Here is a 144179-nt window from a genome sequence, read left to right on the forward strand (position 1 = left end):
CTCTCAGGGAGATGTGGAGCTCTCTCATCCTCAGACTGCCTTTCCCTGCTGACTGCAGATAAGACCACCCAAATAAACAGCACAGCATTGGAGTGTGTGGGTGCTGAAGTTATTCATTTGTGAAAGGCCCCTCATATATACAGTTCCATCATTTATTTGTAGACAGTTGTTGCTCTAATTTGAGAGTTCCAAGTCTTTAGTCCTTGTCAGGTGGTGACGAGTAACTGTCTTTACGAGTAATGAATCATTCCCTCAATTGATTTGTTCAAACAGTAATTCATTCAGTAACAAACAAATGTCTACTTTCTATTTTGAGTCAGACATCCACTCAATTGATTCATTCAACAACACAGATTCAATCAGCATCTAAATAAGTGACTCTCTGCGTCCCAATTCGCCTACTTATACTATGCCCTACACTATTGTAAGGGGATTTATAGTTTAAGACCCAGAACCAGAAATGATTAATTAAGACAAATTAAAGAAAAGCTTTACTGAAGATAGTTTGCAGTTTCATCAGCAGAAGTCAGCTTCAAGACTCAATGGAGTTCGTAGGCTCTTACAGTTACAAAGATCACAGCAATTACACCAAGGTCTAAGCTACGTCCTCGCTTCAGGTTGAATGATTCTCATTGGCTAAGAAAATGATAGACATAGTAATTTTCCACACATATACAGATAGACTGAAGCATATCTCCATCGATTAGGCAGCTGACACCCGGACCCCGAAGTTAGGCACGTTGTGACCTTCCAGGTCGCAGATTTGGATTGCTGGGCGCCAGTCTGTCCAGAACAACAAGTCAGTCAATCTCCAATAATGCAGTTGTTCCTTAACCTGTAACCAAGAAGACTAACACACACACCGACACACAGCTTTTCCAAGGTTGGATTTGGCCAGGCTCTAACGATAAACAGGAGAGTATTCTCAAATCATCAAGATAATACATTCTTTCTCTCAAGGAGAGGACACTTTAATATAACACAGTAAAGTAAAGCTTTAACTACAAAATGGTGTAATATTATATGTTATAGAGTCCATTTTTCATTTCTGGAAGCCAGGTTAAATGAGCAAGCACTGTTACTGCATTCCTGACATCGTATACAGACATTAGAGAATCCATGAAAAGAACATTTCAGTAATCACACTGGTAACTTCTATAACAAAGTAAAATCTCCTAAGCCTAGCGAAGTCATTCAACTCATGTGATATTTAGAAGGAAAAATATTGATTAATACCTTGATTATAATCACTCATTAGATATACATTGAAGCAGCAGTGGATTCCATAATCCACCCCCTTCTCTATGTTTTTGTGAAGAAAAATTGCATACTTTTGAGTGTGTAGCAGAATAGGCCAGCTTTATTGGGACATACTACTTAACAAAATAATTGCATCTTTAACGGACAGCTCTGTCACTTAGTTAAGTGCATCCTGTCACTGTTTAAACTGCCCTGTCAATCATCTTGTCATAGATAAAATCCTCCACATTCAATTGAATTTAATGTATTTGCAATTTGCATAGCGATGCATTTAAAAGTTAACAACTTAAATGTGAGTTCACAATGCTGTTGCAGATGAAATATAATGCGGATAACATTGAATAAATATCTTTTCACCAGGTTATATACTGATTATTAATCACTCAAATCCACTTCTAAACCTCTTACATCTAAACCTCTCTACTTACGGTTGGACTTTCACATCCATCATGTTTGTAGTTTTTTAACACTTTTTATTCATGTTCTAATTGAATCCTCATCCAACGCGCAGTGAGTTGTGGGCAATATGGGAATTGGTTAATAAACATACTAAATTATATTTTTTTGAAAATGTAAAAATGCAGAAAGTTGTGTGTGATGGGTAGGTTTAGGGGTAGGGTTAGTGTAAGGGGACAGAATATACAGTTTGTACAGTATAAAAATCATTATGCCTATGGAGAGTCCCCACAAATATAGCGAACCAGACGTGTGTGTGTGTGTGTGTGTGTGTGTGTGTGTGCAATGTTTAATGGGTCACAGACACCATCTATTCATATTTAATTTTAATTTGACATTGTAATAGTCATTTAACCGTTAATAATCGATTAATGAGCTCATCAGGAAAAAAATCTAAATGAACAAAATGCTCTCATTACAGTTCTCCACCAGATTTACTATGCTGCACGCAAGTTCACGCTGACTCAAAAACTTGCGTACACGAGCTGAGACCTGACGTGAGATTTGATCGTAGCCACTGCTCATGTCCATATAAACCTGAATTCCCAGCAGCGCCATCTTTTATTTCTAAACAGGAATGAAAGCGAGGCTGTGAGGGATAAACATACATCTCGTGGGTTGTACTGATTTTTAATGTGTTTTGAATTGTTCTGCATGACGAAACACTGCAAAAATTCCTTTACAAGAAAATTCAGTAGACATAAAACTCCAGACAACATAAGCTGTGGAAAATAAGTGATCGAGGAGCTTTATAGAGCTTTTTACAGCAGATGCCATTGAAATCATGGCAAGTCAATCACTCACAACCTCATCCCTTTCATACCTCTCATGGCACTGCTCTGAATAATTTCTATTGATAAATGCCAAGTTTTGCATGGAAAAGGCTGTGCGCCCAGTTTTCTGTTGTACGTTTGTTTCATAAATGAGGCCCACTGTGTGTAAAAAAGTTTTTCAAAACTAATTTGATTTGTCCAAGCTCAGGCTTATATCATAGGGCTTGATCTCTTATTTGCCTTGATGAGATTATTTGATTCTCCTTTAGAAGTTGCTGCCTGGATCAATACCCTGATTGACATGTCCACACTTGGGAAAGAGAACCATACCCCTGGCACTATTGTCTGTGATTACCCCATCTGCAAGCCTCTAAATCAGGCAAAGATTGAGAGGGGAGTCCTGGTACCCCCTTTAATAAGAAGGCCAGAAGAAATAATGAGAAGACTGTGTGTCAGAGGTGCTTCAGAGACCCAATCAGGCAATTTAAATCACTCCCTGAGATGACAAATGAGGCCTTAACCCCTGTTGCAGCGATTGGACCCCTGGGTTTTTTTCAAATAGGAGAGAAAATATGTAAGAAGTAATGCGTGGGTCACAACTCAATTAAATTCCTGTTGTGAATTTTTGCCAGCCGCTGTAAATGTTGTTTGATGCACATGATGAACACTTTAAATGTTGCTGTGAATACAAAGAGAGGGTGAACAACACCAGTCAACGGCACCAGTCATTTGGCACCACCACACCAGCATTTATTAAATTACATGGGATTTATATATATAGTATTTTGTATTTAAATTTATATTTATAATTTATATTTATATATATATATATTTACCCATGGCAGATCTAAAAGGTTTTAATGATTCCAGGTAAATCTCATTCTTGCAAGAGTATTTCGAATTTTAATTCCCTCCAAATTTTCAGAGAGACAGACCTGAAGCTTTTTGAAGTTGTAAAAGTAAAACCAGCACTGTTAATGAGAACCTATAAAGGGATTATTTTGTAGCTGTTAAATGAAGCCTACAGCTGATTTTACTTTTTGGTCAGTGAGAGGATATACAAATAATGTCTGTAGACAAACAGTTTTTTTCTTCACTTCATAAGTCTGCATACAGATATCATTGTAAAACAGATAAAAGCCAATAAGAGCTGTTTTAAAAGTATGAACATGTGGCCTAATATACCTGAAAACATCAGGGGCATTGATGCACATCAAAGAGCAGTCTGAAATAATGATTCCTAATGGACCCTGAACTAGTGAATAGTTTTGTGCTCATTATGTTATCTTCAATGCTGTGTTTCATCTCTTGCACTCCTCAGTCTACTCTTTAAGTCTTCAGTCTCTCCATGTATTGTTTCTTGCATCATTCCTTATGCAGTACATTTTTGTGTCCTCATCATACACTACTGTTCAAAAGTATATTATATCCTTTTATAGAAAGACACCACAAACAGCAGACATATTTATTTTTAAGAGTTACAGAGTTCAAAAGGGTCTGAATGACAGGAATGGGCCTCTTGTCTAGTTTAGTGAGGAGCAGCAGACCTGTGGAAGGCCAAAAGACATTACCAGTCACTGGCATGAGGTTTGTCCTTGGCAGATGGCACTCTTTTCGCTCTCACCCTGAGCTCTTGCAGTCGATTCATTCCCTGAAGGTATTGTGAAATAGCATGACATGTCCCTTCTCTTCACTCTTCGCTATCCCACATAGCCGTCATCATGATCAGGTCTCTTAGGTCAGTCATTCTCCACTCGCACCACTGCACTCTGGCCAGAGAGTACAGGTTGTAAGTCACTAATCTGTCCAGATGATGATAGATATGATCGGAAGACAACCGTGTCTTTGACGGTCCCTAGAGACTGGGCTTGTTAAGGACATGCAGAGGACAGTCTGTTTCCCCTCTGCTAGCACGTCCATGGAGAATCTGAAATGGCAACACAGCTGATATGCATTTCTAATTTGATATTAAACAAATAATTATGCATAGGAGAGTGAGGATGCACTTTGACTTTCAGAAAACTCTCAAGCCTGGAGCTAATCAAGAGCGTGTGGGGCAAAAAAAATAAACCAAGAGTGCAAAAGGGGCACATGGGTTTGTCTGCCTCTTAAAGACTTGAAAAAGAGGTAATTTTTTTCTAACATTACAATTCACAGTCTTCACAAATAATTAATGTAGGCTTTCTACACAATGACACTATTGCTAGCAATAAGCTAATTAAAATGATTTTTTTAACAAACTAGAAGCTATAGCTTATATAATTATTATTATTAATCTATCTATCTATCTATCTATCTATCTATCTATCTATCTATCTATCTATCTATCTATCTATCTATCTATCTATCTATCTGTCCGTCCGTCCGTCCGTCCGTCCGTCCGTCCGTCCGTCTGTCTGTCTCTCCGTCCAAACAATTAATTTCAATGCATTGGTAATTTAGTAATTATTTCATTCCACCTAAACATAAATGTGAATATGGGGCTCTGTGTAGTCCCGCTGTCTTTCTCTCTCTTTCTAATTTTACAGTAAGTCTTGGCTATGATAGGTGTGTTTATGAGCTTGTGTGTGAACCTGAAAGTGCACCACTGCCACCTACAGAGCACATGGCTCTTCCAGCAGCAGACTCACTCCCTTTGGGCCTTATTAAAGCCTTATTTTCATCCATGAGAAGCAGATAAAGCCCAGTTCAGTTTCACATTAATTATACTTTTGCTGATTTCTACAGAAAGCATATAGTCAGAGACCGGAATAAGGGCAGGAAACTTTCTTAGTGGTTTGCTTTATTGATTGAGATGCTGAAAGCCAATGGGCAATTTCAGTGGTCTGCGAGGTTTAAAACAGGGTATATGTTACGCCTGTTAAATCTTTCTAATAAATATTAATTAAAAGAGGGAGGTTCAAAAGGTATTTTTCAGCGACCCTTCCGTTGCGAGAACGGATGAGCGAGTGGAAAGGATCCGTCTCATCACCTGCTGTAGATGGACTATGACAGCAGTGATAAAGAGTTCACTTCACTCCATAATTAGAGGCACAGAAGTTAAAGCAAGACTGCATTAATTTCAAGACGAAGTGCGACATTGTGCTGGCGAATCAGTTTATGAAGCACTTCAGAATGTGATTAAAGGACTGTGTTTTAAATGGCAGTTACCGCATCCTCACTGTTATCTCCAACCATTCCAGTAAAACCAAAAAATACAGCTCATCTCTGTGTTATTATTACAAATATCCTGCACAGGACTTCAGGCCATATAAACACTATGAATCCTAATTAAAGCAGTAAGGCTACTGCTCCATTGAGATTTACCCTCCAGTTACCTTGTTTCATGACTCAGCGTATAGTGTACCTCAGAGTAAACTTTAGCTGCTTGTTAGCCCATGCAGAAGCCAACACTTCACTCGCTATTTAACGTATGTCCCTCCTCAACTATATGGGCTTGTTTAGAGAATAACTTTAATTGACTTTTATATAATAGTTTGGTCCACTCTCCCTCTTATGCTTATAATATTGTATGCCAAGGGTGATCAATATGTAATCAGTGTGTATTATAAACATGTGGATTTATGGCTAGAGATGAATAAAGCCAGGGGCTTCAGGTAGGCCTACCTCATTTTTGAAGTGGCACCGGTTGAAATACTGGCTCATTTCTTTCCCCTGGGCTAGATAAGATGTTACAAAAACAAAAAAGGGGGGTTGGAACACTTTTTATCACCTTAGTAATGTATTTCTTGAGTGTAAAATGTTAGTGGTACTGTTTTTAGCAATCCCAACATAAAATAAATATTTTATTTTAATGATCCAAAATTGCTTCTGAATTAAACAGCTTGCGATCAGCATACATTTCTGTTACGTGGCAAACAGCAACTCTGATTCAAGGGAGACAAAAAGGTCATGGAAATTCAGCTTCAGAATATATTTTAGAAAACATACAAATAGAAATCAGTTATTTTAAATTGTAATATTTTTTCACAATATTACTGTTTCTTCTGTATTTTCGATTGAATTAATGCAGCTAGAGTGTGGTTGTGTATTATTTAATTATTTTTTATAATTATTATATTTTATTTTTAATAATTATAATAAGGTCTAAATTAAATCATAATTTGAATGACTAATTGAACACACAAACAAACAAATAAATACATAATTCTTTCTCATTTAAAATGAGAACAGTGATGTCCGGCCTAAGAAAATTGACATCTTCACTGTTTATTCAAATTATTAAAAATGTGTTAAAGATTTTGTAAGCATATTACATAGTTTTTGAGTCCGTTTTTGTTATAACGTAATAACACATGCCAGATTGTGCAGTCATAATTTTTGGTCTTGCTGCCATACAAAGAAATTATGAACACATGCAAAAACAAGAGAGAACCAACAAAATATTATTGTTGTAGTCAATTTATGCATTTTCCTGTTTTGTTTTTGCTTTCCTATGCTTTTTTGTTTGTTTGTTTTGTTTTTGTGCATATAGTAAAATAAAACCAGCAGCTGTAGTTTTCCCCTTTTTATTGGTTTCGTGTTTTATTCTTCCCTCATATTTAAAATATTTAAAAATATTATATATTTTCTCATATTTTGATGGTTTAATCAAATTTGCAGGGTCACTGAAAACAAATCTTTAAACCAATCCTCTCCTGACATCACTTTTGACCACTAGTGTATATAAAGAAATTAGTCAAATTTTATATATTAGTATCAACCACTTCATCAGATCCTTCATCACCATTTTTATTCTTTCCACAAACCATTGAACCATAGAATGGATTGTGGAATTGGGCTAATCACACATCTTGCCTGTCCACGCTGAAAATAATTTTCTATAGGCTATATTTGCCTAAACTGCATAAATAAATGAAGTTCAAAACGTAGGTTCGAGAGGAGCCTAAACATTCAGTCCTGTCAATCATCATTACGAGCATACTACAAATTCTTCCGGCAAATGACCCCGCCCTGCCCTTTGAACCATATCCCAACCAACCCGATGAGCTCCAGCAGCACTTCTCAAACGAATAGTGTTCCGCGGAATACTCTTCCTTTGCCAAGCCAACACCAGGATCCTCGGCTCCCCGGCTCCCCTTCCGCATATAAACAAGGGAAATCGAGCCATCGTCCTCGACGTCCTCCTGCTAATTCGTCCAGGCGCCGCCAAAAAAACCCGCTCCTCCCGCCTTCGTCTAGGCGTCCGCAGTGCGCACCCCAGCCGCCTCGCCTCCTCTTCCGACAAGGAACTGCTCTGACTCCTCCTTTGCATACCTCATACCTTTTCGATTAAACAGTGTTACTTCACTGCCGCAGCAGAGATTTCTTCTTCCGCTTATCATGGCCGCGACTCTGTGGGAGAAAGAACGGGCCTTCAAAAGCATTCTCTTCTATTGCAATAACTCCTCTGCAGTCTATTGCATCAACTGCAGGACAAGTTCTTCTGAACTAATGCAATTCCTCAGACGGCCAATCTGGTCTTCCGCTTGCAATTATTTCATAAATAAAGCAGAACATTATAGCAGGATTTAAAATCCAAATTGCCCCTTTTCAAGACATTTTCAAGACATTGAGGACATTGGCTCCATATACAGGCCCGTCACACACCTCAGTGCCTCTCTACGTGGACCTGACATCCAAGTAAATCTTCCTCTCAAAGTATTCCTCATGAAGTATTAAGCAGCTGATTATTACTCTTCCATTCAGGAAGTCTAGTGATAGAAAACACCACCAGAACAATCAAAGCTCTATTCATCCTCACATTCTTCTGATTTCTCAGATGCTCAGAATCTACTTGTCATTCTAAAATTTGATCCGCAGATCCATTTTGTCTTTCTCCAATCTTTAAGTGCTCTTTAAGTGCTAAGTACCTGGGCAATAATAATAATAATAATAATAATTATTATTATAGATTTGAACCAGAGTGAGCTTATTACAGAGTGCATACAACCCCCTGGCTCATTTGTCTTGTTGATATCACATCCTGCTTGGAAATTTTGACAATAAAACCCCAAATGAGATCCAACCCTGCATATGGAGGACAAGCTGTTCTTAATGATATAACAGTGGATTGGTCAGCCATGGTGGCATCTGTGACCAGTCAGAGCTCTGGAAAACACAAATGAAAGACACTGATGTGACTTGACTATGAAGGCAGGGAGCAGAAGTTGGGTGTACAATATGAAAGCGCTATAAATGCCTCATTCATATTATTTTTGTCATTAAAAATACTTAAATATATAATATTAAAAAAATATGGATTTATTATATAACATTTAATGTATTTAGTAAAACACATTTTTTGAAAGTTTGTTTTAAGTTATTGTTTCAGTACATTGAACATAGAAGATCAGAATGGACACAATCAAAATATCAGCTGGTGAAACCATCAGAAGATCAAAGCCAGTTTCCTATGCGATTCTTACTTCTTACTAACGTTTGCACAACAAAAGACTATCCTTGTCATTACAGTCAAGCAATTGGTATTTGTCTGACCTCAGAAACGCCTCCTCTTTGACAATAGCAGCTCTCTTTGGGTCTATGTTAATAATAATCACCGTCTTAGGGGAGAATTTCTGTGCTTTCATTTTACACTGACGGACCCTCTAGTATTGTAATCATACATAATGATACGAGAAACGCTGAGACAGAAGAAGTACAGTGTATGAAAATTGCTTTGAGAATATTTGCCTTTCTCTTGACACCCTATGAGAACAAATATATTTACGCTTTTCTCCTCTCAAGGGAAATAAGAGGGCTTTAATGTATCCTATAATGTCTGATGTGGGATGGATGCATGCTGCTAATAAAATCTTAATCCTTATAAAGTACTAAACCTTTTTTCCATAAACATGTACACTGTGTTTTATTGTGGTGTCTTATCTGTTGCAGTGTTCTCATAATGAATCACTCTTGGTAATGAAATGTTTGATTTATCATTATGTGAAAAAAGCACACTGTCAAAATGTCCAAGCTATGCAAACAAATGCTCGTCAAAAGTCAACGCAGATTAATCAATAATCTAATGTTATCAGTTTGTGTGTATTTAATCCCTTATTTTCCTCTGTTCATTGCTCAGCCTCGTTTATGTTTGTGTGGTAGTGGGTGAGTCTGATTCCTTATTCTCCTGTCTTTTTCCAAGTAAAGACTTTGTTAATGAAATTCCTGCGTTGTGCGATCATTGTAGCCACATTACGCTACAGAACTGAACTCAGAAAGGATTTAAAATATGGACTTACTTGCTGTCCAGTTGCTCTACCTCGAGCAGAAGGACTGTCACCTCGAGGAACACACAAAAGATTTTCTCGATCTGGCATGCCTGACCCATTACCCACAATCTTTATTTTAATAAATATTACTACAATTATAAACAAATAATTATTTTAATAAACATTTTTACAATTTTAATAATTTTAAATATTATTACAATTTAAACTATTCAAGATAAAATTATATAAAGACATATATAATTGCATAACGCAAATAATTGTGCTCTGCATGAAACCATTCAATTAAAGGTCCCATATCGTACACCTTTCTGAAGTAAGTTTTATTTTAGGTTTTGATGTCCTTAAGAATATATATTTGCGGTTAAAGTACCAAAAGCAAAAACCATCTCAATGTATTTTTACAGCTCCTTTCTCAAGAGCTCTGCCAAGAACAGGTCGATTTTGGCATGTCTAATTAATATTCATGAGCCTCTCTTCTGATTGGCCTGTTGTTTTTCTGAGTGACGCACGGCCAGGCCAACCACAGATAACTAGGGTCATGTATGCTGTAGCCTGCTGTGGCTTGGTGATGCTCACAAGTAAAGCTAAATGAAACACCTGTAATGATGGTGATAAATTATTTGTTATTAAAGCATAAACATTCACAAACCACTGTTAGTTTAACATAAAAGCAAACAGGCGACTGTGTGCATGGTTTGGCATGACAGAAATAGTGCAAAGTGTGCTCCCTTAATAATTCCTAAAAAGCTGACATCTCAGTTAATCGCAATCTCACAACAAAGCTCCGTTATTATCAGTGAAGCTGACTGCACAATAAATCTTTCATAATGTCAACACTTCGTTTGTTCCAATCAGAGGATTTGCCAGCATGCAGAATTCAGCACTGAACAAAAACTCAGTTTTGAGGGGTGAGTGGATTTTATCTTAAATGCATCTCATTGGTCATTGCATTCAAGAAATCAACACACATGTCTGTGATTGGCTACATCAACGCTGCAAACATGTTATAAATAGAAACTCGTTCTGGCCTGTAAATCGTTTATATTTATTTTGATTTATTCTTGTTGCTTTTGTGCAACATATGAATAACAATTTATTTGGTTTTAGATGTTTTATTTTTAGCTATTTCTATTTTGCCCGCAAATCGTTTTATTCTCCTGCAACCCGCACACACACGAGTAGGCTACCTTATGCCCGCTCTCAGCCATCAAATCTAGTCCCGCGCCGCACTCTGTTACGTTGGGTCCCGCGGGAGTGCAGGTCTCTACATCCATTGACTGAACAGCATTTTCTCAACATGTTTCCATGTTTTTTGTTGCTCAGCAACGATGTTGTCTGGGGTTGGGCAAAAGGATGGAGTGTTTGGGGTGGTGAATGAAGGCGGTGAATGAGTAATTCTGACATCACATTTTTACGGAAGTCACAACGGCTCGTGAAAAGGCACAGCTACTTTATGCAGGCTGTGTGCATTTGTCTGTGGATTGACTGTTTTGAAACTTATATGGTAGCTCCTAGACCTCTGTTATCCTGAAAAAAAGCCAGGAAATTTCATTTTTGACAAAATTGGACCTTTAAGGTGCACTTTGGAGACAGAAGCACAGTGCTTGCGTTGTCCTTGCGTTGAACTGTATTTGACCTCAGGGGAGCAGAAACTGAAAATAAACTCAAGGTCAAAACTTTAAGCTTTTATATTTCACAGCAAAGTCTGGCTCAAGACGAACTAAGAGTTCTTTGACCCACTTTGCTTTTGTTTAAAATACATTTCATTAGCACTGGAATCACCCAGGGAAAACATTGCCTCACTAAAAAAATGCACTCAAGACACGATTTTTGCATCTTAATAACCACCAACTATAATTCTGGGACCTTGTTATCCAACCAAAAATTCAGTTGTGAATTTGAAAATTACTCAGCATGGCAATGTCTCTCTCGCTGTGTAGTTATCAGAGCACTCTTTTGAGCCTTCATGCTCTGCTGGTCTTCCTGCAAGTGATGGCCTCTAGTCCATTAATTACCTCCACAAATAATTGGTGTTTCCAACACTGCATGGCATGCAAAAATGTCATCTCGCTTGGGTAATTTCTGCTGACTAATGGATACATAAATTATTAACTATTCACTCAGCTGACCGATCAAGTGCTCTCCACTTGGCCCTTGAGGTGGACTCACTTTAGATATCATTCATTTTAAATGAAAGCAACTCTGTCCAATTAAGAAGATGTGCCACCCTATGGGATCAAGCGGTCCGACAGCATAACAACATGAAAACTTGAGTGAGACCTACGAGAAGCGCAATGGTCATCCTCCTTAAAAAGTGAACAAAGTTTGTGCATTTTGTTGTAAAGGGATAGGTCACCCAGAAAATGTATCGGTGAAGTATGTAGTTTCTGCTAAACTATAGTGGCATAGCGGAATTACAAAAATACAGTATATTTTGCAAACGCCACTTTCGCGCCCACCACACACCAACTTATTAGTGTAGAGAAGACAGAGTGATGAAGCCAATCAGTGTATATATATATATATATATATATATATATATATATATGGGGATGATTAGGAGGACAGAGGCCAATGGGCAAATTTGGCCAGGATGCCGGGGTTAAACCCCTACTCTTTTTCCTAAGGACATCCTGGGATTTTTAATGACCACAGAGAATCAGGACCTCGGTTTAATGTCTCATCAGAAGGACGGTGTACTTTGACAGCATAGTGTTCCCATCACTATACTGGGGCGTTAGGACCCACACAGACCACAGGGTGAGCACCCCTGCTGGCCTCACTAACACCTCTTCCAGCAGCAACCTGGTTTTCCCAGGAGGTCTCACATCCAGGTACTGACCACCCTCAACCCTGCTTAGCTTCAGTGGGCAACCAGTCTTGGGCTACAGGGTGATATGGCTGCTACACCCCATATACTCACGCCCCAAACTCTTGCTATAGGTTGAGCTGGAAAGAGATTGACAGATCTTGGCGGACCGCTCTCAATAACAACTTGATTTTGTCCATCAGGAATTGATTGGATGGTTGGAACATTGTGGTTTGCTATCCTTGTGCCAGAGAAGACAATAAATATTGCTGCAAGTGGGAGGGGAAGTTATTTTGATTAAAGATTATGAGGGCATGTTAATTTAATATTATGGTGACTTTAACAAACAGACAGCATTTTACATTGAGCTTCATGCCTTTCTCTCCAGCCAGTTCTTCTGCAACCGGTTCACTGAATCAGTGAGTTGAATCTGTGAACTGAATCATTCAAATTTGAGAATTAATCATTCCAAAAGCTTTTGTGAACCTATAAACTGATTCACTGCTTATGATATATTCAACAGTCACAAACATATTTTAAGTCTCAGAACCATGCACGTCCCCAGTTAACAAAAATTGCTATGCTATGAATAATTTCAATGTGTATTGTTAGCTACAGCTAATAAAAATGCCCTCAAAACAGCAAAATAAACTAATAAGCCCACAATTTCTCTTCAATAAAAGTTTCTTAATAATAATCCCTACCATGGGAGGTAATGCATTTTTAAAACCATTAGATGAGCTGCAAACCAATGAATCAATAATTTAGACACTTCATATGACAAGCATCCACTCTCATTGGTTAAGACAAGCCTTAACAAAATGTTTTCCATTAGAGAGGGCATGCACGCTATATAGAGTACTCTTTAGTGACAGCAATTTTAAAGGGCTATAGTGCCGATTTGGTTATACAGCATAAAAATTATATCGATTTTTTATATATATATATATATATATATATATATTTAAATTGTCTTTAAATATTTGTTTATATGCAACGGAAAAGCACAGTTAGACAATGTATTATTATATTATATTATATTATATTATATTATATTATATTATATTATATTATATTATATTATATTATATTATATTATATTATATTATATTATATTATATTATATTATATTATATTCATTTAAACATCAAATCTTATGTCTTTCATTAATCCTCCAATGATACCGAAGCATCAGAAGGAATGATGGTGATACCATAGGTTAGCACATTTAAACACAGGAATAAGTGCATTCTCTGTACAATTAGTCTTTTGGACTGAACAAGGTGTCATGTAAAATAACTCTGAAATACAGTCTGATGTATGGCAGGAACTTTCACGTCAACATCTTCAAAGAGGAAAGAATGTGATAGAAACTACTGCACAGACCCACAAATAAAATTACATTAAAGTTATCCACTGTTTCATGCCTTGTGCATCACTTTATGCTCATAGATCAGCTCTGAGGGCAGCATCTATAATTTAAGGTCTGCAGTCGTGGAAGTTCAGGATGGGAAAGTGGTGTTGCATTTTTTATTAAATTCAGAGAGACAGTGAAAGAAAATAGAAGACTTGTCAAAACCTGATGTCTGGAAATGGGGATTAATGCAGAAAAGCATGTGCTATCAGGTCCCCAGCGCTCTACCTTCAGGGCTCCTCTGCTCCTACCCTCCTTTGTTGAGCAGTGCACATGTCAGGTCAAGTCAAGTCACCTTTATTTATATAGCGCTTTTTACAATACAGATTGTATCAAAGCAGCTTCACAGTGATCACATGAAAATAATACAACAAAGTTTGTTTCTAGAAGAAAATTGCGTCATCGTCCACCTTAAGTAAGGCAGATCAATAATACTGTTGAATATTAAATGTCCCCAACTAAGCAAGCCAAAAGCCAAAGGTGACAGTGGCAAGAAACCAAAACCCCATCAGGTGACAGAATGGAGAAAAAACCTTGGGAGAAACCAGGCTCAGTCAGGGGACAGTTCTCCTCTGGCCAACGAGTGAACAGTGTATGATTATGATTCAGTCCAGATATTTCATTGAGTTCTTCTAAGCTATCTGGGAAGCTGAGGAGATGAAACTGATCAGGAAGATTATTTATAAAGCAATCTTTAGTGGCAGAAGTGATAGGTCTAATATATTTATAACACAGAGTTGGTTTTGCAACCTTGGGTAAATTAAGTATACATGATATTAAATAATGATCTGAGATGTCATTGCTCTGCTGCAGAATTTCAACAGCATCAACATTGATTCCATGTGATAATATTAGATCTAAAATATGATTACCACAATGAGTAGGTCCTGACACATGTTGTCTAACTCCAATAGAGTTTAGAATGTCTGTAAATGCTAATCCCAATGCGTCTTTTTCGTTATCTACATGTATATTAAAATCACCAACAATTAGGACTTTATCTGCAGCCAGTACTAACTCTGATAGAAAATCAGCAAATCCTTTGATAAAATCTGTATGGTGCCCTGGTGGCCTGTATACAGTAGCCAGCACAAATGTCAAACGGGATTTATCACTTACGCTAGGTAACGTTACAGAAAGCACCATCACTTCAAAAGAATTAAATTTGAAACTAGACTTCTGAGTAATACTGAAGATATTGCTATAAATTACAGCAGTACCTCCCCCTTTTCTTTTTAAACGACCCTCGTGTTCATAGCAGTAATCTTCCGGGGTGAACTCATTTAAAGTAATGTAATTGTCTGGTTTTACCCAAGTTTTTGTCTAACACAGCACATCTAGGGTATGGTCTGTAATCATATCATTAATTGATTGAATATTCAGCAACCCAAGCTTTATCATTTGTTCATCTGCATTATATTTGTTTTTTATTTGTTATCAAATTTATACCCTTAAATGGGTTTGGGAGTTTTTTGAATTTCCTAATTCGGGGAAACAGACACAGTCTCTATGTGATGATATCTAGGTGAAAGAGTCTATATGTGATGTGATTTATCTGACCTTGATGACGTGAGACAGCTAGCAGATGGTCGGTTTAGCCAGTCTGTCTGCTTCCTGACCTGAGCCCCAATTCATGTTTGAGCTCTAAGACTATGTGCCATATTACTCGAGAGAAGAGCGGCACCATCCCAGGAGGGATGAATACCATCACTTTTCAACAGGTCAGGTCTGCCCCAAAAACTTTTCCAATTGTCTATGAACCCTATATTATTTTGCGGACACCACTTAGACAGCCAGCCATTGAGTGAGGACAGTCTACTAAGTATCTCGTCACTCCTTCAAACAGGAAGGGGGCCAGAGCAAATTACAGTGCCTGACATTGTACTTACAAGTTCACACACCTCTTTAACGTTAATTTTAATGATATCCGACTGGTGAAGTCGAACATCATTAGTGCCAACGTGAATCATAATTTACGATTAACATTAGCCAGCACTTTTAAATTTGCTTTGATGTCAGGGGCTCTGGCTCCCAGCAAACATGTGACTATGGTGGCTGGTGTCTCTATTTTCACGTTCCGTGTAATAGAATCGCCAATAACTAGGGCACTTTCAACAGGATTCTCAGTGGGTGCTTCACTGAGTGGAGAGAACCTGTTTAATGTTGTTATCGGAACGGAAGAGCGGTGTTTTGTCCCACGACTACAGTGTCTCACGGTCACAGTTCCCCTGCTGCACGGGCTCTACAGCTGGAACCGAACAATGTACAGAGTTCACTAAGCTAGTCGCATCCAAAGCAGTATCTAAAGCCCTTGCATTCTTACTATCCTGGATTAAAGTTTGGATGCATGTCTCTAGTTCTGAAATCTTCTCCGTCAGCCTATCTCCCTGCATTTATCACATGTAATGCCCTCGGCGCTGACAGAGAAGGCTATACTATACATGTGACATGAAGTGCAAGTGACAATAATAGGAGAAGACATGACTCACCGTTTGTTGACTGATCCTACTCACCACAGTTGTTTGATGGGCTCGAAAAGGCGAAAGCACACGAGAGAAAAAAAGATGGCAAACACAGATGGCAGATTAACAGGCTAGCGGAAGGCTAGCTTGTTTTGCGAGCAATAGTGAACATAATGAATGGATTCAGATGGAATTAGGAATATATCAACGCTTTGAGTCAGATTGTGTTTGTTTCAGATTTTGAGAGGTATATGTTGTATTGACTATAGCTGCAGCATACCATACATTTCTGTATTTGCTTCCTGCTTTATTTTCATATCCCTTTATTAAGGGGTCTGAGCAATAAAGCTGCTGAGCCCTATTACTTGGGAGTTTCTGTTTCTTTTCTTTTTTTAAGTATTGTTTATGCTTAAACAGCTATAACTCTGTCCCTATATGCTGAAAAGTAAAATTTTGCATGCAGATAAAAAAAATCTCAGACTGATGTGCACATTTTAAATAAAAAGCCATTCTTCTGAAAAATGTGAGATGAAGATTATTTGCACCTGTAGAGACATTTTAATACAACTGGATATGAGAAATTATGACAGTTAAAAATGAGCTGATATAAATTTTCAGATGCATTTATTGATTTTGAATGTACTTGCATACCTCAAGATAGTGATCATGATCATATGAGCAACCACTTGTTCATTCAAACGCATAACATGGCAAAAATACAGTTTCATGAACATCTCATAAACTTCATGTGCACAGGGCTTGATATATCTGACCTCATTACACGACCGCAGGTCATTGTCACAATCTGGATCTATGAGCTGTGGAATGAGTAAGTAAAATGCGGTTTGTTGCCGGGTATTACTTTCTTGTCAGGCTCAGTTTATGGGTTTCATAAATTGTTCATGGCCGGCTCCTAATACACACAGAACACCCCTACATCACTGCTAAAGAACAAGGGATAGCCAATGTCATTCAGTACAGAATGCTATATTTCAGTTACACCTGCTCATGTGGAGATTAGACCACAATTCAAGAGTGTGTGATGGCAACCAGGTTTTTTCCCAAGTGTAAAAAGGATTGAAGATACAAACTTAAAACACAAGTACAAAGATGATTGAAAACAATTGTTCTGTATTGTGAAAACAAGGAAGTTCTGAAATCAACCTGTAGAGGTCAGATTTCCTTAATGGAGGTCCAGGTTAATGCACAGCAGTGCTCATAATTTTACATTTCCTTGCAGATTTTTTTTTAACCATTTTAAAATTGCATTTTGTTTTTTATGGTACTTTTTAGTACGGCCATGTGGAAGCTAAACAAGTATTTACGTAGCCTAATCTATCCATCCATCAATACGTCTATGTATGTAAACTTTACCTTGTTGGGGTTACCAGGGGGTGCAAAAATCATAAAAGAAATGGACACAGCGACCCCATTGGATTCAACGGAGAAAAGTGATGTCAATTAGAAGCACTCACTTCCTGATGGCTGAGCGTACTGCGCAGACTCAAACTGAGCTTGACGACGTAGATGTGACGTGAGCAACCCGTCTGTCTTCTAGTAGCTGTGCCAAGAGAAATCATTCCCTTCCGAAACTTGCAGAGACGGAGAGCGTGAGTAGGAGCTGTCCATGAGCTAGGAGCAGGAGAAACTTTTGCTAAGTATTCTGATTAATTATTTTGTCATTTTGCCTCCACGTCCCCCCGATGGCCCGCGAGCTTCTCCTCCTGTCCATACAGTAATTTCTCTACTGTGCGATAGAGAGGTTATGAGTGGTTATGACGCAATCGTTAGCCTATTTTTACAAAAACGGCTTCTACGGGGCCATAACGTAAGATACAAGGTAATAGAGCCTTTTATACATTTTCGTGTTTCTTTAGAAATAAATAATGGACAAATGGAGTCTTTAAACGCCTCACATGTAAAGTTATTCGCTGTCAAAGTGACGCCAAAATGAATGGGAGTCAATGGAATGCTAACAGCAGGTGGGGGTCCGCTAATCAATGGCGGCGCCCGGGGAAGCTTCAATGTTTTACGAAACATTGGCCCCCTGGCAAAAATGGACTATGCAAAATACATACTTCCTTTTTGCCAACAAGGCTGCTGATTACTAGATAATCAGATCAACTGTTGAGCAGACAGTCATAATGGTGCTAACTAAATAACTAGTTAGCCTATAGTGTTAACATTGGTGGAATTTTTGGTGGCTTGCCAAACTATTGGTTTTATAATAAATTTCATGTAAAAAAAAAAAAAAAAAGTGTTATGACTGGTGAAAATGCTTCCCACAAGGACACATTCTTCATTTCATGTCACAGTAGCAATTTCCGATAATTCACCCTTGGCGTTATGTAGCCATGTGATACCGTTGTAGTGTATTGTAGTGTATATGCTTGATGTTGCTGCAAACATACATTATATAACTACATTCATCTAATTTTAGTTAGAAAAAACTCTAGAGCCTGCTGAATATAACCGTATGTGCTTGATTTGACCCTTTTCCAATGTCTGCCGTTGATCACACGGCTGTGATAACAGCGCCATCCAGTGTTGTGTTTTCTAGCTGCAGTCGCCAGAATGAAACTCCCCTGTGTGAAGACATGACGTCATGGATGGACAGCGTCACTCAAACACAAACTGTAGCCATACAGCAGGGACACAGCAAAGATTTTTTATTGTAGCTATAGTGACCTTCCCTTCAGCCAAACCACCTGAGACCAGTTCATATCAGTTTCATCGGCTCACTCGTAATCGAATGAAGAAAAATGTCCTGTGCAGTGTCATTCAAACGGCTGAACAATATTATCATTTTATTACATTTTTTAAATAATGACCCTCTCACTTCCATGTAAATTAAGGCTTCTTGAGCTGTTAACCTCTGAGACAGAGGTCAACATGAACATTACATTGTCCTGTCAAATTACACTATAATTTAAGCATTAATGAATATGTCGCTTTTATGTGTATTTTGTCTGCATTTTCAGCTTTCATATTATTTAATGAAGTTCTATCATTATTTGACTGTTTAACTCCTCAAAGTTAAACCATAATAAAATAGATGACACTTTCTATAAAAAGGTACAAAATCGCTTCTTATTCCAACAAATAAACAGTGAAGATGTTGTTGTTGTTGTTATTTTTTCTTGTTTTTTTTTTCTATTTATTTTCTGAGGATTGGGGTTTTGTGTAAATGCAGTTTATAAAGTTATAAAGTTTACAAATGCAAATGTTGAAGCTTTCATTCAGTAGCAATTTGTGTACAAATGGAATGGGGTTGATATTAAGATATTATTTTCAAAAATGTCCATGTTAAGGAGTTAAAAGAAACTTTTTTAAATAAAGAATCAGACAGATATTTTATTCTTATAATTAAAATCATTTAAAATAGTAAAATATGACAATGAAACATTTAGCTGAACCTTAGCTTTTGCTGAAGTTCATTTAATAATGTATTTTTGTTTAGTGCATATTTTCATTTTGTTCACAAAAATTCGTTTCAGACTGACAGACCCCTGAACTATTATAATGTTGACTTATTGTCTGTGTTAGAATATAAATGACCACAAGAGGGCAGTTGAGCATCAGTTACTGAAGCACTTCACAACAAACACAGCCCATGCCAATGACAAAACTCGCAAGAATCACAGTGATTTGAAATATTTTCCATCTATGTGTTATAGATAGGTTTACATCAAATAAAGGTTTAGATTGTCAGGAAGGTTTTGCAATCACTCGTGCCTCTGGCTTTCACCTGACCAGTTTAGCAAAACTCACAAATATGCATTACATACATGTGCAAATTCTAGTGCTATGACAATAGATATTTAAAGATCAATATAATTACTGAACAAACAAGAATCACTGTTTTAATCATTAAAGTTGCTGTTATCAGGCTCATTCGGGTGTGACACATTCTGTTTTCGTTAAACAAAACATACACACTGGATGTGAATATACAAATGTAACTTTAATAACTTAGCCTATAACTTTTGCAAGTTTTTTTTTTTTTTTTTTTTTTTAATGGCAACTGTGGTTTCATTATGATGTTCTGGATAATCTAGACTATCTTACTTTCCAATTTGACTTTTACAAAATGTTAGCTTTACTTTCTGACCTTTAAATAAATTAAATGCCTTACATGTCAGTTCAATCAATGATAATCACTTTTTTAGAGCAACCAACGTTAGATGCTTGTCAAATTAATCATGAAATCAATAACCAAATAGACAATACTCATATTACAGAAACAAAAAGCAAATTCTCTGAAACATTTGCAACTAAATATGTCTGCATAAAGCAGTTTGATTGGGGTTTGACAACACACACTCCACATCGTGATTCCCCACCACCAGCGTTTTCTGAAATGCCAAACACTCATTAATCTAGAAGTGTCAACATGAGGATCATATCAACTAATTGATCATTCTACATAAAGCATCTTATATCAAGACAAGGGGAAAAGATAATGCATACTGTTAGATGAAGGGTGATATATGAGAGAAAAGGAGCACACACTCTTATCGCCCAGGGACTCATATTGACATATTTCTACTTTGTTCTAAGAGGGTCAGTATCCAGCTTGACTTCTATACATCAGTACAAAGTGGGACCGTACACGTGCAGCTCTCCAAATCCTCTGGCCTGGATTTGAAAAGCACTTAAAGGACACTTCAATTTCAAGACGACACAGTTTTTCTCTACTTCAGTATACCTCTCCTGAGACAGCCATTCTTATAGCACAAAGACTCACCTAACCCCTAACCCAAATCACAACAGCCTTGAAATGTAAAATGTCAACAATTGCATCATTTTATCATAAGCCTCGCTTCCCTTGCATTTCTTTTGATGTCTATATGGTTCCTAAAAAAAAAAAAAAATAGGTCTGGCTGAATGCATTTGTGCAAAATCATTATTGCAACTATCTCAAGTTCACACAAACATTTAGATCAGCAGCACATTTCTAAAATGATCACAACAGAACTGCCATTCAGTGAGTGCAAAGTAAAACTGAAAATATACTGATGGGAAATGAGATGATGCAGACATTGTTATCTGAGAAAAAACAAAAAAAAACGTTAGCTTGGCACTACTAAGCGCAACTAGGAGGTACTGTGAAGTAAAAATAGCCTATTAGATGTTGTAATCCTGTAGTTAATATGTTTCCAAAAAACTGGATACTTACAGCATCATACAACTCAAAACATGATGCGGTCACTTGACTGATGAGATTCATTTTGTGGTAAGCGCAAAAAGAAAGGAGTCAACATGCATGGAGCGTTATGGACTAGCCTCCACAGTATGAATATGCAAGTGTACTGCGCTCCTCGTTTCCTTTTGAGGGAACGCAAATGTTGAGGATTAAGTGGCTTTTATTTCAAGCAGCACAAAGCATACAGAACAAGAACTGAGCTCAGAGCATTCTGTTGCGTTTATGGGTTGGGGAGTCTGTGATGACGTCGGCGCACTGGACCGAGGTCCGCTTCCTGGTGCCCGCGCTGCCAAGGTGGAGGGCCATCTCCTCCGATATGAAAGTGTTCAAGTCCACATCGTGCAGTCCATTCCGTCTGCGCCCTGCGTTTGAGCTGCCGCTGACGTGAGTCGGAGAGCCGGGAGTGCTTGAGCGGACGCTGATGCCGGCCATTGCTCCACTTAGACCTGGAAAAGATGAGATTTAATTCATCATCATCATCATCATCATCATCTGCACCTTTTCCACATGTCAATGCCACATTTGCTACCCATAATAATGATACATTTTAAACATGTTGTGGCTGTTATTTTACAAATCCTCCAAATAAGAGATGGTAACAACTGTAGGTAATGAGGTATGACACGCTGTGCTTGAAAATAAACCTTAAGGTCCTTTCAACCAGACATCTTACTCTAAAAATACTATGGAATGTACAGTCATGCAAACCTTGTACTTGAACCATGTGAGGGTCAATGGAGAAAACGATCTTTTAAATGTCTGACAGCCTACAAAGATTTCTCAACTTGACAAAAACATTGAATGTAAATATATAAATAATATATATAAAATTCTTTCATTGATGAATGAAAAAACATTTTTATTCATGTTTTCTAAAAAGAACAGCATTTATTCAAAATAGAAATCTTTTCTAACAATGTATTTCTACTATCACTTTTTATCAATTTAACAAATCCTTGCTGAATAAAACTTAATTTCTTTCAAAAAAGAAAAACAATTACTGACCCCAAACTTTTGAATGGTAGTGTATATTGTTACAAAAGATTTCTATTTTAAATAAATTCTGTTCTTTTTTGTACTCAAAGAATCCTCAAAAGAGTATCACAGGTTATAAAAAAATATTAAGCAGTACAACTGTTTTCAACATTGATAATAAATCATCATATTAGAATGATTTCTGTAGGATCATGTGACACTGAAGACTGGAGTAATGACTGATAAATTCAGCTTTGCATCTCAAAAATAAATTATATTTTAAAGTGTATTAAAAAAGAAAACCATTATTTTAAATTGTAATAATATTTAACAATATTACTGTTTTTCTGTGTTTTTGATCAAATAAATGCAGGCTTGATGAGCATAAGAGACTAAGTTCTTTCAGAAACACTAAAAATAGTAATGCTTCCAAACTTTTGACCATATAAATATACAGTGAGGAAAATAAGTATTTGAACACCCTGCTATTTTGCAAGTTCTCCCACTTGGAAATCATGGAAGGGTCTGAAATTGTCATCGTAGGTGCATGTCCACTGTGAGAGACATAATCTAAAAAAAAAAATCCAGAAATCACAATATATGATTTTTTAACTATTTATTTGTATGATACAGCTGCAAATAAGTATTTGAACACCTGTCACTCCATCTATTATCCTAAATTAGATGCACCTGTTTGAGGTCGTTAGCTGCATAAAGACACCTGTCCACCCCATACAATCAGTAAGAATCCAACTACTAACATGGCCAAGACCAAAGAGCTGTCCAAAGACACTAGAGACAAAATTGTACACCTCCACAAGGCTGGAAAGGGCTACGGGGAAATTGCCAAGCAGCTTGGTGAAAAAAGGTCCACTGTTGGAGCAATCATTAGAAAATGGAAGAAGCTAAACATGACTGTCAATCTCCCTCGGACTGGGGCTCCATGCAAGATCTCACCTCGTGGGGTCTCAATGATCCTAAGAAAGGTGAGAAATCAGCCCAGAACTACACGGGAGGAGCTGGTCAATGACCTGAAAAGAGCTGGGACCACCGTTTCCAAGGTTACTGTTGGTAATACACTAAGACGTCATGGTTTGAAATCATGCATGGCACGGAAGGTTCCCCTGCTTAAACCAGCACATGTCAAGGCCCATCTTAAGTTTGCCAATGAGGATGATCCAGAGGAGTCATGGGAGAAAGTCATGTGGTCAGATGAGACCAAAATAGAACTTTTGGCCATAATTCCACTAAACGTGTTTGGAGGAAGAAGAATGATGAGTACCATCCCAAGAACACCATCCCTAAATGTCCGGGATTCAGCTTTTGCTTTCTGCGGTCGCCATTCATTGTTTACATGCTCACCTTTTGTTTCAATCTAACTGAATTCATTCCGATTGGTGGATCTGAATGTAGTGTTTACATGAATGCTAAACAAGTGATCGGTTGATGTGCGTTTTACCATTGCTAAGAAGATTCCCGCTCCTCCGTGAGAGATACGAGACCAGTGCCTCACAGGTGTCGGTCATCAGTAATCACGCCACCGGCCTCGCGCCGTTCTCCCGCGCCCCTCAGCCTCGTACTGCTCGCCACAGTAAACATGATGAATGGCGACTGTAGAACGCAAAAGCCGAATCCCGGACATTTTGGGCGATCTCGAAATCACGGGCAAACTCGTCACGGAGACTCACTAGCCTTGCCTTGTTGTTTTCAACTGCGCTCTCTTACCGGTAGGCGTGGCTTGGGAGTGGCCTCGTAGGGCAGCGAAGCAAGTGCATTCTGGGAGTTGTTGTCTTTCATCCACATAAGCCAAAAATACATTTTCTGGCTTTTCTCAGTCTAGAAAGCTCCAAATTCAAAAATAATTTCACATTTCTTCTACATAAATGACCTATTTTAAATACACATTCATCTTTCCAGCGGTGGGATGTTCCTTTAAGGAGAGGATGACCGGGGCCATGTATTGCGAGATTTTGGGGAACAACCTCCTTCCCTCAGTTAGAGCATTGAAGATGGGTCGAGGCTGGGTCTTCCAACATGACAATGACCCGAAGCACACAGCCAGGATAACCAAGGAGTGCCTCTGTAAGAAGCATAAGGTTCTGGCGTGGCCTAGCCAGTCTCCAGACCTAAACCCAATAGAGAATCTTTGGAGGGAGCTCAAACTCTGTGTTTCTCATCGACAGCCCAGAAACCTGACTGATCTAGAGAAGATCTGTGTGGAGGAGTGGGCCAAAATCCCTCCTGCAGTGTGTGCAAACCTGGTGAAAAACTACAGGAAACGTCTGACCTCTGTAATTGCAAACAAAGGCTACTGTACCAAATATTAGCATTGATTTTCTCAGGTGTTCAAATACTTATTTGCAGCTGTATCATACAAATAAATAGTTAAAAAAATCATACATTGTGATTTCTGGATTTTTTTATTTAGATTATGTCTCTCACAGTGGACATGCACCTACGATGACAATTTCAGACCCCTCCATGATTTCTAAGTGGGAGAACTTGCAAAATAGCAGGGTGTTCAAATACTTATTTTCCTCACTGTATATATTAAAATATATATTATAAATATATAAGTGGGGAGGAGAAAAATATATCAATAACCACCATATGTATTCTACAAAGTGCAGTCACTAAATGTTGAGACATGTTATATATGGTAATCATGTTCAGTTAACTGTAATATTTACCATGTAGTGCTATGGCCTCACAGAAGGGCTGTAAATCACTCTCTACAGATGATACGGAGTCCGATGAAGGTGGTCGGTTAGGAGAATGGACAGTCAGTTTGGGGGCAGCTCTAGAAGTCCTTGGTGGTGGCGCTTTACCACAAAGGAAACTTATCAAATCTTCCCTTCGTATAGTTCTCCTTCGCTTTTTGACCCAGGCCAAAACATCTTTATTACGTCGCTGATGACCAATCTGGATTCCTAAGTCAAAGCTTCTCTTATGTGCATCAACACTCTCTGTTGAACAGATTACATTCATTTAATTATTTATGCACTTTATACAACAAACAACAGTGTGGGGCACTAGATATGTGCAAACTCAAATCTTTAATACCTTTGTAAAGATTAGTCACTGCTGTTGCAGCGTTCTGAAACGGAGACCACAATGACAGTCCTTGCTGATGACAGACTCGATCTGCAAGACAGGAATAAATCAGGGGTGCTCATGTGACCTTAAAGACAACAGAGATTACTCAAATAAATTAGGTCCAGAAAAGTATTCAGACAGGATTTCTATTGTTAACCTTTACACTATAAGCCTGGGAAAATCATGGTTTTCTAAATTCAGCTGGTTTTGCAATGGATTAAACCATGTCCATGCTATTTTTAAAGAGACAATAAAGGGTTAGTTCACCCAGTAATTTAAATTATCCCATTATTTACTCGCCCTCAAGCCATTCTAGGAATATATGACTCAGCCAAACACAGTCAGAGTTATATTAAAAATGATCCTGGCTCTTCCCAGCTTTATAATGGGAGTGAATGGTACCTTGTTCTTTGAAGCCCAAAAAAGCACATCCATCATAAAAGTAATCCATACGGCTCCAGGGGGTTAATAAAGGCCTTCTGAAGCTAAACGTTTTTCTAAGAAAAATATCCATATTTGTAACTTTCTAAACTATAATCACTGGGTTCCTGTAAGGGCCCTACGAGAGTCTAGTTGCGACGGAAGAGTGACCTCTGACCCGACGCATGACGTAGGATGTAGGCGTAGCGTAAGCTTAGGTGAGAGTAGCCGCCTCTCGCGGTTCAAACAAATTGGGCTGGGCAACAAACTCAAGATTCTCCGACATTTCTCTTTAAAAATTCTCGTTTTGGACCTCAAATTTTTGTGACCGGTGTTTTGTTTTGTTCTATACCCTGCGCTTCAGCGTTCGTCAATACGTCGGGTCAGAGATCACTCTTTGGCCGGAACTAAACACACGTACAGATGCCAGTGATTCTAGTTTATAAAGTTATAAATATGGATATTTTTCTTACAAAAGTGCATCGCTTCTCTTCAGAAGGCCTTTATTAACCCCCTGGAGCCGTACGGACTACTTATATGATGGATGCGCTTTTTTGGGCTTCAAAAACCCAGGTTCTATTCACTCCCATTATAAAGCTGGGAAGAGCCAGGATCATTTTTAATATAGCCTAACTCCTACTGTGTTTGGCTGAAAGAAGAAAGTCATATACACCTAGAATGGCTTGAGGGCGAGTAAATTATGGGATAATTTTCATTTTTGGGTGAACTAACCCTTTAAATGCCTAACCATAACAATTGCTAATTTATTGCTAAAATAAAATACACCTTCCATTTTATACATTTCTACAAGCAAAAGCTGCAATTAAAAGGATACTTTACATAAATAAAATAATATTAGGGATTGACAGTCTAGGCCACCAAAAGGATGCAATAAAAATGAATGGTGACTGGGGTACCTAACATTCTGTCTAAAACATCTGCTTTTGTGTTCAAAAGAAATTCATACAGTTTTTTTAAAAAACCTGAGAGTTAGTAAATAACAAAAGAATAATCATTAAAGGATTAAAGATCATATTTGTTTTTTTCTAGAGGGAAAAGGAAAAATCCTAACATTTAATTTTTTATATATAATTTTATATATATACATATACATACATACATATATATATATATATATATATATATATATATATATATATATATATATATATATATATATATATTATATATATAAATCTCATATTAAAGGGCGAAATAGCCGTGTGTGTGTGTGTGTGTATATATATATATATATGTATATGTATATGTATATGTATATATATATATATATATATATATATATATATATATATATACATACATACATACGTACGTACGTACGTATATATATATATATATATATATATATATATATATATATATATATATATATATATATATACATATACATATACATATATATATATATATATATATACACACACACGGCTATTTCGCCCTTTAATATGAGATTTATATATATATATATATATATATATATATATATATATATATATATATATATACACAAACTAAAATTACACTAAATATCCATTTTATATTGAGCATTATTCAGTTCAGCAGATTATGAAAGAACGATGGAAGCGAATGGTGACCGTTCCTGTAAGTACCTAACGTTTCTTTTTGTGTTTCACATGAAAAAAAAAAGAACTTCATAGAGGTTCGGAACAACATAACAGCTAATAAATAATAAGAGTTTTCATTTTAGGGTGAACTAACTATCCCTTTAAGAGAGAGTTCAGATACTCCTCGTGTAATCCAGACAATGGCTGTGTGTCAAACCCTAGTGAGCACCAACCTGGAGAGGATATAATGGCAACATAAGTGTGTTCTAACGTGCCTATGTTGCACAAAGGTAGCCAGTTGAGTGCACTAGGTTTTGAAACACAGCCACAAAAGGACACAAGCTAGCTCACTAACCGGCAGGGCTTTGCCAAAATGTGTGATTTTATAAGACTATAAAAAGTTAATGTGTTAAGCATGAAAATCAGTTACTCCTATACAGATAGTTTAGCCGAAAGTAACAAAAATCTCATATTAAAGGGCGAAATAGCCGGCTTTCAGGCTAGCCGGTTAGCAATAGCAAGGCCAATATAATAACAACGAACAAACTGTCAAACACAGCCAGACCGGCGCGGCTAAAGCTAATTATCATCCACACGCTCAAAAATAAGCATAAAACGCTGCTTTTGATGACGTTAGAGGCCAAATGATACCGGTAAGTTATGCGCTTTTTGATCGAAAGGTGTGGTTCGGTCGAAAAACGGCAAGTTTACGAGATTTTTCTAGACGTGAAAGGTTTTTAGTCGAGCTGCTGGACGTCTGTGGGCCGCTGATAGGGTCTCTTTCTCTGCCCACAGACCTTTATAAAGTTGAGCCACCGCCGTAGCAGAATTCTGGAAGAGATGCCAGAGTTTTTCCTGGTTCTGGTCCACCGCCTCCTCGTTCGGCTCTTCCCTTTCGGCCTCTGCCAGGCATTGGCGCTCCCATTTGGAGAACCAGTGTTCGGGTCCGTGTTCGTGGATCTCCGCTTCGCTCTCCTCCTTCTTCTCCTCCATGATGAATACTGAGAAACTTCGGTGAACTTCTGTTCGTTTTTTTTTGTAATTTCTTGCTCTTGTGGGTTAATTCTAGTTCTTGAAATCACGCAACGCCCGATCAGTGTCGGTTAATATCCTTATTTCTGGATTTACGGGCCTGAATTAAAACGAAATGAAGTGAAATGTTTTGTCTTTTGTGACGCCGAAATGTAATTACCCAGGACAGTAGCTGTCTACCCCCGGTTAGAGGATCGCTTTTGCCCTGCGCAGTTCCTCGATGTGGGCGGATCATATTTAAAACACGCCCACTTGTTTTTGCGCATGCCCGCTTCAAACGCCGTTGCTCTGATCATAGAAAAAAACATGAGAACCAATGGGTGGAGGCAGCTTAACATCCAGCTCCTCCTCTGGATATAATGGGTGGAGCTTGAAGGTCCAGCCACACCCTAACCCTAAATCGAATTAGGTTGAGCTCCACCCATTAGGTTCAGAGAGGGGGAGCTGGACGTCGTTTGATTTTGCAGCGCCAGCGAGCACCATAAAAGTATCACACTGAACCAAACTGAAGAGTATCGCCTAATATAGGCCTACTTTATGTCGTGCTACATGCTAACATTAAAACTTTAAACACGTATAGTTACGTTTATTAATGCATTAATGTTAGCAGTCTGTAAAGTAGGCCTAATTTATTTGATTAATGTCAAATAATTTATTTGACCCACATATGGATTCTTGTAGGTAAAGTTAACAGTGCGGGGTTTAGCTGAAAACTTAAATTCTGCTCAGATATGCTTGCTGGGTGTGAGGATTTTGCTCAAACAATGATTTTAGAAATAATGCTTTGATTACATTTCTGGGCTAGTGGGTGTCATTGTAAGTCTAAACCACTTCAGACCTGTGGGCAGAAAGTTTGGAGATGAAAAGCTCTCAGTGTAAAAAGCATGTTAAAATCAATTGTAAGTAAGTGCCAAATCTATTCAAAATCTATCAAATGAAAATCTATTCAAAATATGGCTACTTTATTTGAATAGCATTCCTGGTGCTAGCAACACTGAGGTTATGGATTTGATTCCCACGAAACACACAATTATAAAATGTACACCTTCATTCATTCATTCATTCATTCATTTTTTATTTATCTCGAACAATCAGCAAAACAAAATTTTAAAATCACAAAATACAACACAAACAGTCAGAATATATATATATATATATATATATATATATATATATATATATATATATATATATATATATATATATATATATATATATATATATATATATATATATAAAAGGATTAGTTCGAGAAAGAGCAGGCGGAAGCAAATAGCTTATTTAATCCTGCCCCTTATTTCACAAAATAATATTATTACAACTTAAATAGATAATACCGCAAATACCGCAAATAATCTTTCAGGTCTAACTTACAACAATACAACAATATACAACAATTTTAATTAATTAAATTTAAGTAATAAATTACAATTCCATTCCTGAGTTTAGGTGTATTAATTTCTGTATTGGTCAAGTAATGATTTCTTTAATCTATTTTTGAATTGAGTGATATTATGGCTCTGTTTGATGTTATTGCTCAGTCCGTTCCATAAGGTGACCCCACAAACCGAAACACACATGCTTTTAACAGTAGTTCGCACAAGAAGTTGTTTGAACACACAATGTCCTCTTAAATTATATCCCCCGTCTCTTTCATGAAACATCTCACCTTGAATGCAATGTAAGCTTTGGATAAGCCAAATGCATAAATGTAAATTAAATTAAAACCAGTCATTGTTCTTCTCTTTGTACACTATGTAAAAAAAATTGATGGCTGTTAAATTACAGTAGCCTACTTTGCATTACAATGTCCACATAAATAGGATGAAAGTTGAAGTAAAATGGACTATTAACTATTAAAGGAAATCCCATCCTATTTAGTACATAAACTTGGAAAATATTTTAAAGGATTGTACAAATTCCTGTAAACAACTCACTAGCCTATTGCTTTCTAACCCATAGTTTACAAATGTTGTTCAATGTAATAGTAAACAATACAATGTGGAGACAGCTGTCAAGTTAAATTCAGCTACTCCACACATTTCCACTCTTTTGTTTGTATTTATGTTGAGCTGATAAGTTCATATATGTATTTTTTTTTTTTTTTGATTTTTTTTTAAAGACTGTAGTAATTAATGTGCTCACACAGATGTAACATCTGTCAATTCTGTAATCAGTTTGCACTGATGTGGAAAATATATTAAATGAATGCAAGGACACTGAAGGGCTCCAGGGAACAATTGTAATAATGCACAGTCACCCCAATTACTATGAGCTTTTATTGTGAAATCAAGTAATTATTTTCTCTTGTAAACAAAAGGAGCTTCACTGAGCATAAGTTAATCGAAGAATCACGACGAGACTGTGCACTTGAATTGGTTTTGTCTAAAATTATTTGGCTGAGAATAAAAGTATTTGAAACAGAACACAAACACCTTGATCATGTTCATTTATTAACCATATGACAGTCATTACAGAATACAGAGCACTTATTTTTTGTTGAATATCCGATTAGTTGCTGAGAAGAGTTTAATTCTGTGACGTTTTCAAAACATGAATGATTATGCACCAGGACCCATGCAGCTGCTTGTCCTCCTTGCCAATATTTTTGCGCAATCCACCTCACAAACCCCCCTCACACACAACTCCCACATTGACTTTTTGTTGACTAATGTTGTAGACCCTTCTCAGTCAGCAAGAAATGGACTGAACATATCAACACCATGGTCATGCCAGAGAAATCAAATTGATCACCCTATATGGTCAACACTACCAGACACAATAATAATGTATTTATTTAAATATTTATTAGAATAATACAACACATCAAAAAATGAATTGTTGTGGTTTCCAAATTATTTTAAGGACTACTTAATAAATGCACGAAACAATGAATCTTTACTGTGTTGACAGTGTATTTTGAATAAAATATATGTATTAAATGCAGCAGCCGAGGAAAATGTTCTCAAACTATTTATTTACAATTACTTAAAATGAATAAAAACAAACTCATATTTTTTAAACTGCAGTAGGTAAAGTGGTAATAAAAACAAAATGCAATTTTACATATTTAGGCTATAATTGTATGTTGTTTTTTCATACATTTAATACAGACCTATATATTTTTTTTTATCTATAGGCTATTATTGTGTAATTGTCTGAGGACAAGTGTTTTTTGACAAGTGATAATTATAAAGTTGTGGGATATGTTCGTCCCACGTCTCAAGAATCAATGAGTCAAAATATTTTGCTAAATATGATTATTTTTTTTTATTTTTTTTTAAAATGGACCTAGGCTACACATTTCCGTAATTTTATACGGCCCACATAACTGCATAACCTAGAGGGATGCTGCTGTCAGTAAAGCAAAATATGAATAAACAAAAAAAATATATAGAAAAGTTTCAATAAAGTCTAGCGTGAGGCAGCATTTGTGTTTATGTCGCTCGCGGTGTGCGCCACTGTTTAGATCTCCATGCGGATGTGACATTTCAGAGAGGAGCGCGACCGCCATTTTGAGTTTTACCTCAAACTGAACACCATAAACCACGGGAGCGGGTGAGAGAGGCTCTGGCCGTGACCGGGCAAAATTATCTTTTCTCGTTTGAATAGCCGTTTGGGATGCAGCTTCAGTGTACAATTGAGCGTTAGGTGTTCAGGTTAGTTTCAGTAATAACGGCGAGGCGAAACGCAGTCATTTTAGTGAGTTTAAACTTCTAAATTAGTGCGATTTCACATTAGAGTCTGGTTTGAATGGATAGGTTTTTTCTTCGTTCCCCCCCAGAAGAGGGACAATCGGAGGAGCACACGGACTGGAAATATTGCAGGGAAAGTTGTATTTAAAATAATCTTGCGGAGGCGCATGAGTTGCGCTGTTTCTTGTTTTATCACTTTTGCTAGCTAGCTTCAGCTGGGCTATCTGTGTTTTCCCCGGCTGCAGGTTGTTGTGAGTTGCATTCGCCCCGCACTTCTACGGGGGAAAGCCGGGGTTTCATTCATCGGGCCTTCGTGAAGCAGAAGCCCGAGGCCTCCCGACTATCCTTACCGTTAGCATCCCTTCACCCGGGCGCCGAGATTGGGCGAATAGCGAGCAAATACGTCCGCGTTTCTCTGCCTGCTCCCCCACCGGCCTCCCTTCCTCCATCCCCGGCGCTGACAGCAGACAAGGCCGAGGTCGTCTTAGTGCAGGCCCAGCCGCAAAGGCTCGACCTGTTTACCCCACCTCCGCGTCCTCCGACTCCCCAACAGCCTCTGCCCGCGGAACCGCCATCAGACCGGCCCGACGGAGACAAAGAGCCCAAGCATCGTCCCATTCTCAAAGCCGCCAACATGAACCACCATCACACGCAGCAGCAGCAGCAGAAAGCCGGCGAGCAGCAGCTCAGCGAGCCCGAGGACATGGAGATGGAGGGTACGTCAAGGCCTTAAGCAAAAACTCACAGCTCACAGCCTTTAGTTTAATATCATAGCCAATATTTTCACATTAAGCCCATATTTAACGAGTTAACTGTTTATTAGCAAGCCACTCTGTCGCATGTTTTGACCCAAATAGCCTGTTAGCCAGTAGCTAACGTTAACCGTTAAGTTACCTCGCTGCATGAGGATAGCCAGTCAGCAAAAAGTCCATCGTTTTTTATTTACCTCATCATCTGAGTTATATTGCACTGCTACGTCGTTATTATAAACCCCTTAGCGGTTGGTTTTTAAATAGCAGTGCAGTTACTGTTAATGTGTCCGTTACGCGAGGTGGATTTTGTTCTATTAGCGTCTGGCTATATGTGCTGCCTGCATTAACGTGGCGCAGCCCATCTTTAAGCCTTTCTATCTTAACAAACTGTGTCAGATTTTCATCTGATTATGTAAGGAGCCCCTCGGCTACACCTGTAGATCATGTGGGGAACTTTTTTTTAAGCATTATGGGGTTAATGCTCACAGATGAGCTAGTGATTTAACGTTAGATGGGCAAAACCGTATTCGCATGCAGAATGGATAAACGTAAGTCAATAACGTATTGTTTTTGTGCTGTAAATTGTCATTTTAAAGGACGGAGAAGCGTTTGTTGTTGTTGATGCGATCTGACAAGAGCATTAAACAGGGCATTCGCCCACTTACGTTAACTAATGTTAGTTCACCATTTAATCGGGCGGTTTAGTGCCCTTTCAGAACATATGCTTGTTTAGACATTTCTGAAACCAGTTCAATGAATGGCTTTCATCCATAGTCAGCAAATCCTCATGTTCAGTGCTGGTGGAGTCAAATAAACAGCATCACCGGATGATTGCTGGACAACAGCACCATTTTGAACTATAATTCGCTCCTGAACTACATAGAAGATGACGAGCTTTCTGTGCGATATCTAACTTAATCGGTTAAGTTGCATTCAGCTGTTACAGTGTCTTATTAATGTTACTACTGTTGTTATTATTGGCTTTGGATGTGAGCCGCATATGAAGTTGTGCAGCTCGATTAGGGGGAGTGGATGGCAGTTTTATTTCAAGATGGTGGACTGTATTTTGCACGGATCAGACTCATGAGAGGCCTGCTTGCGTATGTGTTTGTTTATATCTGGGTGACTGCGCGGTCCGTGGCACATGATGGCTCACCAAAGGATCCGCGATCCAAGTAATTTATTTGCTCATTAGATTGTGTCGGATGACACCATTTGTCCGGAATATGTACTCTGTTTGCGGAGGGCAAACGTTAGCAGCTCGGCTAAATGTGTATGGAGGGGGAGGGGGTAAACGAGAGGATCGACTCAGAAACATGTAACGTTTTTTTCCTCAGCGACATCCTTATTATTGAGAATATGGGGGGTGTACCTATGCAGTAAGCTTTACATTTATATTTGATGCGTTTTCGACATCGTAATGACTGTGCGTCAAGGCCAGCGCGTGGGGATGCACCGACAGCGCGCGGGGATTTTCTGCTTCTTCATTGTATAACGAGTCATGCTGTGGGACCGCTCGCCATTTTTAATGATTACGGCTTGCTTGTCTGTTTTTGGCTCGTGCCCACTCGCGATCGCGGTTATAACGCTTAAAAGGCCCTAGAACGTTGATGTGATTTCTTCCGCTGTATTTCAGACGCTAAATTTTGCGCTGCGTTTCATCAAAGTTCTGCAGTGCACGTGTGGGGGCGTTTCTGTCCCGATGCTGCTGTCCGAAGACCCGCACTGAGACCTTTCAACACATGAGCATATCACACCACACGAAGGCCTAAGAATGCGCAAATTAAACGCAAGTTGCCACTATGAAGCATGCAGGTTGGCCTTTTTTTAGTCTCACTCATTCAGGCCTCATTAAACAACAACACGTCGTGAAGAGAATCTGTTTGTTTAGTCTTGCATGCTCTTGGTGCATTTAATGCAGCTTTCATGCATTATCAGATTTTTTTTATTACAAGTTTGTTGCATTCAAGTTGTCAGCAAAATAGGAACAGTGGAGGACGCCGTGGTTAATAGCCTATATTTTTGGGAAATCTTAAAGCCAAACTGTAGCTTATTGAATATATTTAGTAAATATCCAATGGCTTTCATACATTGACAACCATAAACATTCATGTATTGTACATTCATCATGCTGCCTAGTCAGCTTGCTAACGATTCTGTAATTTAGGTCAAATAAATGCTGTCTCAAAATTTGCATCAAATGGTTATTTAGATATGTAGATGTTGTGGGGGGAAACAAATAAAACTCACTATAGCAATAGTTCTCTCCTCCGCCATGTTTGAAGTTTATGGTCTGCCCAATTCGGGGAAAAAATCGGGTATCAAAATGATCTCTCAGTTCTTGTAAATGACTTGAGAGGCCATTCATGTCTAATTTCTGATAGCATGTGAAGGCAGCACAAGTCCTCCTAGGAAGTCGATTTTACATTGTCAGGCGTGCTCAAATCACTTACACAAACAAAAATAAAGCAAGTGTTTTTTAAACTCTACTTCTTCAAAATGATGAATGCGCATTGGGTGCATTTTAACAAATCAATAAACACTACAGCCATTGTATCCAACTCAAAAACTCAGATCTCCCACTTGTAATTACAACATTGTTCCTATGCTTTTTCAACTTGTAAATATGATCTTTCCAACATGACCTGAATGCACCATCTATACATGTCTTATTGACTACCTTAAATGTTACAAATACGATTTCAATCATTAAAAAAGATGCCTCCAGCAGTGTTTTAGAGTCTTCAGTGGTTACAGATGCAAATTTAGCTTTGTCACTGGCAGTTCTCAGTGGTTTTTAATTTTGGCTTTGCAAAAAATAGAACAGGATGTATTAAGTAGTTTGTTGTATTGAGCTAGCTACACATGCTAAATTCTTTGTAATCAATGTTTTGGGTGCATTTGTACCTATTGCACAGTGGATCTGAGCAGCACCATAGTAAGAGTGAGCTTGCAATAAATCTTATGGGCCTGGTGCTTTTTACGTTAGCATTACATTTCACAAGGGATTTTCCGTTTTGACTTTTTCTTTCAGCTGGGGATCCAGATGATCCTCCAAGAATTCCCCAAAATCCAGTCATCAATGGGAACGTGGCTATGGCTGACGGACACAACAACACAGAGGAGGACATGGAGGATGGTAAGGAACATAATGAAGCTCAGCACTATGCATGATAACACTTTTTATTTTTTAAATATGATTGTTTTTAATATCTCAAGTTATGAATGGAAGTAAATCTGCAGCTCTAACTATTTATTACAACACGTCATAACAGACACAAGCTGGCGCTCTGAAGCAACTTTCCGCTTTGTGGTGGAGCGCTTTAGCAGGCTGAGTGAGTCTGTGCTCAGCCCACCCTGCTTCGTGAGAAATCTGCCCTGGAAGATCATGGTGATGCCCCGGTTTTACCCAGACAGACCTCACCAGAAGAGCGTTGGATTCTTCCTTCAGTGCAATGCTGAGTCTGACTCTACGTAAGCAATCACCGCCATTACACAGAACAATGGACAATGAATAAGTCCATTAATTCAAGGACATCAGTGAAATCTCTATACTAGAAAATGTAAAGTTAATATATTTAGCCTTTTAAAAAAGAAAAATTAGTAGTTTTCTTTATTTATTTGGGAATAGTTCTCCCTCACTTTAAGCAACTTATTTTAGTTTTTTTAAGCGAGCCTAATTTAATTAACCGATTCCTCCTCGTATGTAGGTCCTGGTCATGCCATGCTCAAGCCATGCTCAAAATAATCAACTACAAAGATGATGAGAAATCCTTCAGCCGCCGCATTAGTCACCTGTTCTTCCACAAGGAAAATGACTGGGGCTTTTCCAACTTCATGTCATGGAGTGTAAGTAAACAGTTTTTTTTTTAATTAGCGTCTCTGCTGAGCTGGTGTTGTCAGAGGGGAACAGAGCTAAATAGCTGATGTTAAAGTGATGTTTTCATTTCAGGATGTGACTGATCCTGAGCGGGGTTTTGTGGAGGATGATAAGGTCACTTTTGAGGTCTACGTTCAAGCCGATGCACCTCACGGTGTGGCGTAAGTCATTTCTCGTGACGTTTTCGATGTTGACAAGCTTTTACGACGATAGCTGATGTCACTGTTTTACTTACAGCTGGGATTCAAAGAAACACACTGGTTACGTGGGGTTGAAGAATCAAGGAGCCACATGTTACATGAACAGCTTACTTCAGACTCTCTTCTTCACAAACCAGCTTCGGCGGGTGAGACATCTTTTATTATCACAGTCAGAAGGTTTTGTTAATCTGTTTTTTTTTTGCAATATTCTTACAGAATGCAGTATGTATCACATAATTAGATGTTTGCTTGGGATGTGCATGAGTTAAATGACTATTAAAAACAGTATTCTTACTTTGCAAATTGATTTTCCATTGCCTGCCATAAGCTCCAGTGGAATACAGCCTACTTTCCTACTGCATCCCTCACCTAACTGAAGTAGATGCATTATGTTGAGGTGATGAGAGATGATGCAGTCTGCTTTCAGGTGCAGCCAAGTGTGGCCATATTTTGAGTCTTATTGGTAATGTTTGGTTCTTATTAGAGTCATACATCTCACCGGATGGGGATTCACTTTATATTGGAAAGAAAATGTGAAGCAATAAGAGAAAATACTGCTTATCAGAGCTAGGGATGGGATGATTACTGGTTTCACTATAAACCACGATAAAATGTACTGACGGTTAGTATTATCGTTTAAAATTTAATTATCATTAAAACCGTGTTTGATTATCGCGATTTAAATAACTCACTGTAAATCCTGTCCAGCCAGCAACAGTCTGACACAGCCGCAGTGCGCAATGTTGTTGTTGTTTTTTTATTCGAGAAGGAATGGCGGAAGGCAGTGACCGTGCTCGGGAGATTTTTCAGCCTTTTAAGAGGACCAAATCTGAGGTGTGGTCATATTTTGGCTTTTACAAAAGTCCTGAGTGAAACTTAATCGAGGATGGTCATTACAATAGGGGGGAAACACTTCAAATCTGCTGAGTCGTCTTGTGTGACCATCACCCACTGTTTATAGCGAACGCAAGGCAAGTTAACTTTGACCTCAATACCAAAACTACGTCTGGGAAATAATTGGGCACAAAATGTTGTTTTGAGTCGAAATATTTGATCTTACTCACTTGAAATAAACCTGAAGCTTCTGTGAAGAAAAGTTCACAACAAGTGGCTTCGAGCCAAAGACGAATGAACAAGTTCAAACACTATTAAGAGTGACATTTAAGGGATAATAATGTATATCATTGCACACTTATTACACAGATTTTTACCACATAATTACGGGAACATATTGAATTGAGGTTGTTTTAAATCTTACCTGTTTATAAATCTATTTTGTACAGCGTACAAGATGATCAACAATATTATCAAACTCTGTAAACAAATCAACTCTGATTTCATTTTCAATACAATCAAAAACTGAGACGCAAGACGGCAAGTTGTATTTGAATGAAACGAGAGAGCGCGTCCGTTGTGATACATGGATGTGCGCCGTTATAATGCGTTGCTATTGACGACGGTCATGCCACAGAATGGAATCTTGCTTAAAGTGCATAGAGCTGCTTGTTTTATTTGTTGTTTCAGTGTGAGCATCAGTTCTTTTTGAACACTTTCATCTCGTTTTAACAAAACCGTGATAATATTGATTATCACGATAATTTTGGTCACTATAATCGTGAGATGAAATTTTCACACCGTCCCATCCCTAATCAGAGCCAGTATCAGTGTGTCCCTTTGCTGGCAGAAGGCTCCTTTCACTCGCCAGAGCAGTTATTTGTCTGCTGCGGGGGTATTAAGAGACGTTACATTTCCTGGTCATATATATTCACATTTTCCGGGCATTATATTTTCGGTTAATTTTGAGACCGTGGCAGGACAAATTATCGCCACAGTCTAGTTAATGTATGGGAAACACTGCTTCACATTTATGTGGCGGTTGTCTATTTTTCAAATTGATTATGTAAGCTCTGGGTCAGTGGAAGAGTTGTTTTATTTATTTTTATTTTTTTTAATAGCATATTGTTTATTTAAATGTTTTCAAAATAAAGCACAGGTTGATGCTTTGCATATGTCAGAGAACCTGCTTTTTATTTGCTTTTTAGGCAGTTTATATGATGCCCACTGAGGGAGATGATTCCTCTAAAAGCGTTCCCCTCGCCCTGCAGAGGGTGTTCTATGAGCTCCAGCACAGCGATAAGCCTGTTGGGACAAAGAAGCTGACTAAGTCTTTTGGGTAAGTTTTTTGTTTTGAATGTCCAAGTTTACAAGCACTGTGAATCAGACACTGACACATGACACGTCTGCCTGTTGACATTAAGCAAGATGTGAAGTGTGGGTTTCATGTTGTTCCTTGTCATTCTCCTTGAATATGTTTTATACTCTGTTGTTGGTCTTCGTAAGAATTTTTGTAATTTTTTTTTTCCCCCTGTTAAGTGAACATTATTTTAGTTTCCTGTAAAATTCTACAAACTACATGACTTTTCTTTTTTTAAGTAGAAAAGGTACAATTGTCGGCAGATCTTAGACTTAAAGGGTAGATTGCAACAATAAAGGATTAAATTAAGCAAAGTTTAGAGCTAATCAAGGATTTGTTGATCTGAGTTTTATTTTAAATCAAGTTGTTGCACCTGTGATTTAAAAACCTCCATTTATGATTAATTTTTTCTGCTATGATGTAATTGTAATTCCATTAGTAATTTTCCTTTTGTTCTTTGACCACCAGAAACTCTGAAATAAGAAGCTCTTGTTGATAAAGGAAATAAACTTGTGTTAAAATGTCATCTTTATAAACTGCTGCGTAGAGAGACCTTTACTGCTCAAGCAGGCAATGAAAATATTGAGGCAGCACGTGCTTATTTTATAAGCCTGTAAATATATTTATAGTATCAATTAATGGAGTAATATGGCAGCATAACATATGACAAAACAACTGAGATAAGAAAAAAAATAACTGGCATGATTGACCATCTCCGCTCTTGACAGCGCCGACCTGACCGTTTGAACGCTGCCCATCGGCCCTGAGAAATGAGAAGTGCGGCAGCGATCACTTGTGCTCACCTCATCATCACCGCTGCTAAATATATTCCTCTTCTTTTCTTGAAAAGAAGCACAGAGATGAGTGATGGATCTGCATCCCAGATTTTATAGCAGGCGTAAGCTTACTGGCCGCCACGACCATCACACTCCGCCGGCTCAATGCACTTTATTTTTATTTGTTATGAACACCTGTTTCTGTCTTGGTTCAATCAGCCACATATTGTAATTGTAGTTGAACTTTATTTTATTTAAACCTCCTCACCTGTAAATTTAAAGTTAATCCCTAATTGAGATTTAAATCTGAGTTTAAATTTATGGAGCAACAGGATTAAAGTTAATCTATCTTAAATATAAATTAAATCCAGGATCAAAATGGTGTAAAGGTAATCCTGCTTATTTTTAAACAAGGTTTAAAGTTTGGTGCAACAGAATTATTTGATAAACCTTGATTTAATCTAGATTTAAGACTTAATCCTTATTGGTGCAACCCACCCCATGTGACTTAAATGTTTTTGGTTAGCAATACCATTGTAGAAGTAGAAAAGCTCTATTCATAGTCGGGTATACTTATGTGAATCCCCCTTTTTTCCCCCCATACGTTTGTTTATATTTAAAAATTGTCCATTTCCTCAGATGGGAGACTCTAGACAGTTTCATGCAGCACGATGTACAGGAATTGTGCAGAGTGGTGAGTTGCCCTATCTCCATGGATCCTGTAGAATCTTTCTCTTTTAACTTTAACTTGTTGATCAAATGAAGGATAAGTCATGTCAAATTGAATGAGCATGACTCAGGGTTCCCGCGGGGTCTTAAAAAGTCTTTAAAAGTCTAAAATTCGGAACTTTAAATTTAAGGCCTTAAAACGTCTTAAAAACGGACAGATTTTCATCTGCGGTCTTAAATTTCATTTAGTCAGGTCTTAAAAAGTGTTTACCCTCGTTTATTTCCAGAAACGCTGGCCGCAGAAAGTTATTACAAAGTAGCAAAAAAGTATCGAGTCGTAGCCTACGAAGCGGAGCTCTAGAGCAGGGGTCTCCAACACGTCGCTCGCCAAGAGGCCGTTCACATATCGCGTCTTTTGCGCGCTCAAGTTCGTTCAAATGTAGGCGCGCGGTAAGCGTGCTCATAATTGAAGCGACGCGCTCGTTTTTTTCCAGGCGCTGTCTGAAAGCTCAGTCAACAGGAAGGATGCGGGTGCACCCAAACACTACGGGTGTTTTTCTCTTCTCGGTAAATAAATCTTGTAGCAGAGCTACAGCAAGCGTTTTTCGGTGGTGGAAATCTATTAGCCACTAAAATTCTTTGCAGGGCATGGTTGCATAGCAACGACAGACGCCAGACGGGAAAATAGGACCGAATTTTACTATTAATAATAAAAGATAAGCTAAAGTACATTGTAAATGTCAGTAATTTATCTTTTTTGACTCATTCTTTTTATAAAAAATTATTGAAAGTCTGAAATATGTGAGGTTTATCTTTTTCTAAAACCTTTTTTGTCAAACCTTTATTTTAACGTGTACATGTTAGTATATAACATGCAAGACACTTTAAAAATGTTCATTTTTAATGGTATTATTTTATTGTTTATGTAAACAAAAAGTGCATATTGATGCTAAATTTATTTGTTATTTCCTGGTTTTCGACATAAAACTTGGTGAATTAATTTCATTGTATAGTATTAATACTTTTTGAACATGATTCTGTGATAACCGTGATCATTTTTGTTACTATAATAATGAAATTAAATGTTCATGCCATTTCATCTCTAGTTATGATCAACTATGATCAACTAAAATCAACTAATTATGTGTTTTTTACAGTATAATATGCAGTTTTCTATAAAAAATTTATATCTGATTCTGTTCTTTTCTCTGACACGCTGTTGGGTGTGGAAGGTTACTAATGTGATTTATCTGTAAATTAAATTAATGCTTTTTCAATTACTGAATTCATTGAAATTAAATGAATTCTTTGATTTGAATATTTATTTGGTAATGCGTCGTGTAGGTCTTAAATTTCAATCTTTATGGTCTTAAAATGTCTTAAAAAGGTCTTAAATTTGACTTGCTGAAACCTGCAAGAACCCTGATGACTGTTTTGTGATTGTGCCAATTATAGTTGCTGGACAATGTAGAGAACAAGATGAAAGGAACATGTGTGGAGGGTACTATCCCAAAGCTCTTCCGAGGGAAGATGGTGGTAAGTCACCCGGACTCTCTCTGTGGTTTCGATCTACATCTGATTCATTGATTCAACCATACCACATTTGGGTGTTTTCTCCATTTCAGTCCTACATCCAATGTAAGCATGTGGACTATCGGTCAGAAAGAATAGAGGATTACTATGACATCCAGCTCAGCATAAAAGGAAAGAAAAACAGTAAGTGTGGCTTTCTCTGATATTCCGTCTTTGCTTTTCTGTTCCAGGAAGGCCATTCTTGTTATGTGGTCTGTAAATGCATGAATTTTCTGACATCTTGCAACTGAGTTCCATGATGGATATTTGATCTGACAAAATTGGCTAATTCAGCTGAGCCGTTTCAAGAAAAATATTGTTGTTGGACTGCTCACAGTCTGAGATTTCGAGGTAGAGGTGTGTTACTAATGCATCTTTTCTGCCCTGCAGTCTTTGAGTCATTCAAGGATTATGTGGCTGTGGAACAGCTGGATGGGGATAACAAATATGATGCAGGGGAGCATGGTCTACAGGTGAGGGGTTTGCATACTTCATCACCCATCCAAGCTAACCAAACCTTAAAAGTGCAGTCACATTTACCTTTGTACGGTAAAATGCAGTCTTCTACTTTCTTTGAATATGCGAAGCTTCCAATTGATTAGCTGCTATAGGTAAATAACTAGGAAAAATAACAGTGCAGAAATGGTAATTATTTGTGCTACAAACCAGTGTTTAAATATGATGCATACCAGTTTGCAGCATAATGGATGAAATAACTGGAAATGGATGACACAAATGTCATATTGGATTCAAGTATCTTAAACTTTTAACCTGCCAATTCACAGCGTTTACCAATATAAAGCTGCTTGGTTTTAAAGTAACCTGAGTAAGCTGTGCTTCAAGCATCACTACACTATTTACAATGGACAATGCACCTAATTTTTCTGTTAAATTTAGCTGAAGTTTTGGTGATGTGACTGCCTCGACTCTATCTAATAATATACAGCGTGTTGTGGATGATACCGGTTTTAATGTTTGCACTTACTCAACTGGAGTGCTGTTTGTGGTTCATTTGTCTTCTAGGAGGCAGAGAAGGGTGTAAAGTTCCTGACCTTCCCTCCTATCCTGCACCTACAGCTCATGCGGTTCATGTACGACCCTCAGACTGACCAAAATATTAAGATAAACGACAGGTAACAACTTTTTTTTATGTGTTGTAGATGTAATGTTCTGTGCTTTAGATCTGCCGTTTTGACATTTATCGTGTCATAATGGATGAAGAGTTTGTGACAGAACAAGTGAAACTGATACTCATTAAACTTCTGAAATTATTCCTGTGATGTAATGATGAATTTAGCATCAGGATAGAATAAATGCTTGTCCTGTGGAGAGGGAGATTGCACTTAAAATATCCTTCTAAGAGTGACTCATCTAAATGATGTTGAGCACTAACTTGGATATGGACTGGAGGGTGCACTTTAAGATGGTTTGGCATAAGCTCTTGTTCACTCTCTCTGAGATGATGCTAGAGAAATGGAGGCTGAGCTTGATGTTTTGCCTTGCAGGTTTGAATTCCCAGAGCAGTTACCTCTGGATGAGTTTCTGCAGAAGCCAGACGTGAAAGACCCAGCCAACTACATTCTCCACGCCGTGTTGGTGCACAGCGGAGACAACCACGGGGGCCACTACGTCGTCTACCTTAATCCAAAAGGAGACGGCAAAGTGAGTGTCACCGCACCAATAGTGAGAACCTTTAATTTCAGGGGTCCCTATCTTTTCTGATGGTGGTTAATGGGTGGGCTTTTTGGGTGGCTTGTGGTTGCATGAAATGTTTTGTTAATTTTAGTAAAGTAAAACTTGAAGCATTGGAGGGCTCCAGACTGAGACTGAATTTTGCTCCAAATAGTCTTTGTTAGTTTTCACACTGTTGTTGCTTATTGATAAGGTACCGTTTAAAAGTTTGGGGACAATAAGTTAATACCTATTTAAGCAAGAATACGTTAAATTGATCAAAAGTGACAAACGCTTTCACATTGTTAGTCAATTTGTTGCATTTGGGTCTGTTTTGACACTAAAGAAGTACATAAAAAATTCTAAAATTGTCATTTTTTTGTATGAAAATGAACACGTTGGATGTGTTAAGACTGTCAAAATACACATTTCTTTAAAAACAATGTACGAGATATAACCATTCAAATTAAATTTCCACCTTTTGTGTTCAGGTCCGTTGTAACTCGACGACTGTGGCTTTACACATGAAATTATACATATTTTTTTTGTTTATCTATTAGTTGGATTTGTCTCAAATTACTTTACTGTGAATAGGCCCAGAGGGTTAATTCATGCAATTTGTAATAATTCATACAATATTATTGTTTTGACAGAATTATATTACACCTTACAAAAATGAACCAAATCAGGCACTGGCAAAACCAAAACTTTGATGCAGCAGTGCCACAGTTTTCATTAGGGGTAGTAATCAACAGGGTACTTTACGTTACACAATACATGGCTCACAATACCGATAATATCACGATAAAGCAATTTTGCGATAATTGATATATTGCTAGACAATCCTATAATAATACATCACGACATCTGTCGAACTATGAAAACAAAATGCCTTTTGAAAAGGTTAAGTGCAGGTTTTCTCTCTTTATTCAAGTCCAAACTGTTTTTCGCACAAAATGTTTTTGTTTAATTTAATCAAACATTTTATGCTTATACATTTTGAAAGCTTAAACTTTTCTTTGTGTGTAAACTGACACATTTAACTGCTTATCGACTTTTAAATAAACCTGGATACGTTTCTAAATTTACCAACCTCTTTTATTTAAACCTGGGAACATCTCAGTGTTTACCAGCTTCCTTAAAATAAACCTGGCCATAGTGTTGTCAAAGGTACAGACTTTGGTATTTAAAAAATGTGACGATACCAGAATTCCCCCTAGCGTTATTAGAGGATTCTTAAACGGCTCTGACGGATCTGCTGATATCCGCCTGCTTTCAAACGCTCCTGTGTGTATCTAAGCACTCTGTGAAGAGTGTCAAAGATGTCTAGACAACCTGTTTGTCCCATCAATGGTATAAAAGCCGAAGTGTGTCCAGACTTGGGACTTAAACGTGGCTGGGGCATCTATTATTTTACTTGCACTTCTGTTAAAAACCTCCTTTTCCTATGCTAGTTAACTTATGTTCAACTTATGTCCGCGGTTGTAATGCGCCACCGCGGTGGCTGAGTAGCACTGGCGGTGGTCCGCCAAAATCTTTTTTTTTTGGTATGTGAATGCTGTTTTACATGAATATTATGACAGGAGTGAAGCACAAAGCTTTGTTTACAAAATAAATAATAGGTTAGCAATTAAATGTTACATCGCAGCCATGGGAACATTTGGATTTGTGACGAATGAGAGAGTTGTGCGTGAGCCCATAAATTTAAGCTTTGTATTCTGTTTTGCGATCCGGTCACCCGATTATCAGTGAATTTAACAATATTCCATTAGTTATTCCACTGGACATGGAACCTCTTGTTTCTTTTCCCAAATCTTCACTCACATCTCACCCATTTTCGCAGGGGACTATAAACGTGTCTTCCTTTGGTTTTCTTTAAAGTAGTCCTATTATATTTGCATTCATTACTGTGGTAAAGTAGGCAGGTCAAGTTAATTTATAAAGCGCTTTTCACATTTTTTTGTGATTTTTAGTTTAGCTTTCTCTGGCAGCGCAAAATCAAACATAGCTTAAATGTCTTGCCTCTGTGGAAGATAAAATTCACTCTTCAGACCTTTTACAAGTAGAAAACATGAAGATGTATATAAAAAAAAGGAGATGGTCTTGCTGCTCGTGTCCCACATCCCTGATCCCTCTCAAAGCGGTAGGCTGGGTCTATATCACACGTCTTTGTGTGGAAATAATAAATGAATGTTTTTTTAAATATTGAACTATTATATTATTTAAGTTAATATTATTTACTGATATTTATTTCAATACTTTACAGGCTTTAGTGTGATGTTTCAGTGACGGAAGTGCTCAAATAAACACGCATGTCTGTTACTAAATGGATGTTTGAGCCTCCGTTTATTATTATTATTATTATTATTATTTTATTAATTGATTTTATATATATATATACTGTGCCACCGTGGTTGGTCCATTACCACCGCGGTGGTAAAAAAAACTGCCACCATCACAGCCCTAACGCCCTGTCGATATTTTACCCCTAGTTTTCATAGTCTGGAGCCCTGCATTGTGTTTGTTTGTTTGTTTTAGCTGTAGTGTTTAGTCTGGTTGCAAACATTGTTTTGACTTTGCCATTTTGTTTGATTTTCTCTGGACTGGTTTATTCAATTAATTTCCACATGCCTTCATCATTTTATTTCCAGACGTAATGTTTGTTTGTTCTTGCAGTGGTGTAAATTTGACGATGATGTCGTTTCACGGTGCACTAAAGAAGAGGCCATCGAACACAATTACGGTGGTCACGATGATGACTTGTCAGTGCGTCACTGCACTAACGCTTACATGTTGGTGTACATCAGAGAGTCTAAGCTCAGTGAGTGCCATGAACATAATTAAGCCTGCTGTGAGGTTAATTTATGATGTTATCATTTTAGCACAAGGTAATGTGGACCTGTAGACGCTGACTGCAATCCAGCTCTTATGAAAACCACCCTGTCTTTGGTTGTGGATCTTAGGGCATGTGCTTGTCCTCTGTCCATCTGTGCTTATAAGTGCTGTTGTCATGTCCAGGTGAGGTCCTGCAGCCGGTCACAGACAATGATATCCCCCAGCAGCTGGTGGAGAGGCTGCAGGAGGAGAAGAGGGTGGAAGCCCAGAAGAGAAAAGAGAGGCAGGAGGCTCACCTTTACATGCAAGTACAGGTATGGAGCCACATTATGTCCAACCAAACCAATTATTCTTGGGAATGCAAATGTCCCTTCTAAATGGAAGACTTATTTGTCCACTTGGTGTGCCAGATAAAATGGTCACTTCAGGTCATGTTGGCATAGGCCTTATGTTTAGATCTTTAGAGTTGGATTTGTAAAATAATTCCAAGCTACTTTGTGTTTGTTTAAACCATCCTCTGTGTTCCTGTAGATGGTGACAGAAGATCAGTTCTGTGGACATCAGGGCAATGACATGTATGATGAGGAGAAAGTAAAATACACAGTGTTCAAGGTTCTGAAAAGCTCCACTCTGGCTGAGTTTGTCCAGAACCTTTCACAGACCATGGTGAGCCTTCACTTGAAACAAGTTCCTTGGATAACTTCTTTCTCTTTTCATATCCTTACAATGTTAGAAAAGGAATTTAGTAAAAAAAAAAAAAAAAAACTTTAAAAATCAGGGAAACATGCATTCAGATTGAGTTTGCTCAAGCAACTTTTTTTAATCATCCTACATGGTTTTACCAATCTTTATTCATTCACAATGCAAAAAAGTTAGAAACAAATGTTTGTTACTTATAATAAACTGCAGTGCAGCGTCATCGCCATAAGAACTTTGATTAGCCCAAAGCAGACTTCTTATTAACACCGTTACCGCTTTTTCCAGAACGAGTCTGATACCAATATTTTTTTTTGTATAAATCAAATTAGTGTGCTTAGCAAATAGATATTTCCTTCAGTTATTTTCATGCCTAATTATGCCTGTTAAAATGTATTATAGGAGCTACTGTTACATTCACTGATCATATTATTGCTCTCTCACTATTTTATCTTTAATTTAATTGTGAATACTTAGAGCTGCTCCAGCAGGGCTCAACCAGTCAAGTGCAGTGAGTGGTTGTCTTTTGTTGTTAGATTGACATTGAGGACAAAGACAGCAGTAGGCTTATTTTGCTGCTGTTACTTTAAGAGCTGCACATATCCAACATACTGTTACACACGCATTTTCTTTTCAACGGTTTACGTTCACTTAAGACATAACCGTCTAAAGGTGATGATACACAGGGCAACTTTTTGAGAAATGTTGCTAGGCAATGTTTACAGGCAATGCCCTGTGTATCATCACCTTTAGTTTCACAAGAATACTTGCCTACATTTTGCTATATTGTCTGAATTTGTCCATGAAAGAAAACTCTATTTAATAGGTTATTCGTGCTGTCTGAGAGGCAACTTTTTGGTCACGCACACAGAAAACCTCTTGAAAACTTCATGTGATTTCCGTACCGCCTTCCTGTAATGTAGGGAACCACTTGTTATGCACAAATCATGCAACAGTTCATGTTTTTACTTGCACATACATTTTAGTTTTATATACCGCATGTGTGGTAAATCAGTCAGCAATCAAGAGCATGCAATAGAAGTGCGCTCTCTCTTTACCATCAGTTAACATTAGTAATATGTGCCTTGTACCTTTTGCTATTGCCATATCCGACCGAACTGCAAACTTTCCAGCGATGTCTGAAAAGGGTATGAGCTCAATGAGTCTGTGCCGCTGCTATTTAGGTGTAAACATTTAATTAGTTTAACATTCTATTAATTCGATTACATTTAATTCATAGACATCCTTACCTGATACATCCATTCTGCTCTCTGTTTGCTCTGTTGTTGGTGTTTCTTTGTCACAAGCACTGTAACACACGCTGCGTGGTATCGGTTGTTGGTATCAGAGCATTTTAATGAGTACCACAGTACACAAGCGCAGAATTGGGCCTGATACTGGTATCGGTGCTTCCCTGACCATGGGAAGTCAGTGCGTTCTGACCATGTATGTGCTCATACCGGTTATCTTCATTCTTTGTTCACATAGCGTCATACTGGTAATGTTACAACTTCTCTATACTGGTAATTTGCCAGAACAGATTTACCGGTATTTTTGAAAAGGTTTTGTTCGCACATGACCCCTTAACGGTAATTTACCAGTAAAGACTGTATAGCTGCTTTTCCACCGTCGGGCCAAACCGTTCCATTCCGTGCCGATCCGGGCCAGCCTGTACGGATATGGTTTCATTTTCCACTGTGGTGCTGATAACAGCCGCTCTTTGGAATGTAATATAAATGCATCAGTCTTTGCCTAGGTAACGCAAGGGTTTATTGATGATATGTGATATTAATAGCGTTATAGAGGATAATCAGATATTTATTTGTTTACATCTTTTAAATAGCGTGCCTAGCCAGCTGCAGACAAACTGGTAGCCAGGCAAGTGGCCAATCCCAAGTGGCGACGTCGATACATGTATTCTACCAGCACGGTTCCTGTTAGCCAACCGCAATGAAACGTTCAGTTTGTAATCGTGCCGTAACAGGCTTAAGTGGAAACATAACTGGAACTGTTCCTTATCGTTCTTAGAACCGTTCGGCCCAAAGGTGGAAAATCGGCTTATGTGTGAAAGGGACATTCATACATGGTAGTGCTGTAGCGGTGCATCGATGATGTCATATTTTTTGCATCGACGCTTCTTTATTTTTATTTTTATTTTTTTATTTTTTTACCATTCCCGGAGGTACAGCTCGCCACACACACACCGCCCGCCGTGTTATTCTGTCATGTTTTCTCCCTTTCTTTCCAAACCGCGACAAACGCCAGTCTCCTTTCTCTGCAGAATGTGATAAATCCGCTCAACCAATCACAGCGCACCATTCCACGCATTGTAAACAGTAACGGTGGTGCTTTGAATACACCCGGCATCCTAGTTTTCCTTATCTACTTTGCACTTTTTGATCAACAAACAAACAAAAAAAAATGAATACATTTGATGGCATTGATGAACCTGTGGTGGATTCTGCCGTAGGGAAGAAACGTAAGCCATCGAAATCTAATCATTTACGTGAGGAGATTAAGAAGATGAGGCACGCAGGAGGAAGAGAAATGCCGACTGTTGCTTGTTCTCACACGACAGCATCAAACTTATGTCGAATGCTGACACGTTAACCCCAGGGGATCTTTTAAAAACCTTTCAATTCTTGTACTCAAAGTCAACGAAAACCGAGCAGGACCATTTTACAGCTGATCACCGTCAAAAATTTCAGAAGGTATTTCTTAGCGATGGCTGATTGAATGTAGCCTATGTTTAGTCCAGTACGTGCTAAATATAAGATTAGTAACGTTATTGACCGAGTTCAGAGGCTGTCATATGTGGATCAACTGATTTTGTTGTGTATTTTCAACAGTTTCAATATGAAAAATAACTTTTATATTGATTCAATGGATTAATTGCATTTAAAAAAAAAAGTGTCATGAATTTATTGCATTTTTTGGGGAAAAATAATCTGTTTTTATAATAAATCTTTGAAAATCAAAATCTGGATTTGAATTATGTTATTATAACCTAAAGATGCTATGTGAAAGTTTGAAACAGAAAATAGTGGTTTTCATCTTGCCACTTTCTTGGTAAAGAAAACACATTTTTTACTCAAATTGATCAAAATGGATTTATCACGTTTATACTATATTATTCAGAAGTAAACATTGTAGCTGACAGTGTGTATGTCAGAATGTTCATTTTTTAAACCACAACCTTCTAAGTGCTTCGTTTACTGATATATTTAACAATATCTTTTGCATTTCTCATCCAAACAACGTCAAACTTGGCACTGCACTTACTCGTGCCCAGACAGCTGTCGAGTTTGAAATCCATCGGAGTAACGGTTCGACAGAGATATGCGAATAATAGACAGGATAATTAATTCAAATTAGTCGTTAGATTAGTCGACTAATCGATAAAATAATCGCCCGACTAATCGTTTAATTAAATCGTTTACCCCAGCCCTAATACATAGACCTCAACCCTGAATGCTGAAACCTGATTCGTGGTGACAATCAACAGACAGTGTAAAAATGAGGATCACCACACAGCAAATAACTGATGACAGTCAGCAAACAGCAAAAATATAATCCTGCTACAGTAACCACATAATTTATTAATGCTGCAATGCATTCTGGGAGCTGGCAAATCCTTAAATTCAGCAACATTCATTTTGAAATGAAACTGCATTAGGCTAGTTAGGACAAATTCTCATTTTGTTGGTATTCACTTAATGCCTGAGGTTAGTTGCATTTCTTTTCTGGTTTGTCCATGGAGATGCTCTCAATGAATTTCAATTCCTCCAGGGTTTCCCGCAGGACCAGATGAGACTGTGGCCAATGCAGGCCAGAAGCAACGGCACTAAACGGCCGGCCATGTTGGATTATGAAGCAGATTGCAACAAGTCTGTAAGTCTGTGCGCTCATATTTTTAAATATCCGTACTTTTTATAGCATTCTTATTTCATATTTTGCTCTTAATGCGAGAATAAAGCTGTGTATGTCAATGTCACAAACAGATGATCGACTTGAGCGATAACGAGAACCCATGGACAATATTTCTAGAAACTGTAGATCCAGAAATGGCCTCCAGTGGCGCAACGTTACCCAAGTTCGACAAAGACCGTGAGTTTCAATGTGTACTTGTATATTATGAATATACTCAGAGCATTAATGTTTTAGTCTGTAAATATTTCACATTTCATTTTATTTTTATGTAGAGCAAAAGGCCTACAAAAATCTTTCAGTTCTGATTAACCTTTTAACCTTGGTTTTGATTTTCAGATGATGTAATGTTGTTCTTGAAGATGTATGATCCAAAAACCAGAAGCTTAAATTATTGTGGACATATCTACACACCTATATCCTGTAAAATACGTGAGTAATAAAAACTACATATAATAGGATTGTTCTCATGAAGTTTAAAAGATCTAATTTTAACAGAAGTATAAATTATTAAACGCCTTTATTACGTTTAATCCATTCTAACCCTGACCCAAACAGGAGACTTGCTGCCCGTTATGTGTGAAAGAGCAGGGTTTCAGCAGGGAACTAGCCTTATCCTCTATGAGGTAAGACTGTTGGTTTGAATAATCTATCAATTTGTGTTTTTAAAAAAATAGAAAATAGTTAGTAGAAATGCATTAGTAATCAGTAATTGGTATGGTTGAAAACATATTTGTATGCTACAATTGAATTTAGGCATTAGAACATTATACTAGAGCAGCATGAAAATATATGGTTTGTATTTACTGTTCAAAAGTTTGTGGTCAGTAATTTATTTATTTATTTTTTACACATGAGAATAAGAGGTTAAAATTAATATAAAAATAATAATGATGCATTAAATAAAACTTTGTTCATCAAAGAAGCCTGCAAAAATTTTCACAAGGTTTCACAAAAATATTAAGCAGCACAACTGTTTTGAACATTGATCATAATAATATATTTCCTGATAACCAAATTGGCATATTGGAATAATTTCTGAAGGATCATGTGACACTGCAGACTGAAAGGCTGCTGAAAGTTCAGTTGTGCCATCAGGAATTTCTGAAGGAATAAATTACTTTTTAAAAAGTATAAAAAGTATTAGATTTTAAATTGTAATACTTTACAGTTTTACTGCTTTTACTGTATTTTTGATCAAATAAATGCAGCCTTGGAGGTCCTAAACTTTTGAGCTGTGGTGTATTTCATGCATTTTAATGGTTAGTATAAATGCATTCTGCATAACTAGGAATTGGCTTCAAATAGGGACCTATAGTTAAAACATGATTTATTCTGTTACAGGAAGTTAAACCGAATTTAACAGAGCGAATACAAGACTATGATGTCTCCCTGGACAAGGCTCTGGATGAGCTGATGGATGGAGACATAATTGTGTTCCAGAAGTAAGAATGCGTCATCTTAATTCTTAGGTCATTTTGCACAGGTTTACAAGGCCTTGAAATTGATTGTTCTTTTGTCGTTTCACTACCAGGGACGATCCTGAAAATGAAACCAGTGAGCTGCCTACTGCAAAAGACTACTTCAGAGACTTGTACCACCGTGTGGATGTCATCTTCTGTGACAAGACCATTCACAATGACCCAGGCTTTGTTGTGACACTGTCAAACCGAATGAACTACTTCCAGGTTGGTATGGATAGATAGAAAGATAGATAGAAAGATAGAGAAATGCAAGCAACCTCTGAAAATTGTCATCCTGGTTCATTTTCAGGTGGCAAAGACTGTTGCGCAGAGGTTAAATACTGACCCCATGCTCCTACAGTTCTTCAAGTCACAGGGGTACGTCTTCTAATTTTTAGCTTAATGGTACTTCTTCACCCCCCCTCCCCCACCCCATTTGCATCCATGAACCTGAATTTTTATTCTCCTTCCTCTCAGGTACAGAGATGGTCCAGGCAACCCACTCAGGCACAACTATGAAGGCACTCTCAGAGACCTGCTGCAGTTCTTCAAGCCCCGGCAGCCTAAGAAGCTCTACTACCAGCAGGTGAGAGAGAGGCCTTATCTTCCACTTGGCACTCCTCTAAGGGAATATGAGATCTGCTAAGCCGTTACGTTCGGGGCATCTGATTTATTCATGGTTTTCCTCCCACAGCTCAAGATGAAGATCACAGACTTTGAGAACAGGAGGAGTTTCAAAGCCATATGGCTCAACAGTATGTTTCGAGAGGAGGTAAGAACGTGCTGCAGTAATTCTACATTGAATTATGCCAGTTAACCCTACTTATTTACATAATGTACGTTTTCCGCATGTTTAGCACACTTATCAGTGTGAATATTTTATCCCCCGTTGCATTAGGAGATCACACTGTACCCTGACAAGCATGGCTGTGTTCGGGACCTTCTGGAGGAATGTAAAAAGGCAGTGGAGCTCTCAGACAAAGGCTCAGAGAAGCTGAGGTCTGTTTATTCTCATTTCAGTGAAAATTGAAAGCCCTGAATAATGGAAACACGGTTCCTGTTATAATTTTCTCAATTAAAATAATTTTTTTATGAACTATCAATTCTTAAATCCCATGAATCGATCTTTTAGTCTATGCTGTTTTCAGTTGATGAATAAACAAAACTATGTAGCATCTCCCATCCAATAAACCGCAATAAGCTTTGAGCTTTTTTACTTTTTATATGAAACAAAGTCTGAGCTTTTAAATTCTGCCCATTTTATTATGAAATTCAAACAATAAACACCGTCTTTAATATGGCGACAGATGGCTGTGGTACCTCAGTTCAAGCGAATCGGCAGCACCAAGAACCGATCATCTCTTCTGTTTACTAACAGTTACAGCATGAAATAAACATGAATGAACATCAGAAGATATGTTGAAAGATACAGTACAACTTGCAGAAATCCAACTTAAGATATCAAAATGCATTGAGACATGCCTTATAAACATTAACATTGCATTTTAAACACACACACACAAACACATATATATATATATATATATATATATATAAATATAAATATAAATATAAAAATAAATAAATAAATAAATAAAATAACATACACACACATTAGGGGTGTAATGTTACACAGAAGTCACTGTTCGGTACATACCTCTGTTTTGGGGTCACAGTTCCATATGAGTTCCGTACAATAGGAAAAATTGGCACACTTACATTTAGGGTCCAATTCTCACAATTAACTATGACCTTTGCCTGAAACTCCTAATTACGGCTTATTGATAGTTAGTAAGGTAGTTAAGTTTAGGTATTGGGTAGGATTAAGGGATGTAGATAGAATATGGTCATGCAGAACAAGTCATTAATATATGCTTTATAAGTACTAATAAACAGCCAATATCCTAGTAATATGCACGTTAATAGTGAAAATTGGACCCTAAATTAAAGTGTTAGTTTAAAGTATAAGTGCATTTTAAGTATAAAGGCCCAACCCTCCTATACTTAATTTTCTGTATAATTTTCCATATATATGTACAAAAAGGTGCAGTGAGGCATCTGCATAAAAAACAAGGAGCGCATTACAGAAAGATCCTAACTTTAGAATCCTATCTTATCTGTTACCATGTAACCATGGCAATTTTCAGTTAGGAGCTCATTTAGGACAAAAGCTATTACAAAATGACATTTCTCAAGTGCATATGTTATCTCAACTACGGATAGGAAAAGTAGTATTACAGAAGCATTTAATTTAACTCTTGAAATGGAAATCTTTTGTTAAAGACTGTCACTTCTGATCAATTAAATGAAAAATCCCACTGACCCCAAACTGTTCAACAGTAATGTGCAAAGTACAAAGGGATACATAAGAATTTCCAAGCGTTACATTTTCTTGCTATAGATAGAAGCATAGAGACATTTGATGTTTTATGCAATGTTAATGCACCTTGCGTGTTTTGAAATTGATGAGCCTTATAGATCTCTTGAATGTGAATGCATTACAAACTGATGATCCTGAGGAAAATCAGCCAGTTGTCTTTAATCACTCAGTGATGCTGCTGTACAAGTCACAGAGTGTTCATAATTCTGACTCCTTTCACTTGCCACAACTGATATCATTCTCTCTTTTGCTCTTATAGGCTGTTAGAAATTGTCAGCTACAAAATTATTGGGGTTCACCAGGAAGATGAATTGCTAGAATGTTTATCTCCAGCAGCCAGTCGAACATTCAGAATAGAGGTAAGGATGAGCTGATACTCATCAGCCCTCAAATCCCATCATTCACTGATATGCACAACAAAGAATCTATTCCCTAGTAAAGCCTCTTAAAATGATTTGGAATCTGAGAGTTGCCACTTAATTGTGGATGCTGTTCCCTTGAAACAAGTTTAATGTCTTTCGTGGCAGGAAATCCCTCTCGACCAGGTTGAGCTGGACAAGGAGAATGAAATGCTGATTCCAGTTGCACATTTCCACAAGGAAGTCTTCGGGACATTCGGAATTCCGTTTTTGCTCAAGATCCGTCAGGTGTGTTAGCTGAGTGTTCGCTGAGTGCATGTGTAGGTGGATTGTGGTCATTTGTTCGGTTTGCATGTGTCGTGTCCTTTTTAATGCGTGCATTTATTGTGGCAGGGGGAACCCTTCAGAGAAGTGATGAAGAGAATTCAGAGCATGCTTGACATTCAGGAGAAAGAGTTTGAGAAGGTAAGAGCAGCAAATGTTAATGTGCAAAAACATTGCCAGCTTTGAAAATTCACTGATACAAATGCAAACTTGAGGTCACTAGTGACCCAAGGTCTATAATAGAGCAATTATATTTTCCTGTGCAACAATATTGAATCTCTATGTGATGAGAATGTGTCAGTCATAATACTACCTTGGACATGACATGGTTTAATGATTTCCTGCAAAGCAAGTGCACAATCATATTAGCATCGTTTAATGGTGGATCGGATGACAACGCTCTCAGCTAACAATTTGATTTTTTTAATGATGATGAAAAATTGTTTTTAAGAGTAATGTAAGGCTATGCGATTCATAAGTGGCATAGGATACACGCACATGATTTCAACTTCTGCAAGGTGTATCCGTTTCATAAATTACTGTTGTTTTTAAACTAGTGGTGGGAATCTTTAGGCACTTAACGATCCAATTCAAAACCATTCTTGGTCTACTTTTTTCTTTTTCTTTTCTTATTAGTTAGTTTACCAACTTTACATCTTACATTTATTTGTACTTTTTTTTATTTAATTACGTATGTAACTATAAGTAGCTACGTTTTACATGACATACAATTGATTTAATTTTTAACTTTTAAGAACTTTTAAATGTAGTTTCAGAACATGCAAGCAGAGTAAATAATAAGAGGAACAAAGAAACAATTACTAGTTTCTAATACTAGTTACTAATATTATAATTAATATTACTAGCATTAAACAGTGTGTTCCGTATCTAAGAGTGGTTTCAGTATCTGAACATTTTCCAGCCAAGAACAGTGAGTGATTATTCTCTTTCTCAGCTTTGCTGCTGCTGAATTATTACTGATGCCAACGGATCTAATGTCACATTCACACTAATGTACAGCTCTATTTTGACACATCAGATGTTTGTCCTGACTGTCTAATCCCTTAGGCATAACTGACCGTTTACATTAATTTTGCATCATAAATGCATTTTGAGATGCAATCACTTACACGGAGTCGCACAGCTGCTTCCCTATTTTAAACTATTTATAATAAATTGTTGTACACGATAAAATGGCTATAAATTAAAATATTGTTACTTTTTAAACTTTTACTTATTACTTTTTTTTTTTTTTTTTTTTTTTTTTTTTGTTATATAGTGACTCAAATTATTTGATGGAAGTATTACAGTGCTTTGACTATTTTTGTGCCTGAATTACTAAAATATATACAGACTGGAATGTATGCATCAATGATGTCAAAATCTAGTGTAATATATAATTTTATTATTTTGTAATTATTAAAATATCAGGGCAGTTTAGAGATCTTAAATGCGCCTTCTGGTTTGTTGAAGACCTGAATATGTAATAATGATCGAAACATTTAAGGTTTAAATGATTAAATTGTATTTATTTCCATTTTCTGACAGTTAAATGACACCAAAATATTGACTAAATTTAAAGGACTTTATGTCCTTCAAATGAAAATAAATAGTTTAGACAAAGTGCCTTGTAGACAATGTAGAAAGAAGAAAAAAGTAAATGAACCATGGTCACTATTTAGCAGATCACAGTCCTGATTCAGACCCAAGTTAGGTTTCACCCAGACCACCAGTCATTATAAAATAAATGAATATGGTTTTATTTTCTTTTAGTTCAAGTTTGCAATAGTCATGATGGGCCGGCATCAGTATATCAACGAGGAAGACTACGAGGTGAATCTGAAAGACTTTGAGCCACAGCCAGGTATGTCGCTCTTTTTTTTCCTCAAATCAGTATACATGTGCCATGGATAAATAAAATGGATTAGCCTTCGCCTGGACAATAATAAAATGATTTTAACTAGAAAAGAATACAAGAAAAACAAAAGTGCTAGTTATTAATAATGCATCAATATTTTTTAAAAAGAAACAGCTAAAATGAATATTACCGTTTCAAATAACAGCACTGCTGTTTGAGCTGCGTGCGCTGAAGCAATAGATGATTACCGATAAACTGACGTGCTTTATTACTTCATTAACTTTACAAACGCATCCTATATGGGATAAATCACAGATATAAACGACATAAGCATACATTACAAATTACAATTGCACAGAACAAAAGGTTTTGAATAACTTGACTGGGATAGTCATGAAGGTGTAACTGTGATCAATGCTCTTAAACGCATCTGCACAAAGAATTCACATTATTTTATAGTTCTCATTATAATTTTATGTAGCATGTATGACAGACTTGCGCTGCACATGTTGCACTTAACTGTATTTTCCTTCGCAAAGTGATTCCAATCATATTTCAAGCATTTCAAAACCATCAGTGTGAACAATGCGCATCTGAAATGACTCGGCTGAAGGAAATAATCCGTAATTTATCGGCTTTAATGTATCTGCCAAAATGTCTTATCAGGCCAATAATGGTAACATTACCGGCCGGTACCGATATGGTGGCCGATATATCGTGCATTCCTAAACCTTGTCATATTCTGTACTTCATCAGGGAACATGTCACACCCGAGGCCTTGGTTAGGGCTCGACCACTTCAACAAAGCTCCAAAGAGAGGTCGCTACACGTACCTGGAAAAAGCGATCAAGATTCACAACTGACAAGCCCCCACTCTAACCAACGATACTAAAGACTTTAACCAAACCTCTTGTGTGCACCACTTTTAACACCTGCTGTCTGGGTACACAGGCACCATGTATGAAGTCTTCAGCGAATGGAGTGACTGCTGATGCTCCTGTTTTTCTTTTGAGGCTGTTCGATTTGGCTTCTCTAACTATTGACTGCCTATTTGTCTGGAAGAATGAATTGGATTTTAACAAGAAAGGGGGAACAGTATGTCCTAGAATTTTGTTTTGATTTTTATTTTTCGTTGTTTTTGTTTGTTTTTCTTTCTTTTTTTAAGTTCGTTTTTAAAAGAATTGTTACGGCAAGAAAGCTGCTGCATTGTGAGGTGGAGGCGATGGAAAGAGGAGTTATGTCATTTGCAGAAGATGAAAAGGATACCTCCATCCTTCAACAAAAAAAATCACCGCAAACGGCTGATGCTTTTGCTAGTTGCCCTGACATGGTTGTCTCATTTTCTGGTTCCTTAGTGCAACTAGTCAATTTTCATGTTTACACAATTCTTCTTTCTCACTTAGTTTGGTTGGAGAAATTCAGTTTGTCGTCTTTGGAAATCCTGTATAATAAAGTAAAGAGCCACAGCATCTGTTTTAAAATAAATAAAAATGAAATAAATTGTCTGTACTTCATCTTGCACGTTGGCACTTAATAATCCCAAGGTTTTACATTTTTCAGCACTGTTAAATGTAATCTTTGGTTGGAGTTTGATTTGCATATCCCTTTGGGTTTCTCCCTCTCTCTTTTTTTCCCCCTTCTCTCCATAAGGTCCCCCCCCCTTCTTTAGCTCCTCTGTCACTGGCTGTGGGATTATTCTGTTGGGGAGGGAGGGGTCGCTTGCTGACGGCTCCAGATTCGTTGTACTGTTGTTGGCACGAGGCTGCAGACGCATAATAGACTGGTTTGGGACATAGAGAAACCAGCATTAATGAACCAATACAAACTTTTTTTTCTTTAAGCACAGAAGGAATGCTCCCTAGTGCATAGTTGGCTTTGTAAAAACAATTAAAATTGTATATTTAAAGAATGAACATGTAAAATTAAAAACACAGATTTGTTGGGTACAGATCAATTCAGATGTTCATATTCATTGTGTGTAGTTTTATTTTGGATCCTGACAGTTTAATTTTTTTTTTTTTTTCTTCCCTTAACTAATTGCAACAGTTTGTCTCGTTTAAGTGCAGTACAAAGATGACCTGCAGATCACATCTTTTTTGATTTTTTTTTTCCTCCTTTTTCTCCAGTCTAATTCCTCCGTGTAGCAGCAGTGTACGACAACTCTTCCTGTATATTGCCTTTTTGCTGGAAAATGTATGTTGAATAAAATTTTCTATAAAAGCTACAGCCATGGTCCGTGGAGAATTGACTCGAGATGGTGTTTAGATTGTAATGCTGTGCTAGTGTCATGTAATATGAAGAAAAATACAATACAGGTTCTCATTAAGGTATTGCACAGTTATGTTTCCGTTTTATTATGACAGTTCCATTTAGATGCACATTTGACATTATTGTAAAGATTCAGAGGCTTTTTACAGAAGTGAAACATGGCTAAACAGTGACCCAAAGACAAAGTTCATTTTTATTTAACAAACAGTACAACCCTATTCTAAGGCCCCATGACTTTTCCAGTTTGTGATATACAAGGATGACACTTTTTTTTGTACCCTACACAATTTCCAATGGAAATTAAATTAATTTAATTTATTTGGTTTAATTAATTTACATGACTTTTCCAGAAGAAATCAATTTTAAAAATGAGTCCATCTCATATACCCACTTTTTATTAGACTGTGTGAAGGGTTCTTCAAATGAAAAATGTTGGAGGTATATTAATATAAGAAATATCTTTAGATGTTTTAATGCTTGTATTGGTTCAAATCAATTAAGTCATTTTGAGGCCCCTTTGAAGTTTGCTGAGGGCCTCTAGCTTGAGAACCACCTATATGGTGCCAAAATGGGTGATATTTACATTGTGATGCAGTAAATGTAGTTGGGCAAATCAAATTCCATGAACACCTCAAACTTGTGACCCTTAACCCTGAGTCCTTTATAGATATACAATCAAAACCATGAGTATTCATATTCATTTGTGAATATAATAATACAGACTAAACCAGATGAACACCAAAAGGTTCTTAGTTACAAACATTGCAAAGCATGTTCATACGGGCAAGATGACATCTGTGTTGGTCTGAAAGTGTCCTTCATATAGTGTAAGGTGCAACACATATCCATGAGCAGTGTTAAAATCTGGGAGGGGAGGGGACAGGGTTAGCAGCATTTCTTCCTTTCAATGTGCAGGATCTTAGTGCATTTCGGGCATGTATGATAGACGTCTTTGAAAAACTTGGTGAAAAATGGAATCAGACAGCAGCATAAAACCAACCTGGAAGAGAGGAAGACAGTCACAGTTTGTTGGTGCACACAAGATTTGATGTTTTCATCTGCAAATTCAAATGGACTCTTACCCGCACAGGATGAAGAGTATGCAGGACAACCAGGCGAAAGTTCCCACTTTGTAGCTGATTTCGGTTAAGACCTGCTGTTGGCAGTGCGTGCAGGTAGCCATTCCTGGCTTGCGGCCCAGCTCATATGAATCATAGCTGACGAATTTGTTTTTGGCTTCAGTTGACTGGGACTGAACTACAGGAGAAGCATGTGTTTAGTAAGTATTGTCTTTATTATTATTTATTTATCTTGTCTTTATTTACCATTATACAACAGTAAGTTCGTGAGTGATGAGTTTATTTGATTCATGAATAACAGGAACATGTATGGAAGTACATTTCCAAATTTGCAAAAATATATATTTCACAATTCTGAGTTTTTATCTTGCAATCCTGACTTTTTAGTAGAATTTCGAGTTTATAAAATACAATTGTATATATATTTCTCACAATTCCACGTTTTCTCAGATCCTTTTTTATCACAAGATTAGGTGGCTCTTAGAATTATGTATGAGGGGAAAAAACTCTTGCGTGATTTAAACTCATAATGCATCACCCTGCTGAAGAAGAAAAAAACAGCTCAAATCAGCCTACGCTGGTTAACTGGTTTTAGCTGGTCTTCCAGCCTGATCATGCCTTGCTGGTTTTCGAGGGGTTTTAACCACTTCTTCAGCTGGTCGGGCTAAAACTATCTGAAAACCAGCATGGCCTAGGAGAACAGCTTTTTTTCAGCAGGGAGAGAAAAAAGTCAGAATTGCAAGATATAAACTCACAATTCTGAGAAATTAAGTCTGAATTGTGAGATATAATAAATTTTATATAGATTTTTTTTATTATTCCATAATGTAAACGGCCTTCCATAAACCATGCACCCTGCACATATTAACTTGTTTATTTAAATGTATACACAATAAGGACACTAATAATGGTCCTCCAATCCAGTAAAATCCTGGCATTATCAAAACATGGGCAGTTCTTTCTGTGTGCCCATTACAGCTAACAGTTTCCCACCAATAATTAACAGGTAACAGACTGACCAGGTGTGGATGATTTCGCTTGGATTACAGGATCTCCAATAGTGGAGCTTTGCGGGGTGAACGGAGTGTGCACATGGTAGACCTTGACGTCGGAGCCCCTGGCACCCTCGACTGTTGATGTCAAGAGGAAAGATACGGGTAGAACATTAATATTTCGCTTCATATCTATTTCAGGTTTGCACATTTGCGTCACTGGATTGCTTTCATCATTGTCATGAAATGAGTCATTCAAAACGTCCAATGATGACTCAGCAACTTACTTGGTATGACATACGCAGGCGGGTCCCCGGTTCCGTCAGCACTCATTCTGTCTTTGTCTTTGAGTTTAAACTGCTGGGACAAAATAAAAAAAAGTGTCAACAGGGTTTTTGGAGGTGGTAAAATCCTGATCATGTATTTTAATAATGAGATAATTAAATTTGTATTTTTCGTAGACCATCATAATACTGTGTTTCCCACAGTATTTTTGTTGGTGGAGCTCTGTACCCCCGGGTGCACTTTGAGTCACCCGAATCCGCTGTTAAAAATAAAATAAATAATCCACCGCCAACCGCCCGAACCTATGATATTCTTTGATTTAGATATCTGCATCTGATCATCACATTACAATTATTCTAATCCTCAGTGTTATGCATGATGATATGGTAACATATCACACTGAAGTAGGCTGATTTAAAATGAACATTTATTTAAAATAAAAGTTCTTCTTTTGGCAAAATTACATTTCCTAAATAGCCTAAACAGCTTTACTCCCTTCAAACTTAAATTGTCAATGTTTCATTACATCACTGTTTTTTGTTTTGTTTTTACCTTTATGAAGGGCATTTTCCCCCTAATTTTATGAAATGTATGCTTCATCTTTCATTTCAAATTCTTAATTTTGATCAATATGTTCAATTAGAATAATAAGACACTAGGCTGTTACCAATCAAATTAAATAATTTACATTGAAAAAATTAAACTTTATTAAATGAGATTGTTTTAGATTAGATTGTTTTCAATATTTTTTGAATACACAAATAAGGAATGTTGAAAAGAATGATACTTTGAAACTAAACCGCCAGTAGGTGGCGGTAGACGACCGTCTTAATGAGCGAGTCATTAAGTCATTCATTCAAACGATTCGTTCAAACGGCTGATTTTTTTCAGAATGAGGCAGTTTATGAATGGGTAATTGAATCTTTTGACTCAATCAATTCGTTCAAAGTGCTGAATCATTCAGTAATGAAACATGGTTTAGTGTTGCTAGATGCGTAGTGTGTTTCTGCTGTGATCTTTATTTGGAACTATTTTCGCTGCTGAAATAGAACAAAAACAGTCATTGCGTCAATGTAAGAGACTTATTTTTAACTATTTGTTTATTTAACTGTTATGAAATCAGTGTCTCTGTTTCAATCGTGATGGTATTCAGGAAAACAGCACTCTGGTGTGATGTTTCTTAACTGTATAATATGTTTTAAATAAATGCGCAAGCCTCAACAGCACAACTTTGTTACCGTCAGTAGGCCTTTACTGGTAGGCCTATATTATTATCAACTATAGGCTATCAATCGCTAGCCTGGCTCCGCCCTGTACTTCCGCTCAATTTTCATTTTCCTTCAGTACTCCATCTGGGTTTGCGGTATATAGGCTCTATGCACGATCTCTTCCGCGTTTTGTCTCAGCCCGCCCAGTTACATCCGGTGCTGCGTCGGAAGCAGTTTTTGCATTCGGTGGAGATAATGACAAATTACACTCGCTGTTTACAAGAACTTCCAGCGGTTAACGTGAATGATGTTAACAATATTGTGAGGCAGTTAGCTGTCACACCTAAGAGTAAGAAAAAGAAGGGCTTTAAATTATATATTTTGAGCTACATCGACAACTTTGAGGGTGAGTATTCTCTCATATCATGCAAAATCCAACTAGCGAATCGGTTTCTAAAATCGTTTTCTCCGTTTCTGAGAAAATGAATTTTATGAAAGTTTTGCCTCTAGCTATGTGGAAGTAAAGACGCTGGCTGAGATTCTACCGGAAATACGTCATTCATGGGTTTTCTCCGGCCAAATTTTGACCGTCCAATCAGTGAACAGAGGGAGTGGCTGAGAACGATGGCTGAGGTCGGGCGCTGGTTTGAGTTGCGTTAGCGATTGGTTATGGCAAATCCAGAGTGGCTCTGGGCAGATCCAATAGTTTTAAACTTAAGCAGAGTAGGCTACCCGCCTTCAAGGAAGTTAACCCTTGTCAATGGAGAGTGGCCAGACTCTCTGTAGGCTACAAATGAAATGTACGAGAGTCTGGTAGGACCAGGCTAATCAATCACCACTTACAATAAATTAAATTAAATCAGAATCATCCTTGCGTTTTCGGTGATTCCCTAGTTATTTTTTTATATTGAAAATTGTTTTAATCAGGGTATTTGTCCGGTTGGGCAAGTAAAATTCTCTTACACTTGTCCCTTAAAAAAAAAACACGTGTCCTGGACAAGCGTTAATGTCTAGCCCTGGCTTGTGTTTTCCTTGATTGGTTTTCCCTGAAGAGAATTACGTTGTTGAAAACGACAGTAAAAGAGTGATGCACGTTCATTGCGTTTTACCGTGATGAGAGTTTATTTATTACACTCAATACATTATAATGATTCATCTATCATCCACCCTTGATTAATTGGATTTTTTGTATTAGCCTACTTGGGCCGCCCGACCCGCGGATTATGATCCGGACCGTGCATCACTATCGGCAAACTATACGGTTTGAGAATGGACACAGGCCAGGAACCCTTAGGGCTTGCAATATAGGCTACTTACATGCTAAAGTGTGATAAAATGACAATCTATGCTGGCAACTTAAAGGATGTGTTCAAAAAGTCACATTATGAGCAAAGCTTTTGAAAACTACTGTAAGAATCCATGTTATATTTTAGGAATGCTTGCTGTCTGTTACTGTTGTGAGTACAAACATCAGAAAATGCCCAGTAAAGAAGCTAAAAGGTGCTGACCGTTTTCAAAACGCCTTTGAGTTTGGGGGAAGAAGACTGAGAAAGTCAGGGATGACATGATATGACAGTCTTCCCACAATAAAATAGTCTGAACACTTCTCTTCTTCCTGCTCAATTATCATCAATCTGTGTAACTGCCTGTCAACTTCATGTTAGCTATTTATTAGGGGTGTGACGAGACGCTTACTCCACGAGACGAGACGAGACACGAGATTGGGTTCACGAGAACGAGACAAGACGAGATTTTTACACAATTTTTAAGAAATCCTCAATGATGAAATATATGAATGGAAAATAGTCTTTTATTCAACTGAAAATCACAAAATGCAAAACAATTTAGGTGCATTTTGAAATCAACTTTGTTATTGACATTACATAACATTTTGAATGTTATTTTACTTCTATTATAATTAATTCTATGCAGTAGGCTAAAGGACATGCAAACACTGCAAAATGTTTTGCTATAAACTCTACCGTCTGGCTTCTCCCCTGTACGATTTCACATGAGAAATCTAACTCCTTTCCACAAATCGAACATAAAAAAAATAAAACAGTATAAATAAAATAAATATAAATAACTGAAATAACACTTTAAATGCAAACAGTAAGTGTGTATCCATACTCAAAGTACTGCTCTCTCAAAACTACAAGTTCAAACAGAAACAAATTTTTTCTTCAAGCATGAAAAAGAGATAAATTAACTACACAGAACAGCCTAGGATTATGGTCATGTTCTTTTTCAAGAATATAAGCATGTCGACGATTTTTGTCTATGGTTGAGACCTTTGGGCAGTAACTAGGGCTGCACGATATGAGGAAAAGCTGCGATGTGTGATAACATTGTTTAATATTGCGATGTCGATATGACTTGTAATATGTGAATGTTAGCTATACTGTTCCCATGTCTTAGTGCTTTAATAGGTTCTTTGCGCAATAGGTCAAATGTTTATTACCTGCCTGGTTCAGATTACACTATTTTAGCGCGATTTTGGCACGATCCGTTTCGTGGAGATTCGTAAAGGACAACGGGCGTCGGGACGCAAGATTCGATCGTTTCATTTCGTATAGTGTGTCATAGTGGGCGACAACCTACGCGTCTGTGATGCTTCAGGACATCACGACAGAAAGACTAGCATGTTTAATTTTAACGGTCCTCCACGACGGGTTGAGTGTGTGCGAGAGTGAGTGTGCGCGAGTGAGTGAGAGTGCGAGCAACAGTGAGTGTGCGTGTGTGCGCGGGAGTGAGCGTGTGTGTGTGTGCGCGCGCGAGTGAGTGAGTGAGCGAGGGACAGTGATTGTGTGTGTGTGCGCGGAGTGTGTGTGTGATTGGCCCGGCACACAAATGATTTAAAAGTGGCAGGGGCATCTTCAATATTTCACCCTCACGCTCCATCACGCTGACATCACAACAACTCACGAGACAAAGTTTCACCTCGACGAGAAGTCTTGTCGCGTTTTAATCTCGCGAGATCTCGTAACACGAGATCTCGTCACACCCCTACTATTTATGTTTGGCCAATGTGTATACAATGCAGACATATTACAAGTCATGTGGCATTTATTTCCATGATGCTACAGTGCGGTGAACGCCTTAGATAACAAAAAGACAACAGTTTTACAAGCCCAGGCACTGATTGATACAGATGTCCACCCAAAGAAAGAAGTGGAATGTTGCTCTACTACATGTCTAACTGTGGTAGTAATACTCGACTAATTAAACACTGATGTTTCTTATGGAAAACAAGCTCCAGTCTTACCTGAACTTCACAACCCAAATATATCAGATCAACAATGTGTAGATATAAGAACATAAAAATTCCCATTAAATGTATATTTCAAAGTGTATATAAATGATTGTAAAGTTAATTGTATTAGGTGTATCAGTAGGAGGTGACCTGGAAACCTCATATAGTCTAAATACATCAGTTATTTTACAGCTAAAGCACACAAAGTCAAAAGCACTATTTATTGCTCAGGTCAGCTTTGATCAAAGCTTCACTATGCCGTCTTTCTTAGTAAATGACGATTTAGAGCTCTGGCCATTCAAAAAATGTTGCTGCAATTAGTTATAACAACTTAAGATTTGTTGAGATAACTTAAATATCCAACTTAACTAAAGTTAACTAAACTTAACATTTTAAGTCAAGCACGCACATATACTTTAAAGTTGAAACAACACATTATTTTTAATTCTAATGTTGAAATTTAAGTTGTGATAAATAATCACAGCAATAATTTTTCACAGTGTATAGAGCTTAACATTCAAACTAAAATAAGGCCACACAATGTTCTAAAAAAAACATATTTTTCTAATTATTTCATCCCTGTTCTGTCTTGTACTATTCTGTACAGTTCGAAACTGTATTAGCACTTAATAACTCGTGTTATTGCCTCCTCAAGACTAATTGCTTGTTGTATTCCTCATTTATAAATCTCTTCATAAAAGATACAAGTATTACAATACTACCATAATGTTTGTGAACGGGGTAGTTACTGCACAACGCATAACACGATTTCACTCTTCTTATCTTTAAGCCTTTTATTGTCTTCTAATCTGAAGCAAATCACCTTTAAAATTAAAATAAATCATTTTAATCAACATCCGTGGAACATTTAGCATCAGTTCTAATTCAGTTAAACTAACAATTCAAGAAAAATCCTGAAAGGAATATAAACAGCAATGGAAAAATGTTGAGTACTCAATACTTCAAACTCTTAAACCTTTTCTTAGATCATCAAAAATGCCCCACCTAAAACCAGAGGCACTGCAAAACTGTACAGAAAGCTCTCTTACCTGTCCTGTTGCTGATAGTTAGACACTAAACCAGTTTCGATGGCGTTTACAAGCTTTTCATAGTCACTGACCAGCTCCACCCCTGCCTACTTAGTATGCATTAACATATTCTGTCATGTTTTATGAATGTTCTGATGTCAGAAACAGGAAGTAGGCAGTATTTCTTGACATATAAATCACTGAAAATCTGAATAACCAGTTTCGCTAATAGCATCAATGGTGGGGTACAGTATATGAATGTAAACATAATACTTCTATACTGAAAATGACAAAAATCAGCAAAGTGTATTGTGGTAGCAGGTGTTTTGTTTTCACTTTTCACACCTGTTATTTCCAATGAATGAACACCTAAATATTGTTTGCTATCATGTGAAGTTGGTCAGATATGGTAATCAAAACTAAGTTGAAGTTGATATCTTATATAGTGACTCCTTTACTCTAAACCTTATGTTCTCCCAGAGCCCTCAAAGATTTACGTGTAAAAATGATAATAAAAAATAGTATTTTTAAAATTAACTTATTTTCTTATCAAATTGTCAAAACCCATTTGACAGTAATTATGGAATCTTTTAAGAACTTTTTGGAAATGTGAATGTTGATACAGTAACATTGATGTGAAAAAGGTTTAAATAACAGTAGACAGTTAGCAGAATTGAATCAGAAAATCTTAACATAATCTTGAAGTAACAGAAGTAATGTAGACAATATTGCTAACACTTTACAAGAAGGTTTTTACAACATTTATTAATCTAGATAGCTAATGTTTACTTCTGCATACATTTTAACATTTCATGTTCTATAAATTAACATTAGTTGTATTATGAACAAACACAAATTAATAATGAACAGCAGTATATTTGTAGTATACTACTATAGTAGCCTGAACAGTAGTATATAGCCTGAACTGTAGTATACTACATCAAGAGTAAAACTTTTATAGCTTATAACGAGTGATTATAAATTTTATGCAAGTCATCAACATATCAATGTCAACCTGATATGTTAATTATACTAAACAGGGTGTAAAAAAAATAAACAAAAAGGCCCTGGGTGGGTTCTCTCAGGCCACAAACAGAAGATGTAAAACAACATGTTACAGTGGTCTGAACATTTTGAAAAACCCATTCTTGAAACTAAAGCCCTATTCACACGGGATAAGTATTTCCTGGTTACCTCTAGTCATTTGTAATAATTGCGGAGGTTGTCTGTGATCTTAATCCCATGCGAATCGGCATCTCTGTGATTTGGTGGGGTCGTATATCATTTTTTCAAGGTTTTATTGTTTCCTGTGCGCTTTTTTATCCATCTTTCGCAAAGAATGGAGGCTGCGTTGGAGTGTTTTGATAGTATTTTGGGTGCTGGGTCATATCACTATAGGCTACACCATACAACTATACAATTTGCTGAAAGAGAAAGCTGAAAACCATCAGAAGAGCAAAAACAAAAAGAATGATTAGATGGAGATGAATGACTAGCAGCATGTGGTAAGGAACATTCTTCTGTTTATGATAATTCATACAGCTAGACCTATAACAACAAGACATTTCCAAGCAATAGCCTATTGACATCATATTCAGGAGATAAGTCAGTAAATTCGTGTAAAATCACAGGCTTCGCTTATCCCGTGCGAATGCGCTAAATTTCTAAATCACACGTGGTCCCCAGATAATACTAATCCAGTGTGAATGGGGCTTAACAGACTAGATAATGTTGGTTTCCAGCAAATATATTTCAACTTTTTCTGTTTTAAAGTGTAAGCTCTCTGTGTAAGAGATAAACATCCCTACAAGGGCTAAGGGCAAAGAACTGTCGAGATGGATGGATGAGGGGTATGTGACTTCATGAGATTTCCAGGTGTGGCAGGGAGTGGAAGAGTCTGTGTTGCTGATATCATGAGAGTGGGCACGGCTTCTCAACTGCGTACTTTAGTGCAACACTCCTTTCACTGCGGTTTAGCTTGTCCGACAGCATTCCATCTGCCGTCACCAAACATTATCTGTTCCACATTCCGTAAAAAGGTTGCAAACTTTCTGCTGAAGATTACAGAGAAATAATTATAGTGAGATGTTGAGTTTGTCGGGATTATTTTGAATGAATGAGGTATATGGCGCATTCGGCATTCCTATGTACTACTGTACACCCAAAGCACTTTACAATCATGTTGGAGTCTCTCCTCAACCACCACCAGTGTCCAGCATCCACTTGGATGATGCGACGGCAGCCACAGTACAACAGCGCCAATGCGAATTAACCCCCACTGCAAATCGGGTTTATTGACAAAATTTACAGACTTTCAGCTGTTTGCAATGAACAAATCAAAAAAAAAAATTGAAATAGCTCAACACAACAAATTTTTCAAGTGGTTTCCCCAAATTTAACTGAACATGCAACTTTTAATGACTTCTGCAGTCTCAAAAGTATTTAACCCCCTGAATAGAATCCCTCATAACAGCACAAATCTGCAAAACAGGGGTCGTCTCAAGCACACCTGATGCAACTAATCAAGATCTTCATTAGTTGCACCAGGTGATCTTGAGCTAAAACATATGAAATACTTGAACTGGCTAAGTATGTTGAGTGTCACGTTTGACTGCATGTTAGAAATATGGTCAAAAGTCAAAAGAATGGTCCAAAAATGCTAATTATAGCGAAGGCATTAAATGTTCCTAGAGACACCATTGGAAGCATAGTCCGCAAGTTCAAAGTTTAAGGAACAGTGGTTACATTACCTGGACGGGGCAGAAAAAGGAAGCTATCAATGGCTGTAACCAGATTTCTTAGAAGGCAGGTTCAGAAAAACCCTTGAGTGACTGCAAAAGACCTGCAGGAAGACTTGGTGGCAACAGGCACTGAGGTTTCAGCTTGCACAAGGCGCGTACTAAAAGCATGCGGTTTCCATGCCAGAACTCCAAGACGTACACCACTCAAAAGCACAAGAAAAGCGTTCAAAATCATACATAAGCCACAGAAGTTTTGGGAATCTGTTCTGTGGAGCAATGAAACAAAACTGGAACTGTTCGGCCCTGTGGATCTGCGGTATGTCTGGAGGAAGAAGAATGAAGCATATGCTGAAAAGAAAACTCTGCAAGTTAAGCATGGTGATGCTCTGGGGCTGCTTTGAAACCCGCCATTGCAGGCCATTGCTCATGAGGATTCATCAGAAACACTGATGGGGAAGTTATAAACATCACGTGAGATAATTTGAACAAAACGTGTTCCAAAACCTTTACTTAAAGCCTAACAAACTAGCATGCTTCGTTCAGTTTAAAAAAGCATTTTTTTTCATATTCCAAATTCTGATACCAACCTTAACCCTATAGCCTCCAATTAGAATGATAAACTATGTCACTTAGTGGACAGAGTGGATTCTGATTATTGTTCATAACTTCTTACTGAACGTTTGTGTGTCGATTGCTGTTACTGCAGTTTTATAAAAACAATAAACCACTTGAAAAAGTATATGGCTCTATGGCTTATTGTTTTATTATGCAGTAACAAGACAAGTCTGCATGCAATATCCAACCAAACTGGATATTCAAGATGTGTTCAAGGCTTCATAGAGCTATTTTAAGAAACTAGACTGGATAAATTCAGAGAGTACAGTAATAGTTGTCATCTAAGGGGTGTTTTTGCATTTAAAGGTCACTTCCTACGTAAAAGATCCACAGGAAATCTTTGGAAGAGCTTGTACTGTAACTTTTGGGAGAGTGAATCGGCATCAATATGTGGTCCTGCAGGGTGTGGATGCAACTAGTAGGACATCAAAAAGAAAAAAAGAGATTATGTGTGCTGTAAGCATGGAATGACAACCAGGGCAAGAACGTTACGTAAATCACATTCCAACAAGAAAAGTCCACCAGAAAGATCTGCAAAGAAAAGTACCTTTTCTGTTTTTGTTTTATTTCCAGATTTGTGGTAAGAAAGACAACGTGAAGGCTAGAAACTGCTGCAGAGAATATATGCATGCTGTGTATATGCATCTGTTTAATTTAAGGATAAATAATAAAGAGTTAAAATGAGAATCCCGTTAGTTTTGCATTTTAAAACTTGTTTGCATTTTTTGCAGGATCATTTAGTGAAATGTATTCTCTGCAGTATCTAAAGTTAACAGTACTAAAAGCAACACTTTCTGCTTTTTTGCCATCTAGCAGCTAAATAAATGGTAACACTTTATTTTGATGGTCCCTTTTGAACATTCTACTAACTATAAGTGACTTTGCAACTACGTATCAACTACCTCTAATTACAGTATTAGTAGACTGTCTGCTTAATATCTGCTAACTCTTTATTTTGATGTTTCATAGACATTCTACTATCTATAAGTAACTGTGTAACATAGATAGATGCATATCAAAGGGAGGACATCTTAACTTTAAACCACACAGTTCTTGCCAATGTCTATATCTATACAGGAAGCTATACATTTGTTTCAAGGTAAGATATTTTGGACTTGCCTGTTGCATGATTAGCAGGCTTTTAGTATTACATGTGTTTCAATCTGAACAAATTTCCCTTTAGGCATTATTTAATCATGTATTAGTTCATTTATATATTTTAATTGAGCTGTACTGAAATATTTCGACCTGGTGTGAACTGAAATGAATTTAATGTAAATATGTGTGATGACCCAGATCTTGGTGCTGAATTGTGATCAACTCGAAATTTAGTGCCAAAGTAATCACAGATCCGAATTCAGCTTGGATAAGTTATTCTCCCAGGCTGTTGTAAGCACTGGTTGCACAAAGAATGCATCGTCAAAATCTGAAACATGATCCATGAGTGCAATTTGTTCATTGCTAGGCGACTGTAGCCTATACCACCTCTTAACTGAAGGGGAGCTGTACGCTTTTGGGCTCAGATTTCAGGTTTCAGATGTGCTTTAAATTTGCCAGCCATATAAAAGATAAATGTTGTAAATCATACCTCAGACATATGTATGTTTATAAGTTGTATTGTTATAGATAATTATGTTTGTGTTGTTTTTTCTCCCACGCTTTGAACACTTTGTGTTACTTTATACAGACAAATGCAGACCTTGTGCACAGAAAAAATAATTGGTTGAAAGTTATGTAAATTGATATTCCAACTCATATTCCTGCAATAATATTTATGATTGCCTGATCACATGTGTTTTGCATATGGAGATTTCTGTTTGGGGTCTGTGAAATCTAGTCATGAATTTAGTTTCCCTATTGACCACTGCACCAAAGGAAAGGGAAATCTTTTTCAGAACATCCGGGAATAGGAGGATGTACACATACACAAACTGTATTAGATTTGGATATATTTAAAAAAAAATCTAAGATCCAGTTATTTAAACGGCTGTAAAGGAGGTAAAGAGACCATGACCAGATGGACCAGCAGAAGTGTTTTGTTCATAATCTTCCTGCTGATGCCTCTGACCTGGACACAGGGAGGAGCACCAACTGAGATAAATAAACCCTTAAACCAAAGACTGAGAAGGTTGAATCAGCAGGTTTGTTATGTTTAGCATTTAACATACTGTGTTCAAATATCATATTACATGTATCTGTATATGTATTCCTCCATTCCTAGTTCAATACATTTCAATGGATGATCTTCACTCATCTTCAGAGCATTGCTGAAAACTACAACATTTCAAAAAGCATAGACTTTTGATTTCAAGTTTTTTAGTCTGCAGTTTGAGAGGATCTCCAGAGAGCTCTGTGCATTTAAAAAAACATCAGAGATCTGTCTGAATTCCCTCAAATCCTGGAATCAGCTTTCCAGTCGACAGAAAAGGACTAAGAGGCTTGACTCGAGTCTGGCCAACATGACAAGAGCTTTGAGGAAGAACAACCATCTCAACCTCAGACAAATCCATATGCAGAGAACTGTGCTGTCCCACAAGATCCAGAACCAGCAAAGCCACATCGGTTCTTTGGAGTCCTTGAGGAATCAGGTTCGACATGGGATGCAGGATCTTCTGGCCTCTCTCAAAAGACATCAGACCCATATAATGAAATTGGAGAGTCAGATGCAAGAGTTGTTTAAGATCATTTCAGCTTCCAATGCATGAGTTTTAGATCCCCTCAATTTTATTAGGAAGCAACAAGGTGAGGTGAGGCATGTCCAGCCTATAAACCAAAGTCCGAAGAACACAGAATGAGAGATAGATTGCCTACTTCTGGGCACACCAAACAATCACAGACACACAAAATAAGACACAGACAACGGCAACCCTGGTAGAGCACTGTACAACCACCAGTTCAGGCTGAAGAGGAACCTTTTCAGCTTCCACTTCAATAAAAAAATCCCACATATTCAAGCCCCAAAGGAAGAAGCCAGAAGTACATATTTCGAGTGGTTTTGTGTCTAAAAATGAAATTGAAATGCAAACTGCAAAAAAGCAGTTTTTTCCAATTCTGTTGTATCCACTTTAAGTGACCTGCATTCTACATCTTTGGAGGAGAAAGTTTCACAGTTAATCAATGCTCTTGTTACCAATCTTGACTCTTTTGCTCCTCTAAGGTCACGTAAGGTAACTTCAGCCCACACTGCTCCTTGGTATAATGACAATCTGCGCACTAAGAAGGCTGCATGTCGAAAAATGGAGCGCAAATGGCGTCTTACTGGCTTGAATGGTCATTATTTAGCTTGGAAGGATATTCTGGGTGACTACAGAGCATTAATTGAGACTAAAAGATCATCTTATTTTTCTCAGACTATTGAAAACAATCAAGGAAATCCCAGACATTTGTTTCAAACCATGAATAGACTGCTTAAAGTTGATGCTGTCACCACATTGCCTGTTTCTCAACAGCTATGTGATTCTTTTCTTCATTTCTTTAACTCTAAAACTGATAGTGTTCGCAAACAAATTTCTGTTGCGTCTGCTCCCACTGTCCCACTTATCTGTTCATCTGGGTTAACTGGTATTTCTCTCACTAATTTCCTACATCTTGAATCTGAGGCTCTCAAAAGGGAGGTATCAAGCATGAAATCTACCACTTGCTTGCTTGATCCTATTCCCACAAGCTTATTTAAATCTTGCTTCGATGTTTTGAGCCCTACTGTCCTCAGTATTATAAATGACTCATTGCAGATGGGGGATATTCCAGCAGCATTAAAGATTGCTGCTGTAACTCCTATACCAAAAAAAGAAAATATTGCCCTGGATGATTTTGATCATTTTCGACCTATCTCTAATCTTCCGTTTATGGCAAAAATACTTGAGCGTGTTGTTGCCTCTCATTTGTGTAACCATCTTGCAATTAATAACCTTTTTGAACCCCTTCATTCAGGTTTTCATAAATTCCACAGTACTGAAACGGCTTTGGTCAAAGTTACCAATGATTTGTTGATGGCTTCTGACTCCGGTGCAATTTCCATTCTCATCCTTCTTGATTTAAGAGCAGCTTTTGATACTGCTGATCATAGCCTATTACTCACCCGCCTTGAAAAAGATTTTGGTGTGTCGGGGACAGCTCTGAAGTGGTTTAAATCCTATTTCACTGACCGTTCTCAGTTCGTTTCCATGGGCGAAATTCAGGTCTGAGATTAGCTCTGTTCTCACTGGTGTTCCCCCTGGGCTCTGTCTTGGACCCTCTGCTCTTTAATATTTATCTGTCACATCTTGGCCATTTGTTGAGATCGCTTGGCCTCCATTATCACTTTTATGCTGATGATACACAGATTTATATACACTCTAAATCTGGTGAACACCTTGATGTTGATTTTCTCTCCGGCTGTGTTTCTGAGATAAAGGAATGGATAAGTAATAATTGATTGTGTCTGAACGGTGGTAAAACTGAAGTTATGCTTATTGGTTTCCGTCATCAAATATCCAAAGCTGGTTCTTTATCTTTGACTATTGATGGCTCGGTCTTGGCGACTCAAGCTAAAGTGAGGAATCTTGGAGTTATTTTTGAAACTAGTCTTTCATTTGATTCTTTTGTTCAGAGTACAGTTAAATCATCCTTCTTTCACCTCAGAAACATAGCAAGATTGTGTCCTATGCTAAATTTCTCAGTAGCTGAAAAGCTGATGAATTCCTTTGTTGTATAGGATAGATTACTGTAACACCCTAAATCCACTAGTCTCTAAATCCACGCTCAACGAACTGCAGTAAGCACAGAACTCGGCCGCCAGGATATTGACTGGGTCCAGGGTATGCGATCATATTACTCCAGTTTTGGAGTCCTTATGGCTCCCAGTCAGATTCCGAGTTGATTTTAAAATTATGATGCTGACATATAAAGCATTGCATGGCTTGGCTCCTTATTATTTATATTAATTGTTAATTTCCTATACTCCAAATCGGAGACTGCGATCTTCACAATCCAACTTGTTGGTTGTTCCTCATACACGCTTACGATCTATGAGGGACAGGGCTTTTTCTTCATATGCTCCTGTCCTTTGGAATCCTCTGCCTCTTGATCTTAGGGAAGCTCAGAACTATGACATTTTTAAAGGTAGACTTAAGGCATATTTTTTTTTAAATTAGCGTTTGATTATTGATGTTACTTTTATTATTTAAGCTTTGTATTGCTTATTTTGTGTACAGTGCTTTGATAAGTTGCTTTTAAAGGCGCTTTATAAAATAAAGTTTATTATTATTATTATTATTATTTATAAACGCTTATCCACAGTTTTAGACAGAAAACCTTTTACTATCACTGTTTAACAATTTTAGTTTTCAATCAATAAACTTTGCTTTAAACAAACATACATCATATTTTTGTTGGTCAGAGTCTACATTCAGTCAACACAGTGTCAACGCAATTGGACTTCTTGTTAAAGGAGCTGTATGTAAGAAATGTATTTCAATTAATCATAAAATGGCCCTGATATGTCACTAGACATTAAGAAATCATGTTCATTTCAAATACTTATATCACTGACAACAGTAGTCCGGCCAGGATATTGTCATTTAAAAAGTGAAGTTGCAGCCCTCAACTGATGTTGATGTTGTCATGTTGTGTTTTGGCCTGAAGCGCCACCCTCCACCTATCTACCAATCACGAAGTCAGTAGTGTTTCGGCATCCGGGTTGCCAGCTCAGCTCTAGTTACCAAAGCTGCAGCTACAAACGTTCCTGCTGGATTCTGCAGCCTATCTGGCAACCTCGAGTCAGGGGAGAGGGGGAGGGGATACACCGCTCTACAGTAATTTGAAAGTGATTGCAGTACCAGTTTTGGCCACAATCTTACATACGGCTCCTTTAAGCAAAAAATATAAATTAGCCTATACCAAATTAAAATTTCAGACTCCAATATAAGATGAATGCTGTAAATTTAGCAGGTAACGAACCACAAAATGTATTCATACTGCCAAGCACATTCCCCCAATCTTAACCAATCGGCAACACTGTTCAATATAAAAACAAAACAAATATGTGTTTTTCATGATTTACAAAACTAAATGTATCACAGTTATGTTCTATGGGTGAATTAAGGGTGATTGGACACAAGGTCAAATGGAACAGTATAACTATACAGAAGGTTTTTTCTCACCTAATGAGTGAATAAAAAAAAAAAAAAAAAAAAAAATATATATATATATATATATATATATATAGCTAGTTTCGTTAAAATGTTATAAAATTGTCGTAGCTATATTGCACAAACCTTTGATGAATTGGAAACATGAATGTGATGCTGCACAACTGCAACAAAATCAGTAAAAAAAAAAAGTAAAAAAAATGTCATGTTGTCAATATCAATTGTCAATGACAGTTATGAGCATGTTCTTAAGCGTTCAGAACAGTCCCAACTAGACCTACCGCACATCATTGACACAACCCAGAATAACTGTGAACTACATTTCCCAGAATTCCTTTAAAAACTGTTTCTTTCTTGAACCTTTGTGCTTTCCGTACACTCGTCACGGGACTGCTTATGATTGTTAGTCATGGGGAAGAAGACATGTTCGCAGTAGTTGTCCAGTTCGCAGGTTTAATGTATGTATAATTGTAAAAGTTGACATGGCCAACATCGCGAAGAAAGTGTCATGGTCTGGCCGAGGCGAAGATCGCGGAGAGAGAACGCCACTGCTGAACGGTGCCGAGGATGGGAAATGCAACAGAAAGGTACCAGACAGGCCATGCAGACTACATAAAAGACATGTATTGGACTCACATTCAATATAGAATGTTTTGGCTTCTACTTATATGAATTACTTGCTCTGCTGATTAAATACCGCATGCTTGTTAAGCATGCAAAGGTATTGTGTTGGCTTGCAGACAGCAACATGATATTGACAGTACAGTTGCTTAAACTTCATGTCATTCCACAGTTTTGAAACGAAAATAAAATAGTTCTTAAACCTATTATAATAGGGTAAAACCTTTGTGTTACTTGTTAATCCTTGTAAGGTCCTTATGTCCTTGTATTTGTGCATGGTGTTTTGCAACTCTGGATATTTGGATTTTTAACTTCCCATTTCTTTTAACCCTCTTATTCGGCTAAGAAACTTCAAGCACCTGTGATCCTGTGACCTACAATGAATCGGTAGTTTTTTTGTCAGAGCCATAGCTAAATTCTTGCCCCTCACTGTATACTGCACTGGGCTTCATTCATTGTTGTGGGGCCCCTCTTTGCATATACACACCCAAACTACAATGTGTGTGTGTGTGTGTATATACAGGTTATTGTGAGAAGAATTTATGTTAAAATATAGTCATATTTTTTGTATTGTTGATGTATATTCTAAATGTAGATTAACGTAGACTATTGATAAGTGTAATGTGTTTGGTTCATAGTTATCTGGGGGAGGTATATTTCATATAGGCAGGCTGAGCACTGTGGACCTTGAGGAGGAAATCACACCCGAAGAGGTAAAATCTGTTTGACATCAATTCATTTTTATTCGCTTAAAAAAAAAAAAAAAAGGATCCTTAAAACAAAGAACACTTCAATAGCCCTTATTCCAGTCCAAAAGAGTGGCTTCACTGTTTTGATGCAGCTGTAGTTTGTTTTAATTTTGAAGTGTTTGTGGTTTATTCATGATTTGCACGTTAGGCTGCACATAAATATGTTCTAAATATCTCCTAAAATCAACCACTCTTGGCAGGAGACTGACTTGATGTACTTGATTATTTGTGAGGATATGTTTCCGAATGTGCTGGCATGAGGGCAAGTTTGCTCATGGCTGCAAAGAGTTGATGTAGCTAAATAAAGTGTTGTGCTATTCTGATTGTATGAGCATAGAATGACTGTATATGCCCTTGATGACTGTCGGCCAAATGCAACTCTTGAGTCTGTTTATTTTTTATTTTTTTTTAATTCACACAGGACATTGTGAGAAGTCGACCGAAGGAAATCCCTCACAACGAAAAGCTGCTTTCCCTCAAATTTGAGGTAATTGAATCTAGAGCTGACCTCTCTCTTTCAATTGAGCGTCTGTTGGGAATGTTTTGAAAAATAAGTAGGTTTTCAGTAACTTAGCTTAAAATGAGGCAAAATGCAACATGCACACTTTAAATAAAGTGTCTTTGAAGAGCTGTGCTATAAAATGTCACAACTATGCATTCTGTGTTTCAGAGTCTTGATTATGATAACAGCGAGAATCAGTTGTTCCTGGAGGAAGAGAGACGAATGAGTCACATGGTCAGTAGACTCAAATGCAGTAGCGAACCATGACTCTTGAACCTTGGCCCCCTCACCCCCTTCCCTCGTCGGGAAAAAGTAAACCCAACCTAAAATCAGCCTAGCTTCCTGTGTCCTCTTCTATAATACTGCATGTTACCTTTGACAAGAAATGCCACAAGCAACGAGCGTGAGAGTTATCACCAAATTAAACAAAAAGTAATAAAATGCAAATCATCATTACAAAGAGAGTTGCATCATCACACAATCGGTGTGTCATTACAGCGGAATATGGTGACAACTGGCCACAAAAGCAACAAAATTTTATGCAAGCCGGCGCATCAAGACATCGCTCAGACCGTAGCACATTAGCGACAGACACCACATGTTGATAATTAATCATATCATTAGAGCAGCTGATTAAATGTATGTAACAGACCATATTTAAATTATGATTTGGGAAAAATATAGCTATTATGCAAAATTACAGCAAATTAGTAAAGCCAAGTTAGTAAATTTACAGACTGACCAGTAATTTTTCAAATAAGCTGTTTTATCAATTAAAGACAGTGGCAGCGGCAGGCAGAATAAAATCAGTCACGTAACCTATTAGATTTTAAATTAGTTGCACAACTTGCACAAACGGGAAACAATTCCAGCAGTAAAGCTTTAGTTTGATTGATGCTGGCATCCAGGGGTATCACTTAATTGCTGTGGTTTAAAGGTGCTGTATGTAACTTTTTCACTCTACTAAAGCATAAAAATACCATAATATGTTTGCATATTTTGAGGAAACATGCTAAGTTCACATACTCGTTTCTCTGAAAAACACTTTTACGGCCAGTTATTTTACTTTGAAATGTGCGTTTCCAGGCTGGAATGTTTGTTTTTGTTTTGGTCTGTGATACTGCACGTTGCCAATTTGCCAATTTTCATTGTCATTGGCGCTCGTTCCTGTTGCGTGTGCTCAGACTGGTAACCCGTGTGAGCGCCGTCCAGTCTGAGGAGCAGGTGGCGGTGACGATCTCCGATATTTAGAATTGGACTGCAGTACCTATTTCGACCACTAGTTGTCATTCTTACAGACTGCACCTTTAAATGCTTTAAAATGCTTTGGTTTTCTGAACACAATGAAGCAGCTCTAGTGTTGGTCTTCCTTTGCCGATTAACTCTTTTCTTTAAAAGTTCATTTTGAAAAATGCGTGGATAATAAATTAGCAACGATGTCCTCCTCATTAATGTTGCTTGCGGTTTCCATGGCGAATAGTGTTAGCTATTTTATCAGCGCCCGCCCCTAAACACATTGATTTTTTTTCAATCACATTATTTTCTTTATAATTTATATCACTGAATGAATGAATGAAACTAACAGCACAGTTTAGCACATTTTTTTTTTGATAATCTCCAAATATGGCTTGATCCAAAATGAATATGCCATGCAGTCATTTTGAAGATTTGCAGAACGGCGCTCACTGATAAGCTGTTTCCACTTAAAAGCAGTTTATTCAGTGTACTGACAGAACGGACTCTGGTTATAGAGTCTATAATTGTTATAGCCATTGCAGATTAACATGAAATGCTGATTTATCCTAACCACAGGGTTTTAGATGTCTGGAGATCAGGCGATGGGTGATCTGTGGTCTGATTGGGTTCTTCACTGGTCTCATCGCATGCATAATAGACATTGCTGTGGAGAGTCTTGCTGGGTTCAAGTACTCTGTAGTCAAACAGAGTATCCTTTTTCTGTCAGTCATGTAATTTACAATCCTCTGATATAATCTGTTTCTCATGTAAAGCACTCAAAAAAGTGTATTTGTATAAAAAAAGTTTTTAAAGTTAATTAAAATTAGCCAATATACTGCAGTTCTTGAACAATTTGTCACAACATAACTTTATTTTATGCAATCAGTTTACATTTGTAATATGAAAGTTGGTGTAATCCATTTCCTTTGGGATTACATTAATAATTTGGCCATAACCGGATGCACGGCAATCCAGATCCAGACAGACACAGACAGATTTGAAATTTTATTTATCTAATGCAATCTGTCTATGTAGTTTATTAAACTTATTTCTCAACTATATTAAAATGAGGATTTCTTCATTTTTTTTCCAGGAAAAAGACTATTAATAGCAATGTTTAGTATAAAAACTCCCCCAAAAAATCATGTTATTATGCAGTAACGTACCTCAGTAATATTTTTAATACAGAGCTAATCTGATATGTGATGTTTCTTACTGGCTTCAGAGTTTCTTTAATCAGATGTTCAGACATTGAGAAATTCACAGAGCTCGGAGGCCTGTCCATCTCTCTTATACTGTGGGCAGTGCTGAACTCTGCTTTCGTGATGGTTGGCGCCATCGCTGTTGCTTTTATTGAGGTTTGTTTTCTTCCTGTCCCAATTATATTTATGTTGTGTGACTTCTGCTTCCCTTCTGTTTTTCAGAGTCACTTCAAATAAATCATACAGCTCTTTCTAAACAATGTACTCAAGCAGAAAGCAGAATTTGGCTGCGTTTGCAATAGCATACTAGCATACTGTATTATTAAGTATATTTCTCGACTTATTGAATCAGATTGGGTTGTTACTTCTTTTTTTTCACCAAAATTTTTGTTGTTGAAATAGTACTTTTTTCTGAAAGAAATTAATACTTTTATGCAGCAAGGATGCATTCAGTCGTTCAAAAGTGACTGTTAAATTAAGTGCTGTTTCACTATTAATCAAAGAATCCTCGGAAAAAATGTATTACGGTTTCCACACAATTATTAAGCCGCACAACTGTTTTCAACATAGATAATAATAAGAAATGTTTATTATCAGCAACATTGAAGACTGGAGTAATGATGCTGAAAATGCAGCTTTGACATCACAGGAATAAATTACTTCTTAAAATATATTCAAATAGAAAATAGTTATTTTAAATTGTCAAACAATTTCACAATGTTGCTGTTTTTACTGTATTTTGATCAAATAAATGCTGCCTTGGTGAGCATAAAAGACTTTGTTACTGACCAAACTTTTGAATGCCGTAATGTACATTTGTATACTACGTAGTATTTACATAGTTTTTCTTTGAAGATTGTTTAAAATTCAGTCTTCTCGTTTTCTCTCAGCCCATTGCTGCAGGAAGTGGAATCCCTCAGATAAAATGCTACCTGAATGGAGTGAAGATCCCTCGGGTTGTTCGACTAAAGGTGATGTCTTTTATATGTCTTTTTTTTGTCATAAAGCTATGTAGAGCAGTCTTGGCCTAATGGTTAGAGAGTCAGACTTATAACCTGAAGGTTGCAAGTTTGATTCTCAGTACCGGCAGGAAAATGTAGGTGAGGGAGTGAGTGAACAGCGTTCTCTTCCACCCTCAATAATCCTTGAGCAAGGCACCGAACCCCCAATCGCTCCCTGGGTACCGCAGTGAATGGCTGCCCACTGCTCCGGGTGTCCACGGTTTTCACTTCTCACTGCTCCTAATGTGTGTGCACTAATAGTAGGGTAGGAAGGGGGGTTCACCTGCACCCGAAAGGTATATTTTTTGAACCTAGTTTTTTGTAATCCTTAAGGTGTCTAGAAAAGGAATTTTGATGTTCCCCACGCAAATTATTGTCCCATATGTGATTTTTTTGTATCATCTTTTGTGTCCGTGCTTGATTTTCGGCTGTGAAAAATGAAAACTTTAAATCTACATAGAATCTGAACAATACATCCTATTGTCATGATTAGATGATGTATGGTGCATTAAAACTCAAATAAGTGCAAAAAAATTTAAAAAATCTGTGACATTGGATCACTGGAACTCCTCCCCTTTGGACCCTATTGATGTATGTTTTCTAACTTTTGTATTTTTATAGTCTTTATGATGTCTAATAAGCAAATTTTGATGATCCCTAGTTGAAAAATTGTCACATGTTGGTCCAAATGAACATCTCCCATAATAAGGAGTTACTATTCAAACCGTTATATTGGTATTATATTTATTGAAACAAAATAGAAAACCACTCATATAGTCTAATGTGTATATATATATATATATAGGGTATAGAAAATCCCCATTAGAATAAACTGAAATAGAAAAAATGATTCTAATCAAATGTCAAAAGGTCAAGGGCAATGCTGTCTATTTATCATACAGCAGGTCTTCATAATTGACCTCTTGCTCCTCGTCTTCTTCACCATCTCCATCCATCTCCTTGACTGTTTCCTCCAGCAAGTCAGTGAGTAAAGTGGGGAAGATAGGTCCACAAGACCACACTGGTTCCAGGGTACCCTATTCAGTCTTTTCCCAGCCTTGGCCAGGATCATGGGGCTTGGGACACCAGAATATCGGTGTGGCTGCTCTCTTGTAGTTGGCCAGACGGTGGTCGACACGGTTGATGTGTGGGACCAGGTTGTCTCTCCAGGGCGGGAGCCTCTGTTATGTCCGCTCCGTCTCTGTTATGTCCGCTCAGGACAAATTAATCTGTGTTCGTTTGGTAACGCCTTGCTGCATGTTTAGGTTGCAGCTTTTTTGGTCTAAAATGTTTGGTTCCGGTTTGTCTGAAAAGTAAAGAGTGTTGCATGCATAAATCTCTCGTCCAGCTTCCTTTTTTTATACACAACAATTGGCGACGAGGATGGCTGAATTTTCTCTTCCTCCTCCACCTCCTTTCCTTGCACAGAGTGTTTTATTGAGACGGTTTATGTTTAGACAACGACACCAACTACCAGGGGAGTCCGTCCATCAGTACGTCTCCAACCTAAAAGGTTTAGCCAGCCATTGTAAATTCGGCGCATTGCCAGACGAGATGATACGCGATCAATTGATTGAGCACACAACACAGGCTAAAATCAGGGAGACGTTGCTACCCGAATCAGACGACTTAACACTAGCTAAGGCTGTTGACATTGCATTCCAAATTGAAAGTGCAGCGGAATGTGCCGCTAAATTAACACAGACAGAATCATCATTAAGCCAAGCAGTATGCATAAGAGCACAGTCACATGACCAGCAACAGCAGCAGCCATCTAGCTCTGGTTTGGATGTACCAGACACAGACCCAGTCATGCATCTCACAAGATAAGAAGGGCCGCGTCAGCATCAAAGGCAGTTTTCCTGCGGTAACTGTGGATCAAACACACATGCCACCAGAGCCCGGCACTGTCCAGCTAATGACCAAACATGCCGTAACTGTGGTAGGAAAAATCACTTTGCAAAAATGTGCTGCTCTGACCCCTCCAGGTCAGATGCACACACTCCCCATGGTTCACCCACCATAATTCGCCATGTAACATCGGGGCCCATGCAATTCAAGTCATGTAGAGTGAATATAAACACAGTGTGTATTCCCCTGCTGCTAGACACAGGTGCAAGTGTCTCCCTTCTGAATGCCAGTACATACCATAAGTTCTTTCATTCCTGTCCACTGTCCACGCCCACTGCTGTCCTACATGGGTATGGTAACTCAAAAATTGACTTGTTGAGGTCCATAACAGTGACTGTTATCTATGGCACTAGGGTCTTGCCCTCCTTTGTCTTCAATATGGCCCGATGAGGGGTGAATTTAATGGGGCTGGATCTGTTCATGGCATTGGGATTTTCACTCATTGACACAGGGGGGGCTGCCATTATGACTGTCGCTGCCGGACCGCATCAGAAGTGGTCATCACTGTTGCAAGGGCTGGGCTGTCTGTCTGCTTTTGCCCATCAACCCCTCATTGACTCCTCGGTGACGCCAGTCGTCCAGCCACTGCGCCATATTCCACTGGCCCTGAAGGGATGGAGTGTCTGTTGAGCTGCAGCGGCTGCTGGATGCCGGTATCATTGAGCTGGTTGATGCTTCACCATGGATTTCAAATTTGGTTGTGGTAAGAAAGAAAACAGGGGCTCTGCGAGTCTTTGTGGACCTCCGCGCAGTAAATAAAGCTGTCATCCCAGACAGATACCCATTGCCCACGTCGGAGGAGCTCACGGCACAATTTTACGGCTCCACTGTCTTTTTGAAACTGGATCTCAGAGAGGGCTATCTCCAGGTGCCCCTCAACCCTGAAAGCAGAAACCTGACGGCCTTCGTTACACACCTCTGTGTTTTCTGCTACACAAGGATGCCGTTTGGCCTTAGCTCTACCCCCTCCTGCTTTCAAAAGGTCATGACCTCAGTACTGGCAGGTATACCAGGTGTTGTTATTTACCTTGATGATGTGGTGGTACATGGTGCTACTACGGCTATCCATGACAGTCGCCTGCAGAGTGTGTTCGAAGCCCTCCTCAAGCACAGTTTAACCCTCAATGGGAGCAAATGTGTTTTTGCTGTGCCGGCTATTGAATATGTAGGCTTCCGACTTTCCACTGAGGGCATCTCTCCCCTTCAATCTAATGTGGAGGCCATCCTCTCCGTTCCTGAACCGATCTCGGCTGCCCAGCTTACTTCATTCCTGGGCATGACGAGCTACTACATGAAGTTCATGCCTCGGTATTCAGCCATAACAGCCCCACTGCGCCAGCTGCTTCTGAGAGATGAGCTGTGGGTCTGGTTGTTAGAATGCACCAAGGCAGTGCAAATTCTTAAAGCTCAACTTACCTCACCTCCAGTGTTGGCACATTTTGACATATCCAGTCACACCCTGGTCACCTGTGACGCCTCGGCCATGGCGATAGGGGCTGTACTGTCACAAGTACAGAATGGCGTGGAGAGGTCTGTTGCATTCCCGAGCTCTGAACCAAACCGAACAAAGATACTCAGTTGGGGAGCGGGAGGCACTCGCTTGTATGTGGGCTTGCGAGAGATGGCACCTCTACCTTTATGGCCGCCAGTTTACACTGAGAACAGACCACCAGGCCTTGACAGCTCTGCTTTCCTCTACTGGCACCGGGCACAGGTTGCTGAGACTGCATCGTTGGTATGACCGCCTCCGCCAATACAACTATACTCTACAGTTTACCCCGGGCCGGGATAATGTCGTTGCAGACCTTCTCAGTTCCTGTCCAGGCCCTGCCTACCAGTGAGATTATTCTCACGCTACACACTCTGCTCGAGTCCACGGTCACGGCAGCCTCAAAACAGGATCCAGTCATCTCCCAGCTCTGCATCTACAGTCGTCAGGGATGGCCACGGGAATTACCAGAGGAGCTGTTAGCATTTTCTCTGGTCAAGCAGGAGCTCTCTTGTTGGAATGAGACATGTGTGGCGCGTGGGTTTTGCACCGTGATTCCAGGGGCCCTTCGCGCCCGTGTGCTGGCCATGGCACATGATGGCCACCTGGGAATAGTGAAACTTAAACAGAGATGCCGCGACCTGGTGTGGTGGCCAGGCATAGACAAAGACATTGAGGCCCTTGTTAAAGAATGCCCAGCATGTCTTGTAAGTGGAAAGACTGGTCGTCGACCCCCGCCACCCCTGCAACCCCTGGCCTGGCCCTCAAAACCATGGGAGCATCTGCAATTAGACATATGTGGCGAGATCCACGGTGCCCTCCACTATCAGCGGTTCTTGGTCGTAGTGTATGGTTTACACTCCAAATGGCCTGAGCTGACCACTACCGGCTCCGTCACCTCCCAGGTCATTGTGGACTTTCTGGAGTCTCTCTTCTCCCGCTGGGGCCTTCCACAGACCATTACCACCGACAATGGTCCACAGTTTTTATCTGTAGAGTTTACTTCATACCTGGAGAACAGGGGGATTCGACACATCCATACAGCCCTGTATCACCCACAGGCAAATGGCAGGGGGGGAACGCTTCCATCAATCCCTAAAAAATGGCATCAGAACACATCAGGCCCAGGGCTGTTCCTTTAAACAAGCCATACATCTAACACTGCTACACTACCGTGCTACCCAGCATTCAACCACAGAGGTTTCCCCAGCCTCGCTCATGCTGGGTAGAGAGTTACACCTACCACTGGACAGGCTCCACCCCACCGCAGTCCAGCACACACTCACACCAGTCAAAGCCTCAGTCACCCGCTGTCAGAAGTGGATGAAACAGTGGTTTGACAAGGGTCAGGATACTAGATATCACTGTGGCAGACTGGTTGAGAGCTCGCCGACCGCACAGGGAAAACAAGATGGCATCATTTTGGTCCACTCCACAGCAAGTGGTCTGCCGACTGGGACCAGCCACATACCTCCTAGATGATGGCACCCGCTGGCATGCCAGCTGCCTTCAGAAGGTGCCAGCACCTCCTGCAATGTTAACTCAGAACAGCGGGGACATAATGCCACCCAGAGCGGAGCAGGAGGACTACATACCACAAGTAGCCGCACAGCCTGAAGATACTCCCTCGTTATCACACCCAGTGCCCCATCATCATTGTCGCTGCCCCTTTCCCCAGCCTCCCTACCACTGTTCGCCTCACCTTCAGCTGTGTGTTCTCCACGGCCAGTGCGCGCCAGGGCACGGCCCGATTACCTGAAGGACTTTGTGTCTACTTTTCATAGTTGAACCCCCAGAGAGGGGAAAATGTTATGTCCGCTCAGGACGAATTAATCTGTGTTCGTTTGGAAACACCTCGCTGCATGTTTAGGTTGCAGCTGTTTTGGTCTGAAATGTTTGGTTCCGGTTTGTCTGAAAAAGTAAAGAGAAGTGCATGCATAAATCTCTCGTCCAGCTTCCTTTTTTATACACAACAGTCTCATCCTCTCCAATAATTTTTTTCAGCATGATGCTGCGCACGTTCACAGATTTTTCGTGGGCCTGGCCATACATTACACATGTAAAAGCCTCAATGTCCTCCACCACATCTGGCTCCACAGACCACTGATCACCAAGTTTTCTGAGGACACAAATAATTATAGTATTGCAAAGTCACAATGTATCAATACCTATGTTAAGCATTAATTGCCATTACATGCTACAGGATATCTGACTAAAAATACTCACTTGAAGGCTGCATAGTACTTTGGATTACTCTGCAGCTTTTTCAGAGGCCCAACCTTCCCTTTGCCTCTAAAGGTACTTGTAACGTCTTCTCCTGTGAAGACTTATAGGCAGAGTATTGTTGTACAGTAGTCTGCCCCCTTACATTCTGCCAGTTCGCTGACATTTAGGATCTGCCTGTGCTTTCCGGTCCCAATGTCGACGTACTAATTATTTATGTCCTCAGAAAACTTGGGGATCAGTGCTCTGTGGAGCCAGATGTGGTGGAGGACATTGAGGTATTTACATGTGTAATGTATGGCCAGGCCCGCGAAAAATCTGTGAACAATGTGTGCAGCATCATGCTGAAAAAAATTATTGGAGAGGATGAGATGCTTACCACCAGATTCAAGGTGGATCTGTCCCGGCTCCTGCCCTGCAGAGACAACCTGGTCCCACACATCAACTGTGTCGACCACCGTCTGGCCAACTACAAGAGAGCAGCCACACCAATATTCTGGTGTCCCAAGCCCCATGATCCTGGCCAAGGCTGGGAAAAGACTGAAGAGGGTACCCTGGAACCAGTGTGGTCTTGTGGACCTATCTTCCCCACTTTACTCACTGACTTGCTGGAGGAAACAGTCGAGGAGATGGATGGAGATGGTGAAGAAGACGAGGAGCAAGAGGTCGATTATGAAGACCTGCTGTATGATGAATAGACATTATTGCCCTTGACCTTTTGAACTTTGATTAGAATTACTTTTTTCTATTTCAGTTTATTCTACTGTAATGGGGATTTACTATACCCTATATATACACACATTAGACTATATGAGTGGTTTTCTGTTTTGTTTCAATAAATATAATACCAATATAACGGTTTGAATAGTAACTCCTTATTATGGGAGATGTTCATTTGGACCAACATGTGACAATTTTTCAAGTATGGATCATCAACATTTGCTTATTAGACATCATAAAGACTATAAAAATACAAAAGTTAGAAAACATATATCAATAGGGTCCATAGGGGAGGAGTTCCAGTGATCCAATGTCACTGATTTTTTACATTTTTTTGCGTTTATTTGAGTTTTAATGCACCATACATCATCTAATCATGACACTTCTCATATCTATCAATTCCTCATGCAAAGACGAAGAGAAAATGGGGTGGATTGTGTCTGTAGGATGTATTGTTCAGATTCTATGTAGATTTAAAGTTTTCGTTTTTCACAGCCGAAAATCAAGCACGGACACAAAAGATGATACAAAAAATCACATATGGGACAATAATTTGCGTGGGGAACATCAAAATTCCTTTTCTAGACACCTTAAGGATTACAAAAAACTAGGTTAAAAAAATATACCTTTCGGGTGCAGGTGGACCCCCCCTTCCTACCAGACTATAACTCGGATGGGTTAAATGCAGAGGACAAATTCCTAGTATGGGTTAACATACTTTGGCCTTTACATCACTTTCACTATTTCTCTCTCTTTTTTTTAAGAGATCTCTAAAAATGTATTTCTTCTACGTCCACAGACTCTGGTGGTAAAGGTCTTTGGTGTGATCTGCTCAGTTGCTGGAGGTCTTGCTGTTGGAAAGGTACAATAGAAGATCTGTCAATTGGGATTAATGAGACTTTAATTTGGAGTTAACAGACTCAGCATCTGCTCTTCTCTCCCAGGAAGGGCCCATGATTCACTCAGGAGCAGTGGTGGCTGCAGGAGTATCTCAAGGCAGAAGCACTTCACTGAAAAAAGATTTTAAGGTCAGTTTTCTGTACTATTGAGTCTACTTGAATCTAACAGTGAACATGGAGCCTGACTGCAAGTTTCTGTTTCCTGCAGATGTTTGAGTATTTCCGCAGGGACACAGAGAAGAGAGACTTTGTCTCGGCAGGAGCAGCGGCTGGAGTCTCCGCTGCCTTCGGAGCCCCCGTTGGTGAGGCATGCAGAAAATCATTTCAAATTTTTTTTTTTACATCAGAGTTATGCAAGTTATGCAAAGTCAGTAACACAAATGTTGTTATTGTTAAAACATATTAAAATTCCTTATGTACGCAGAGTTTTAGCTGTAAGTGAAAATACATTGTGTTCCTCTGAATAAAAGCTGTTAAACTGCCCTGGAATGAATCTTGGATCAGATTGTTCAGGATCATCTTTGATTCATTGTGTTTTTTTGGCACAGGTGGGGTTCTGTTCAGTTTAGAGGAAGGCGCATCTTTCTGGAACCAGATGTTGACTTGGAGAATTGTGAGTGATTGTGAATAAGAGCTTGGCTCCTCATTAAAGAGCACTGTCTATTTCACTGCTTGAACCTCTCATCCTGCTTTGTTTTTGATCTAGTTCTTTGCTTCGATGGTCTCCAGCTTCACACTGAACTTTTTCCTGAGTATTTACCATAACAAGGCTGGACAACTCTCCAGCCCCGGTCTCATTAACTTTGGCCGCTTTGACAGTGATGTAAGTCCTGTATCTTTCTCTCTCAGTTACTCTGACAAGTGTTTTCACAGCACCGATATTTGAAAGGAAAATCTGTAGAATTGATCCTTAAAGCTTTCCAAAATGTCACAAGAAAGAAAGAAAACATCGCAATATTTTGGTGTATCTATATCAGTCATGACATTCCTGAACTAAACTGAATGTGTGTTTTCTTTTTTTAGACTGTGCAATATAATTTATATGAAATTCCTCTCTTCATTATCATGGGAGCTTTAGGTGAGGGGAACATCACTTTGTCTGTGCATAAAACATCTTAATAATTTTGTTTACAAAATTAAAATCAGTGGATGTAGCTTTTGAATTATTTTTCTGATTTTCTTTCGTTTTCCAGGAGGGGTGCTTGGGGCATTGTTCAATTTGCTCAATAATTGGCTAACAATTTTCAGAATAAGGTAGGATCTCAAGCTATTGAACTCCGAAAGTCATGGGTAATATGTTTTGCATTAATTTAAGGAAAACATTTTTGAAAATCAAAATGTTGTGTAATGGAAAACTATTATTGGGGCCACCATGCATCTATTCCTTATATTGGCCATTTTAAGTCATTTTTGCAGCAACTTGACAATAGTTTTGAGATTCTGCTAAATGGATGGTAGGTTTTGACATTGAATTGTAGGTATGTGTGTATCATTGAACAGAAGCAGTTGGGATGTGTACGACGACGTTTACATATCAATGTGTAGGTTATGCCCTCTTGTCAAATTGAGGCCAACAAGTAAAAGAAGAGACTTTCCAAACTTGTATGGAGTTTAATAGAGTCTGTGAATGACTGATACTGAAAACACAAAATATCTATGTTTGAAAACATAATGTTAAGTAATATTGGAGAATATTACATTTAACAAACCTTTTTATTTTTAAACGTGTCAGCTTTATTATTTACACTGCCATTCAAAACGCTTGTGGTCTGTAAGATCACTCAGTTTTTTGTTGTTGATTTGTTTGTTTTTTAAAGAAATTAATACTTTTACTCAGCAGAGAGGCATTTAATTGATCAAAATTGACTGAAGACAAAGTTACTCAACTTTTTTATTTCATAAATGCAATTCTTTTAAACTTTTCATCCACTTCCATCCATCCATCGGCCTGTGAGATTTTAACAAGATGTGTTATGTCTCAGGTACGTTCACCGGCCGTGTCTGCAGGTAATGGAGGCTATGCTGGTTGCGGCGGTGACCGCTACAGTTTCCTTTACTATGATCTATTTCTCCAATGACTGCCAGCCATTGGCACCGGACCACACTGAGGAATATCCTCTGCAGGTGTTTATGTGCTTACTGAGCTTTCAAAATGTTCTCTTAAATGATACAATGCTTAGTTGAACTGCTCCTAGAAATGCTTCTGAAATGTCAAACAGAAACGTGATTTGTTATATTGTTCATTTACAGCTCTTCTGTGCTGATGGTGAATACAATTCCATGGCCACCGCCTTCTTCAACACACCTGAGCGGAGTGTAAGGAGTCTGTTCCACAACCCTCCAGGTGTGTCTCTGTACGGGTGTGGTTGGTTGTGAACGGGCTTGAGAATGTGTGTGGACATTATCAGACTTTCTTTCTCAAAACATCAACCCTCATTGTTATTGCAGCACTTCTTGAATTATGCGGTGTGTCTGCATGTTTTTTGTGAATGTTTGTGTGTTTACATAATTATGTCTGTCAATTATTTAGCAGATTTGGTTACAAGCTGGAAGCAGGCCAGCTAACAGGCAGCTAAAATCTTCCTACGCTCTGGAGAGAAGCCATCTTTGATCGCTTTTCCAGAGAGCTGCAAGTGCACAATTATAGTCAGTGCTCAGTCACTGGACTAAACGAGCAAAATCACTTACCAATTGGCAAAGTTTATAATGACTATATAATGACCAAGTTGGTAATGCTTCAAAATGTAATATGATTATATTATAACATCATAATTACATGTTTTATATATGATTAATATCACACATAATGTTATGGTTTTAATATTACATCATGGCTGGTAGCCTTATGCTGCCCTCTAGAGCTGGAGAGCTTGATAGTATGCTAAAGAGAACAGATGTTCACCCTACTACAGATCATGCAGGGTTGTGCATGTCTTTTGCATTTACATTTAAGGCATTTAGAAGATCCTGTCATCCATAGTGATGTACCAACAGTGTTTTAGCTTAACAAAGAGACCGTTGTGATCAACAGATTGCAAGCATTCCATTTAAAACAACATCTGCTAGGAAAGGTATGCTTCTTGTAGTGCTAACTATAAACAAAATAAATACAGATGAAATAAAACCTAGTACAAATAAAGAAACCAATGCAATTATCTTATTTTATTGGGGTTTTTTGTGTCTTTTTTTAGAAACAAACTTTGCATATATATATAACAAACACACCTCACATATATTTATTATTACATTAGTTATAGGCCAGCATAGTTCTATAGACAAGAAAAATGTAACAGACATTATCAAAAATAAATATGAAAAAAATAGGTAAAGTAATTTAAAATAATAAAAATGACAACATAATATAAAACTTTTTTTATTTTATTTTTTATTTTTATTTTTTACAAATAATGATATTAGTACTTGAAACCAAACAAGGGGAACATGACAAGCAAAAGTGTGTATGTGTGTGTGTTTTTATATATCGTATCGTATCGTACCTCATAACTGGGCCATAACTGGACAGCCTAATATAAATCCTACCATTCCTTCTAACCAGGCTACCCATCTCTTTTTTTTAAATGAGTCCTACTGCAGTCTAGTTTTGTTTTGTTTTAATATTGAAATTTTACTGGGAATATCTCTCTCTCTCAGGAACGTACAACCCCGTGACTTTAGGGGTCTTCACTCTAGCCTATTTCCTCCTGGCTGTCTGGACGTATGGTCTGACCGTGTCGGCAGGAGTGTTCATCCCCTCTCTGCTCATTGGAGCAGCCTGGGGGCGACTCTTTGGGATCCTTTTGTCTGTCATCGCTTCCAGCCAATCAGTAAGTACTTACCCTTCTCTGCACTTTTTTAACTATAGCTACATTTTTAATTAATTTTTACAGTGACCAAGAGGGGACATGTTTGATTGACTTAGTTTTGTCGTGGCCAACGTCATATTAATTAGTAGGAATGTGATAAGTCATGAACATGCCCATGAGATTGTTTTGTCGCGGTTATGACATCCTTATGTTGTGGCCATGTGATGTAGAGTCATGGCCTCGAGATCAGTTAAGATCAGATCAATTAAGAAATGATTAATGATATATTAACATAACATTGGCTATTAAATTGTATTGCGCGGGATGGTGTATAGACTGCTTTTGAACGAAATGTATTAATAGCTAATTGTTTAATATTCATTTTATCTATCCCATCCAACAGTCTTTTAAATCCATTCACTGATCATTTGTTTTTATATTAATATTTATATATTATTATTATTATTATTGGTTACATTTTTATTATTCATTGTTATGCATTTGCTTTATTTTCCCCTTCATTTCTTTTATCTCTTTACCTAATTAACTTTCTGTATATTATGTTACTTAAAGGGTTAGTTCACCCAAAAATGAAATTTCAGTCATTAATTATTCACCCTCATGTTGTTTATTTGTTTATTCAAAAAAAAATTCTCGTCTGTGTCAGTGTCCTACACTGTTGACGTTGTAAATACTGTGCAACGCTTCTGGGTTCTACGTCAGAACTCCTAAAATTAAGGGGTCAGAGAGCTCTCCGTTTTCATCAAAAATATCAAAATTTGTGTTCTGAAGATGAACGAAGCTCTTATGGGTTTGGAGTAATTAATGACAGAATTTTCATTTTTGGGTGAACTAACCCTTTAAAGTATATATTTTGTAGTTAAATACTGTAAATGCCCGATCATGCCAATAAAGTTCTGTCTTTATGACTGTATTTCTGTAGACTACACCTGTAGCCTATGTGACGATACATGAACGTATGTTTTCATTTGTAGCCTCTCGTGCCCGTGGCAGCATTCAAATGAAGTTTGGATAATTTGTTATTATTAATAGGCTATGTTATAAGAATATTTAAGCTACATTTTTTTTATCTCATCCCAAAGTCTTTTAAATCCATTCACTGATATGTAGGCTATCTTAATTTGTATTTTTTTTGTGTGTGTGTGTGTGCGAGTGTAAAGGCTCCATTTGATCTCATTATCTCTTTACCCAATTAACATTATGTATTGTCTAATAGCATACTTACAGTACCATATAGCCTATGTTTTGTAAATACTGTAAATGCCTGACAGTCATGCCAAAAAAGCTTGGATTATATGACTATTTCTGTAGGCGCACTGGAATTTTACGGGAAGTTCACTTCACAGGAATTTACATATTAGTATATATTTCATTTTATTTAGGTTTAATAGGCATAATAATAGAATAATAATAAAAATAAAGACACGAAATGTGTGTAAATTGCTGTGAGATGGGATGGGTAAAAATGTTTTCTTGTAGGCCTATATTATTTTATGTTCTTCTTACATATTCTTTTATCATTTATTGATAATAATGAACTTTATTCGAATGCTGTCTATAGGCAAACATGCGCGCAATATAATTATTATAGGCATATCCAGCGCCATTGTTTACGCATTTAACTCGTGGCCATGAGAAATAGATCTCGTTCACTCAACATAAAGAAGTCACAAGAAAAATGTATAGTTCCCTCAACATAGGATCTCGAGTCCACAACTTTACATCGCATGGTAATATTACATTCCCACAAATGAATCTCTCATGGCCACAACATATTATCACGTTCCCACGAGTTAATATGTCATGGCCACGACAAAACCAAGTGAACCGAACATGTCCCCTCCCGGTCACCGTAAATCTTTAACCCCAAATTTGAGAAAAAATAGAGCTAAAATATGAGGAAAGATTAACTGTACTGTGTTGTGGACATTTTCTAAACTGATAGATTTGGGCGGATCCTGGGAAATATGCTCTGATGGGTGCTGCGGCCCAGCTTGGTGAGTTATTGATGATTCATGTTCATTTTAACTAGATTTTCTTTAATGAAATGCAGCAGGAATGCAGTCTTGTGGTTTATAATAGTGCTCCCAACTGCATTTCTGTGAAGGAAGTACGTGTCATCATTAACAAATATAGCTGTTTTGTTAATTTGACAGGTGGCATTGTCAGAATGACACTCAGTCTCACTGTAATCCTGGTGGAAGCCACCGGGAATGTGACCTATGGCTTTCCCATTATGCTTGTGCTGATGACTGCCAAAATTGTGGGGGATTACTTTGTAGAGGTGAGAAGCAAAATATCTAGCATGGTTGTTTTTGTCTCTTGTGAACTGGTGATTTGTCTTTCCAGTAGTTTTTTGTTTGGGTTTCTTAAGGGTGTCACAAAGCATTAGTCATGCATGCATGTCATTTATGTTTTGTGCTATTAGAGCATGAAGCTCATTTGTGCATTTGTCTGACTGGTTTTTGTTGTTTATAGGGCCTGTATGACCTCCATATTAAGCTGCAGAGTGTTCCTTTCCTCCACTGGGAGGCTCCTGCTACTTCTCATTGGCTGACGGCCAGGTAACCACACCCTTCGGCCTTACATGTCATATGATGCTTTTATCTTCTCTGATGCACTCTATACTGACCCTCAGTTCTAATCAATGTAACAGTAATTCATACAACCATGCAACATTAAGGCTATGAATGCTAAATCATGTATGTACAATTTTTGTGTACAATAATAATTTTCGGAAAAAATAACATTACGATGCCCAGAAACCCGTATATATATATATATATATTGTTAGTGGCGAGAATTTTCGACAATTATTGAAGCGCACAATTATTGAAGCGCACATCCGTGTGAAGACTGTGCGCAAGCCACAAGAGAACACTGTATCTGCGCCACTGATAGCAGAGGCCGGCAACGATCACTCAGCTTGATTTAAAAATAACGATTTCAGGGCTAGATCGCCTCTAATTTAACAAACAAATAAAACGAATGCTCTGCTATTTAACTGGAGATGTTTTATTAGGTTCATTGGTTCCGCGACATGTTTCAAAAAGTGGTGGGGACAATATCGACCCTGGCAAAAAGTGGTGGGGACATGTCCCACCCACAAATTACGCCTATGCTTTGTAGGTCAAACACAGAAGCGAGTTAGCATTTTAGCACTTCCAGTTCCATCGGCCTGAAGTCAATGGGTTTTTTGAATGGGGTTTTGGTTAAATGGCTGAAATAAGGTCTGTGGGGAACACAAGCTCAAGATAATCTTCACATTTTATTCTACAACATAAAATACATCAGTATTACCCAACACGTGATTTTTTTTTTTTTAAGCTTTTACGTGTCTTGAAAAAGGCCGTTGCTAATAAGTGGTTAAATGGGACTAAAGAGGCTGTCGAGGAGATTTAACATCATCACGCTGAACAAGTAAACTCACATCCTCGTTGTGCTTATAATTGTGCTCTTATAAACTATTCTAACTCAAATGTTCTGGGAAAATGTTTTTAGATAATAACTGAAAGAGTTATCGGAAGCTTAGTGACGTTGAATTTGTGGTGCAGTTCTTTTAAAGCCTACCTTTAGCTTTTTACTTCTGGCGACTGCATTTATGCTTGAAAATTCATAAAACTTGTTCATCTGTGAAAATTATCTTGATGGACAAAACTTGCAAGTATCATAAACTTTTGTTGATCATAGAGCTTGTTTTTAGTGATAATCCAAAAGCCTATGGAAAAATCCTATTGGGTTTTTGTGGGTTTTTCATATTTGAAAATATTTTAAAGTGGATAAAAAATGTATATTTATAATGAACAGATTTATACTTTAGACTAAACTAATAAAAAAGAAAGTAAGCACGTTGACCAAGTGTATACTCATTTTTCTGTTAACATATGTACTTGTGAAGTTTGTGGCATGAAATGTTTATTAGATATTCAAAGACCTTACCTTTCAATTATTAGACAGAACTGTTAAACAAAGACCGTAAACTAATGAAGATGGAGAATGAGTGCTTCTGAGCTCAGCGCTGTCAAAATAAAAGTCTTGCTCAGGCTTGTATCAGCCGATGCTATAACAATTTTTTTTTATATATATCTTCTGATATATCGTCCTTTGCAATATATCGGTCAGCTACTAGTCTAGTGCAGTGTTTTTATAATTAACCAAAACTATTACAATTGTTTTCATTAATTGAAATAAAGCTTAAAATAAAACTTACTAACAACTAACTTACTACTTACTAGTATTTTAGTTACCAAAATAAAGTAATAAAATAAATAAAAACAAATGTATTAATAAAGCTGAATAGAATACTTTTTAAAAAAATAATAAAAATTATAAAAGCACAACAGTTCGGCTAGAACTTAATGTAAAAATGAAAGCGAATTTAAAATATGAATACGTACTACAATATTATATAAATAATACTCAAATAATGCTGGTGCAGTGTCATATATGTGAATATGTTCACCTCAGGGAGGTCATGAGCTCTCCAGTCACCTGCTTTAACAGAGTGGAGAAGGTCGGAACGATTGTGGACGTTCTTAGCAACACATCCACCAATCACAACGGCTTCCCAGTGGTCACCCATACTACTGGGCATGATGAGGTGACATAACCATGACATCAGATCCTGTTACTCCTAGTATATTCCAGTTTTAACAAAGACTAAAAGTTGCCCATCTTCTTCCCGCAGCCGGGCAAAATCTGTGGACTTATTCTCCGCTCTCAGCTTATTGTTCTTCTCAAACATAAGGTGTGGACATATTTTATTATGATGGCTTTAGTTGGACTTTCATCTTTATTTTATAGGCAATACTGTAACTGTTACTTTGGCAAATTCTAATAGTTCAGCCCTCTGTGACTCAGGTGTTTGTGGAGAGGGCATCTTCACGTCTCATCCAAAGGAAGTTACAGCTGAAGGACTTCAGAGATGCATATCCGCGTTTCCCTCCTATTCAGTCCATCCACGTCTCTCAGGACGAGAGGGAGTGCATGATGGACCTCACTGAGTTCATGAACCCGACCCCATATACTGTGCCTCAGGTCAGTTAACTTAAGTAACTTACAGCGTAGGATTAGCTGTAAATTACACAACTTACAGATTAGCAGCGTAATCTGGCCAAGGTCTCCCCACAGACTGAGACTGTCTGACTTGCATGTAAAGCAGCCAATCATAGTTTTTGTTTTTGCATGCCATTTAAAGGCAAGTTTATCTGAAATTGATTATGTAAGGAATAATTGGCTCTGGGCCATTGAATTATTAGAAAAATAATGCACAACTGAGGTGGTAATCGTGTCGTGGCCATTACACCTCGGGTGTGCATTATTTTTATAATAATTATAACAGCCCGGAGTCAATTATACTACGGTTATCACACCTCAAAACATTGTTCAGATGATGAGAGAGAGATATTTTAAGCGTATGTGAATTACCTGAGTCTCAACAGTGTTCGGCAGCAGCTTCTCTACTAAAAGCGAAACTATAGGTTTATCTGCTATTGTTTACTATATTTATATGCTTGGTCCGTGTCGTGTTGTTGTGGGTTTTGGTTCTTTTGTTTTTATAGGCTGAAAGAACCTTTCAAATAACTGAAATCATATGGCAAAATTATATGGGCATGTAATGAGGTCAAGACCTGCCTGGAACTACTTTAGCTGTGTGTTTCCCTGAAAATAATTGCACACCTTACAACGTTCGTCAACCAAACCGATTCAAGCATTCAACAGCCCCGTAATATAAATCATAAAAAAAAAAATCGACTAGCATCAAGAGAAAAAAAAATTTGAGGCAGAGACTAGAACCTCTCCAGTTTGTGGTTTATTCATACATGGAATTGAGCCGTGTCCAAGCCTTAACAAGAATGCCACTGCCACACCCATACAAGAAATGCCACCAGGAAGTGTATTTTAGTTGACATGAGTATGTGGTTAAATCATGTGCTGCATGAATAACTGTTGATTTTCATATTTGATTTCAGGAGACTTCACTCCCTCGTGTGTTTAAATTGTTTCGGGCGCTAGGACTGAGACATCTGGTGGTGGTTGATAATGAGAACAGAGTGAGTCTATCAATATTCCAAATGTGTTACTACTTTTAACTCACAGCTGCTGTTTAGGAATGCACAATATGTTAGTACTATATTAGTATTATTAATCAGCTATTGGCTGATATTAGTCTTTTTTATTTATTTGTCAGTATCGGTTGATATTGAATATTTCATTTTGCATGTTCATTTCTTCTAGTTTTAGATTTAGATTACCTTTCTGTCATGATTATTTCTTTAAATAATTTAATATAATATTTTTTCAAATTTAATTTGTTATTTATTTTAATTTCTTTATTCGTTTAATATAATTAAATTTATTATAGAGGAAATAGTATAGAACTTGAAAATCGTCCATTTATCGTTTGTCTACAATAACATCAAACTTCAGAAATGTTACGAGTTTCTAATTGCCTGGGCTTTGGATGTGAAGGTTGTGGGGCTGGTGACTCGGAAGGATCTTGCACGTTACCACATGGGTAAAGATGGCCTGGAGGAGCTTCACCTGGCTCAGATGTGATTGGTTGTCGAGTTCATCCTGGACCCTGCCTTCAGAGCCTTCAGAGCACCAGCTTTGGACCGTAATAACTCAGGGGCTGGTCAGAGTCATGTCAAAGATGCCAAACACAAACCTGCAACATGCACAAATTTGTCCGACATTCAGTATTTTAAGGGCTTGATTATTTGAAAAATACATTTCTCCTTTACAAAAAAAGTTAGTTATGTTGATTTGAGCGTTGAATGAGCACATTATGTTAGTACATAATGTTAGTTTTGCACTATGTGACTATTTATTACATTTATAATATTTTAGAGTAGATGAGCTTTTCGGGAGCCCTAACTTTTCGTGGCTCTCCAAAAGCATCATTTTGTGTAACCTTACATGTTTATCATGGGTAGTTATCATTTGAGACATGTACATGAATGCGTCAAGCCAATGATAATGTATATCACCATGACAATGTGTCACTATGCATTTATTTAATTTTTTTTCAACAAGGTTTTGTTTTTGCAGTCGCAACAATTCCTGCACAATATAAATTATGAATGCTTACTTGCTTATGCATAAAAATAGTTCTAGTAAAATGCTGTTAGCTCAAAGTAAGACATCAGTTATGAATGTGCAGGACAATTTAAGCAAGTTTACTGATCTTAGATTTCTCTTATGCCCATTTGTAGCATTACGAAACCTATTGGTGATACCTTTATGTGCACTTAATACAGACTACTACATTGTTACAGTTAATATGGTTCTTACAGTTAATATGGTTCTTTGCATAATTGTTTACCTAGTTCTATTTAGGATTTTTAAATGTTTCTGTCTTGGTTTATCAGTTTAATATTATAAAATATTTTTGGGTAGATCAGGCCCTAAAATTAAATGCATAAATCCTATTTTTCATGTGGCAAGTTTTGGTACGAGCTAAAAACTAGCGAGTGGTTTTATGTAGTACATTTCCTGAGGGCAGTTTGCCTACAGAATGTGAATTTTCTGCCTTGAGCTGCATTTGTTTTCTGTGAAAATCTATACTTTAAAATGAACACATAAATCACAGTATTGGGCAGTGAAAGATTATGCTAAAATAATTGCCAAGCACTGATTGCAAGAAACGGTCTTTAACTGAACATTAGATCAAGCGTATAAACATGACGTTGTTGTCTGTGTGCTAAAAAACTTTGACGAATGCTGTACGCCTCGATGTTTAAAGCCAACATTTTTTGTTTTTATTGATCAATGATCTTTTGCTCTGCTGATCTCTACTTTTATATTGTTGTTGATTTGAAGCAACAACAAAAAAGAGTGAATTTTATAACCATTTGAACTTTGTGAACTAATAAAGCTATGATTCATCAAATGAATTCCTATTGCCTCTTCAGTAATTCTCTCAGATAATAATGGCTGATTGGGATTTAAAAAATATCAATATCTCTGTCTTTTGATCCAAGACTGTATTATTTTAAATGTGTATCTGGTAAAGGTTCATTTTATCAGCTTTTATGAATACACTAGCATATAGATGGCTTTAAAATTAGTAAACATGGATTCAAAAAAAATTATTTTTATTTTGGGAAACGTGCAGTGTGTGTATATGCAACTGACGAAACTGCCCATGTTTAAATTTGCTAAGGCAACAACACTACATGACTAAGCAGTATGTTATTTTTCAGCTTTTACTTGTCATAATCATCCCTGATACTACCCTGACACATTCCTGTGAGGCATCTGAAAAAATGGTGTAAGGTGTGGACATGTGCAAAATGGAATTCTATGAGTAATGCTGCAAGGATCTCATTTTAAGTTTTCATGTATGAATCCCATCCGCCCTGTTCATTATAATCATTGCCGTCGTGTGCCTCTAAACATGTTTTATCAACACCGTGAGCTCTCTGAGCCCCTCTAAGTAGTGTTTCTCAAGAGAGAAGGCTAACGTAATTGCATTATAATTAAATAATTTATAGAAAAAAATATTTACATGATTTATAACCATGTAAGTATATCTAATTATGCTGAATCATGAGTGAGTGAGGTTATCTGTGAGGTATTTAACAACAGTAAATTATAACCATTCACAGACATTTATTTTATTTTGATCGTGCTCCATTAAAAAACATAAAAAGCATAGAGCATAAATGTATCATCTGTAGTGCAGGAGCCTGAGGGTTAAGATCAGTGTGTCCTAATCCATTTAGAGCAAATCCAAATCTCCTTTCCTCTATCTTCTCAAATCAATAGGTGCCAAAATACTTCTGTCTGGCATCAACTGCTAGAGCATTCGGTAACTATCGACTTATGTTTTTTACCCTGTTTAAATATCTTGTATGAGTATAAGGGTCAATGACATGACGTGCATATTTTTGTGCCCAAATGGAAAATTTCCTTTTAAAATAATTTGATAAATTCATGACATTTATCACTTTATCCTATTTAGTTTGAATTCATTTTTAGTACATTTAAATAATACATATTATTTTGAGTTTTGTTATCCTAAACCCCCAAATGTCAGGTGGTGCAACTGTCTGATTAAATGAACAGACTAATAAAACCATTTAAAATGGTGTCTTAATAATAAAAAATTAAAAACTAAATACTATTGCAAAATTTTAGGTTTGAAACGTTTCATATAAACACATTGGTTGTTGAACGTAAACATGCCTATATGGGGAAAAACATACTTTTCTGATTTTAACCTTTTGTTTTGATTTCCTTTTGTGAAAATTGCTAACGACCTTGTCAGTCGTTGGGTTGTAACAGATATCAAATGTAATTTAGCACTGATTATGTTTTACCCTGTTAATCCTTATGAAGAAGTCATTTAGAAAAATGACAAAAGAGACTATACATAAATGAATTAGAAGAAAGCAATTTGATGGCAGAGGATTTATTGTGAACTACTAATCATTAACAAGGTCAATGGGAGTCATACGATTCTTGCAGCAACGATTTTCCATGCTTAATTTACACATTTCTTGTTCATGTTTCAGATACTTGAGAAAAAAGCAGACCATGTCTACATCAAATCTTTATTGGAACATAATTAACAACACAGATAAGGTTTTGTGTTTTAAATTAAGCCGAACATGAAAACTAAATTTGCTAACAACAATGGTCTAAAACACTGATACCATACGACAGATGAAGTGATGTGAACAGCCAATAACTTATAAGGCCTTTCCTTATAAGAACTAGCACAAATAAAAACAGGTGGTGCCACAGAGTATACCACTGTATTGTATTTTGGTTATGTGCAGTAGAAAATAAACAGATTGGAAAGAAATTTCCTTCTGCATCTAAATAGTCATTATTAAATGAATCATGCATTCATAGGCTGGTGGGCTGGCGTCTAACTCAGCTGTTTGCAACAGAGTATAAAGGCAATGGCGGTGTCCATTTGCAACACCCCTCATTTGGAATCCAGAGGTGGAGCTAGTCTACTAAACAAGTCCAGGTGATACATCTTCCTGTAGTCCGTCTCAAATAATACCATACTGGGCGAGCTCGTGCAACTCCAGATGGCTGCTTCCAATGGACACAGTGATGTCTGCATGAAAGAAATTGGCAGATGAAGCACAGTGATGAGCCAGACAGTGAGCAAAATCAGTTTGCAAGAGTAATGGGTTTAGCATAACACAACACAGTAATTTGAACACTACAAAAGCAACGTTCCAAGGGCTGTACTCACCAGTGCCAATACCCTCCATTCCTGGGATCTCATCACCAAATCTAATGGAAGGAGAGAAGAAATGAATCCCATAGTTAAGTCTATTTCTTTATACAATGTTAAAAACAAAGATTCCAAAAGTGAGTTCACTTTTCACAGAACCATTTAGTTTTAAAAGAACCATTATTTTTTCTTAGTGTGAAGAACATTTTTAAAATACAAAGAAGCTTTTTACACTGTTAAGAACCTTATGTGGAATGAAAAGGTTCTGTGGATGTTAAAGGTTCTTCGTGGGACCATAGATGCCCATTAGGAACCTTTTTTTTAAGAGTGGAGAGTTCAAGTAGATTTGAATGTTGTCTACTCATCCCTTGACTCCATTTTTGGAAGGTTAGCTTTTGAATTGTCTAGTCACTCTATTTAAGTTTAGGGGGTCCTCTTCTGGGTGTTGTTGGTCCTACTCTTGTTGGGATGGGTGAGTCACTGAGACTGTCACAGCTATTTCCCGAGCTCATCTCATACACCGTGTCCGTTTCCAAAAAATCAGGCTCTTATGTGGGCTCTAGTGTTTGCAGATGACTTCTCGTTCAATGTCAGTCTCTCTCCTTGTGGTCGGCTTAAATACACTCAGGCTGATTTGTGTTTGCGTCAATGGGTCAACAACAAAGGCTGACAGATTGGCGCAGTGACACAGAAGCAATTTGTCCCAGGTAAACTCGAGCAAAGGGCTAGGATTACTCCTCGGATTCTGAAAACACAAACTGGCCTTCGTTGAGAAATCATTCTGAATGGTCTACTCGCATACTTAAGTTCACCTGGAGAGTCTGTCATGGGTTAGAGAGAACATATTTTTCATTCATGGCATATGAGGAAATTAATGAAAACTAAATCTTAAGGCATGTGCACTCACAAGCATTCAATCTGTCACCAACTTTGATATGACATGTTTCAAAAAAACTTCTAAAGATCTTTGCAAAGTGAGTTGCATATAGTAATTTTACTCAAAAATCTAAAATAATTGCAAATATCTCTTATGTCAAAGAATGTCATTTCCTCAGGAAATAACAAAGTTGAGAATAAACAAACAATGACTTTATGTCAAAGTAGCATATTATAGAACAATGACACTGGTTGTATTATTATTAATGATTTTTTAATAATAATTTAATTCAATAATTTATGAAGTTTAATTTACTGTTAAATATTTTTTTAATCAAATAGTTATGTTCTATCTATCTATTTATCTATCCATCCATCCATCGATAGATATCTACCATAATAATTCATTTTGAATGGTTATTGTTGTCCCACAGTATTCAACACTACATTAAAGTGAGATAGACAACAGTATTATATACTTATATGATATGACACAGGGTTGCTGACGTTCAGTGTGGCGTAAGCTATGCTGAAAGACTAGTGTACTTAAGGTTAAGTCCCTGACATTGTGAGTGATGTTGAGCAGTGAGCACCATTCAGGAGATCTTGTCACACAGAGACAGACAGATGTCAAATGTAGAAATGGGTATGACAGTCATGTGGCTGTGAGCCTTAATACAATTGAGAAAGAACACCTGCTTCTTTCAGAGAAGAGGAATTCAGGCCAACAGGTAAAATATAATCTCATGCAGCCTTTTCCAAGAACTGATGCAACAATAAAAAAGGGGAGTTAAGGAAAAAGAGACCTCAAAGTCCTCCATTTCCAGTTCACAGCGTGATCTGGGTCTCTTTGAAAGTTAACTTCACTCTACCCACCATTCCCTGCAGGCATAGCTCCTAAAGTGTAGTTCGAAGATCTAGAGACAATGCCATAAAACTTAGAAAGCATAACTTACCTTGGTCTCAAATCAGTACCTGATTGCATTTCTGTGTTCTTTTTATTTTATGTTAAATATGATTTAAGAGAGTAAGGATTATTAGTAGCAGCCAGCAGCAGTCAGTAGCCACACTTTTATAAATAGGCTACACATAAACAACGTTTAAAAAAGATGAAATAATACAAACAGATATTAAACACTAATCCAGCTGGGGAAATGTAATTCAACTTTTAAACAGAAGAGGGTGGTAAGAATCTTAATAAAAGTTGATGGAATGAAATTGTCTAATAAAGAACAGTGATTTGCCAGGGGCCTCAGCAATCTCACAAGGAGCCCAAAGCTTACTATAGTATTAAATCTAACTCAATTAAAATGCTGCTATAAAAGCCTTTTAAAACAATCAAGATCTATGCAAACTGACATCATATACACAGCTGAGATCTCATTCAGACCATTTAATTCAGACAATTTCAGACTACTGCAAAGTTGGTTTGTGCAGAAAAGATTTGAATATTGTATTTGACAATGAGGGGCCTTGGAATCCAAAAGACTGAGAAATGCTGGTATTCTTTACCAGAGGACAAAAACATGAATGACTGATTGATAAAAGCTGTGGCCTGTAGCAACTTCTCCAGCATTCCTTCTCTACACAGAACTCTATTAATCCCTCCTCTAGACTACTGTAATGCAAATCTAGCAATACAGGATCTGTCACAATCTTATGCAAAGACTAGCATAAAAATCATAAAAAAATAAAATAAAAAAAAACTTGAATGCTACTACTAATAGGCTATATGACCAAATCGTGACTAGAAAAAAGTCTAATGCAATAACTCACCGATTTTAACTGTCCAAATTTATTGTGTTATGCTATACATCTAACACATTACATGGCGCAACAAATGCATAGGCTGTTTATCATACTTTAATCATCGCAAAATTCTACATTTAATAGGCTATTCAGCTTCTGTAGATATATTAAGACATGTATTCATTTTGTATTAAATTCAATTCTATCCTAAGCAAGTTGCATTCAAATTGTATTAAAGTCACATTTAACGTTATGTGACATTTTGAAACACGTTCCTCGCTACAGAGAAAAAGCGCAGCTGTTTGCAGCAGGCATTGTTTTACAGAAACGTCGAAAATCCTGTCGAGGAATTTACAGACATGTTGAGACAAAGATGTTATATAGCCTATTTTAGCAGATGAGTTTGAGTAGCCTACAAGGCATCTTGAGGAGCTCATATTGTGGCGCAGAGACGCTGCACACTGGAATGTGCAGATTGACCCTGCTCTGTCTTTCTTCATTTTTATGTAGGAATGACATAGGAATGACAAGTTCCTATGTCATTAATATCTTGCTACGGCTAACACGGAACATAGTTGTACATCTTTTTAAAGAAAAGTTTGATAAATCTATTTGATTACACAGTATCAGATTCACAAAGCTAACGTTGTAGTAGGCTAGTTTGCTTTGCAGCACGTGCAACAACAACAGAGATTTGTCACGCTCACTCATGCCTGTCTTGTGACACTGTTTCGACATTTTACATACTTTTGCCATTTTTAGCAATGTGATATTCTTTTGCAAGTAGCTACAAACATATAGCGATATTTGCAAAACCGTAAAACAATTTTAAGTACTGGGCTGGTGTTTCTCTTAACAGCTGTGTGTTAGTGTGAGGCGTAGAGTTGTGATTGGCAAACTCTATTTCCTGGTACGCACATGATCTGAACACTCTTGAACATCCGCATCTACAGTTCTGCAAGACGAGACAAGGCGGTAAGACACTTTTACTTTATTACTTTACTATCTAACTTTGTTTTCACTGTTAGAACCGTTTTGTTTCGCTGTAGAAATGATACAAAGATGTATACAATGCAAACAAAATTCATTCTGATATTTTAAAGCTGGCTGCTAAATTGTTTTTTGTTTTTTTATTGTTTTTTTTAAAAGTAATGATTATATAGGTGATCTTTCATTTTCTGAGTGACATTCTGAAATGGGAATCCTGTCTTGAACTGTAGTCGGTTTGGAGTAACTTGCAGATTTAAACTTTATTTTCAAGACTTCAATTCACACGGTTCAAATTTATATGATTTAACTTCATTTTGACAGGAATGTTTGCTACTGAATGATATTAATATCTGGCTATGGTGATACTTTTGTGCATTAATAATCTCACTTATGCCACAGTATTAGCGCCTGCCCCCATCCTCTAACTTTCGATGTACTTTTTTGGTAAAGTCGTATGCAACCACATCCTCTTTTAACGTAAGACCAAACTAAGATCCTGTTCTGACTGGCTCCTCTGTCATCTATACACCAGACACCTTACTGCCATCCTTTATCACTTTATAAGTATGAATATTAAAAATTAGCAGAATGAGAAAATCATCAGACTTTTATATGTTATGTGAGAGATAATGTACAGGACAGATAGTCTGACATTATCACAATTCTTTTTCCAGATGTATCACCCTAAAGGGGTTTATTTTGGAATTATGACTAGTGACTGTACCATATCCTACTTGTTATGCTGCAATGGTCTCAATGGCCAGTCAGAGACATAGCCTAGCCTATTTGTTGAGCGTGTGAACACAATGGTCAATCAGAGGTGTTTAAGAATCCGCTCAACAGTGAAGTCGGTACTTTTGACAACACTAGATCTAAGTGCTTGCTAAATAAAACATAATAGCCTACCTTTTTACTAATGTGCTTAAAGGCCTTAACACGCTTGAACCCAGATAATGGCTGTTCACAGCTATATTTTTAATTGAAATCATTTTATTAGCTTACTTGTGATAATGTTTCAGAAATATTTGAGCTCTGAATGTTGCAATTGACCAATAAGAATCAAGAATTCCAGAAAGCTGTGTATTAAAAAAGTTATTCTGACCTATTTTATTTCATTTAAATTGTCGTAAATATCTCTTTTTGCCATTTGAGTATAAGACCATGGGTAATTTTACTTGTGCATGAATGAGAAAGTTGATTTAAAGTGCTGGTGAATCACTGTTATTCTCTTAGTTTTCAAAAAAAACAATTTTTTTACACATACTCGCATAGCAAGTGCTATATATGATGGTGTTGTTGAGTGTCTTTATAGCCAAACTGGGATGCTTTCATCAGCACGAGAAGGTGTATTGCTATTTTATTGCAGCCTCTGGAGAATTCAGATGTGATTTGCTTTTCTTTTGAAAGCTCATTTTGCATTGACATGGTTTAGGGGCTGTAAAATGATTGGAAAATTCTTGCGATACCTTTTAGCCTCATATTGATGAGTGTAGTAGATGACATACGTCAAGGTGCATCACTGAGCTGATAAATAGCCCTTAAAAGCTAGCGTGGAAATGATTTTCGAAGATCTGAACAGCTAGCCTAACTCTCTTTTTTCCACACAAATAAACAAGTTTAGCCACTGGGGAAGCAGCCAAAAATATCACAATGCCTGACAAATCCGTAAAGAATGTATATTAACGGGCAGACCTTGATAAACAAGATCTCTGTCTATTGATCAAGATACCCTTTTCACTTCCTTCTTTAGGTGTTTGTTGTTCAGGCCTAGGCTTCCGCAGAACTTCCTGAGCTAGTGGAGCAGATCTGACTCTGAGTGAATGAGATTCAGAAAAAGCCACAAGAGGAACCATTCAGAAGTGTTTAAATTAATTTAACTTTGTTGAGAAAAGTTAGATCCAATTTGTGAGCACATTCAGACAATAGATGACAAGCTCCATTTTAAAAGAATGCCAGTGATGTAGACCGATTGGTTGAAATTAGAAGCTTGCTCTTGTTACTTCCTGTTTGTGCAACAGTTTCCAGTCATACAGATCATAAGTGAAGAGACATTTTTTTTTGTCGAAAGTGTGCATGCATGACTTTATCGTTAGTTTCTTTTTTTTCTCCTAGTAAGATAAAGCAGCCCCCTCAAGAGTTTTTTGATATCTTGACAGAAGTAGTCATTGGAAATCACACGCTGCCAGATACCAGCAGTATTGTGCTTTCAGCTTAGGGTAGTTTGATAGATCTGTTAATTTGTCAAATTCCTTTTCATAGCTGCTTGATTTTAACAACTGTCAATCAGTCTGAACTCGAATCCCAGATTGTGCTAGCACAATGTGAAGCCTACTCTGTCGGATAGAATAACGACAAATGAGATCTCTTTCATTTCTCAATTCTTTCTAGATGGGAAACAGTTTACATGGAGAGCAATTTGAGGCTTAAAGTTGGCTTGAAACAGAAGTTGCGATAGTTTTTTCTTCCCTTTTGTGATGTATATCTGAGTGCATTTTTGTGATCTATATTCCCTAATTGCCCATGGGGAATTGATTGGATGGTAGGATGGTAAGGATGTTACCATTGGTTAATCAATGTGTGACAACACCGGGGTGTGTGTGTGTGTGTTAGGGGTAGATGGAGTTTTGCCCTCCTTTCCACCTCGCTTTTAAATCGCTTATGAATGCCTGTGCGGCATTAGTGGCAATTCGGGGGCGGCAGTTGCTTGAATGCAAAATATTGTACTAAATATTGCCAAATAGGCGTTTTTACATTTGGCTTTGAAACCAAATCTTCCGCCATCGTCTTGTGAGTCAGCTTGCCTCACTCGTCACGTGATATATGAAATCTGACTCCTGCTGCTGATCAGTGCTGTGGCTTTCTGTTCTCTAACTGAACTAAAATAATTTTATTACTATAAAAAAAATCAAAACGACAATGGGGGGCGGTGCCGCGGTGGGCAAGTGATGTAATCGGTGTGTGGTTGAACACGTGCAACACCGACTATTGCAGCAAGCCTATTGGATAGTTTTGGTGACCGTTTGTCCCGCCCTCGCACCAGTAAACACATCTTCAGAGAAGAGGTGTCAGTGCAAGAGGGAGGGGAAGTTTTTAATTTGATTATGAGGACAATTTAAAAAAATGTCCATGGATAAATATAATTTATAATAAATACTGCAATATTCCATAAAAAAAAAAGAATAATGAATTGATGGAAATTCAAAGAATTTGAATTCATGGTGAAGTTCCCCTTGCTTCTTTTCTCCTGAGATAAAAACCCCTGTAATCTCACATGTGTCTCTGCAAGTCAGCTGTCAGAGATTTTAATATGAAAGCAAACATTTCTCATCAAATTCTTCTAATTATAAGGGTGGGTTAGTGAATAAAGCTAAAATTCATGATTTTTAAAAAATAACTTTAATTAGTTGAATGCTGTAGTGATCAGACGTTTGTGTTATATTTTTTCTTTTGCACTGGCACTTCAGTCTCACGCCTCCTTCATCTGCTCTATTGACATGTCAATCTGCACATATAATTTTCTTTTGGCTCTGCACGAGAATGAATAATTAACTTCCTATGATTATGATACTTGTAATGTCGCCTTTGTGCTAAGTAAACCTAATTTATAAAATGGATAGACTCTAAATTCTGATTGGATTGGATGAGCCACATTCTTAGCCGTTTTGCATGACCATCGTGACTTATTGCTTCATTATACTAAATATAAATACTACTTCAGATGCGATCCAATGTGTCTTTACCTAGTTTACACATCAGATCATGTGCTGTGTGTGCCATAGCTTTGCACCAGACATGCAGTGAGATGCCGTAATTGGTCGGCGCACATAAACCAATGTCCTTACAAGTCTCTTGAAAAAGGCTTTGGCATTGCAGCACCCCTTAGCAAGATGCTACCAACGACAGTGCATCAAGGCCGTGTGAAATGCAGAGGCACGCCCAGTGTAACCTCCGACAGGTTCCTCTGACAGGACCATGACCCCTGAGAGAGATGACAGAATGACGTGATGGAGAACTACAAACTGATAGAAAGTCATCGTTGACCAGGGGGGAAAAAACAGTCTGCCCAGCATGTTGCCCCTGAGAGAGAGAGAGAGAAACAGAGAGAAACAGAGAGAAACAGAGAGAGAGGGGGGAGATAAATGGGGAAACAATATGATAGTTGATATAAAATGGGGGATGGTAAGAATAATAAGTGTCTCTAGAGAGCAGAAATGTGAAGACAGAGAAATAGAACAGGGAATAAAGAGAACGGAGGGGAAAGGATACTGTGTGTGTGTGTGTGTGTGAGAGAGAGAGAGAGAGAGAAAGAGGATGAGATCATCGCAGTCTCCTGTCTAATGAGTGATGGGGTTGGGAGGCGTGCTGAACTGAGGCGGAGGGTTTGCTTCTCATGCCGGTGGAATCAATAGCGTCTGCAGACCGGAATACCGTTCCCACATTACCGCCTCATTGCCAACACTTCAGCCACAGCCGGTCTTCCTGCACGGATTACACACAGATCATTTGTGCATTCGTTCACTCCCTTTACTTTCTTTCTCTGTCTCTTACATACTGTCTCTCTACTATCTCTCCCTCTCTCTCTCTCTCCCTCTCTCTCTCTCTCTCTCTAGCCAACCCACACCCAGTGCTTCTGTATCTTGGTTTTTTTTGTGGCGGTAGAAGGGATGCTGCTGTGAATTCTTTTTTTCTTTTTTTTAAATGTATTTTAGACACAGATTTTTCTGTATCACGGGAGGTGTGCTTTCTTGATTTTTTTTCTGATTTTTTTGGGGGAAACCTTGTGGGAAAAGAGCTTACTCACAATGTTGGGCTTGGATGTTTGTGAATTTGGTGGACAGTTTCTTGAACTGCTCTGGTTAACCGTTTGCTACAGAGGTGAGGATGCATTTATGTTGTCTATTGTGAGATACAATTTTTGAAAAGTTGAAAAGAATGTACTAAAATTAACTTGAGTATGCAGTTTAAATGCTCTTCAAACTCCACAGAAAGACCTCAGATGATCTGCCAATCTAATAGACCAGCCCTAAACCTTCAGCTGAAGTAGTTTAAAGCTTATTGTGAATGGCGTTTATAAGTTGCAATGTATCCTAAAACCTATTTACATTTCAAACAGATTTTTTAAAAGTCATACTGAATGGCCATTTTGTGTGACGACTTCCTTTGTGGAAATAGACATTTTTATAGTTGCCATGTGATGCAGTTAAAACAAGTGAAGGTGGATTGATCAATATGTATTGATCGATCGGTTGTTGCTCTCACAACATTGCTTTGTGTGTGTGATCATCATGTTGCTTGTAATTACAAGACACAGATGTTGTTGATTCAGGGCTTCACTCTGCAGAGCCTTCTGCTTACTGACACCAATCCAGTGTTCCTCACTCCCACTTTACCTCTCTATCTGTCTTCCACTCTCTTAGTGTCTCCTTTCACTTTGAAATCTTGGAAGTAATGATGTATGACAAATGAACACCTGCCTTTATGTGTAAAGTGGAGAGTAAATGTACATATATGTGTGTGTGGGATGGGTTACATTGATATTGTTATCTCAGATTCCTATACAGTATGGGGCTTCTCCATTAGCATTCCTATTAATCTCAATAGCAGTTGCTCAGATGACGCAGAGCCCCCTGGAAGTATGTGATTTTGCTCACGGGTGTTCAGTTTTGCAGGTGTTTTGAGGCAGATATCTGACTAATCACTCTAGAGACAGGAAAAATATAAAGTCAACTTAACTTAAATTTAAGTACCCCAAAAAACAAATCTGCCACTGGTAAAACATTTACTATAATATAATTAAATACAAATTATGATTTTTTTGCAACCATATGCATATGGTGTAGTTACAACATGTACCAACAGGGGCGAATGAAGCCATGCTAACCAGCTAATCCCAACCTGATCTCACGAGAAATTGTTTTACAAAATTGGAAATGCGTACAAATTTGTATGATGTGAAAAGAAAGCCTGAACCTGCACCCCTAAACCTAGCCCTCAGCGGGGATTTAGCAGGTTGTATGTAAAATAATTACGAATTGTCACAAGACTGTTGGATAAAACTTGATCCTTTTTATCTGACTCAAATCCGTTACATTTTTTTTGTAGTCTGAATGTCAAAATAGCTCATGAAATCATATTAAATCCATATGTGCTTTGAAATTTGATCAAAATCTGATATTTTGGAATGTGCCTTAGCCTGTTATTGATAATCCGGACATTGGCTCTGTCCCAGATGGCACACTTCATATGCACTTACGGTCTTGTAGACTTACAGTGGCCACTGTGTGCAGGTAATCATGAAGTCCATGGGACTGTAGGGTATCCCATTCGTCATTTTAAGTTTCAGAAGGGTGCTTGCGGTGCTTCATGCTTTTGCCTGAAGCGAGATCCACAACAGACTTCTACCCGAGAGTCAAAACGGCGTTCCATCGTGAAGGTGCGAACTCATAGGAAGATCGTGAGTGTTTAGGGTGCCATTTAGGGCAGGGCATTTGACAGCACTGATTTGTGTGCAGTGTGAACAAAGCCAGAGTAGTTTGAGGCAGGGTGATTCCAGTGGAGTCAATGGTGTTTAGAGAAGGCCCACAAAAGCGGGCTCCAAGGGACGGACCGGTGCACGGGGTTCTCAGCTCTCTCTCTGCCGGACTGCAGGTGCTGACACGCTAAGACCCCCTGTGGCCCAGCAGAGCTGCATCACGACTCAAGCCTCAGCTGCTGCTGCGTTGTGATGGATGGCTGCACGTCAGAGACCTGACACATTTTTAAAGGAGTAAATCAATTAGATTGCATGTAGGAGAAACAGAGATTTCAAAAAGCTGATGTGTTTGTGCTCCCTGTAGGGAAGGGCCATATGTATGAGGAGGATCACATGCATCATTGCACTACATGCAGTCAGGTGTTTAGCTCTGTTTTCTCACAGTGCAGATGCTGTTTGATTAACAATCCTGAGAATTTCAATGTGTCATTCATGCCCCGACTCTTATGTGCACTAATACTTATTTTAATGTTTTTAAATTTATACTTATTTTTTTAAGTTTTTGACTATATTTAGATCTATGTTTTCATTTATAGTAGTCTAGTACTGTTTTAGTGTATCTTGTGAGTATTTAATCTGTGTGTTCAGCCATATTCTAGAGTAGAATACATGTTTTCTTGCTGCATTGTTTCAGTATATTACAGCCAAAACCTTCTGTGATAGTGTCAAATGGCTTGCAGTGTTCTGTCTCCAAAACCGTTGACTTGTGCAGATTTCCGGCCTGCTGTGGTTTGTGTTTGTCATTTACTTAAAGGATCAGAGTTTACTGATATGAATCACTCTCAACTCTGCTCTCAGTTTGATTAGCAGAGACTTTAACGTTGTAAAAGTAGTTGAGAAAGTGGAGGATGTGAGGGTTGCAGAACAGTTAAATTAAAAGTGTTAATATACGGGGAGTATGCAGTCACAGCAGCTGCTGAATTGGCTTTCATTTTAGAGCAAACTGAGCTCATAAGTGCAGGCAAGATATTCAGATATTTTCTTTTTTTACTATAACACGCCATACTCTGTTGAAAAAACAACAGAGCCACTAGCTATGTTTCCATCCAAAGCTGCGAATTTAACTTTGGCTCAAAATTATAAAATCGCATAAAACATTTGCAAATAAAGCAGCATTTCAAGAGAACAAAATCGTCACTTTAGGGGAAATTGGCGCAAAATATCTGTAATAGGAGGAAGGAAGGAACTATGTTTTTTTCCCCCTACATCGTAAATGTATTGCGTTTCGGAGCGCACAGACGAAATGCAAAAAAACGCTTTCATGTTATCTTGCGTTCGGAAGCCTGGTGTTTGAGAACGCAATGGTGTGAGATGCTTCTGGGTGGTCCTTATACCAAATCATTTTGATGACAGACTTTAGCTCAGGCATTTTATAATGATCAAACCAACATTTGAGATGCTGTGCAATGAAATTTGTCCGCTGGTTAGTCCAGTTATCCAATCACATCCACTGTTGAGGCAGTCACGTGAGTTTTTTGTTGCGCATCGAGGGATTTATTTGGTAAATGTATTCCCATCATAGTCTAGGCGTATGTCTTCTTATAGGATAAAAAAATGTATCCCCCTTAATTGAGCGCTTAAGGTATTTATGCACATTTTTAGAATTTAAGCACATCGTTGCATTTCCAACCAAAAACGGAAAACATTTCATGTGTTTTGGACGTTTATTTACATGTGAAAACGCGATTCAAAGTTCTAGTTTTTGAAAACGATACCTTTATTGTCTCCGTGTAAACTACAAAAATGTGAATCTGTGAAAACGGTGACATCATGCACATGTGTTTTACGTATTCAGTCAATAGGCGCGTAGTAACATCGCCAACTACTGGGCTGGCAGCATAATACAGCATTTTTAGTCATTGAACGGAGAGCGTTTTAACAAGGTTGTCGTCTGTACGCGAAAAATGCAAAGGAAAAACTTTTGTTTTTAGTACATTGTTGTCACATAAACTTACCCTTTGACCCTCAGGGTTTCATCGCCCTTTGCAAGGTTCTTAAATCATTGTTAGAAGAGTGAGGTTTGATTGGACTTTAGAAACCCTCGTGGGCCTTCCATTCTTCTGCTGAAGGTCCACTGAATATTTGGGTGTACAGCTGTTGTGAGTTGAATATGAGAGACGGCAGTTTGTTAGCGCTGTTTGCTTGTTCACTCCACCTCATTAGCTGTGCACTGAAACCTGCAACGCGCCATAAGATGAAAACTAGCATGCTATCCATCACAATGTAGCCAGGCATTTAACTGCTTCTACTGATCAAAGCAGGTCAAAGCATGTTGCCTTTGAAGCTCGAGATGCTGCGGCACACATATTTCACTCAGACATTATATCTCCGAAGGGTGGGGGAAGGCAATTAAAAAAGCTTGTCAGATTCTTCACAGTATTATTATTGCTATTTAACACAGCTGAGCTATAGGGTAATTACTGTCATTCTTCTCTTTGCTAATAAAAATGACCTCTCACTAGTGGCCACTGCGAGAATGGCAGCATGTCTTTACAGAAGTGCTTCTCAATTGGTGGGTCGTAATACAAACATAGTATTGGTCCAAGTTTTTGAAAAAGATACCCTTATCGTCTCTATGTAAACTACAAAAACGCGAATTTGTGACAACAGTGACATCATGCGCAGGCCTGCAGGTTAAATATTAATTAACTTCAGTATCTGATTTTAATGACTTTTTAGCTTATGTTTGTACAACAAACACTTCAGCGCTTCAATCAGGATGCTGAGATGCAAATCCACTGATTTAAATGTTTTTTTATGAGGTGGTCTTTGTTACTCTCACTCTTTGAATCATATTATGAACGATTGCAACTAATTAGCTGTTAGCTTGTGGACATTGAGAGGACATCAGCGATGTTTAATGATGTGGAATATTAATATGTATCTGATCACATCGCAGTTTTGAGATGCCATCTTCATTATACAGAAAACATGCCCTGAAATGTATCTATAACCATCCTTAACTGCAATCCATCACTATATAGTTCATTTTGCTTGTAATTTGCAGTAAGAATCTTGGCTTTGGCTTATGGATATGCTTTAAATTGCCCAATTAGCCCAGTCATTTATTCAGTGTGACCAAGCTTACCTATTGTGAATCTCAGCTCAGGGGATTTGATTTGTGTATTCAGTGTGCATGATAATTAATTGGTGTGCATTTTTTAGCAATATTTAAGCTGTAATTGCACAGGGATAATTAACTAAATAGCCTTATATGCACAGGATATTGGTCAAAAGGACACCAGTGTCCAAAATGTGGCCACACTTGAGTAAAATGTTGTAACACTGCAGTCAGTTCAGGCGTTTCCATTTTGCACAAGGGTTAGCTGTCAATTAATACACATTTATGCATAGCCAAATTTCCCCTCTCACACTTCATTACCACTTTCATCTGTACACATTCAGATTGTTTATTTCTCTGTAATTAGTAGGTTAATTGGCTCACTTTGTCTTCTGCAGCTGGAGCATGCCGTATGTCTCAACAGCATTTTGCACCTGGAAATTGTGCGGCCTCCTAATAAACTATAATCTGACCTACATGTCCTTCCTAAAATTGTCCTCCTGGATAGATGTTCAATAGATGTAGAGATACAGAATTCATTCCCACACTTTCATACCTTTTTGTTGGAGGAAATTGGCTACCCATTTTTATATACAGCAGCATATGAGTGTCATGGTCCTCAAGCTAATGCTATCTGATGCAAAAAATGATGGTGGTATATTTTTATTAGATGCTATGAGTGAAAATCGCTCTTATAAAACTAATGGTGTATTAGAGAATGACCCTCAAAACACCCTATTGATCCCATCAGATCAGATTTTATAGCCCTGTCCTTCCAGTATTGCATTTGCCTTCACATTACAGCACTTAGGGTTTTTGTTCTCCTTTCATAAAGATTCATTGTCTCTCTTGATAACATTGAGGAGGATGTAAGCATGTTTCCATGGCTGCTGAAGAGCTGGCCTGAACAGTGTGTTCATAAAATCAGCCTGGGAAACATATAAACCTGGGTGGGGTATCTCTGTCTTTCTCTTTTTTTAATCCTAAGTTGTGTTCGGGAACATCATCCTCTAAGGAGTTTCACTTGTTCTCCCCCAGATTACTGAAAGCAATGTTGTCGTTATTTAGATTTCCCATGAATTCGGTACACTCTGGATCCAGCACGAACGTTTGTAGCTGCAGCTGTGGTAACTAGAGCAGAGCTGGCAACCCGGATGCCGAAACACTACTGACTTTGTGATTGGTAGATAGGTGGAGGGTGGAGCATCAGGCCAAAACACAACATGACAACATCAACATCAGTTGAGGGCTGCAGCTTCACTTTTTAAATGACAATATCCTGGCCGGACTATTGTTGTCAGTGATATAAGTATTTGAAATGAACATGATTTCTTAATGTCTAGTGACATATCAGGGCCATTTTATGATTAATTGAAATACATTTCTTATATACAGCTCCTTTAATACATAAGTGCCATTTTAGTATAAACTATCAGACTTGTCTAACAGGGTTGCAAAAACCTAAAACCTCAGAACCTGAATAGAAAATAAAACAGCCCATATAATATTGAGTTCCACCTCTTGAGGTTGACAAATTATATTTTCTGAAGGTTACGAGTTTTAGGCCCCATTTTGTACTCTATTTGTAGAAAATGGCAGTATATTTCTAGACAACACTTACACAGTACTGCTTCTCTAGGTGAGTTATGTGGACATTACGATTTAGCTCTTTTAATTCATATGATAAATTGGTGTCCCTGATGTTGGCCTCCTATATGGAGAGCAGTTTTCTGGGTCTTTATTTTCCTCTGTTTCTCTGGGGAGCAATACCTCAGCTGTCTGCTTTCCAGTAATTATTAGCTGTTAGGCTGAAACGCAGTGTGTTGGTTTTGACAATGAAAACACGTTTTTCAATGTCTGACAAGCGGCTGAATTAATAAAAGCAATGATTTCTTTAACAGATCTGCTACAAACAGACCAGCTTATTAGAATTAAACAGGAACAGCTCTTTTTGCTATATATATTGTCAGACTGTGGGTATTTAGTTAGAAACTGTCTTTCAAATGAGCTGAATAGAAATGGAATTATCAGCGTCGAAGATGAGTGTATTGTTCCGCTACGTGAGGATTACAACAAATGACTCTGAATATTAAAAGAGATAAGTGTTTAAATCTACTGTCTGTAGCAGTGTTAGCCAATCTGAAGTGGTTTGTGTTTCAAGCCTAAAAATGTGCGACTGGAGGAAAGATGGCAGAAAATACATTCAGTCTGTCTTTTATCAGAACATTACTCATCTGTAGAACAAAGAAATAATCACATTGAACATCACAAACCATGTAGTGGGTCATATATTTCACACTAGATTTTTACACTAATAGTTCAATATCCTGCCCTTTTATGCTCTTACTAGATACTCCAAACTTGATCGTGACTGGCCTCCTTTTCAAAACCAGTCTAGAAATGTGGAGACCATAAAGTCATTTTTAGGTAAAGTTTTAGTCAGCTTTAATCCAAGTCAGAACAAGCACAGAAATGTTATCATCTCATAACAATTTACTACACCTAAATTCAGAGGGGAAATAATAGGTTGTTTAAGTCACAACCACAGCCCTCAGTATAAAATTTGAATGATAAATAGAAATGTTTTTTATGACCAACAAGTATGTTGATCCAGGCATGTTGTGAAATCATGGTCATTTTGATATCTCTATGTGAATATGTTTATGAATGTTCTTTCAAACTTATTGAGAAGCAACAGAAAAAGATTATTTGGAGCTTAAGACCATGGCTAGACCTATCTAAGACCCTAAATTCCTGTTTTTCTTAGGCATAATGGCTGATAAAGAGAAAGACGTGCCAGTGGTTGAGGACGAAGATGAACCAGATCTGAACTACCAGCCTCCGGCTCAAAAAAGCCTGCAGGAGATCCAGGAACTGGACAAGGATGATGAAAGCCTGAACAAGTACAAGCAAACCCTCCTGGGCTCTGGACCTGTGGTGGCAGGTTAGTGTACCTTCACAAGAAAATGCCTATTGCATGTGCACACCATTTATTAATATTAGATTAGATTAGAATTTATATAATTTATACCATTAAAAAAATAATTTTAAATAGTCTGTTCATAAAATAATCCAGAAAAAAGGTATGACGGTTTCCTGAATTTTCTCAACATTTGAAGACATTTTTAGTGTATCACAGTCTCACCGAAAACTTCTAAAAATTATTTGAATCTTATTGATATTTTGACCCACATTAATAGATACACACAAATAATGAATGTTGCAAAGAATCTCATCTTGTGAAGATTGCATTGTCTTCATGGTTAAAGCAGTAGCTCGGCTCTCCAGGGACGGCTCTCCCTTCTCCTCCTGCTGTCTAGACGGATTCAGGTCCCCCGGGGGACTCCAGTCTTGGTTCAAAGCCCCCAAACAATATCCTCTTAACTCAGGGAAAGAATGAGAAGGTGGCTATCACTTAGTTTGAAGAGCATAGCTTTGAACTGCTTTGTTGTTTAGAGAAACATGAATTATGATTCCACTCCCTGCATAACGCTGGATAATTTGCATTTGATGTTCTGTCCCGTTGCATTCATTATAAGATCTGTTATTGTATTTCTCACTCAGTTATTGAGTGAAATAGCTTTGTGTCTTTTCTGTTTCTCTCTATGATGAATTGTGTCTGTGATATTATGATCAAAGCCCAGCAATCCTAATTTCTTTTGCCACAGGGAAAATCCAAATATATACTTCAAATCCTTTAAGTGTGAACTGAAATACTTGCTGATACAGTGTTCCTAAAGGCATAAAAGGCAGATTAATTTCTTCTTGACTCACAGGGCTTAAAACGTTTGATTTAGATGCAATTTAATTTTCTGTTGAGAATTAATCAACTGCAGTCATTTCTCTCTTTTTTTTCAATCAAAAGCAACTTGTGTGCCTAGGGTATTTACCTTGTAAGTCCTCTGATTCATAAATGATTCATCTTTGTTCTGTTGGTTATGGCCAGGTTAATAATAGCCTTTATTCAATATTCTGGAATGCAAACGGCAGCTTGCGCTGGTATTTTATAGCGTTTTGTGTTTCAGTATAATGACTGAAAGATCTGCTTACAGTCCTGAGATCAAAAAAGTGGATCTTTTGCCTCTTGAGAACTATGATACATACGCTTCCTTATGTCCTCATTTCCTATATTGTGTATGAAATGAAAATTGCAACATAATTTACTCACCCTCATGTCGTTCACAATCTGTACGTTAAGATCGGTACCAGTGTCATTTTAGTACTATTTATATATTATTATATTTTTTATTATTATCTTGAATTATTTTTTATTTTAATGTTTTCAGTTTTCTATTTAATTTATAGTCATTTAATTATGTGCTTGTCATTTTTATTATTTTTTAAATATTAATATTTAGTTTTATTTAAATTTTATTTCAGTTTTATTTATTATTTATTTCCAGTTAGTAATTTTAGTGCTTAAACTAAAACATATTTCAGATAGTTGCTAAAGCCACATTTTTTATTTTATTAATCTAACAATAATTAGTATATTATTAAGTTCTCCTTTTGTACTACACGGAGGAAAAAAATGTGGGTCACATTTTTTTAATCTTATTGATGTGGGTAAAAAAAAAATGTCACCACATTTTTTCGTAAACTATCCCTTTACCCCTTCTCTGAGGTTGAAAACACTGGAAATATGAAACAGGCTTGTCCTGACGTTCATTAATTTGCCATAAGATCTTCTCAGATATAATAGTGGGATTATGCCAGGGTGATCAGTCATGCTTGGTGCTTGCGGTCCCCAGTGCGCAGTTTTGCGAGTGAGCATGCCTGCGGCGGGTGGCAGCACTTGTGGCCATCAGCGGATGATGAACTGTAGTTCCCACTTTTAAAACCAGCCCACCCTGCATCAATAACACTGCATCAATGAGACCCGTCCAACAATTTGTTATGTGCAGTTTTACACCTCTAGCTCCCTCTTGGCACTGCAGAAACAATAATTTAGTGGAACAGTAGAGTTAAGCGCCTGAATTAAGCTAGTCATCTGCCCTGCATGCTTCATGGGACAACTTCTATGATGTAGGGCCTATGGGAGTTCGCATATCACTCTCACTCTGTATAAACTGCTTTTATGTTGATTGTATGCTTGTGCGCGTGTGTGTGTGTGTGTGTGTGTGTGTGTGTGTGTGTGTGTGTGTGTCCTTTTTTTGTGGAGCTTGACATAGTCATACTGCTCTATGGTTGTATGGAAAAGATTCAAAAGTCTCCTTTTGTGTCACAGTGGAAAAAATAATAACAGCATGCAGGTTTTGAATGACATGAGGGTGAATAATGACTGAATTTTAATTTTTGGGTGAACTGTTCCTTTAAGGGGTGGGGCAGCCGCAGCTCTATCACTGTTAAATGTGCTGAGACAGCATGCTGGGGTCACTAACCTGCAGTGGCTCTGTGTCCACCTAAACCCTGACAGGCCCAATCTATTTCTGTAATGGCCAGAGCTCCTATGGACACAAGAAACCTGGGAGGGTATGCATGCTGGGTTATTAGCAACAGTGATTGACAAGACTTTAAATGCCTCTTTATCTTACAATGAAGGTGATTATGTTTGTGAAAGACACTGTAGTTCAGTTTCAGAAACCTTCTGAACTGCATTTTAAAGAATTGTTGGCTATTTCCTGACACAAAGGCTGTTCCAAAGAATAGGCAGCTTAATTATGCTGTCTTTTAAGATACAATTTTTTTATATCCAAGATGGTGAGAAACATGTATATTGTGAATAGATTTTGTTCAGTTCCGAAAGGTATTAATAAAAAATAGCTCAGTGTAATTCAAATTGGTCAATTAACAAATATTTGTGTTACTTTTGCTGTATATTTGTATGCTGAGAGTATTATTCCTTAGCAATATGTTAACATCAAACTCTATTGAAATCAATGTTACCCAATATTTGTGTTTTTGTTAATTATTTTTATGAGTTATTACTAGCTATATATTAATATATAGCTGAAATATGTTAACGTCAAACTTAATTGCAATCAGTTTTACTCTATATGTCATTTTTAAATGTATTTTTAGAGTATCATCCTGTTAGCTTAGCAACATGCTACCATTACACTCAATTGAAATCAGTTTTACCCAATATTTGTGTGTATTTTTTGATACGTATTTGAAGTATTGTCTCATTAGCTTAGCAACATGTTAACGGCAAACTTAACCAGTTTTACTCGATGTGTGTGTTATTTTTTATATTTTCAAGAGTTATTTGAGAATCGTCTCGTTAGCTTAGCAACTGGCAATTTGTTTCCTGTGAGGAACTTTATTCGTGTGGTGCCCATATAGTGTTACCTCAAAGTCACTTACGAGGTTCCATGACCGTTAGTTAGAATGCTAAGTAGGCAGTGGGCATTAAGTCGGCTCACTAGGTTTTGGAACACAGCTTTTTATATTGACGACAGATAAAACAATGGAAGTTAGTGTGAATTGTATGACTGGAGAAACCTGTCTTTCCACAAACCTGAGCTGATGATGTTCATCTGCTGTTATCTGAGATGAGTAATGTGTCTTATTTACACACTGACTGGCCAGTGCGTTGCAGGTGCACATGAAAGCCCCGTTTCGCCCTCCCCATTTTTACTCTATTTAGTCCAGTCAAAGTATCTTCCCTCTGGCCTGAGACACATGATGAATGTGTGGATGAATCGGCTTGGGGAATGATACTTCAAATTGTGTGAAAGATGTGTGCTATTACTTTTTTCTAAGCGATCACACTTAAAGTCCCAATTTTGTGACGGGGAACTTGGTACAGGCAAGCACCACTCACATTTGCTCCAGAACCGTTATTAACCAGCAAATCATTTTGGTCTAAAAGCTTCACTGCATGCTGAGAATATTAAACCCAGTAAACACTGGTTGCCTATTCCTTATTGTTTATGCACTTTGGAAAAAAGGCTATTCTGATGTTTATCCTGTAGGTACTGTAGACGTATGCTTCAGTAATAAATGTAGAGTAGACATTTAGCTGTTTCTCATCTGTTTTATTTATTGCATTGCAGATCCCAGCATTCCTAATGTTCAGGTGACTCGGCTGACTCTGATGTGTGACCAGGCCCCTGGACCCATCTCCATGGATCTGACAGGTGAGTCTCACAAGACAAACTAGTCAACAAGTGTAAACATAATCAACTTAAAATGAGAGCTGTCAGCCGAGTCAGTATCATTTTATTTATTTAGATTAATCGGATATACTAATACTTACTGTGACAATCCCTCAAATGGGGTTGTTTTATTTGTTTTACTGTAATACATTTTTTTTTAAATATTATTTTGCACAGATTATTTTTTTATATGATTAATTGTACTAAAATAATACTACATTGAGTTATTTATATACTGTTATATTATTTATTAATATTTTCAATTAGCTTTTATTTTTTATATTTTCAGTTTTATTAATTTTATTTATATATAGCTTTAACTATTTTTTTTTTTTATCTAATATTTATATTTTATTATATTTAAGCTTTATTCCAATTAATGAAAATGATTTTTCTTAGTTTTAGTTTTATTTAACGATACGATACAATTTTACTTTACTGTCCCCTTAGGGAAATTTTTCTTGGGCTTAGTGTTTGCTGCATTTCACACAATAAATAAATAAATAAATAAATCGCACGTGTCTCACATAAACAGTCCAATAGTCCAGTTATGTGAGCAATAACAATAACAACACTGATAACCCTATTTAAAATCCAAAGCATTCAACTCATATATTTTTGGTGTGATTAGTATCGGTAGGATAATAGTTATGTGGGTTGAGGTAAGTGGATGAATCTGTGATCTGTGGTTTTGTCCACACAAAGGCTGCTGATCAAGAGCTGGGAGGGCAGTTGCTTAGTTGACACTATTGACAGAGCCTCAGTAGCTCTGCACTGCATCCTAATGCTTCACCTCCCCTGCCTTCAGAGGGATGATGATGATGTCATTCCTTACACTGCCAGCCAATATCATGCAAGCAGGCAGGAGATGGAGATCTGCAACACAAATCAACATACACTGCTGTATGTAACCATGTACCCACCCTCCATACACTAGAGGGGACTGTAGGGAGGTTTCTGCCCTCAGCCGGTTCAACAGTGTTTTTTTCTCTTTAACAACGGGAATACGGCAAAAGGTCACCTGGTTGCTAGGCAATAGGATGATTCTGGCCTGTTTAAATCAGAGATTTAAAGTAAGAAGCCCTTTTCAGATTTAAAATCTGTAACATCATTTATTCACAGTGTCAAACCTATATGCAGCAGCACGTTTCCTCTTTTAGAACAACACCAGAAATGACTTGCAGTTTGAGTTGGTACAGGAAGGCGTTGCCCTCTTAACACGGAGTACACTGTTGCGCTTTTGTGTGTGGACTTCCTGTTTAGCAACTTCTATTCTTAAATTACCTCTGCACTGAAATAAAAGGAACAAAACAGTTTATTTCTTTATCAGTTGCCTGATGGCTGGTTAATGGTTATTATAGACTATGTAACTCATAAATCTATGTAATTCAAGACAAAGAGGTTCAGATAAGTGTTCAACTATTTTTTTCAAAGTTGATGTTTAAGTCAATTAATTATTTTTCTTATTTTATGTAAAAAAAAAAAATACATTACATCTTATATCTCTTTTATTAATTCTCGTTATGAATTGTTGTCAAAATCAACAAAAAAAAACTGTCAACAAAAAATGTTTCTAGTAATATTCTCTTCCAGTGTGATCCAGATAATTACACTACCATTCAAAAGTTTGGGGTCAATACAATTTTTTTAGGAAAGATTTTTGGTTTTTATAGCAAGGACACATTAAATTGATCAAAATGACAGTTAAGTCATTATAGTTATAATGTTTCAAACGTTTTAAATTTCCAAACTTTGTTCATCAGAGTCCTGAAAAAAACACAACTTCCTAACTTGATTAAGCAGCACAACCATTTTCAATTAAAAATAATAAGAAATGTTTCTTGAGCAGCATATCATCATATCAGAATGATTTCTGAAGGATAATACATTTGAAAATAATTTACATTTTCAAATATATTAAAATATTAAAATAGAAAACGGAAATTGTAATAATATTACTGTTCTTACTGTATTTATGCAGCCTTGGTGAGCATAAGACTTAAGAAGACCTTAAAAAGCATAAAAAGTCTGTCTTACCCCAAACTTTTGAATGGTAGAGAACTAATTATATTAAATTTTATATTTTTACATATACATTTAAAACATTTAAAAACAGTTTTTGCACTGAAATACCATGCTGCAGCTGTAAATTCATTCCAATCCATAAATATAGAGCGAACACTTTTCACTATACATGATGACCTGCAGATAAACAGCATAAAATATCATTCCATAGCCTGAGCTGTAAGCAGGAGCACATTAGAGATCTGTGATCAGGAACGCAGATGTGCCAGAGTCCTGCTGTGAGTGACAGCAGAGCGTGGCACCTCACTGTGGGACGTCCACTGGGATGGAACGCGCTAACCAGACTGAGTTTTTGATGGATGTGGCTGGGCCAACACGCAAATGTGTAACAGTTAGTGGTGGATGAAGGTGGGGAGCAGAACCTGACTGCACTCAAGACTCGAATAGCACTCAGCGTGACAGCAGAAGTTCTGCTCTGCTGACGTTCAGATTAGAGCAGTCGGAAGCCAGACCTTATCATGCCGCTCTTAATTGAATCCGAATAGTCCATATCTGAGCAGCTGAATATTTTGCAGTGTTCGTTGCATCCCCTCTGAGAGAGATGTGAATAAAGCACTGAGGATGCACTCTTAACCCAGTCTGCACTCTAAAAAAAAAAAAAAAAGTACAAATATACAGTACTGTGCAAAAGCCTTAAGCGGGGGACACACTTAACAACTGTAAGGCCGATGATGAATGTAATTTGATACCCAAACGTGCCCAAATCAGTGTTTAAAATCTGCTCCAGTCATTGGAAACAGTCTGTAAGTGTGTTCACTTCAGTCTTAGAATGTTTCAGCTAGTCACGTTAGTATTTTCACCCCCCAAAAATTTGTTTAAGCCAGTTAATTGTATCTTTTGCTGTAGTGTGTCAGGAGGAAATATCAGTTTATATTTCCAAACATTCATTTTGCCATTAATTGTAACAATCCAGTGATATTTTTTTATGCACAAGGAGTCTGACAACAGCCGGTGCTCCACATGGAGATCTGATCTCACCATCATCAAGTCTGTCTGTGATTACATGAAGAAACAAAAACGTTTCCAAGACGCTTGAAGAAACCTCCCTGCGAATGCGAATGATCGAATGCGTGTTTATTCTCAACAACTCGTAACACAACGAGTTTATTCTCAAAGTATAATGAGTTTTATTCTCAGCAATTTATTTAACTTTTTTTTTCTCAAAACATGAGTTTATTCTCAAAGTATACGTTGTTTTTACGTGTTTTTTCTCAAAACACGACTTCATTCTTGAAATTTAACGAGTTTATTCTCAACATTGTATTTCGAGTTTTATAATCTCGCATTAAAATGACTTTAAAAGCGAGATGGTCTTTTTTATTGTTATTATTACTTGGCCCTAATCCTCTTCTGTAGGAAACGTATCTTTGTGTAAAGCGAGATTCAGTGAGTTATGTTGATGGTGTATGAGGTGTCTGTGTTGAACGCTGCAGCAGTGGGAGTGAGGGTGGAACGGGCCGCTCTCATTCTCACCTCTTGCCAGATTGCAGTTCCTCCAGACTGCTAGAGCCTCCGCTGGGATCTTCCTTATTATCCATCTCCATCTTTGCTCTCTCATTGCTGTGTGGGAGTCATTCAAACAACACACCAGCTACAACAACTTCAGCACACTGTGTTCATAACCAACCAAGTCCTTCTGAATCTTTAAGAGCAGGGAAGGAAAGAACACACATCTACACACACACACATACATGTGTGTTTGTATGTGTGCGCGTCTTCGTTGTTGGGACCAAATGTCACTTCCCGTAAGGTTTTTTGTTTTGAAAATGTTAAAATAATACAGAAAGTTTTCTGTGATGGGTAGGGTTAGGGGATAAAATATAGTTTGTAAAGTATAAAAATCATTATGTCTATGAAATGTCCCTGGCCCGGCGCCATAAGGGGGCATCGACCCCTAAGATCGCATTTGTGCCCCCTCAGTTTCAATTTGTGCCCTCTCCCCCCTGGACTGCGATGGCCCCCTCAAGAATTATAAATGTCCCCCAGGTCATGCGTCCTGCCTCTGAAAAATCCACATAAATCATGGAAACCCAATGAGTACACTACCAAACAAAGGTCTGTGGTTAGGATGTTGTTGTTTTTTATAGTCAAAAGTTTTTTGTAGTTACTGTCATTTGACAGTAAAATGGTTTCTACAAAAATATTAAGCAGCACAACTGTTTTCAACATGAATAATAATAATAAGAAATATTTCTTGAGCAGCAAGTCAGGATCATGTGACACTGAAGACTGGAGTAATGATGCTGAAAATTCAGCTTTACCATCACAGGAATAAATTACATTTCAAAATATATTCACATAGAAAACAGTTATTTTAAATTGTAATAATGTTTCATGATATTACTGTATTTTTTTATTTAAAAAAATGCAGCCTTGTTGAGCATAAGAAATTTATTTCAAAAACATAAAAAAATTATAGACCGCAAACTTTTGACCAGTAGTGTATGACTATGTAATGTGTGCGGACAATCTAATTTGCATGTAAGCGGAGCTAATCAGCATTTCATAAGGAGATCACACACCCCACGTTTTAACTCTCACTGTCGCGGACATGGACTAATCCTCTTGTCCAATCAGGATTATGTTATTACAGTGATTATCAGAGCTAGATTTAGTCAATTACAGATAAGGGATTTTCATCTTTGTGCTGTTGAAAGGGTTTTGAGAGGGTTTGATGCCGCTTCTGTTATATCAACATTGACATCACACGTCAGCACATGCAGAGAATCCACTTCCCCGATCCGAGGTCCAGTTCCACTACATGATAAAGCCTAAAAATAGTATTAATGTTAAGGACACTAATAAACACAGTCTGGCATTTGGCATCATGTGAATGGGCCACAAATCATCATTAATGTTGTTCATTGTATCAATCTCCGATTTCTCCTTCCTCCCTGGTCTCTTTCAGTATCCATTACAAAGCACTTAGGGCAGATTAAAGGGATAAATTGATAACGCAGCAGTTGCACTTTTGTAAGGAAACTCTTTACATTGAACTCAGTTGAACTATAAGCAAAATGCGACCTGCAACATAAAAGGCTCGCATTTACAATTATGATATTGATTTCTGTTATGTTTCTTTAAAAATGTGATTATGATCACATTGATCAGTGTTGAGGAAAGTTAGTTTTAAAAGTAATTTTAACATTACAATATTGCGTTACTCCCTGAAATGTAATTAAGTTGCATTACGTTACTTTTATGAAACGTAATGTGTTGCATTACTTTTGTTACTTTTTCTCTCCTGGGCTGGGCTTGCTTGTATGTTTTTTAATGACAAAAAAAAGTTATTTTTGGCAAATGTAAAGGCCCTTACACACCAAAAGTGAAATGTATAAGTTTAACGCTGAATGAAATGCAAATCCACTCCTGTACAGTAGAGGGTGCAGCTCAAACAAACCTTTCGGCTGTGCTGCCATTCTGAATTGCAAAAAATATATATGGTGCGCCTTTCTCCTTATTTCATTAAACATCGGGACAGGAGAGGTGTCAGACTATAAATGGGAAAACTACGGTGGCCAAGATAGGTCAACGCGGTGCAACTGAAGAAAACACATGCAAATAGAAAAACACCTGCAAATTAAGAAAAGATCTTCATCAGTTTCACAACACATGTGTGCTCCAAATACTCACAACACAACCAAATACAGAAACACGCTGCAAATAGCACAGACCACAACGGAAACTTTTCCAGGGGACCCCAATAAGTGATGAACCCGGCTGGGACATGCTTACAGCTCAAAGTCTACTTTTTTATTTTGCTTTTTAAAAAAATATACTTTTTGCAAAACATACAGAGATGACATGTTTATGACATGTAACTTCGTATACAATATACAAAATGTATTAACAATATGTTCAATGTCATCAGAATACTAATGAGAAAAGAAGAGTTAACAATGAGCTGAAAAAAAAGAAAAGAAAAAAAAGATAGAGAAAAAGACCATGAGGGTAAGATATTAATCTGTACATCAGTTACATTGTACAAATTTTATGTTATGTTTAAATAAGTTTCATAAGAAATGTTAGGTAATGCATGGTCCAAAGATGAGACGGCAAGTTTTAAAGTTGAGACACTCTCACACAGATATATAACGCATATTTTACAAACTTTTTTGTTTGTAAATGTATATTTATTTGCAACAGTTATGTTAACAGCAATAATATAAATTTCTGTCGTAAGATGGACACGGTGCTGCGTTGTCATGGGAACATCCCAGGTGAAAATAATGAGGAAATTACGTTGTCTTTCGTTGCTCCCTTCACCCAGTGCGTTCCAAACGGCTGCATAATGCCACACTAGTGCCCTGCTCACTCCTAAGTCCCCACTTCAAGGGCTCTGCCCTTCGAAGGGAGTAGGGCAAAGGGATGCTCACGTCCCAGCCGGGTTCGTCACTTATTGGGGTCCCCTGGAAACATTTCCGTTGTGGTCTGTGCTATTTGCAGCGTGTTTCTGTATTTGGAGCACACATGTGTTGTGAAATTGATGAAGATGTTTTATTAATTTGCGGGTGTTTTTCTATTTGCATGTGTTTTCTTCATTTGCAGCACGTTGAGCTCTCTCAGCCACCGTAGAAAACAAAGTCATGGCGTTACTTATTTGAAAAAGTAACTCCGATATTTTGTTGTAAATTTAAATGTAATGTGTTACTTGAAAAAGTCAACTGATTACTTAACTCGCGTTACCCCAACACTGATGATAATAACAATGCACAACTCCACTCTGAATTTCACTCTGGCTGATGGTTTTCTTTTTGTTTTACACACAGGTGACCTCGATGCTTTGAAGAAGAAGAACTTCACCATGAAGGAGGGAGTGGACTACAGGGTGAAAATCCACTTTAAGGTAAAAATAAAATAGATTTTGAAGAATAAAAATGGAATTAAACAGTCAGCAGTTGTGGTTAATCTTTTATACTGTGGCCTAAGAATACTGTTGTGTATTGGGTTTTTTTTACCTATTTTTTTTTTGTAAAAAATCTGTTATTCTGAGGTATTGTAAAAAATAAGGCTAATTTTACAATATTGTTTCAATGCCCTTGAAAGTTGAACCCAAGCTTCTGCAGCCTCAGAGCTTGTAGATAAGAAATGCAAGGCTAGAAGTGGATAGATTGTTTATTTCCTGTCTTGATCAGGCCAGAACTATGAAGAACATACAGAAATACACACAGACACTCTTTCCCAGGCTAAAAGTTCCTAAAAATAACACACTTAAAATATTTGTAAACAGTTCGGGGTTACAGTTACAATGTAAACAGAAAGTGGGTTTGTGTATTTCTTCGCAATATGGGTGATGTTGAAATGTTTTTGTTTTGTTACAGTTTTCTCAAGAAATTTTAATTAAAAGTGGTATCTAGAATCACTGTGAGTCATACCAGATCATGTTCCCGCAAAATACCGTTCTTCCCAAAATCTTTTTGTATCTAATAATATCCTTCTATCCCATGATTAATCAGGAAATAAGTGCCTCATTAAGCTTGATGCAGAAGATACTGTAGAATATAGCATTATAGTTCATGTATAAATACACTAAAATAGACAGTGACTTAATTTCAGTGCAAATTCCATGTATTCCCTGAAGTGAATTCCTAAATGTTCAAGGATCTAACAGGACCTCTGCTGGTGACTTTGAGAATGAAAATGATATGTTAAATTAATATTTATTCTAATTCATCCCATCTGTTCCCATTAGGTCAACAGGGACATTGTGTCTGGACTGAAATATGTGCATCTGACCTACAGGAAAGGACTCAGATGTAAGAATAGAGCATCTGTATTCATGAATTTAAATGTTGGCCTTGTTTGGTGCTGGGAGTGTGTTTGAGTCAAGGGTGTATGGATCTCTTTAAACACACATGTACTGTTTTAATGTGCATGATCTAAATAAACATCTTACATTCCCATTTTAAAGTACTACTTGATAAACACATTTCACTTATATTTATATATGTTATGTTTTTGGCAAAATCTTGAGATGATTTAGTCCAGCAATGCTCAGATTATCTGTAATAACTCCACTTTGACTTGATCTGATATTATATAAACAGGAAACTATAAAAGAATAATAAAGAAAACTGTGTCATGTCAATAATTAAAAGTTTTTAATTAAAAACGTGTTGATTAAATATGACAAGAAAAAAAATAACGGCACAAAATATTAACAATATCAGTTATAGTCAATAATCTCAATGATTGACCCGCCTGAGGTGTGACACAATTCAATTCAATTTATTAATTCAAACATAACAATGGAAATAATTATTTCATTCATGTTTAAAAAGTAGTAATAATAATACAATAATTAAAAATGACAAAAAAAAATAAAAAAATAAAAAAATAAATTGACAAAAGTTTATATGCTTTTTTTTGTGTCGTTTTGCCAAATGCTTTTCTCTATCCATTTGCCTGTCAGGTTAAAAAATGCCATTGGCCAGTTTACTTGTGGGGGAAACCAATCAATCAGCTTTCAATCAATCAGTGTGGATGAATCGCGCTTGTGTCGAAGACTCAGGATCTATTGAAGAGAACTTGTGCGATGCAGAAACTCTTACAAAGCTAAAACAAACACTCGTTTTTGGATCTGTTAATGCATCTCTCCTATGAAATCTCACTGTTTGAAACGCCTGTAATAGGAAATCAACGTGTGCTGTCATGAATAATTAAGCGAGGCGTCTTCTCATAGGATAAGGACACGCAGTCTCATGAATAATTATGAGACACCGACCGATGAGTCATCGACGTACTATAGTACGAGAAAACGTTACATCCTGTGACGTTGACACAAAGACGAAATTAAACCCGGAAGTTGAAAATTAACTCGTTTTCTCCTACGATTAAAACTAATGGATGGTAACATTGACTTCTATGATGTTCAACACACATAACTGTTAAAATCTCAGACAATTTGGTTTAGGGTTTCATGACCCTTTAAGAGCCACCCTCTCTCGTATGTGTATGTAAGGTTGTTTCCAGTCTGGAATAAAAAATATAAAAGGTAATCGCAACTTTTTGTCTCGCAATTCTGACTTTTTTTCCTCAGAATTGTGAGAAACTCCAAATTGTGGGATATAAACTCCCAATTTTGAAAAACAAGTCAGAAGTCAAAACCAGGTTAGAAAGTCGCAATTACCTTGATATAAACCTAAGTTTATATCTCACAATTCTAAGAAAAAAGTCAGAATTGCACGTTATAAACTCGGAATTGTGAGAAATACATTCAGTCTTTTTTCTTGTTAGAGATAAACTTGCAATTGTGAGTTATAAAGTCAGAATTGCGAGATATAAATGAAAAATTCTGAGAAAACCGTCAGAGATAAAAAGTCGCAATTATTTTTTTATTCCATGGCGGAAACAAGCTTCCATAATATGTGTCATTCAAAATTGATGTAAGATGGACTGTCATGCTATTTTGCAATTAAATTTCAAATGAATGAATATGACACAAAATGTTTACTAAAGATATTTTCATTTTTACCTGTAGTGGATAAGGCAGTGTACATGGTGGGCAGCTACGGTCCAAGAGCCGAGGAGCATGAGTTTATGACCCCGGTGGAGGAGGCTCCGAAGGGCATGATCGTTCGGGGAAGCTACCACATCAAATCCTACTTCACAGATGACGACAAGACAGACCATCTGTCGTGGGAGTGGAACCTGCAAATCAAAAAAGACTGGGACAGTGCAGAGTAAAGAGGTTCTCCCTCTGTCTCTCTCTCTCCCAGATGCATAGCAAAATACCCAATTTATGACTAATGTTTAAAGCGGAGGACTAGGCTAGGTAGATATGCAGCTGGAGTTGACTTTGCAAATGGTTAAATAACAATTAGTCATATAATAAAAACCTTAAAATAATGAAGACATTCTTACATATTAAGTGTAATCAACGGTGAGGACAAACAGTGACTGGCAGGGTATTAGAGGTGACTTAGTACTTTGTAATAGATATAACAGCGGTATAATCAACAAATGAAATTCCTCATGCCTGTACTCTCAGGTTAGTGTAAACTGTAAATATTACAATGTCTGTATTCTTGCAATGCATTTAGAGTTCTTTACAGAGCCCATGACCAGATCAGTGCATGCTTGGATGTGAAGCCATCGTGTCTGCTATGGCTAATGTCTTGTATTGATGATGTAATCAGCCTGCTGTTAACTGATAAATACATGTGTAGGAAGTGGTTTGTACTAAGTGTTGCTTGTCCAAAAGGTATTTCTGAGCATTAAACCCCTGCAAAAAAGACCAACTTAGATTAGTATGAAGTTGTTCGCCAGCAAAACTTAGCTGGTCAAACAGCATTTCTGGTGAAGCTGGTACACTTGTCTTACTGGTTAGTCTAGTTAAGAAGCCCGACTGGCACACCAGGCTAAACATTTGCTGGTCTTTTCAGCTGGGAACCCACCATCACTGGAGCCCATAGTCAAGCACCCTCCTCATTCCCTGAAATTGTTCAAAATCTGTTCATCTCTGTCCTGGTGTCTGTAACCGTTCTCCATCTAGCTTTGATATTAGATTGTCTATGATTTTTTTTTTTTTTTTGACATTCCCAAAATAAATACATTTTATTGTTTATATGCCTGATGATACTGTTACCTTACTCTTCCATCTCCGTCTCTGATGTTATTATCTGACATGTGCATATCTTGATTTCTCTTGAACAATTATCTACTGCGCTATCATATTCATATATATCGCAGAATATTCAGAAATACTCTGCGGAAATGATAAGAATAAGATTTCTTGAAGAAAGGTAACAAATGCCATAGGTAATGTATAACTTGCATGTGCATTATGTAATGCCTTTATGAGGGAGACAAATGCTAAATCATCATTAACTGTGAGCTAGTTAGCAATAGGAAGACATAAGAGAGCGCACAAAAGATTAGCGGATGTTTTTTTTTGTGAATTGTCATTTTTGATAACCGTGTGACTCTACAGTCAAAATATGATTATAAGATGTATTTGATGAAATGGAAATCCTCATAATTTTTCAAAATATACATACGATGTATATTTTCTCAAATTCATATTGTGACTGATAATGCAGTTGTTGTCCTCACAATTGGATGTTATCATTAGTCTACTTGTAATCTGTATTGCATGATGCTCCATTTTTAAAAACACGTTAATTAGGGGGGTTAATTGTGATGTAATGTCGGCTGCAGTAAGATGTAATGTACGATTTAGTCAGGGCATTTTTTCAGCTGACTGATTCATTTGCTAAAAATAGATTATATTGCTTCTGAATTGTCATACCTTTTCATCTTGTATTTTTAAATAAAGTTTGGCTTGTCCTTATTTGTACTCTTGTTTCAAATGTTTGAGTTTAGTTCATGTAAGTTACTATGATTAGGCACATAAAGTCAATTTATCAAATGAACAACACGTGCATGTAGCAGTAATGGCTGACAATGAACAGCTGCTTCATGTTGCTGCAAAAAAAAAAAAAACGAGAAAAGTCATTATTGTTCACTAACAGATGATAAAAACGAATCTCAGAAGAGAAAGACAAGCATCTCTCACTTGAGTCTGACACAACATGTACCGCCTTCCTAAATGGACCAATCTTAGTAAAGTACATTAAGTACGTCTTTGCTGATTGGCGCTCTGCTCACCAGTCGCACAAACTGTGCACGTCGCAGTGTTGCCATGTCCGCCTTCTAAAGCGTCTTTCAGCTTGTTTTTCATGAAGTCGCTAACAAATATGGCCCGTTGTAGGTTGCTGTAAGAATATATAGTTGTTTTAATCGATAAACGTATTAAAAATTAAAAAAAACTAACAGAAAGATGCAAAGATGTTATTTTGGGAAAGTTACTTATTTTGAGAAAGTCTATCAGTACAGCTTACCTGTTTTTCAAGCGAGATCTGGCAACACGTGTACGCAAACGGTGAAGTTTTTAGCAATTTAGCATTATCTCTTCAGCTGGCGAGATGTCATCAGTATTAAGGCACTGTACCAAATTGAACCCCTCTGGTATGTGTGTGTTTTGCCTCATCTAAAACTTTTGCTGTTTTCTATTGTGCAGTGACCACTGACTGTGTTTTATTTTTAATTAAATATGCAGTAGCAATGCATTAAGGAATTAGGACGAAGGTCAGCGGACCACAAAAGAGTTCATGTTCAAGTTTTCATGTAATCATTAGTGATTGAATTAATGTATGTGTTTTAGAAAGCAGAACACATCAACATAATGACACATATCATGTTAGTTGTTGTTTTGGTGTTAACTTTTACTTTTCACAACTTTAATAAGGGCACAGCTTATTCACACTGGGAAATACAACAGTGCTCGCATAGTAACTTACATTGATTGCATGCTTACAGAGGTGTAACCAATAGTCAAATAAATGCACTTCGAAAATACCTTGGCTTTTAGTTTTACATATGTAAAATATTAGACATATCTCTGCAGGCTTTGTATCTCTGCTGTCTGGAAACTGTAACGTTAGTCATGGGAGAACCTGTGCTCTGCAATACTTTGTATCTTCAAACAAATATTCATCATCCTCCAAAATTAAAGTGGACCTGGATAGTAGTAATGGTAAGAATCTTAATACATAATGTGCATTAATAATGGGTTTACTGCATTGCAACTTCACACTTATCAAAAAGTCATTACCAAATTTTTTTTATTCCTGTTATAGGTTAATGATTTAATATTCTCACAGGTGTTGCTATAATGCAGTTCCAAAGTCCTCCGGTCAACAGTCTCAGTCTTGACTTTTTGACTGAGTTTGCTATTAATTTAGAAAAACTTGAACTGGACAGAGGCTGCAGAGGTGTGATCATAACATCTGTAAGTCATCAGAAACATCTGCTTTAGTGGAATCCAGTTTGGTTTATACGGTATGTTCATTTCATTGACAGTGCTGTTTTTGTTATAGGCCCAGCCGAAGGTGTTTTCTGCAGGCCTAGATATTTTGGAAATGTATCAGAAGAGCCCAGAGCACTGCGCAGAATTTTGGAAGGCCGTACAGGACGCGTGGCTTAAGCTTTATGGGTCCACCAAGGTCACAATCGCTGCAATCAATGTGAGTGCCAGTATGTGCTCTTCTGTTTTCTGGTACCTGGCTGGTGTAGGTCAAGTATTCATATATGGTCAAATTCTTAGTTGTTGAATAAATGAATTGTTCTGTTTTTAGGGATCCAGTCCTGCAGGTGGCTGTTTGTTGGCTATGTGTTGTGACTACAGGATCATGGCCGATAACCCTCGCTATAACATTGGTCTCAATGAAACACAACTTGGTATAGTTGCACCTTTTTGGTAAGTGCTATTGCTGTGAATTTCACAATTCATGGACTTTGGAACCACTAGCTAGTAGCTACATTTAAATAAAATAAATAAACTGTTAGTATTTGGATTGATGACTCCATCGGATTGAAAAGGCTTCATGTAAACACCTCAATCGAAACGACTGAGATTGTTCCACATGAATTTCGATCGGACTGAAGGGGAAAATAAATAATCTGATCAATAGGGAAAAAAATCTGCATGTAAATGCTTGAATCCAACTATAATCTAAGTCGTATTAAAAAATATCACAGTACCGTGATGCGTATGTTTACATGAGCCTTTTTATAATAAGATCTGTTTAGATGCGTTTGACTTCTTATGAATGTGCATGTGTTTATTTACATTTTACAAAGTGGTCAGTGGAGGAGACTTTTCTGACATATTTGTCAGCTTTCCTTTTAGGCGTGTCATCAAGAAAAATGGCAGTTATTCTCACGATAGCTCTGTTGACATTATCGCGGTGGCTTTCTCTGGTTCTAAACGCACCGACTGGACACTGCGCAATTGCGCATGCGCTGAAGTTTGTAAATTATTGTATGTGTAAATGATAATTGTGAATCTGATTGCAAAGTTTAGGTTTCATATAAACAGAACTTTCAGGATCTGAAATCGGATTGGATTCATTCAAAGTGACAAAAATGAGTGCCTGTAAACATGCCTACTGTAAAACAGGATGGTACTGAATAGAGATTTTGTAAACCAGGTTTAAGGACACCATGGTAAACGTTGTGGGCCATAGAGAAACCGAGAAGGGTCTTCAGCTCGGTTTACTGTACAATACTCCTGAAGCCCTGAAGGTCGGTCTGGTGGATGAGCTTGTTCCTGAAGATAAAGTTCTCAGCGCAGCTACTGTAACCATGACTAAATGGTTGGCCATCCCAGGTAAATAGTAATAGTTTGCTCCAAAATACAATATTTCTGCCTGGTATTGTTAGTACATTTTGTTCATGTACACTGTTTTTTTTGCCCACAGATCATGCCCGTCAGATAAGTAAGTCTATGATGAGAAAGCCCACCATAGACAAACTTCTTGCGAACAGAGACGCCGACACCACAAACTTCGTCAGTTTCATCACCAAAGACTCCATCCAGAAATCTCTGGGGATGTACATGGAGATGCTGAAGAAGAAGAGGTCTTGAGGACCTGAACACGTGCCTGTTGTCGACATTGTCTTTACATAGCGCATCAGTGTCACAGTGTATATCACATTGTCCTCTCTTTTGTTACTAGAGGATAAATTTGTTTGTAAATAAAATCTTATAAAACTAAAATGGGGTCTCATTAGCATGTGGGTAGTTGACATATAACTTGTCTATTTAATTTTTTTTTTTTTTTTGATTCAACATCAAGGTTTTAGATTAAAGTTTTGCATATGTGTATATGTCAGGTCAACTGGTTGCCTTTTATTTTAAAGTCTTTATGAAGCCGAAGTTGCGATAGTCTTTTCTTCGCTATTTTGACGTATATATCCAATTGAAACGGCTTCTCGATCAAGAAAAAAAAATGTAGGGCTGGACTTGTTTTTGTCCAATAGGATTTGATTGGATGGCTGTGGTTTGCTTTTGCTGTGATGAGTGACAGGTTGTCCTGTACTCACACCATTTTGATTAAATATTACAAATGCACTTGAATTAAAAAAAAATTATGTCCACAAATAAAACGTTAATAATAAACACATCATTATATAATAATAATAAAAATAAATAAGAATGGTCAATTTTGATTTCATGATGTATTTCTCTTTTTTGAGTGAATTTTTAATCAACTTTTGCCTTCACTAGTTCATTTTAAATGGTATTGCAGCTAAATTTGTTTTGTTTTTTAAATGCAAATACAAATAGCATTTAAATAGCTGCAACTTCACATTCACCTATGCATTTCTTATAGCTATAGAATGATTGGACAAACATTCGTTGAAGCAAATGATTTCTTTTTATTCTCACCAAGTGTTCGAAGCAGTGTGTATCTGCTGTGAGGGAACAACCTTGATCTTTTTTCACATGAGCTTGACCTCAACTGGAAAGTGATCGCTCACCGCCAGGGCCTGTGAGAGAGACGTGAGCACTTCAGACAGATGAATACACTCAGCAATAACTCAGTCTCTAGAGATCCTTAGGTTTAATGTTTAAGCCGTTGTGCTGCTTAACAATAATCCCAATGGGGCAAACCCTGTCCTCACCCAGCTCTGGCTCAATCCATGGGCTTCCATGAAGTCAAAGACCTGTGCTGATCCAGGGGACACTCCTTTCATCATGTCAGACGTGGCCACAATCCTTTTATATCAAGCATATCATGAGTCACTACATAACATAAGTTTATCTGATCCAGCTAGACAGCTTGTGATGTTTTCCCTACCTGTCATAAGGGCAGTTTGTGTGTGTGACGGTTGTGTCCGCACTGTCAGGGATGAGCCAGGTGTAGCTTTGGTCAGTGCGGAGTCGTATGTTTGACCAATTCGAATTTGAAACGTAGCTACAGCCAGCATTGAAGTCTCCCAAAAGCATGATGTTCTGAAATGAAATATGAAATGTCACAAATTCCCTAAATCATACTATATTAGGATAGTTCTCATTATAGTATAGTTACATTTGTGTTCAAACGTTGTCTAGTATCCAAGACTACATCATGCAGAGCATCAATTTCATGCACAGCGACTTCTGGAGATGTATGCTGGGGAATGAGGGCAAAGTCCCGGACAGCTATGGAAAATACAGACTTGTTAGGGCTCAGGGTTTTTTTTTTGGTTTTTTTAAAGTATTCATTATTATTTTTCTTTTTTTATTCTTATTCAGCTATAAGTATGGTCACTCAGGATCTGGAAATCACATTCCCTTCATTTTCACCATAAATTTCTTTAGATGAAAAGCTTTTGCTGAACAGTGCGTTTCAACTGTATTACTGGTAACATTTTGACAATGAACTGGGAGAATTGTATTAGAGGAGTTACACCTGTATTAGAGGAGAACATCACAACAAAGGGTTCTCTGTTGAAAGTATCAGTTCCACAGGATTCACATCCATCGTCATAGAGGAAGCTGTTTGAAACCGATACTGTCTGACGCCTGATGAGAACAAAAGTGTAATTATTAATTTGATATGAGGTACACATATACATACAGTCTTATATGATATATGAGCTACATGTTACCTGTAAATAAAGAGATATCTCTCTTTGTAAGTGCTCCTACCCAGGGGCTCACTTACAATGTGCTGATACTCATATGGAGAGGAATCTCTGATAATGAAAATAATATTTTATTTATTTTTTATACAAAAAAAAAAATTGTAACTTATAGACATTAAGTTAAACAACTTACCCATTTACACTTTTCATCAGTTTATTAGTTGCAGAGAGATCACTGTCTCTCACCTCTTGGATGAGTACAATGTCATAGCGGCGAACTACCTAACAAACACAATACTAAGGTTACCAAACAAGAAGCATGATATGGGTATTCTATGGGTGTCACTCACTTTGGTAATGATGTCAAGCAGAGTGGCATTGGATGCTTTGGAGTCCCCAAAGGATTTGATGTTAAATGCTCCAATCAGAAACGTGTTTCCAATGTGGACGGATACCAGGAGCAGACTTAAAGTGGTAGTAATCTTCATGCTGTAGGCTATTTTGAGATGAAGATGAAAACGTGTTGGGAACTTTTATTCCTTCCTTTATTCCGAAGCAAAAACCAGGAGACTTGAGATGGATCTTATAAGCAGAAGAGATTTATTCTGCAGAGTCTGTAGTTCATCAAGTCTGATGTTCATCAAGTCTGTAGTTCATCATCATCAAGTCTCATAATACAGTATTCATTGTAATTATACTTTACAAAGAGGGGAGGGATTACATAGAGGTGGAGACTCTGAATAAAGCATGTAAATGAGTATACAGGTTAAGGAACCCGCCCCAGACTCCAGCGTGTTACCAGTCTCAATCCAATCAGCATAACCATTCAAACGCATATGTGCTAATCCAATCAGCCTAACGATTCAACGTCTGGGCTGTGGCTCTGGCTCCAAAAGCCATTAAAGACAATAGATTAGCGTCTCCGTGATCTGACTCATTTAACTTACAAAGGAAAAACAGGTCTGGCAGGAATATCTTGCTGTAAACTCAATAATCACTTTCTCAGTTTATATACTATTGTAGTGAAAACCTAAATTAAACATTTAATAAATTTGTAATACAACACATGCATATATTTCCCTGGGAAATATTAAGACATGCATTAGACAGTAGTTAATCATATCTGAGACAGATAAGCACAGGTAAAGGTCAATTAGAATCTTAAAAAAAAAAAAAAAATCAATGTAATATTACTCTAATATAAATATGCATTAGTTAAAATTGTATTTTGAGACATTTATTCCATGCAATAAAATAGCTTTACCTGCTGCTGATTTCTGCTTTCACTTGTGACGTGAGAACGGGGAGAAAGCCTTTTTGCACCACTAAGGAGCCTTTGTATACTCTACCTCAGCAAGTCCCTCTCTCTGGGAATATAAGTGGTATCACATATTCTAGGGAGTTTTTATTTTCCACTACTGTGTAAAGACAGCAACCTCTTGCTCACTCTCTCCCTGGGAAATAACCAGATGGGTGATAAGACAAAGTCTAATGTAACTTTAAACAGGTGAATTGACAGAAGTATTTAAAAAATATTTACTTTGTAGCTGGCAGCTGTACATCAGTATTCAAGGAGGACTTTTTTTAACACTATGATCTCTTATAGGGTCAGAATCTCTGCATTGTACCACTTGAGCTTATACTGTAACTGTTCCATATACATTTCCCAATATTTATTTGATTGTAAAGATTTTGCATAGCAAGCCAATTTAAAATGTATTTGTTTGTCATCAACAAGAAACTTTATTATTATACTCTGACATTCAGAAGCTCAATTGATCCCTGTTAACTCAACTTCCGTGCAACAGGGGGCGATTCATGTGTGCCAACCATTGACATAAGCATGTCTGTGTGCCATTTAAATACACTTAATACATAAATATAGATAGATTTTATATGTACTTTTGCTTTATGTGAGTTATGTGTATATAGTAAATACTTTTGTATTTTATTTAATGCCGTAGGCTACTGTTAATTGGTCGGTTCCTTAGAAATTGTACCAATTTTTATTTGGTAATAATATGTTGCATTTGTTGACACTTCCATTGAAACTAACACAGAGTTTGAATTTGAGAAGGAAAAAAAAAGGAAAAAAAGAAGAAAAAAGAAAAAGAAAGAAAGAAAGAGCAATGGTGAAGACAAACAAATAGCCAATATAGACATAATCTGGATCACTGTACAGCAGATGCACATGATTCCCTAAATAAACTTGAGATATTGTATAACCTGGCTACAACAGACCACATACCAACTTCAATTATGTTAAATGTTGAACGTTTACCTGAGATGACTAATTGTGAAATTGTGACTAAGTGGAAAATTAGACTGGGCAAGACTCACAGCAAATAATCATTGGGGATATAAACTATTGACAGAGAAGAGGTTGAGCAATATAGAAGTGCCAACTGAGACAATTGTGTGTGATAATGTTGATTGTAAGAATCCTAAGCATAAGTATGATCTATGTGTGATGTATGATGAAATAGTGGACTGTTTAGATAATGCTAGTAGACCTTTCTGTCAAAAAGCTAGGTATGGCCCAGAATTTGAGGAAAAGAAATTGGCAAATGCTAAATTTAAATATGCTGTACGGTATATAAAAAGAAACAAGCTGTCCACGAGAGCAAACTCAATGGCCAAGAACTTTCAGCAAAATAATGTCTATGAATTTTGGAAAGAAGTTAAGGCTATCAATAATAGTAAAATACCACTGCCAACTAGTATTGATGGGGTTGTTGGGGCTGAGAATATTGTTAACTTGTGGAGAAAATATTATAGAGATATCTTTAATTGTGTTGAGAGGAAGGAATTTAAACTTGGTCATGTGTCGAACGATGAAGGTATGATTATTACACCTGATGAGGTCAAGTACGCAATTGAGAAACTGGCTGAGAATAAAGCATGTGGTCCAGATCGAATAACAGCTGAACATTTGATGCATGCTAGTTCAAGGATCACAGTGTTATTTGCTTTGTGTTTTACAGGATTTTTAATCCATGGTGTGTTACCTGATTCCATGATAACAGTTTTACTAGTGCCAGTAATTAAAGATAAAACAGGTAAAATAACTGGGACAGAAAACTATAGGCCAATTGCATTGGCAAGTGTGATCTCAAAAGTATTTGAGCGAATCCTCATGGATGGGCTCAAAGAATATTTAATATACGGATAATCAGTTTGGCTTCAAAAGCATGGCACTGATCTATGCATATATTCATTAAAATAAATAGCTAGTAAGTATAATG

The 144179-nt window shown here is 37.5% G+C and overlaps 8 protein-coding genes across 17 annotated transcripts; 5 read left to right on the forward strand and 3 right to left on the reverse strand.

Moving 5' to 3' along the window:
- Nucleotides 1-20330: 20330 nt before the first annotated feature.
- On the reverse strand, nucleotides 20331-28917 carry hapstr1a (HUWE1 associated protein modifying stress responses a). Its single transcript, XM_084109946.1, has 4 exons — nucleotides 28466-28917; nucleotides 25630-25710; nucleotides 25257-25532; nucleotides 20331-22037 (listed from the first exon to the last, which is right to left on the reverse strand). The coding sequence occupies exons 1-4, from the start codon at nucleotides 28659-28661 to the stop codon at nucleotides 21793-21795; spliced, it is 798 nt and encodes a 265-aa protein (XP_083966072.1). The 5' UTR covers nucleotides 28662-28917; the 3' UTR covers nucleotides 20331-21792.
- A 3250-nt stretch (nucleotides 28918-32167) lies between these two features.
- On the forward strand, nucleotides 32168-60175 carry usp7 (ubiquitin specific peptidase 7 (herpes virus-associated)). Of its 6 annotated transcripts, none has more exons than XM_084109954.1 (31): nucleotides 32168-33111; nucleotides 36182-36286; nucleotides 36423-36621; nucleotides 36858-36996; nucleotides 37100-37188; nucleotides 37265-37373; nucleotides 39270-39400; nucleotides 40837-40891; nucleotides 42322-42402; nucleotides 42492-42582; nucleotides 42829-42911; nucleotides 43462-43571; nucleotides 43944-44121; nucleotides 46786-46930; nucleotides 47128-47258; nucleotides 47476-47610; nucleotides 51430-51531; nucleotides 51642-51747; nucleotides 51907-51999; nucleotides 52126-52193; nucleotides 52912-53012; nucleotides 53102-53255; nucleotides 53341-53408; nucleotides 53508-53616; nucleotides 53725-53802; nucleotides 53929-54029; nucleotides 55670-55769; nucleotides 55938-56057; nucleotides 56163-56234; nucleotides 57867-57957; nucleotides 58708-60175. In XM_084109954.1, exons 1-31 carry the CDS (start codon nucleotides 33030-33032, stop codon nucleotides 58812-58814), a joined length of 3333 nt encoding a protein of 1110 aa, XP_083966080.1. In that variant the 5' UTR covers nucleotides 32168-33029; the 3' UTR covers nucleotides 58815-60175. The 6 variants fall into 6 exon arrangements, with proteins under 6 accessions (XP_083966080.1, XP_083966081.1, XP_083966083.1 ...); XM_084109955.1 differs by having other exon boundaries at nucleotides 43944-44100; XM_084109957.1 differs by lacking the exon at nucleotides 32168-33111 and adding an exon at nucleotides 33416-33695.
- Nucleotides 60176-60275: 100 nt separating this feature from the next.
- On the reverse strand, nucleotides 60276-68140 carry litafd (LITAF domain containing). 2 transcript variants are annotated; one of them, XM_084110035.1, is made up of 5 exons: nucleotides 68086-68140; nucleotides 62578-62647; nucleotides 62318-62428; nucleotides 61302-61476; nucleotides 60276-61219 (listed from the first exon to the last, which is right to left on the reverse strand). In XM_084110035.1, exons 2-5 carry the CDS (start codon nucleotides 62621-62623, stop codon nucleotides 61105-61107), a joined length of 447 nt encoding a protein of 148 aa, XP_083966161.1. In that variant the 5' UTR covers nucleotides 62624-62647; nucleotides 68086-68140; the 3' UTR covers nucleotides 60276-61104. The 2 variants fall into 2 exon arrangements, with proteins under 2 accessions (XP_083966161.1, XP_083966160.1); XM_084110034.1 differs by having other exon boundaries at nucleotides 62578-62650; nucleotides 68086-68117.
- A 5289-nt stretch (nucleotides 68141-73429) lies between these two features.
- On the forward strand, nucleotides 73430-74425 carry ptx4 (pentraxin 4, long; the record flags this gene model as incomplete). Its single annotated transcript, XM_084111555.1, is given in 6 exon segments — nucleotides 73430-73561; nucleotides 73748-74122; nucleotides 74126-74185; nucleotides 74188-74292; nucleotides 74296-74352; nucleotides 74354-74425. Coding segments are annotated over 6 exon segments (801 nt in total).
- A 3498-nt stretch (nucleotides 74426-77923) lies between these two features.
- clcn7 (chloride channel 7) lies at nucleotides 77924-101823 on the forward strand. Of its 2 annotated transcripts, XM_084117009.1 has the most exons (25): nucleotides 77926-78135; nucleotides 78808-78882; nucleotides 79340-79405; nucleotides 79589-79654; nucleotides 81233-81365; nucleotides 81905-82014; nucleotides 82749-82829; nucleotides 90002-90064; nucleotides 90147-90230; nucleotides 90310-90403; nucleotides 90650-90714; nucleotides 90808-90924; nucleotides 91125-91179; nucleotides 91295-91355; nucleotides 92084-92225; nucleotides 92352-92445; nucleotides 93753-93925; nucleotides 95871-95922; nucleotides 96082-96209; nucleotides 96404-96489; nucleotides 98393-98525; nucleotides 98613-98672; nucleotides 98786-98962; nucleotides 99898-99978; nucleotides 100397-101823. In XM_084117009.1, the coding sequence occupies exons 1-25, from the start codon at nucleotides 78031-78033 to the stop codon at nucleotides 100481-100483; spliced, it is 2388 nt and encodes a 795-aa protein (XP_083973135.1). In that variant the 5' UTR covers nucleotides 77926-78030; the 3' UTR covers nucleotides 100484-101823. The 2 variants fall into 2 exon arrangements, with proteins under 2 accessions (XP_083973136.1, XP_083973135.1); XM_084117010.1 differs by lacking the exon at nucleotides 78808-78882 and having other exon boundaries at nucleotides 77924-78135.
- Nucleotides 101824-107182: 5359 nt separating this feature from the next.
- arhgdig (Rho GDP dissociation inhibitor (GDI) gamma) lies at nucleotides 107183-135817 on the forward strand. 2 transcript variants are annotated; one of them, XM_084122853.1, is made up of 6 exons: nucleotides 107183-107726; nucleotides 120102-120278; nucleotides 124333-124416; nucleotides 131289-131365; nucleotides 132212-132275; nucleotides 134000-135817. In XM_084122853.1, the coding sequence occupies exons 2-6, from the start codon at nucleotides 120107-120109 to the stop codon at nucleotides 134203-134205; spliced, it is 603 nt and encodes a 200-aa protein (XP_083978979.1). In that variant the 5' UTR covers nucleotides 107183-107726; nucleotides 120102-120106; the 3' UTR covers nucleotides 134206-135817. The 2 variants fall into 2 exon arrangements, with proteins under 2 accessions (XP_083978979.1, XP_083978978.1); XM_084122852.1 differs by lacking the exon at nucleotides 107183-107726 and adding an exon at nucleotides 112067-112616.
- A 312-nt stretch (nucleotides 135818-136129) lies between these two features.
- eci1 (enoyl-CoA delta isomerase 1) lies at nucleotides 136130-139537 on the forward strand. Its single transcript, XM_084087205.1, has 7 exons — nucleotides 136130-136488; nucleotides 136928-137056; nucleotides 137184-137311; nucleotides 137400-137546; nucleotides 137658-137779; nucleotides 138513-138691; nucleotides 138783-139537. Exons 1-7 carry the CDS (start codon nucleotides 136446-136448, stop codon nucleotides 138947-138949), a joined length of 915 nt encoding a protein of 304 aa, XP_083943331.1. The 5' UTR covers nucleotides 136130-136445; the 3' UTR covers nucleotides 138950-139537.
- Nucleotides 139538-139721: 184 nt separating this feature from the next.
- On the reverse strand, nucleotides 139722-142339 carry dnase1 (deoxyribonuclease I). 2 transcript variants are annotated; one of them, XM_084087217.1, is made up of 9 exons: nucleotides 142199-142339; nucleotides 141285-141516; nucleotides 141128-141216; nucleotides 140959-141045; nucleotides 140760-140872; nucleotides 140397-140509; nucleotides 140166-140320; nucleotides 139990-140083; nucleotides 139722-139854 (listed from the first exon to the last, which is right to left on the reverse strand). In XM_084087217.1, exons 2-9 carry the CDS (start codon nucleotides 141420-141422, stop codon nucleotides 139807-139809), a joined length of 837 nt encoding a protein of 278 aa, XP_083943343.1. In that variant the 5' UTR covers nucleotides 141423-141516; nucleotides 142199-142339; the 3' UTR covers nucleotides 139722-139806. The 2 variants fall into 2 exon arrangements, with proteins under 2 accessions (XP_083943343.1, XP_083943344.1); XM_084087218.1 differs by having other exon boundaries at nucleotides 141285-141430; nucleotides 142199-142336.
- Nucleotides 142340-144179: the final 1840 nt, after the last annotated feature.

This window comes from Abramis brama, assembly GCF_963993115.1.
Source record: "Abramis brama genome assembly, chromosome: 1".
NCBI classification, from domain to species: domain Eukaryota; kingdom Metazoa; phylum Chordata; class Actinopteri; order Cypriniformes; family Leuciscidae; genus Abramis; species Abramis brama.

What these genes read in the sequence shown, in the direction of transcription:
- hapstr1a (XM_084109946.1), bottom strand. Translation starts at nt 28,661, where the DNA reads ATGGAGGAGAAGAAGGAGGAGAGCGAAGCGGAGATCCACGAACACGGA. An exon ending in GGTGGCTCAACTTTATAAAG is followed by an intron (nt 25,711 to 28,465) that starts GTCTGTGGGCAG and finishes CCTGTCTTGCAG; the next exon opens with ATCGAGTCTGTCATCAGCAA. An exon ending in TGAGGCCATAGCACTACATG is followed by an intron (nt 22,038 to 25,256) that starts GTAAATATTACA and finishes CATCTTTTCCAG; the next exon opens with GTCTAAGTGGAGCAATGGCC.
- usp7 (XM_084109954.1), top strand. Translation starts at nt 33,030, where the DNA reads ATGAACCACCATCACACGCAGCAGCAGCAGCAGAAAGCCGGCGAGCAG. An exon ending in TACAGGAATTGTGCAGAGTG is followed by an intron (nt 40,892 to 42,321) that starts GTGAGTTGCCCT and finishes TGCCAATTATAG; the next exon opens with TTGCTGGACAATGTAGAGAA. An exon ending in CTAGCCTTATCCTCTATGAG is followed by an intron (nt 52,194 to 52,911) that starts GTAAGACTGTTG and finishes ATTCTGTTACAG; the next exon opens with GAAGTTAAACCGAATTTAAC.
- litafd (XM_084110035.1), bottom strand. Translation starts at nt 62,623, where the DNA reads ATGAGTGCTGACGGAACCGGGGACCCGCCTGCGTATGTCATACCAA. An exon ending in GCCTGCGTATGTCATACCAA is followed by an intron (nt 62,429 to 62,577) that starts GTAAGTTGCTGA and finishes TGACATCAACAG; the next exon opens with TCGAGGGTGCCAGGGGCTCC. An exon ending in AGCGAAATCATCCACACCTG is followed by an intron (nt 61,477 to 62,317) that starts GTCAGTCTGTTA and finishes CTTCTCCTGTAG; the next exon opens with TTCAGTCCCAGTCAACTGAA.
- clcn7 (XM_084117009.1), top strand. Translation starts at nt 78,031, where the DNA reads ATGGCCAACATCGCGAAGAAAGTGTCATGGTCTGGCCGAGGCGAAGAT. An exon ending in GTACTCTGTAGTCAAACAGA is followed by an intron (nt 81,366 to 81,904) that starts GTATCCTTTTTC and finishes TCAGATGTTCAG; the next exon opens with ACATTGAGAAATTCACAGAG. An exon ending in CATTATCATGGGAGCTTTAG is followed by an intron (nt 91,180 to 91,294) that starts GTGAGGGGAACA and finishes TTCGTTTTCCAG; the next exon opens with GAGGGGTGCTTGGGGCATTG.
- arhgdig (XM_084122852.1), top strand. Translation starts at nt 112,544, where the DNA reads ATGTTGGGCTTGGATGTTTGTGAATTTGGTGGACAGTTTCTTGAACTG. An exon ending in GTTAACCGTTTGCTACAGAG is followed by an intron (nt 112,617 to 120,101) that starts GTGAGGATGCAT and finishes TGTTTTTCTTAG; the next exon opens with GCATAATGGCTGATAAAGAG. An exon ending in GGGTGAAAATCCACTTTAAG is followed by an intron (nt 131,366 to 132,211) that starts GTAAAAATAAAA and finishes TGTTCCCATTAG; the next exon opens with GTCAACAGGGACATTGTGTC.
- eci1 (XM_084087205.1), top strand. Translation starts at nt 136,446, where the DNA reads ATGTCATCAGTATTAAGGCACTGTACCAAATTGAACCCCTCTG. An exon ending in GGACCTGGATAGTAGTAATG is followed by an intron (nt 137,057 to 137,183) that starts GTAAGAATCTTA and finishes ATATTCTCACAG; the next exon opens with GTGTTGCTATAATGCAGTTC. An exon ending in GAGGTGTGATCATAACATCT is followed by an intron (nt 137,312 to 137,399) that starts GTAAGTCATCAG and finishes TTTTTGTTATAG; the next exon opens with GCCCAGCCGAAGGTGTTTTC.
- dnase1 (XM_084087217.1), bottom strand. Translation starts at nt 141,422, where the DNA reads ATGAAGATTACTACCACTTTAAGTCTGCTCCTGGTATCCGTCCACATT. An exon ending in TGCTTGACATCATTACCAAA is followed by an intron (nt 141,217 to 141,284) that starts GTGAGTGACACC and finishes TGTGTTTGTTAG; the next exon opens with GTAGTTCGCCGCTATGACAT. An exon ending in ACAAACTGCCCTTATGACAG is followed by an intron (nt 140,084 to 140,165) that starts GTAGGGAAAACA and finishes TTGATATAAAAG; the next exon opens with GATTGTGGCCACGTCTGACA.